This window comes from Diadema antillarum, unplaced genomic scaffold (assembly GCF_040938485.1).
Source record: "Diadema antillarum isolate AM-2024a unplaced genomic scaffold, OU_Dant_1.0 seq00000809_RagTag, whole genome shotgun sequence".
Lineage (NCBI taxonomy): Eukaryota > Metazoa > Echinodermata > Echinoidea > Diadematoida > Diadematidae > Diadema > Diadema antillarum.
Genome location: NW_027271689.1, coordinates 838,454 through 942,500, shown reverse-complemented (window position 1 = coordinate 942,500; position 104,047 = coordinate 838,454). Strand labels below are relative to the sequence as shown.

Genomic DNA, 104,047 nt, shown 5'->3' with positions numbered 1-104,047 from the left:
AGTATACATGACATTTGAGTGTACCTGTATGCATATACACTGTCATATCGTTTGTTCCCCTTTTAAATGTCTGGTTTGATATTATATCTTTTCTAAGCATTCTGATTGACAAATCAAAGTAATACCAAATTTGTTTGTAAAGCTAATTGAAGTGCACAATTATCTGTTCTTGACAGTCTTAAGCTCTCACATAGTCAATGTGTTAAAAGACTTACCAATTTTTATTTCCTTATCACCCTCTCCATGTTTTTTTATATATTTTTAATAGGTTAATTCAATCAATTCAATTCAATTTATTCATTTCATAAAATCACATTCAAAATATTTAGAGAGATGTGTGAGTCAAAAGAGGAAATCACACAAAAGCCTAGGGCTTGGAAATGGAGATTTCCCTTTATAATAGTATATAGTTTAAAATCACATGTTGCCCATGTATTGAAAATAGACTGTACATGTAAACAAGTATGATGGGAGAACCAACTTCAGTTTGCCGTCGACAGCACTGATCATTCAGGCTGTGAAATATCACTGTTATTCCTGATAACAAACATGACATAGTATACAAATAGTGAATGGTCACGTTGCGCCTCATCTTTCACCGAGTGCGAAATCTCGTTCCATTGCAAGAGTAAAGACCATACACTATTTGTTTTATACAACGTCCAAGTAGATCTTTTTGGTTGGAGGATTGTTGGGTAGGTCTAAGTAGGCCTAGAAGTCTATATATGTATGAAAAATATAGCCATACTAACATGTGGATCGCCACTGCGATTCTCTTTCTGGCTTGTGCAATCAGTGTAGATACAGGTCATACACGTACACTAGCACTACGTAGGCCTACATACGCGCATGCAAGTACCGCACACGTACACTGCACTAGCTGCATGCGATCCTCAATATGCAACACACAGTACATGCAGTACCGTACAATTTCTCGAACCGTGGAATAGAACGAAAAAAATTGAACCAAGTTGCACGCAAAAATAGAACCAAAATTGCACGGCGCGTTGAATGGAGTACTTATTGAATATCACGTCACCAACAATCCTCCAATCAAATTACAAGGATCTACTTGGACGTTGTATAATGTTTTTCTAGCAACAGTATGATAGCCAAAGTTTCACTCATAAACCTGCGACCATTATTGTTTTTCATATCTGGAATAAAATGTTGCTCTCCAAACACCTTCTCATTCTCACCTAAATCAATAAAATGTTGCTCTCCAAAACATCTTCTCATTCTCACCTAAATTACTCTATAAGAAAAATAAACAAAACACACTGTCTGCATAGGGTCTACTGTTCTCATGTACTTTTATTTGCACCTATTATCTTTTCATATACACAGTTATATAATAATATATTTTCTATATCACAAAATTTACAACATGTACACATGAAGTGAAATCTACACAGAAGGAAATGTATTTACATTGAAATATTCAACAATGGCACCACATGCATTAAATACAATTCCTCCCCACCCCCATATACGTACATGCTGTGTATGAATATGATAACAGCAGTAATATAATATTCCTTTCCACTGTCCTCACATGTCCAAGGAAGGAGAGGCCTAGTGCTACGATAATAACGCCGAGATTCACGAAAGATATAATACTGTAAAAGTGGAAAGTAATTTTTCGGGCTCTGCCAAGTTAAATGAATTTTGTGTGCTTTGCTTTTAATTCCGCGGTATCAACACATTACGTAGTGGCACATATAACAAGCCAAAATATTGGCGTGCTTTTATTTTTGCGCTAGTTTCTGGTTGCGAGAAATGCTCTAAAATTTCCACTTTTACAGTAAACGGCCCAAGACATGAGAGAAGAAACAGAAGCTTCTTCTGACATATGAGAGGCCCAGGATGGGGGAGACGATGCTGAGATTCCAATTGTTTTCTGCACCCACTGAGCTCTGCTCGCTCAGACAAAAAGCAGCCACAGCAATGCTTGATGACACTGGGCGTGTCCACCAGGCTCAAATGGCAAGGTGTTGCATAATAAGCACATCTTAGCTCACATGCATGGATTAAGTGAGCCGGAGGACGGATCATCATAATTAACTGCTTGAGAGTATCTGGTTAAAATCAAATACAATGATTTTCAGAGGAAACTTGTTCCTCTTCTAACAACTGCTTCGATATCATCTTCCCTCCATCTCCTCATGCCCATCCCATTCAACAAACATTAAGCAATGCAAATATGCTATATGATACAAATGGAATGTTACTGCGAATACCTATGTAAATGATGTACAGATATATCACTGGCTGAGAACCAGAAGGGCGTTACCACAATTTTGGGGAATATTGAGTCATTGGTATCGCGTTGTAGAGTTCTATCTCCTCTACATTATGGTTTTCATTCTAAATTATTTTCATTTTCAGTAAAATGTTAAAAAATGAAATCACAAGGGTGCTATTTCATCCTATATTTGGAACAATATTCAAATTCATGAAATTCTTCCGTCGAGATGTTTTTTCATTGTAACTGATTGACAAATTGCCCTACATTGACGTAAATAAGCACTGAATTGATCAGTGTTTTAATAGTAGCCATGATAAAAAATCATGGGCGTACATACTCGAGTAGGATTTGAACAGGGATGCTGTACTGTATCAGGAGGTCGTAGGTTCGAATCCTACTCGACTTTGGAACAATACTTATTAATCTACTCACTTTTGATTATTGAAAAATAATGTTTATTTTGTGAAAATCTTTTATCTATGCTCAAATCTTAGAACGCGATGGCACCTTTCTGGCTCTCAGCTGATGATTGCTTGAACCTAGGTGATGAAAACTAACCCCCCTGCCAGCAGGAAACTTGGAAGCTTTGGCCAAAGTCTAATGGGATATCATAACCTCACATGCAAAGAGCTGAAAGTCTGGGTAAACCTACGGTTTACATCTTTCACTCAAATTCAATGCTCAGCCTTGCATGTACACGTCAATGATTTTACAAGATACAGTGCACTCTCGTTAGAATGAAGTCCTTGTAAATGGCAGTTTTCTTTCGGTGTACCAAATTTTGTTATATAACCTAACATTAGGCCTTTATGATATGATTTAAACATGCAAACCATGTAAAGAGTCTATATTTATATTGTTTATGGAATACCCATCATACGCTGAAATTTTCGTGCCACAATTCAAGTCGAGTATGTAGCATACCATGAACCCTAACTTACATAAGGCTACCATTACTTAGGACCAAAATTAAGTGATCTCCAAGAAGCACATAACCATAGACTGCAATGTATGTGGAGTAGAGCATGATTTATTTCTATTGAATAAATTTCAGTTCCTGAAAATTTATGCTGAAGTTTGCATTTTACCTCCGCACTGAAAAGGGCATGAGTTCAATATTTATCCTCCATCTAAATGTTCATCATCAACCACCACTGACACAGCAAGCCTTTATTTCAAGTTCAACACTTAACAATTCTAATTTGTTTTTTTCTTTGCTTTTTATATGTTTGCTTATTTGTTGATTGCTTTTTTCCCCCAACCCCCCCCCCTTTTTTTTTTTTTTGGGGGGGGGGGGGGGGGAGGAGGAGAATGGAGGAGGATGAGATGCAAGTCAAATCTGAGCCCATCATGGCAAAGTACAGTAATACACTTCAATACTGCCCTTATGTAAAGTAACATAGCTTCCATATTCTGGATAAATTTCACACCTATCGTGTAAAAAACAAACAAACATGCTCGTCGGTGTAGTTCCTTCAATCTATATGTGTGGGACTAAGTACTTCTGCCTCCTCTCACCTACAAAGGAGGATAATGTGGCATACAAATTGTTGATTATGTCTCTTGTATGTGTGTAGGGCAGCACTGCAGCAGGATTCTGGTGACTTGGTGAATCCTTTAGTTTTATTCTTTCAGAACAGTAAAGTCTTGACTGGGAGTAGATGGCTACCCAAAGACCCACTGTACTTGTACTGAACATATTGGTGGCTACTACATGTGTCATACAACTTAAGTTGGCAATGCCAGGAATGAAAAAGAAAACACAAAATATTGCAGTTTGCAGACACTTGAGCATGAAAATATGAATCTATCACATATGCAAAGAATAAGAAACCTATCACAAACCAATGAATTGCAAACAACTAATGTGATGTACTGTGCATGAAATGCGACTAAAAATATCAGAAGCTCATCTGTCTTGTGAGCTATGAGGCAATAAATATTTTGTACATTTGTACATGCTTCATCAATACTACAGTAGAAAGTTGCCACTGCATTCACCAGGATATGCAAGTACATGTATACTGAAAAGGTGAACATTTTTCTCGGGAGTACCTTTTTGTGATCAGCCTGGTTAGACAAATTTTGCTTGTTTTTAATTCAGCGGAATCACAACATGAAGAAGCATAACAGCATATCAAGCAAAAAAATGTGCATATTCTTATTCCGCGCTTTATGTTGTGCGAAACGCCGAAAACTTTTCACTTAAATTACAGTGGTATGTGTGTTTTACTGATCTACTGAGATAAAATCAGACCCCTGTCATGTCCTCACTACATAACATTAACACAGGACATTTATTAACACATGATTGTGAAATACTGTTTTCCATCAACAACATAGCACTACTAACTCAAATCATTACCATATCTCCTTCTTCAAAACCAAATTAACGTACAAAATATATTTTCTTATATATTTCGTATATTTCCTTATTTAGTAATATCTGTTTTAAACAGAGTTAAAGAACAGTTTATTTCAATTACTGACTTTTTGTGGAGACATCGTCTAAGAGTACTAGTACACCAAGGCATATCTTTGTAAAACACATAACATGGAATGCATTATTCAAAAGCCATATGTGTATATGATATATACATATATATAATGCAAATTTGTATCATATTCATACACATATAGAAATAATCATAAAGGTTCTTTGAATATTTCAAATGATTAAATGTGTGAGTGATGGTCACTGTCCATTACGCAAAGAAGTCCACACTACACAAAGTTGTAGCATTCATGAAGGCAGTATGTGTCCATGCCATGCCTTTTCGAAGTCTTCTGATTGGTAAACCATGCATTATGTAACAAAAGATCACATGATATAATTTTCTCAACCCCCTACAAGATGCTGTTGCCATGGCAACACATTTCTTGACACTCACAACAAGGTATCTTGCACAACTACACATCATGCCACCTAAACGTGCTGAATATCAAAAGAATCACTTTAAAACTGACACCCCTTTCACACCAGACGCTGAAAAGTGGATGACATTCAGAGGTCGTCCACTGTTCACCCTGTCAAAGCTAACAATGTTGCCGTGGTAACGTGCGATGAGCACACTCCAGAGGAGCCTCCGGTATGAAACCGTGGTCTGCCTGCACCTCATGTTCACTTAACGAATCGCACCTCAGACATCCGTCTAGAGTGTGATTGTGTGATGTCCAGAGGACTTTGGTTATGAAAGAGGTACGAGAGCAGTTTGATCCACAAAATTTTGGTATGATTTTTACAAAAATTTGCCATCATCATGGGGACGCACAACTCAATACTGACGAAAAAAGGCATCTTGCACATCTGCCTATAAGGTCAGTCATACACTGTATGTTCAAATTTTAGATTATTTGCTCAAAAACTGAGGGAGTAGTTTCATCTGCAAGATATTGCAACAGACAGGTCACCCATGAACCTACTACAACAAATGGACATTCAGGGCAAAAATCCTTTTGAAGTAATGATACTAGAAGGTGTTTCAAGTGACGACCAGTTTTCTGGGAAGTATGGATAAGGTGCTGATGTACGAAAGCTGGCATCCAACATCCTCTCAAAAGTAGACACAGACTTCTTTGGGTGCCTCAGTGAATACGTCATATGTTTGTTGGACTTGGTGGGCAGCTTAAGTAAAACCCCAATTGGACCTGCTCTCTACAATGACACGTTTGAAAAGTTTCATGAATTTTGAATGTCCAAAGAGAATAAGAAACATTGGGATTCATTTTTCGCCATGAATGATTTTCATCCCGTATCAATAGTTGACAACATTTTGTATCAGCATGTGCTTGAGAAACTGCTGGACTTGGTAGTTGTACAGGTAGGAGGACACCAGGGACCCGAACAAATAGGAAGGTGGACCTGAAGACAATGACCATGATGCCCAGGTGATACGTTACATTGCTGGTTTTGTTCCGTATGCCCTCCTGAAGCGTTACAAACGTTCTAAGCAGTCTTTGGCCAAGGAGTACACAGCAATCTTGCAGTCTTGGAAGGCGACTGAAGATGGCAAAACCATGGCTCCATCATTTCTATCATACACTATGGCATGGATCGAGATGCAAAATAGAGGAGGGCTATTTTGTGTCACTGATGACGTTTTCAGACTTTTTTGGGCAATGGAAAAAGCACCAAAAGGATTTCTTTCAAGGAGCAATTCGAATGTAATGAAAAATGTTAATGTTAGGGACACCTTAACAGAGAAGTGTGCCAAGGACAAATTTGTTTTACAATTGTGGAATACGTTGACATCATCCTGCTTCCACAAAACCCCAATTGGACCTGCTCTCTACGATGACACATTTACAAAGCTTCATGAAGTTCGAATGTCCAAAAAGAATAAGAAACATTGGGATCCATTTTTCGCCATGAATGATTTTCATCCCGTATCAATAGTTGACAACATTTTGTATCAGCATGTGCTTGAGAAACTGCTGGACTTGGTAGTTGTATGGGTAGGAGGACACCAGGGACCCAAACAAATAGGAAGGTGGACCTGAAGACAATGACCATGATGCCCAGGTGATACGTTACATTGCTGATTTGTTCCATATGCCCCTCCTGAGGCGTTACAAACGTTCTAAACAATCTTTAGCCAAGGAGTATGCTGCAATCTTGCAGTCTTGGAAGGCGGCTGAAGATGGCAAAACCATGGCTCCGCCATTTCTATCGTATACTGTCGCATGGATTGAGATGCAAAATAGAGGAGGCCTATTTTGTGTCACTGATGACGTTTGCAGACTTTTTTGGGCAATGGAAAAAGTATCAAAAGGATTTCTTTCAAGGAGCAATTCGAATGTAATGAAATATGTTAATGTTAGGGACACCTTAACAGAGAAGTGTGCCAAGGACAAATTTGTTTTACAATTGTGGAATACGTTGACGTCATCCTGCCTCCACAAGACGAACACGCTACCATTGTTTCTAACTATCGTCAATTACTGGACAAAAATAAGAATCCATGCTTTTGTGAAGGCTTCTAATTTAGTGCAGAAGACGAAAAAAAGACATCTTTGAAAGGAGAGAAGAACCTTCGTAAAGAACTTGTTAAGAAATGAAATTAATAAATTCTATAATTTGTTAAGGTACATATGTAGATTTCTGGAAAGCTGTGCACTGGTTTTTAGCCAAAATTGCTGGGTTTCTTGGTTCAATATATGAACAATTTATGTGTAAGTCCGTGTAATTACAAGATTTATTTATACTGTCTCCTACCATCGATTAAGGTGAATGGTACATGTTAAGAAATTAAGACAATTTTGTTGTAGGTCCATGGGTTACCCGACCACCCAGCCATCCGACCTCAAAGTGATTCCTACATACCCCCTTACACACTTTGTGTAGGCAGACAGAATACAAATGAAAACAAAGGCTTTCACGTCTAAGAATAAGGTACAAGTGTAGTTTAGACAAAGACATATGGCAAGCAAGTCACACTGCAAGTGCAAAGGAATCTATTCCAGAAACTTCTGATAATGCCAAATGTTGGGAAGTTATGTATAGGAAACATGTTTAGCTTCAACATGGGTTCACTTCCACTATCACTAGCACACCAAGATGGATCAATGAACAAAACAACTAAATCATCATTGCCTTACTATTCAGCATCAGAAGTTCAGCCTCAACAGTCATAGAAATTCCATCACGAAACACATGGATAATAGACGTCGTGGCCATGATACAAGAACTTCCACAGGCAAATTTACCAGCGACATCTGGCCAATATTCTGATAATGTCTTGAAGCAACCTACATATCTTGCAAAGAGCATATTCAAGAAGTGAAGGTATCCACTTTGTGGTAGACACTCACAGGAATGTGAGAATCAAAGATGCCAAGAGAGGACGTAGTGGCTCAAGTGGAAGTCTCACAACAAAAATCTGAGGTGAAGACCAACAGGGGCCTCAGCAGTGGAAGAAGTTTCTTGTCTGCCGTAAGAACAGGTCAGAACTAGTAAAATTCTTCTTTGGAACTTGAAAGAGAAGATAAAGCACCTTCCTCAAAGAGGTTCACATTTTTGTGACTCAAGACAGAGAACATCAGGAACAGGAAAATGACACTGGAAAATTGTTTTCTTGTCTGCGCTGAATCTGCTGCAATCAATTTGACCATCTACATTGAAAGTGATTGACAGGTAGCTACAGACGGCCACTGCCAACATCCAGTATAAATAAAGCCAGGTTTCCCCTTGTTAAGAGATCAGAGGGGAGATTAGTTAGAGAGTCAGTCAGATTCGGGCAGATCATAGAGCAGAGCAGATTAGGACAGACCTTTGTGAGAAATCTTTGTAGTGGATATCGCAAAAAATCGCCCAAAAAAAAAAACGAGACAGTTATGCAGTGGAAAAAATGTATTCGCCTTTGTTAGAGAGTTACAATGTTACTGGAAGCTATACTGTATGTCATTTGGAGCCAGCGCTTGCCCTGTCACCTTAAAGGTCCCAAGAAATACCATTGAAATTGACTTTCATATGAAAAAGTATCATCCTACGAGCTCAATTTCACAAAAAGTGCCAAGAAGAAAAATTTTCAACTGGAGTTATTACCGATTAACTCATTAGAATTTACCTTGTCTTGGCTCCAATCGCCCTGCCCACCAAAAACACTCCCAAACGAGGTTATACTATTACGTGACCCTCTGACGTCAGTTTGAGAATGTTGCTCGGCTTTTGTGCCACAATAGTGATCATGCAAGCTGCTACACGCACAAGCATTGTATTGGATTTGTATTGTATGTTGCGTATGCGTGGTGACCTTTGTTCAGCCGAGGATTTGTTCGATTGTCATTTCTGTAGAGAGCAGAGAAAAGAGAAAATGCCTACACGATGTATTGTAGTGGGATGTTCAAATACGTACAAAGATGGAGTTAGCCTTCATTCTTTTCCAAAGGACCCCAATCAGCGGAAAATTTGGACAGTAAAGGTCAAGCTCACAAGGGCTCAGTAGAAGTTGCGTATGCGTGGTGACCTTTGTTCAGCCGAGGATTTGTTCGATTGTCATTTCTGTAGAGAGCAGAGAAAAGAGAAAATGCCTACACGATGTATTGTAGCGGGATGTTCAAATACGTACAAAGATGGAGTTAGCCTTCATTCTTTTCCAAAGGACCCCAATCTGCGGAAAATTTGGATAGTAAAGGTCAAGCTCACAAGGGCTCAGTAGAAGGGTCCTTTGGACGCCAGTGTAATATGTAGGGAACATTTTGATGTGTCGGACTTCGAAGATCTTGGATTTTGGGCCGAGTTTGACCTCAAAAGACAGAAACGGCTAAAACCAAATGCCATTCCAATAATCACGGCCGCCAGCACGGGCAGCAAGGATGTAGTTCATCAACCAGCCGCTGAAAAACGACAGAAAATGAGGGTAAGAATTATTGTGAATATTGTTACGCTGATGTACTGTGCGCTTTATCCAAACGTGTGACAATGATACGCACACACGTTGCATATGTGATGAGCGCATTATGCAGCTTCGCAGCTAGCTTGGTTGACTGCGACCAGCCAGCCCGATAACTGTGCATACAAAGAGCGCCCTGGGGTCAGGTTTTGACACGGTTGTGTTGGGTATACTGATAAACTGGCTGTTTGTGCCAAATTCCACTCTTTCGTGGCTTTCGGCGTTTTATACACAGCTAAAAGGGCATATACACTGTAAAGCTTTATCATGTCGTACGGTGCATGGTGGTGAACCCCGCCGCCGTGTTGTGAATGCTGCTGCAGCCTAGCGCTGTGTGTTGATTCCCCACTACCACTGAGCTGCATGCTCAGGCTCCATGCAGCTCTGCAGTCGCTCTTTGAATCATAGTGAACCGGAATTATATGAGTCTTGGTGCAGTCTTTCATGTTTCCACATCTCACTATCAGTCTGTGAGGCCCGCTACCAACAACAACTATCACAGGAATCTCAAAAGAACATGTCTTCTCACACTTCTCCGTCCTAATACATCACTTTCACAAGCTCCTAACAAATTACACCATGATGACTATGTTCCAGAAAGAGATCCCCTGACAGTATTTCCATCAGTAGCTGTTATAAATATTCACTTACTTTTGTCATAAAACAATGGTATTCACATACAAAGTAGTGACAAACCTACAGACAAACATGATTTAGGAACATTTTGTTACTGCAATTTAAACTACAGTTAGGATGATGTCCAGAGTAAGGAGCTATTAGGAAGCCGCATTGCAATAAGCAATGGACAATCTTGCAGCATACTCTATGCTGCTCAAAATAGCTTTGTTACAGATTTGGCTGCAGAGGAAAATAATCTTCCACATGTGTTGAAAGAGTTTTTCATTACATTTCGAGAGGGTACACTTCACAAATGCCAAACTGAAACATCATCAAATACAAACCCACTCAATTCTGTGTCAGCTTTACCGATAAAGTCACGATTTAAAAACTGGCGAAAATTTTGAAAAGTTCAAGGCTGTACATTGTGGATGATTTACCTACAAGACTAGAAGAGTTAAGAAGTTCTCAAGTGCCTGCAATAAATACAACAAGACATGCAGGAAAACTTGCATTCTTTTCAAGAAGAGAGCCTAGTGAAAACTCTATGTAGATCATGTTTGGATCACTAAGGCCAAACAACAGGTAATTGTTAATAAACTGGAATCCACGCCAGACAATCTGGCAAGAATTCTCCAGTAACAGACGGGAACGACAGTTCCTGCTGGACCACTACAAGGGGTGATGGTCAGCCAGAACTCAACAGCAACGGTGGTACTGCGAGCCGACTATAGCAGCCTGACCACAGCAGCAATGGTGGAAATGTTGAACGACAACATGGAGACAGACCAGCGAGAAAAGGTAACACTGAGTTAACACATTGGGGAGAGCCCGGGTTTTACGTTATATATATATATATATATATATTTTTTCCCCCCGGATTGATGCGCTTAGAAACATCAGTATTAAGTGCTATATGAATGTTATTCATTATCATTATAGACCACAGAGTGGTTTATATCTCGTCACCATCCAGCTGCTTGGGGTCACCATATGCTACGGTAAGAAGGAGAGACAAGTTTCTTTGGAATAGCTCTTGTTTCCAGTCAATGTTAGACACTAGGGATATCTTTGAATGAAATATATATCACAGAAATCAAAAAGGAGAAATAATTCAACTGATCGGACCACAGTACAAGTGATACAACTGCACTGCCACCAACACAAGCACTGGATTTGAAATCATCTTACATCTGCAGTATTGTTTACCAGTTGAATGCAGACCACTGTCGAAAGTGTGATAATGTATTGTGCAAACATTAAGGTATGACTTGACATTGACTATCCCACTGATTTTCTTTGGGAAAACAGCTCTAATCATATGGTAACTACCGGTACTTCTGCACAGGATTTAGAACATGCTTTTTACTCTGGCTAACAGGTGCATTAGGTGAACTGCTTAAAAAATAACAAACTAAAAACGAAAATAAACAAACCAGCCAAATAAGACAAAAGAAAAATAACACAAAACACAAAGATAAGCCTTGATGTACAAGCAGCTTGGATGCCTTGACTACCAACGCATAAACTTACAGCTTTCGAGCTACATTCATGCCTTCTGTGTGTTCTGAAATCACACAATGCATGATGTAACTGCCTGTTGTCATAGCAACATACAAGCAGTTCTGATTTCATATTCCTCTAATAATGCCCTACTTTCCTCATCCAACCTTGCTGCTGGCTGATCAACATTTTGTGTATTCCCTTGAATTTCCTGTCACCTGTCACTCTGTAGGAGTGTCAAGGAGGGTAATAAACTCACTTTATCACTCCCATGATCACAGTACTTGGTGGATTCCAGTGGCAACTACTCCTTTTTTTTCCCCTCAGGACTATGACTGACTCTTCCTTTAATACCTATTTCAGGCATGCAGTATTAAGTGAAAATTTAAGCACAAGTACAAGGATCAAGGGGATACAAAACATACACAGGTCATTTTTTTTAAAAAAATGACAGTCTTGACCTACAAACCTTGTCCGCATGTGTATTTTTCTCTCTAACACAAGACCAAAAAGACACATTACGACTGGACAGAAAACTAGTAACTTCTGGGGAGCTGCATGGCAATCAGCATCTTGTCTACTACACCTGCCAGACATCACTACCAGCCACCTTAAAGTATCGTCCCGCTATTAGGAGAGAGGGTTCATTGCACCTTTCAGCAGCTCGTCGCAGCCGTCATCATTTCCTGGCCAGGAAGTAGATGATGAGGATGATGATAGTCAGGATGATGAGGCCAAGGATGAGCAGTATTACACGGTTTTGAAGGATCCTGCAAGTGGAAACGGGGATGAATGGATATTTCATAAGCATATGAATTACTACGCCAGCATACAAGAGAAGACATACATATCAGTAAAAAAAAATTGTAACAATTTCCATGCCAACTTAAACATACATCTTGAAGGCTGATCAACTGCTGTCACAGAAGTTCCTCTTATATGGGAGAGGGGCAGGGCATCACTGAAATAAGTATGTCTTAAAACAGGACAACGAAACAGCTATCCTTCTACAGCAAAACCAATAGTTAAAAACAAATACTAACCCTGTTGAGAGCAGATGAATGTCAAATAGTTATTGACAATAAATGAGTAAATATGCGATACACTGGCCAATTAGCTAGACTGTCAGTTCTTTAAAGCTTTGTGACATATCACCTTAAAAGTGAAATTTCCCCCACTCCCCTCCACAAAATTCTTTGTGTTTGAGGTCTTCTTTTCCCCCAGTTTTAAACATTCTGTATCATTAATTATGCAGCACAGTTGAGAAAAGATAGATCAAAATCATATGGCCGTCCATTCTATTGATGTCATTTGTTTGGCAAACTCAATATACCGGTATCTTAATTTCCCCTTTTCCATAAAATAAATTACGTTTGGCACATTGCCTTTGCACACCATATGGACAAGTAGTAAACATTATATTATTGATTAATGAAGCCTTACCTACTAGGGAGGTCTACTGGCATACTTCATTCTTGTACATGTATGTCATGTCATTACTTCTTTACCACAATAGGGGGAAAAGAAGGTCATCACTTTAACAAATCCAACTGAAGATAACTCAAAATACAGCATAAGTGGGTAACGGGGTAAAAGCAAGACAAGCAAATAAACATAAACCATGAAGAAACTCGAGAGCTGGGTGGTGAAAATAAAGCGATGACACAGATCATACCTACGCATCATTGCACTGAGGACACGGGAGCTTTGGCCAACAGTAGCATCCATGTCACGTAACTGAAAGAAAAAGCCACAGGAAACTTCAGCTGCCTGCTTCTTGCTATGTACATTGTATTCACTCGACTAAACTTTGCTATGGAACCCTAGGTGCATGTTTCTACTGGTCACCTTGTATCGCCTCGCATCGCCACAAATTTTTGTCACCTGCATCACCCTCGTATCATACTACTACCCAAACTGTTTCTAGTGAGCAATAAAATATGCCGTAATGCAGGCTGATGACAGGGAACTTGCAAAAATGTGATGCACTAGGAAGTGACTCATAAGGTAACAGATCAGGTAGCGTGTGCACTCCCTTACAATCACCTGAATAATACATAGAATCTCCCAATAAGAATTAAAGATTTCCAGCACACTGAAAATGTCGTTACCTGCTCATGATTCTACTGAAAAATTGTCCGTCCCATCACCATGCATCTACAACCCAAAAAGGTGGACCACAGATCACCTCTGATTACCTTGTATCACCCACATCACCGTGCATCACCTTGCATCACCTCACATTCTTTATTGTTCAGTAGAAACATGCCCAAGGATAGTGTGTTAGTAACAAGGAGATAAATCTGTATTAACACTTTGTCTAATCTGATATTCTAAATGATTAACCACCCCCCCCCCCCCCCCCCCCCCCCCGGGTCCCAGAAACCAGAATGCTGTTGTTTGATGTTGTACATTCTTTATCATAATTGTTACTAATCATTGCTTAAGTGTTTCATAGGGGAGTGTTAAATATTCTCTTTCATAAGAGTCTTTCACTGTATAGGGACAATTGTTTGTTTCGGTAGTAGAATTTTCAAAAGCCTCTTAATCACAACATTTTAAGTGAGAACTAATCCTCAAATTGCAACTGATTGAAAAATTGCCCTACATCGACATGAATAAGCATTGCTGTTACATCCACATCCCCTCAGAAATTCAAGAGAAAACTAACACGCACACCTATTCAGGTTCACATGTACTAGCTTGACTGTAACTTTCATATATCAGATATATCTGTCATAACGGCGTCGGCTGGACGGGTTCAATAGCGTATATGAGAATCATGGCCTTCATGGACATTCTTGTAAAAATTACTCTGGAGCTGCAGAAACTCTTAGTGATGGAGTTCTAAAGATAAGATAACATGCAAATACTGTCAAAAGTTTTTTTTTTTTTACAAGCAACAAATACAAAAGAGACTATGCATCTCAGTAATTCCAGATATTTGGGGTTCCCAAACTCTCCCACAAGAACCTCAAAGTTTAAATAGTTTAATCTTACCCTATTCCTTGACCGTTCAATCTTCTCCCTGTCTTTGTGGAGATTGTCAAGAATGTCTTGCCCTAGTTGCTCTGTGAATGACAAAAAGAGGATGGTATTAAAAGACATGGAAACTAACATATATTGCCTCAATTCTTATTGCAAATCATCACTATTATCATCATCATCTCAGTGGTCATTACCTTTGGCCATAATAAGACCTGCGGAATCATCCTTTTCCTCATTACACATGGCAGCTCCTTTTATGCATTGCTACACATGGCTTTTATCAAAGTCAAACTGGCACCATGGAGATGTATTTCTGTTCTTATATTTCTGTATCAGATGAACTTCATATAACAGACTTCATTACATAATGAACTCACTGGATCAATCCACAGAACTGTCTTTAAATGAAAGTACTGCTGGCAAATATATATGCACATGACTCGTGTATGAAACGCACACACACACACACAAGCAAAATTATTGATATGAAATCAAAGTACCCCTCCCTCTCTGCCACCCCCCTCCCCCCCCCCCAAAAAAAAAAAGACAAGAAATCACCCATCAAATAAAATATCCAATAAAATAAGCAAGGTGAAGTGCCACATGCACTAGAACTGACCTGTTTCTACAGTCATTCTGTAGCCTGCCTCAAGTTTTCTGGAGGTTCTATCCAGTCTCTCTGTGTTATCCAGTAATCTTGTCCTCTGCAAAAGTAAACAAAATAGGGACAGTCACACAAACACAAATTAAGTGTTTGACAAGTCAAAATAGTCAGACAATCGTCTGCACACAGCGAATTTATATTCATGTACCAGTAAGGTCTGAAGCAAAGAAAAAAAGACTATGCAAATGCAATTCAAAAAGCTTTGCAGAAACACACAAACTAAAATATGCTACTTACTAACATATAAAACAGTTTTGAGATAGGGATCCTTGGTTTAGTATATTGTATAATTATGAAAAGGATCCTGCGAATAGCAACTCCATATGAATGACTTAAAGTGTGTAGACTGCTGAAATCTTTACTTACAAATGGTAGCCGACAAGTGCACATTTGGGCCTCTATATTACTTTCAAGGTAGAAATCAGCATGTAAACAGCGCAGGCTTTTTAATGTAAATATTGACAATGGAAGTGTGTATGTCAATGGCTGCATTATCAAGGAATGCATCTCAACATAGACAATTAAAAAACAAAGAAACCGTATTGGCAAAATACTCAACACAGGAACTTTGTGTTTTTTAAGAACTGCATGACTTTGACAACAAAACAAAACCTCTACCTCATCAAGTTCTAGAGGCCACATTTCTTTTGTTTGCAGTTGTATCAGTTCAGCATATGATCTATGTTATTTATTGTTGGTATCTTTTTAATATGGCAAAATAAAAAACTGTCTTTCCTTTGAGCCAAATCTTAGTTATATACCATGATCTATCTAAGTTGCAGAATTATCTAAATCTTCTACACCCCCAATTTATTACCAATCCCTAGATTGGCAACACATTTTAGAAGATTTACGTTCCAATCTCTTTCAAATTAGTGTTTCTTTCATTATGTTTTTCTGACTCTAACTAGTTTCACCAAGTCTCTCTCCAACAATAAATATGTAGTAAAAACTTGTGAGGTGCCAATTTGTGGTGGCAGGATAATGATTTCAGGATGATGATTTCTGCAGCAATATTCCCCCAACACATGATGGGTTAACCTGTTAATGTTGGTGCATAGTACTAACCACCTGATGAAAACATCTACATCAAAACGCAGCCTTTAGGTGAGACCAAACTTTGGGCTGTACCTGGTCCTCCGAACTGCGATAGTCATCTAGCCCCAAGAGCTCTTCCCTGGTTCCATCGTCCCTGGAAGACACCTTGGACCGTCGCTGAAAGGGTCAAATTTTATCGGCAGGAGAAAAGTCTCAAAATCAATCTACTTGCCAGCATCATCCTCGTGGCATTTGTATTTTGTACAACTCAACAACATACATGTGTGAATGTTGCAATTCCTTTGCGTGTTCGTTACCTTGAATAATGTAGCTCTCTTAGAGTTGTATACTATAATCTGTAACTGCTTCTTATCAATGTATACTTATTGTATATATTCTGTCTTGGCTATATGAGATGTACTTGCATACATTTTGTATGCACTCCTATTTTGTGAACATGCATGAAATCTTGAATGAATAAATAAATAAATAAATAAAACAAAATTGCATCACTATCAATCACATGGCTTATCAAGCCTGCATTCATCATGTAATCTACACTGTATGTGCAGGGTTCGACTTTGGTGGCGGCGAGGTGGCCTGGGGCCACTATAAATTAGTGTGAGGCTAACAAATTTGTCTTTTGGTGGCCCGATCAAGCAACTGAGATTCAAAAATGGATTGTTACTTTTGCTCTTGATTTGAGCCATTACATACCATACAGAGTATCTTTTTGGGCCACCAAAATTTCAGATTTAAAGAGTTTATTGGCCAAAAAGTGCCACCAGACAAAAAAGTAAGTGTCGAGCCCTGATGTGTCCATGCATGTTTCTTAGTACTTAAATCCATTCAGTTGACACACATTAGACTTTCTTAAAAACCACAATATTCAATGTCTAAAGACAATGCATTCCATCAGGATGCTCAAACCGCCAGCTTTATCATTCTTCTGAGTACTGCAATTTTTGCCCTCTCTTACTAAAAGCGTTACTTACAGGTTTAAATGATACCATTGGTGTACAGAACATCATTATTTTCTACCAGAATGAGACTTGTCCACTCCCTGACACAGTACATCTATGTAAAAGTTTAATGGGATAAGTGAAATGTTTCTCTTCTGCATACAAAAATGGAATGTTATTGTGGCTTGACCTTTGACGATGAAACATGACATTGTGGCTCTCAGTTTCACTCTGTGACCATATACCACAGATGTCATGATTCCAAATTCTACCCAGCTCAGCTTTTTATGCTCAATTTCTACCCACTTCAGTCTTACACTCATGGTATGCAATAAAAGGCTTCTATGTGACACATCCAAGTTGTTTTCGAGTCAATGCAGTAACAAGAAACAGAAACTGCTTTCAATACAAACATAACGCTTTACTACCATAACAGTCCCACTTCCACATACCCCAGCACTAATTTTATGTTGTTGTACAGGCATGAGATTGTCACTAAAGCCTGACAGACATCAATAACACACATGTGGCTAACCTTCCCGTCAAAGGGGGGGGGGGGGGGGGGGGGGGGCAAAAAGACATTTATATGATACAACTTTGCTCTTTTTTCAATTATATGCCACCAAAAGCATTTGTCTCACCAAATCTTTCTCAAGTCGATTCAGTTCTGTCTGGTAGCTTTTTAAGCGGGTGGTGAACTTCTGCCTTTCACTGGACGGAATGCTGCGGATCTCAATATCCATTTGTTCTAGCTGATTTGCGAAGAAAAACATTGAAGAACGGTAACAGGTAGAGTAAGATTGACTTGACAAATGAAGCATAAAACATGTGATGACACCACAAAACGTGGTGTGCTGATGCGCTACAATATATCATTTGTACAGTGCACTCCTGCTATAACGAACACGGTTATAATGAAATTCCGGTTACAACTAAGTAAAAATTCAGGCCGCAATGGTATCCACTCTATGCATTTTTATTGTTTACTTGTCCGGTTATAACGAAATTTCGATAAAACGAAAGAAAACTGCCACTCCCAAGGACTTTGTTATAACAGGAGTCCACTGTACCTCTTTATGGTATTCAAAATGTATATGAAAACAAAGAAAAATCAGCTGGCCTGACATTAAGAAAATTGAAAAAACACACCAAATGTTTTTGTCCTTTTTAATTTGCTTAAATGAAATGATTCAGAAACCTTCATACAATGGTGTCATATAAAATGCACCTTCTAATGCTACATGCACATATTGGAAAGATATTTTGTGTGAACTACATGTATATAAAATGCTATTGTATATTGTACAACATGCATATTGTACAATAATGCCTACAAATTATCTACAACAGAGTACATACAAAAACAAAATATATCCAATCAAAACCAACAAAACATTTCACTAACCTGTTATCCAAACAGCAGTTCCATGCAAATATTTGGTTAATACCCACATTGGAGGACAGACACATTTATATTCATGGGAAGTTTTCATGTTTGTGAGGAAAGGACATAGGAATTCTACAGAGAATTGAAGGAATTTGTTGCCACGAGTGCCAAGCAAAGTACCTTGATTTCATATAATATGTAATGTACGAACTGGCTAGAGAGAATATGGAGGATAGAAAGCCTGATGAGTATTAAACAGAGGGGAAAATAAAGATAATAATAACTATTATCAAAAAGTCAGACACAATGTAAACTTACTAATTCAAGAGCTTCATCAACTTGCTTTTCTGCTGCACTGACAAGCTGCTTCTTTTCAGCTGAAAAGGTCAACACAAAGAAATGACATCTGAGCTACAGTCGTATATTTACAAGCTTGAATGGTACAACATACAACTTTATGAATACATTATTAAACACAGAGAAAAACATTGACTGCGCAATGCATGCATTTGTACAATATTCCCTCATAACACACATACCCTGTACACATGTGCAAAGCACGATCAAGAGCAATTCTACAGATTGTACCTCTGCTACATTGTACATACGATTCAGGATCAAACAAAATCTAATAAAAAGAATGCCCCATAGAAATGTACAGTATGTCACAGTAACACACACCTGAATTATACCAGTGTTAGTTACTGTAATGTTGTGTATCCTGATGCTTGCATACACATCAATTGATATTTTGATAAACTTCATTCTTTACATAGCAACTTTCAGCACTACAGAGAGCTATGTACCGTATGGTTCTATGCACTTATCAGTTTTAATTGAAAAAAACAGAAAGAAAAATACCCAGTACCTTCAATTCCCAGGCTGATAATGGCACTTGTTGTTTCTCCCTGTTTACTACATCCCACTTTACAATTGTATTTTCTACATCAAGTTAGGAAATAACAGATTTGTTTACATTTTTTGAGAAAATGCAATTATGATTGATTTGTTCACATTTTTTATTCATAGAAAAATGCAATTATAATGTCTATACTTCTTAACTGTGTTTCAATACTGCCCTTAGAAAGAGCATACATTCTCTACACTGTATATGCTCCACCCAGATCCATACACAGATGGTGCTAAACTTGGATGATGCAGTTTCATAAAATCGGTATACACGTGTATATATCTTGGTGGATATTTCAGGTACTGCTGGACCAAACTGCATCAAAATTACACAAATTTGGCACTTTTAAACATATCAAATCACATGAATTTGAATCACAACAAATTGTGGAAAGTGCTGATTTCAGCTTCAAAATTTGATCTCATTACTTAGGACAACAACATGCAGCCTGCACAATTGCACATTGAACGGTTTTGGTTTAAAGGCACTGTTTATCATTTGCAGATGAAACAAAAACCCACCTTTAGTGCTTCAAAATAGTTCTGAACTGTGAGTTAGGGATTGAAACAACTAGTGCAAAAAAGTAAATCGGTATAATCAATGTTAAGTATTGTTGAATATACAAAATGTGAACAATAGTTATAATAAGATTATTTCTGGACTAAACCATCTACAGTTAAGTTTAGTGAGAAAAATAGTAATATCTCCTAAACATTTTAGGCTTTACTGCAAGATTTTTAAATGGTAGGGTGCTTTGTCATACAAGTGACCTACACATATTCATCAATAACTCAAACATTTTTTAAATCACTGCTCCCGAAGGTAAACGGTGCCTTTAATCGAGAGTATAACGGTACCTCAAAACATACATAGCATCTTATACAAGTCAGTGTAACGTAGAAACACACCATAACAGTGCTGTTACTGCACACAGATTCATGGAACAGTGATATCCTAGAACTAGATACCATCTACACATACTCTATCAACAAACTACATGTAGATGAGGGTTTGTGGTGTGGTGTTCTAAGAGCAAGGTGCTACATAAGCACTTGCCCAACTGCCTGGGGCAAGTGAAAATCAAAAGTCTGGCAAGTGTTTTGGAACGATGGAAAAAAAAGCTTGCCCGAACTGGGCAGGCAAAAAGTTTTGAAGCCATTTTTTTCTTCACTTTTTCCCCTTCAACCCATGAAGTCAACCAAACAGAAGACCAAAGATAGCGACTGTTGAGTGATGTAATGTAACACATCACTCAACAGTCAATTTCATATCAGCAACTTTTGAACACTCATGTGAAGAGCCCCAATGGAATGCAATACAACACCAATACTTGATCTATCCAAGTTTGTTATTCCATCCAGCATGTGAATCAAAGTCAGTGTATTGTTTATTCAAATTATTGTGTTTTATCAAGCCCTTGACTTACAAGTGATTTTCTGTATTATTATAATTTTTTTTTAATGGACTTTCTTTCCGGTTAGTAAAATTCATGTTTGTGCAAGTACGCGGTATCTGCTTGCCTGACCGGGGCACGTGGTAAAAAGTTGTGTAGCACCCTGTAATAGTGGATGCAATCAGTATGTGCTGTGCATTGTGTTCTTTCAGGTGTACAAGTTGTAGGTGGCGTGCTCATTGTGCAAGTAAAAAGGTTTCTGCCACTGCCTATCCATCATGCGCCCTAAAGAACGAAGCATACAATTGTACGCAACGCGAGATATCTTACGCCCAGCGCCCTCGCTTGCATTCGTGTCGTTCTTCCATGCACACGTTGTATTGGTTAACTTTTGGCTACTATGATTCTCTTGAACTGCTAAAAAAAAAGCAATTCATGATGAGTAGAGACAGCCCATCCCAGTCTCTGATTGCCTTAGGAATAAAACCGTATTTGTAGGCATCCAATTACGAAAGAGCCGCATCTCATGAAGTGAAGAGTTGCCATTTTATGAATTTGCTATTTAAAGTCCGGATTCCATGACGCCAGACGAGATGCAGTCTGCGCTACGCGGAACATACATGTACAGCGGAGAGTAAAACCACCAGTTTTTGGACAAGTAAGCTATTTTGCAATATTTGTTCACCTAAAATATATATAAAGTCATATTTATAACAATGTATATGTTAAATATAACAAATTTCTTTTATCATTTCTGTAAAAGTGGAATTTTTTTGGGGTGTTGAAATTTTCGTGCATTTTGCGCAACCAGAAACAAGCGCGAAAATAAAAGCATGCAAACATTTTTGCTTGCCATTATGTTTCAATAGTTGATATCTTGATTCCACGTAATTAAAAACACGCTAAACTCTTCTTACCTGGCTGAAAGCTAAAAATCAGTCACGCAAAAATATTCACTTTTACAGTACCGGTATCTCAATTTTGAGTTTATCAAATACATTACAGAAATCCATAAAACCCCAAAATATATCACCTTGATAATCCACCAGAATCTGGATGCGTGCTACGCACATTCAATGTAAAAGGCCACTGAAAAATGCACCGCGCTATACATGTACCTTGTTGGCGCAAGGTTGCATCGGGGATGTTGCGGCACCCATTGTTGTCTGAATCCTGGCGAGTCAGCACTAGCATTCAACCCCTGTACATTTAGTCACTGCATCTGCACGTACACTACAAAGATTTTGTTTTTCTTTTGTGGTTTTGAGGATACCATCACACTCTGAGCTTGCCATAAGCAAAAAATCTCGCAAGAACAGCATATTTTTCAATTTTTAGCGTTTTTTTGGCAACCCTGATTCCTAACACAGGATATAAATTGTGCATGCTTTGGAAAAGTTGCACCAATTCTGCATTTTTGAGGGCAACATTTGGGATTTTAGATGGATTTTTGGGGGTGACTAAGGCACTTTCCTGCTGTGAACGACAGTGCCGGTACGGTATGTGAAAGGATGTGATATGCGTGTGTTGTGACGATAGAATTTAGTGGATTGTGAAAAGTGATTAGTGTCCAGATTCTGGAGGCCGGCCGAAAACTGAGGGTTTTACTCTATATCCCTGACGGTAAAATACAGACTGATCTTTAGTTTCAGTCAAGCAGAGCAGCCCAGCTTCCGTGACCGGTCCAGTGACCAGCTCCTGCGTTATGTTAGTAGATCTACAGGTGAGTAAACTATTACCCCTTTCATATTGGCCCCCCCAAAAAAAGCACGTCCTCCAGAGGCGCCGTATTCATCCCAGACCACTGTCAATATGAAAGCTTGCGGGGAGAAGAACTCGACGTGAACACAGCACGAACAGTGGATGAACACAGCGTGCAGTTCATGCTAGACCGTCTAGCACGAACACGGCACGTCCTCCGGAGGACGTGCCGTGTTCATCCCAGACCACTGTCTATATGAACGGACACGAGATACAACCGGAACTGGAAATCTCGGATAAAAACAACTGTGCTAGCACACGATAGTATATATACACATGTGTGTGATTTGTCAATGTGCAATGATAACTTATTTATTGCATACCATGGTCCTATCAGCGAAAATTATTTGCAGAATTGAGGAGATATCAAATTTGTAGAACACTGCCGCAAAAATAAGAGTAACGAATGATTAAATACTACAAAAAAGAGTCTATATGCTCTTTTTGTACTATTTAATCATTCGTTAGACATTTACTTCAAAATAAAAAATAGTTTTTGTTTCATTTATGTTTAAACAATTTTTACACTCACTTCACTTGTAAAATTGCAAGGCAAGGTAACCTGTCTGCCTGCTTGGAATTGGGCAAGTCTGCGCTAGTAATTAATACTACATACAGTATACTTTAGCTTTACTGCCAATGGCTACGTATACATGTACACTGTACTGACTGTTGTAGATGTATGTATGTATTGTTGCTATGGGAATGTGTGCCGAGTTCGAGCTGTGTTCGAGATCAGTATGAAAGGGTACATGTACCACGGGTTATAGGCCTAAACTTTACCTCATGTTTACATAAGGATTTGGGAGCACAGTCATTCTGTATTCATCCCAGACTCGAGTCTGGTATGACGTCTGAGGATGACAATATGAAAGGGGTAGACCTAGGCCTATATGATAGTTCACTAGCTCGAATTCACAAAGGTGGTACAATTGAAACCATGGACAAAGACCGTAGTTTTTTATGGGACGCCAAGTGTCGCATGGCCTATTTCGTTACAAAATCAGTTAATTTGACAACGAAATGACCATTTCATTAACGAAATGATTAGACCCTTATTTCGTTACGAAATGTTACATTTCGTAACAAAATGAACATTTTGTAACGAAATGAACATTTCATCTATACTAGACCTAGTATTTTGTCAACGAAATGTCTGATTTGTTGATAACGAGATAGAAATTCTAGAGTAAGAACCCCAATTTTCGGCCGGCCTCCAATATCCGGACACTTACCAATTATCACAAGGCAGCAAAGTGGACTGTCACAACACAAGCATAATTTTATTATCACATTGTTTCACATACTAGCACATTCGTTCACCACAGGAAAGTGCCCGAGTCACCTCCAAAAATCCATCTAAAATCCCAAATTTTGCCGTCAAAAACGCGGAATTGCCACAACTTTTCCAAAGCGCGCGCGAATTAGGTCCCGTGTAAAGAATCAGAATCGCAGAAAAAGCGCTAAAAATTGAAAAATCACGCCGTTCTGTTGCGAGATTTTTCGTTTATCGCAAGCTCAGAGTGTGATGGTATCCTCAAAAACACAAAAGAAAAACAAAATCTCTGTACGTGTCGATGCAGTGAATAAATGTACAAGGGCTGAATGCAAGTGCAGAGTTCCCAAAATTCGGACACGAACGGGCGCCGCAACATCCTATTTCAGTGGCCTTGTATGCGTATTGACATTGCGCGCGTGTCCGAATTTTGGAGACGCTGTCCGGATTTTGGGGAATTGACAAGGTCATAATATTTGGGGATTTTGTGAAATTTCATGATCTGTTTAACAAAATAAATATTGGGGAAAATTAGGTTGATATATTTAACATACATTATTATAGATATAATTTTGTGGAGTATTATTTGAGTTGAATAAATATTGCAAAAAAGCTTAAGTGTCCGAAAATTGGGGCTTTTACTCCATAGATCATGTAGATGCTCTACTAAAGTTATGCCTCCTCTAGGGCTAGGTCATGCGACACTTGCTGACTTGGCGCCCCATAAAATATGACGGTCTTTGTCCATGGTTTAAACCATGGTTTCAATTGTACCACCTTCATGAATTTGGGCCATAGATCTCTATTGTAAATTTACACAGCCCAACTGGTCCATCCAAGCCTCTCACGCCACGCACGCACGCGAGCACGGCCACTACGCTGTAATCTTGTCTGTGTTGACTGTAGCTGTACAGTGACAGGGGCCCTGGCTGTGTAATTTATACGTTATAGGATAGTTACGGCCACTAATTAACTGTGTGATAGATCATGAGATAGACACTGATGCCATGAGGTAAATTTATAGCTGACAGGGCTGTGTACCGAGATCGTCACTGCGCTGTGCGCTGTCTGACTTTTCACACATTTATGGCCGGCTACGGCCGTTCCACGTATAAACACTGTGATATACAACGACTGTGTATTACCTATCTAGCATTACGGTGCGCCTACGGGCAACATCACTGAGCTGAGGTGACACAGCTGGACATTGCCATTCAGCTATAAAAGAAATAAATGATGTTTGTAAAGTACAGTACATAGTGATTATGACGCTTACCTCCTACCAGCATTGGTATTTTATTGATTTTAGATGTAATTTCAGCTGAAACAGCCGCGAACTGATGCTCGAATTCTTCCATGGCGGCTGCCATTTTACCACCGTGTAACTTGCCAATTACTATAAAATGTCCAGAAGAACAATTTATTGTAAAATATGATCTAATATCTTTGTATGACTATGATGACATTCAAAATAAACTAATTATTTATATATTATCTATAAATAGAGAAAATTTCAATTATTGCCCATCTTAGTAAAAAATTTACATTGTGGTAATCTTTGAAATATTGAAAGAGCCTGTGGTACATCTTTCTTTTCAGACATATCCCACCCAGTTACTGGAGTAGTAACGAAATCGGTAGGAATATCCCTCTAAATCAAGCCCAATTCGATGATTTTAACTAAACCATTATACACAGTTCAAGTTAATACATTAAAGGATGGACCATGTCTGGGATTTATTTGACAGAATTTGCTTAGATACTAAAACCTCTTCCAGAAATTAGGCGATCTTCCTAATATGCACCCACACACCGACTCACATTATTAGTTCAGTAAATTACACGATATCACTAACGTTAGGCCTCCCCAATTGCCTACATAGGTAACGGTATGGTTGGGTGTCCAACACATCGACACCCTAATGTTTTTCATATCCATAAATGCTTAAAATATGTCATAATATGCCTGAAATTTTACTCACATATAAAGAAAATGCTCTTAATTCACAAGCGCTCAATAAAAATGTGATTTACGGTACACGCTCCAAGATAACTGCTTCGAACGCGTGGGTTATTTTGACGCACCCAGCTCCCCCAGCAGTTTTTTAGGCCCTAAAACAGGCCTAACCAGTTGCGCTGGAATCAAAAGCATGAGAAAGATTAAAGTGCAACATACAGTGCACTTTCATTATAACAAACATGGTTATAACAAAATTCCAATTACAACGAAGTAACAATTCAGGCTGCAACATCATCTGCTCTTTGTTTTTTATTGTTTATTTGTTCGGTTATTATAAAATTTTGATGTAGGGCCTAACAAAAGAAAACTGGCACTGAAATGGCAGTCCCCAGGACTTCATTGTAGCGGGAGTCCACTGTATGGTTGGACCTACTAGGTCTAGAGTAAAGTATCCCGTTTGCGGCAGTTTAAGCATTGTTAAGGGTTTTTCCAACTTGTAAACAAATCAGGCAAATTATTTTCAACCATTTCATAATCCCGTTTGCGGCAGTTTAAGCATTGTTAAGGGTTTTTCCAACTTGTAAACAAATCAGGCAAATTATTTTCAACCATTTCATATATCATAGACAAGATTATTCATTAACGCAATTGTTTTCATGAAAGAAATTTACCATTGACCAACGCAGTTTTCATGATTTACCAGGGCAAAACCCGGCACAATTTTCGCCGATAAGGGCGATATGCGACGTAGTATTTCTGCTTGCGGCACGATGTACAATCCCTATGCAATACGCGCGTGCTCCGCGATCTTTAGCTGAACGCCTTCACATGTCTCGCGAACATTGCGTAAGCGCCAATTCCCATTGCAAAAGCATGTGAAAATAGCGTGCGCACATGCATTGGCCGCAAACAAGATCGCAATTCTGGCGGTGTTGTTGATGTCTTTCTCGTGTTTTTCTCATTTTTTTCCGATGGTAACATCCACTTTCCGAAAAATATGGCGGCCCACATCGGCTCGCGAAAATTCTATTTTATGTGAGGATATGTTTTCAAAACCCACGAACATCGAGAAAACGACAAAAAATCCAGTTTCTTGGACCATTGTTTCTTAACTGTTATGTTAAGAAGTACAGAAAATTTCATTTTGGATGCGATATGTTGTCATTTAGGTGAGAAAATTTCACTTTCGTCAGAGATCGTGCCCATTTTATCGGTTGGTTTTTGTTGATTGCTAGTGTGTTAGTATATGTGTAGTGTGCATGTAACAGTGCAATGCTGTGTTTAGCTGTATATTACCGTGTATGTTGTACCTGCCGCGAACGGCTGCACGGCCGCTTACTGACGCAGTTACTCTAGTATGGTTGGGTGTTCATAATACCGGACACCTAACGTTTTTCTATCAATAGAAACGTGAAAAATCTCACAATTTGACTGAAATTTTACTCACGTGTGGAGAAAATACTCCGGATTCACAAGCGCGCACTGAAAATGCGATCTGAGGTACGCGCTCTTAGATGGCGGCTTCGAACGCGTGGGGTGTCATTTTTTCCGCACTCAGTTGCCCTGCTCATTTCAACCGACCACCCTGACAATGCGTATAAAGGGCACTTAAATGCGTTTTTTCGACAGGCCGCTGTTTTTTTCTAGCCGTCATTTTTTCCCCAATAATATTTGAATATATTTTGAATCCTTCGATATTACTTTTGAAGGACTGTTTGATGAATTTGACTTGATTTTCATTAGGAAACTTTTCATCGTAATTGAAATAAATTAGATGAGTCGGTTTGTTGTTTCACATTCATTTCTCGTTTCTGCATCAACTCGTACGGTCGTAGCGGGCGACAAAATGTTTATGTCATGTATATGTGTAACGTGTGTGCACGATCGTACAAGCGGCGGTGACAATTTTGCGGTCAAAATCGTCAAATTTATTACGGAAGGATACTCTACATCTAACAACGAGTCAGCAAAAGTAGGCCTAGTTATATGTAGTTACACGATAAACCTTACTCGATTTTGCTAAATTTCGGTAATTTAGAGGGAATACTTAGTTATTTTCGCCACATTTTACTCGGTAGCGTAGCCCAGTGAAGAATCGAACACCGTTGCGCGTAGTCCCATGCGTACATTTTCTTTCTGTACGCGCAATGCCATTATAATGCGCGGCCGGTCGTTATGGACCCGGTCGGTAGGTTGGACACCTACCATACTACAACTCATCGACCGCCTAATGTTTATTTGCTCGATAAGATTATTTAACACTGAAATTCACTTAAAAAACTTGACCTACGTGATTGAGAAAATCCAGCTCTATCAAATGCCGTTGTTCCCTTTTCGATTCGAAGTTTCAGTGCAAAAATATCGCCGACGAACTTCCGTGGCCTCGTTTCAGCTCCCCACAGTAACGCTCGTTATTAGGATTGACCGCTGTTTTTGCATTGACAATGCACGCAAACCGAGTTGTATTGAACACCGTGTTGTACGAAGCTTTTTAGAAACTTCCATAGACATTACATTACAATTCGGTGAAAGTATTTATTCGAAATTTTGTCCTTGATTAAAACCATTAATAAACAGTGAATTTTCGCGTTTTCCCACACCATCCTCATCAACAGTCAAAGCCAATCCATTTTTATGTGCTTTGCGCGCAGAGAAGTGCGTACTAAGTGTTCAGTGCGCCAATTAATACGCGGTCGGTTTAAAAGAAGGTGGTCGATATGTAGTAGGGCTATCATACCAGGATAATCAAATAGGCATGTACAGTCTACAGAAAAGTTCATTATATGAACTGAACATTTTTACTCCAAAATTTTCTTTATTCTTTGTTACCCTACAGCCACAAAATGGTGCAGAGGCTCACCTTCCGACGTAGGCACACATATGCCACCAAGTCCAACAAAATCAAAGTGTAAGTAAAGCAAGAATTAATTTAACATTGTTGGAGTGTTGGCAGTTGTGTGGTTTGAATGCAAAGCCAAAGGAGGCTGGAGTTATAGTGTTGACTGGTAGTTTTATGCTGCACATGTGTGAACAATATAGAGTTTCTAAGTGATGTACATGAAGCATGCATGATAATTGGTTAATACATTGTAATGTGTAATCAACAGTTCTGGCAAATATATTGTACATAAACTTCATTGGTTATAAATAATACTTTAAAGGGACTGTACAGTACTGGTTGAGGTGGGGATTCATGTTTTGAACATTCCTAGGTGAGATAATGAAAAGCCTCTTATGAGATATGAAAGAGCATGTAATTTTAAGAAGGATTCAACATTTATTTGATGAAAATTGGTTTTCAAATGTCTGAGATATCCCAAAAAGTGCTAATGATAAAAGGCGACATGCCACAACTTTATTAGGAACTCGTTGTTTCACCTTGTTTTTGGATATCTCAGCCATTTCAAAACCGACTTTCATCGAATAAACTTTTGATACCCCTTAGAACTGCATGCTCTTTGACATCTCATAGAGTGGTTTCTGAATATCTCGCCAAACGTTGAAAGCTAAATCCTCACCTCGACCAGAACTGTACACACCCTTTAAAAGTTGTTCCTCTTCAGTGTGTATAATTTGCCTTACATTGTGAATTTAAGCCATTTTTCATCCTTAGTGTACATTAAATGAGATTTTACCATCAACATTTGTCCATGAATTATAACTATTCCTGTCTCATTCTCTTATTCTCCTATCACAGGGTAAAGACACCTGGTAAGTGAAGCTTTGCATTGTGGATTTCTTTGCCATTTACCCCATAATCAGTGAATGTAGAGTAAAAATACACTCACTACCCTTAAACTTCACAGAATAAAGTGGATACCTTTGCCCAACCACAAGACAGTACTTGATACCATCCCACTGTACGTTAGCATTATGTTATGAGTAGTGCATATGACAAGATATACAGAATGTTTGAGCCATGAACACTTTGTTTTTATTATCATTTATCACTAGTAGTAGTAGTAATAATAATAATAGTGGAAGTAGTAGTAGTAGTATTTGTGGCAGTATTGTGTTATTAGACTTCATATTACTCCATCTTCATGATATGATTTCGTATTATATTTTTTTTTTCTTATAAGAAAAGTTGGGTTAAAGGACAAGTTCACCTTCATAGACATGTGGATTGAGTGAATGCAGCAATATTAGTAGAACACATCAGTGAGAGTTTGAGGAAAATCGGGCAATCCTTTCAAAAGTTTATTTTTGAAATTTCTGCTCGGTCAAGGCTGGATGAGAAGACTACTATAGCTTGTGATGTCACATGTTTACAACGATATAAAGAAAGAATAAAGAAAATTCAACATATTTTCACTCTTCTCGCATAACAAAAGAACACTTGACTTCTCTCTTTCAGAAGGCAGGGAGAATAATATTACCCTTATCATATGTCAGTAACAAGTCAAAGAAATGTGCACTTTATTCAAAGAGTGAAGTTTTGTGAAATTCTCTTTTTATTTTCTTTATATCGTTGTACGCATAATTATGACCTCATACACTGTAGTAGTCTTCTCATCCAGCAGTGACTGCGCGGATACTTTAAAAATTCATAACTTTTGAATGGATTGTCCGATTTTCCCCAAACTTTCACTGATGTGTTTTACTAATATTGTTGCATTCACTCAATCCACATGTATATGAAGGTGGACTTGTCTTTTAAGGTGAACATTTATAGTGATTGTGAATTTGTGAGACATTTAATTACTCAAGAAGAACATTTATAGTCGGCCTTGCCTAATTCAACCTCACACAGGTCAATAAATTGGCTGGGTTGAAGAAAAATTTTACCGTAGAAGGATATGAACATATGTTAATTTATTGTGTAATTAAAGATTCATGATAGGTCTTTGGATTTGACTTGGGTAGGGTTGACTGTATTAGACAGTAAATAATGCTCCAATGCCCGTAGGATATAAGATCCGAATATCCATCACATTGAATGCATGCTACACCCATGTGATCATAAGCAAAGGGTTCAGTATACGTTTCCTACAGTACTTTGAGATTAATCAGCTTATACCATTTGGAAACTGCCTCCTGTACTAATTGATTTCATCATCTTATTTTAGTCATATCTTCCAAATTAAACCAAAAGCAGTACTTGTTGAATTTCAGACTTCTGGACTAACACTGAATCAAAAAGCTGGTGTATTATTATTATAGCTGGTGTAGATATCCATATTGTGTACAATCAATGATTATCTTAGGTGTTCCAAGGTTAACTACAGATTTCAAACCTGAACATTTAATCATATAGGTGGGCGCCTGGTGTACCACTACCTCAAGAAGAAGCCTTCACCAGCCAGATGCGGTGACACAGGAGTGAAGCTCAAGGGGGTAAGATTTGTTGGCAGGAAAAATGTTCTCATTGTAGTGTAAAACTGATGAATTTAGGGGGGGGCATTTCTTGAAGCATCTTGTCCTACAAATTTGCCAGACAAATTTGCTCTCAGCCAATGAGATGCAAGGATTTCAGTAGCATTAGATTTCAGTAACAGTTGGTCAGAAAAAATACCTGACAAAGTGCTTCATGGAATGCCCCCTAGTTTACTCAGATGCGACCTACAGGTCTGAGGACTAACGTTTCAAAGTCGGGATGAAATGATGTAGCATGTCTCATTTGATTTACAGTCATCATGTTTCTCTGTGGCCAAAGGGAAGATGATGAAGGTAGTTTCTCTGTGTCCAAAGGGAAGATGATAAAGGTAGTTTCTCTGTGAAGAAGGTGCTCTTATAATTATGTACTACAGAAAGACAAAAGTAGGGCATGGGATTTGGAGGGAGTTGATTAATTTGGTTTGGATTTGGAGGCATTGTGCAAAAGATTGTACTACATGTATATGTATTACTGAATCCCAGAGCAAAATATTGCTCTCAAAATTTCTAGCACATACTGTAGCAAGCAAACCTGCTGGAGTGTTGGAGTGTGTATGTATTCAGGGCAGCAGTAGTTGGTTTAGGATTGCTTTTTGCCGTAATCATGTCGGGTGGCAAAATAGGGCTGAAAGTCTGTTGTTTGTCCATTTGTGATTGGTATGATGAATGGATGATGTTTTGATGTTTTAAATGTTTCCTCTAGGCATTAGGCAGTTTATAAGGGGTAGGTGCTTAAAGTTCATGTAAGAGACATGTTTTCGCGCTTGAGATTGTTTAGAAGAGAATAGGCCGGACCTCCTTTCACATTTTTATGAATTTGCATACACTTGTAGATAAAGATGTGTGACAATGCTATTCCATGACCTTATGATTTCAGTCAAGTGATATTATTGCATCTTTCTTGTTCACTAGGTTCAAGCTGCCCGCCCCAAGAAGCTTATGGCTCTCTCCAAGCCAAAGAAGAAGGTCTCGCGAGCCTATGGTGGATGTCTCTGTGCAAAGGCAGTCAAGCAGAGGTATTGTCAGACCCCAACATTATCTTCCTGAGTATTATGAAGAAGTTTTGGTTTGTTTTTTTTTGTCGAGCCCACCGGAGGTGTGGGGAGATTAAGGGATCGCCTGCGGCGTCTGTCCGTCCGTCGTCCGTCCGTAACGCTACGAAAACTTGAATAACTCTCTACTGAGGATTTCAATTTCAATCAAACTTGGAGGGAAGAGTGGTAATGCAAAGTTACACATTTTACCAAACATGAAGGGCGCCTCAAGGTCAAAGGTTACAGGCAGAGGTCAATGAACTTTAGGGCCCAATGTTAATTTTTTAGGGCGCGTTTCGTTTATGGCTCGTAACTTTTGATGTATCTGTCTGTTTGTGACCAAACTTAGATGGTAGATGTCCCTTGGGAATTTGAAGGTTACCACAAGGTCAAAGGTCACAGACAGGGGTCAACGAACTTTTAGGGCCCAATGTTAAGTTTTTATGGCGCGTTTTGATTATGGCTCATAACTTTTGCTCCCTTTGTCTGTTTGTGACCAAACTTGGATGGTAGATGTCCCTTGAGGAGGTGAAGGTCATCACAAGGTCAAAGGCTACATACAGGGGTCAACAAACTTTTAGGGTCCAATGTTAAATTTTTATGGCGCGTTTTGATTGTGGCTCATAACTTTTGATCCCTGTGTTCGTTTAAGACCAAACTTGGATGGTAAATGTCCTTTGGGGAGGTGAAGGTCATCACAAGGTCAAAGGTCACAGAAAGGGGTCAACAAATTTATAGGGCCCATTAAGTTTTTATGGCGCGTTTCGATTATGGGTCATAACTTTTGATCGCTTTGTCCGTTTGTGACCAAACTTGAAAAGTAAATGTCCCTTGGGGAGTTGAAGGTCACCACAAGGTCAAAGGTCATAGGTGGGTCAAGAACTTCTGGGAGTTAGAAAAATATTAATTTATTGTACGCGAATTGGCGAGACACAATTTGGCACTTGCCTTGTTTTTTCATACCATCCAGGGTACTTCCTTTACCGTGTACACTTTTATCTCTTGGTGTTTAGATGTGGTGTATTATTCAAGTCCTCTTCTCTTTACATTATGTTGATTCTAATCCCTAAGTCAAATTTTCTCTAAGAGGAAGCTATTTCTTTGGTCCAAATAGATTTGACTTATGCAAGATTGACTGTATGTCATCATGCCATCTCTCCTGTTTATGAACAATGCAGTATATCCTTCAGAGAGGAGATGGATGGCCGACTCGTCTCAGACGAGTCACAATGCATGTTGGGAGGAGGGTTGTTTATACAGTAGTGTGTTTCAAAATACCCTGATTTCCATATTGAGTGATAACTAATTTCCCTCATGCAATCACTGCTTTCACACTGTGCCCTTTCTTTTTCTTCTACCTGTGTGTAGGATTGTCCGTGCCTTCCTGATCGAGGAACAGAAGATCGTCCACAAAGTTCTCAAGGCTACACAACAGGGAAAGAAGAAGTAGGCTGGGCTGTGGCATTGAGATGGGAACACTGAGGGTTGTTAGTCTGTACAAATAAATTACGCCATTGGCAAAACAAAAACAAGAAGGGAATAGTCTTTTTTTGTTGTTGTTGTCTCTAATGCACATGAAATGTGTAGTGGTCATTTTGCCGGTTTGATTTTGTCATGGATGCTGTGAACATGATTTTGTTTTGTTATGTTTTGTTTTCACTTGCAGTGTACTGTGTACACTATGTGTTCCAAAGTGTACATGTATGTATTTAGTTTTGCAAATTTTATGAATCTGCAGATATCAGTAGAATTCACATCCCCTGAAATGAGGTATTGCTGTCCTTGTGCTTTGTCTTCATAGGGTAAAACTGCAAACTTCATCGTTGTAAAGGGTGAGTCGTTATTTCTCAGTCTGTCGTGAATCTCGATCTGAATTCAAGCTGTTGTTAGATTGCCCTACTAATCTTGATCCAGGAAATGCAGTGCTCATTTCCATGGAATACTATGGTGTATGCAGTATGTAACTTCTCAAGAAGAAAAGAGGTGTTACATTGCATCACCGACAATAGGCTTGATAAATGAGTTGAAATACCAGCCCTTTTGCTCTCGGTGTCACAGTCGTGCACAGAATTTTGCTAATTTCATGCTGTCAAGCCATATGCCTGCACATTACACAAGATAGAAATAAGAAATACAATATCCAAGTTGTCTACTTTTCAGCTTTTTCTTGTGTGTATACTGCCAGAAATAACACTTTTATAGTTGATAATAATATTGAAGATATCCTATACATGTAGGAGATACAGTACCTTGTTTCAAAGCTGATATGCAACAGTGTGGAATACAACAGAGAACACAATACATACAGTAAAGGAGGAAGGGTGGGGAATGGTATGTATCTGTTACATGTACATGTATTCAAAGAGTTGGACCTACAAATGTATATTTTGCAGAAAGTGAGTGCAAATGTGTGAGTGTTTGTGATATTACAGATAATGATCAAGCAGTTGAGCTAATACATTTGTACATGAATTAAGCCCAAAGTTTCATGTGGAACAGGGCAAATATTAAGTTACTTGCTTCTTGCTGAATTGGTCTGTGTTCCATCAGTCACCACTGAGCAACATAGCACCGGCAGTTCTCATTCATTTGTGCATGATACAATGTGTGTACTGTGTCTATACAAAGGGTTCTGTAGTGTGTGTGTATGTATGTATGTATGTATGGTTGACGAGCAAAATATGCATTTTGGAGATTCCATCTTATGTTTCGCTTTATTTAGTCAGGCACTGTGTGGGTAAAAATGACATTGTGGGAGTATTTTTTCTATGGGAGAAAACGACGGGGTACTCCCACAAGTACAGTGAACTCCCGTTATAACGAAGTCTTCGGGACCAGCAGTTTTCTTTCATTATATCCAAATTTCGTTATAATATAACCTTACAAATAAACAGTAAAGATACATAGAGCCGCAATATAGCGGCCTGAATTTTTATTTTGTTGTAACTGGAATTTTGTTAAAACCGTGTTCGTTATAACAGGAGTGCACTGTACTTAAAGTACTTACTTATTGCTAGTTTGTGCATGTTGTGTGTATTTACTTGTATGTGTACCCAGGTGTGTTCAAAATAACTGAGCCAATCATGGAAACAGAACAAAGCTGGTCCATCCCTTCTATGGTGTACAGGACGGAAATGATGCACAGAATATGGTGATCTGCTTGGTAAAGTAATACACTGTACATGTAGTAGATGTCATACACCTCTTGAAAGGTTTACAAAGAGAACATATTTATTGGGTCAAGTGAATGAAACTTTAATAAGTTGCAACAAAGAACTTTGAAATGAATACATGTACTGCCTTTGCTGGATACACATAGTGATTAGATCAACAGAGAACAAAAGCATTAAAATTGTTTTTAAAAAGACATCACTCGGTAGATGAAATATTAAGTTTTGAATGTCACACGTTACCATTTTGTGTACTGCTTGAAAGTACCATTCCCCGTACAATGTAATATTTCAACACAGGGTGGCAATGTTCTCATCTACAACATACTGTCTGTGGTCTCATTTATTATTTTGTGGATGTCTGTAGGGGGTTAAACCACTGGGTTAAACACTAAGGGCGCCCTCTAGTCTAGGGAGTCTGATATTGTAGGAGCTTGCTCATGTATTTTGTAGACGTTTGCAAGGCTGCGCATGTTTCACAAATTACCTGAAATGACTGAGATAAACATGGTGTTTTATAAAAATTATGAAATATCACAAAATTAAGTCTTAATACCAGATTTACTATAATCATTTAATATAAGATCAGTTTGTTTTAAAATGTTTTATGATTATCATGTGAACATGAGTGTCTTGTTCGCGAGCTATAACATACTCCACTCTCCACCTGACCAAACTATTTTAGGCACAATTTCAAACTTAACATTTGAGGGATTCGTTCTTTTGTTCTGTACATTGCACGCCAATGTAATCGGGCATATTTTCTTGACATAGTTTTAGAATTTTTTCGTATTTTCTGCGTCATTCAACGGTTGAAAGAAAATCGGCCTTTTGCCTCGTTCCCTCATTAGTGTGTCTATTTACTTATTTCTTGTCCTGCAAAATCAGGATTTAAACAAAATGAATGATAAAAGAACGCACGGGAGATCATAAACAGACGAGGCGAAATTCTTATTGTTGAGTGAAGTATTTATTGAAGTATGATATACAAGATTATTTTCAATCTTTCAAAACTATAATATACTAATGAAATGAAATGCTGCAATAGGATATCAAGCCTGCCATCTGTGAAAAGAAAAAAGTAGCATATATGTATAGTGAAAGAGAAGAACAGAGAAAACACTTGGGCCAAAGAAATCTATATAATAAATATGATTGTACGGAGTTACAGTCTTTTCACGTCATTCATGTAATAATTAGGCAAATACAAATGTACCTTATCTATACCATTAAAATTACCAGGAGAATGACTTCAAAAAGACAACAACGAAATAGATGGTGCAATGACTAGTATATAGCTTGAATGTTTACGCTCTTCGGTTTTTTTCAAGACAAGGTGTATATCATTACGGTATACACACATCTTCTCCATTTTACCTGCGTATCAATGGGTAATAGATTATGATGAACAGCATAGACAGTGGGAGGGGGGGGGACCGAAATGTATTTGAAAAAGTTATCTCACCAGGCTGTCGATTACTGCTTGTTTTGTAAGATCCAAGAAACCCAGTTATGCCTTGTATGTTACAAATAATCGGGCATTTTCTGCCTTTATTTAAATCGTTTATACTAGTATCACTTTTAGCATAGTAAAGCTCTATCTCTTGTGGAGCTTGGTGTTTTGGTTTTTTTGTTTGTTTTTGTTTGTTTTTGTTTTTTTGCTATTGTTCTGCCAAAATGACAGACACACCACACTTCCCATGGATCATTTAGTGACAACAACATCTTACGACATATTCCTGTCCGACAGCGGAAAATGGGTTGAAACGGGCAAGATACTCAGCATCCTTCTTCAAATTTTTAAGAAAGGGTGCAGCTAGCATCACGAGTGACTAATCGGGATAAGCATTCACCAAAGCATATAAACGTCAAAAAGGTAAATGAAATGCTGAGGTTTGGATCAAATACGAATTTAGTTGATTCAATTAAATTTTGAGTTATTTTATGATTGTGTTCCATTTAGGAAGCGATGTATAGCAAGCAACCGCGGGACCGCAGCTCCCTTTCAAAGGACCTGGCAATAAGTACCTTGCCTTGGGGCGTATTACTTACGTAACTGCTACTGCCAAGAGACTTGCACAAAGTCTTATCTGTAAAGTCACCACACACCTCATCAAAAAGGTTACTTCTTTAGTCTAGCGAAAGAAAAAGGAGACTCCCCTCCAAAGGCTACTGATACAGTAATAATGTTACTATAGAACATTACATCGAACAAATGTCGAAATGTCACAAAATTCACTGCAAATCACGCTTAATGTACACGACTTAGGATTGATATCGAGTGCCATAGTCGAATTCTTTGTGAAACAATTAATGCGCATGGTGAAACAATTAATGCGTGAAACAATTAATTCGATGTTGATGCAAATAATCAAACACTGCACTAACATATAACAAACACCTAATGTAGGCCTACTTACAAAATCTTAAAGTAATCTTGCAAATAAACAGAAAAGTAACAAAAAACTCTAATTAAAAGAGACAATCCGTGCCCCCATCACGCAGAAAATCATGTACAGTAGCTCTCAAATTGGTATATACACATCAAGATGTGAAATGGTACCCCTACGTTCCGGTCATATCAGTGCGGTAATATCAACTCTTGATATGCTGTTGATAAAACGCCATTGCTGAAATTAAAAACACATTATACAAAGGAGCTTAAAAGAATAACGTTCAATATACCAGTGGCTGTTAGGTTTGAGGATATAACGACTGTATAGCGATTTTAAAACTATAGGATTGTTAAGTATAGGCGAAGCGCCATAAAACAATGTGATATAAGCTGTTGGACCGCGTTATACCACTTATTGTAAAAGTGAGATACAGAACTGTGTACATATCTATGACACTCATACCACACATAAAACATGCACACACATGGATATCCATAATATACATGTATATACAGCATGCACAGTAGCTAAAAAAGCCAAACAAACAAGCACGAACACATAGTTGCGATTAGCTTCCAAACAAGGCCAAATGCATACACACACTCGAATTATAAGCTAAATTCGATGAGTATAGTGCAGGTAAGTTGTACTGTTCTGAAAAGAAACCGTTATGATATAGGCTTTGAAAACTCGGCAAAAAGCTGAGTTTAGAGAAACTGGTGTTGTAATTGTAATACTAATTACCCATGTTAGGAAAGGCTAATTGATTTACGTCTTCATTTATAATAGTTAAACTGGATGGCAAAGTTATGCGCAGTAACGCTCGTTTTAATGTGAAGCAGGAATTAAAAACATACATTTTTATCGAAAATTCAGGAACTTTTATGAGTATATAGAATGCAGGAATTATTTTAAGTATATATATATATACATATGTTTATATATATGCATATATATATATGTATATGTATATATATATATATATATATATATATATACATATATATGCCGTATTCTTTCATCCATACACTTATAAATGTTACAAGAGTGTATGCAACGCGACTATTGATTGACTACCTCGCTTTTGATCCATGCCAGAACCGTAAATCTTAACTAAAAGACCCGTTATTTCATTAAATGTATTTCATGCGGTATATATATGACTCTAATATCAGTGGTGGGGTACAGAATACACTACTGTTTGAGGATAAATACAGGCCTACCTATACATGTACTTATAATATTAAAATGGTCGAGATATTGACGCATAATATAAATCAAAATGATTAAAAAAATACTCTCTGCAGTAGTGTTAGTATGCGAAATATGCAACAACACCTTACACAACGTTTCCATGCAATGAACAAAACAGACAATAATATTGTTCCAGGTTAGTGTTCGTGAACATGATTATGATACTAAGTTATCATAATCATATAACTTATATAACACTGACCAGGAACCCTAGATGTTGCGCGCACAGCGCCACAACTCTAAAACTACTTTAAAAATGATTATATACATTGGAAAGTAAAGTGTCGTATGTACAGCGAAATTCATTATAATCCGCTTCGTTAGTGAAAATCTTGCCTCCTATATGAAAACATAAGGAACGAGCATACCAACTCTTGATTGGAACGATGTATTTAAATCAGATTCAATTGATATACTATCGTTATAACTATAGGTACAACGTCAGTATTAAAGTAATTATTCTACACTGCATAAAGTGACGTTAGAGTTAATAACAGGTTTCGATTACTGATTACTTATATATATATTTTTCTTGTTTTGTTTACCTACACTCAACATTGACCAATAGCAACGCCAAAATACAAGTTTCCATAATAAGCGGTAGCTAGTGTTTATGTATGGAGTTATATCCCTATACGATGAAACTTTTTATCAGTTGAATCTACTAGTCATACATCTAACATAGCATTACTATGTCATGTATGTGTCGCGCACCACAGAAGTTTAATACAACAGTGCTAAAGAGATGTTATCCCCTTGCATTTTAGTTAAAAGAATGTTCATTTTTTACTTTCGGAGGCAAGGGAAAAAAAAAGATGATCAATCATTATGTTGACTGAAGCGACTATACCCTTAGCGAACACACATGGTGGCTTGAGCATGAAGTATAAACATCTACAGCTCTTATATTTGAATCATGATTTTTATTTTCACTGACAGTTCTTATGGTTAAGATGTGAATTAAACTGCCCATGAATAAGCAGGAACCTTCCAAGCTGAACGTTATGAATTCAAGAGAATGGATTACTGATATAATAATCCCTGTTATTGTTAGATGGCAAGGCATTCTCGCTTTATCGCACACGCATTTTCTCTCTTTCACATTTCGTTTGAAACATAGTTTATTTCGTAGGAAACAGCACGGTTTAAAAAAAAAAATCTTCTAAATGACGTTACATACATATCACAAATCAATGAAATTAGATCCTATAATATGATTTATTTATTGTATATAGATCATGAATACCGAAATATTGTAATAAGGATCAAATGTACCGTGCATTTACCGCTGTCATAAAACCGTATGTTTTAAGATAACATACTGCAGGAACTTCGAGGGTATCAGATGCGATAAAGTATCACGTATCTTTGTAAGAGGCGCGTAAATTCTTTCGTACACAAAGTCACTTTTTGCCAGCATTACCATTTTACCATCTGCCACCATATAAGTGTTAGCGAGAAAGAAAACAGCATAGAAGTGCCATAGAGGATCTCTATTTTCATGTCCCTTTATTCGTGGTGATGGGCGCGAAATCTCACGGCCCACATCGTCATCTTGCTGATCCTGATCACGTGGTATGTCTAAGTCTCGAGATTGGTCAATCCGCAGAAACAGCCCGTAAGAGGACAGTTTAAACGGACGGGGGATGTCGATCTGTTGAACATTCACTTCTAATATGCCTCCTCGTACAGTTGTTCCTACAGGAAATGTGGGAAATAAGCGCAGATACAGAATGTCAGAGTACATAATATATGCAGCATGATGCATTCACCAATTGCACTGTATTGTATTGTATTGTATTGTTTTGGAATGTATTGTATTGCTACTGCACTGGATTGCATTGTATTGTATTTTCCGTCATGAAGAGATATAAAAACAAAGATATTGCACATAAAAATAGACCTTCAACGCAGGGATAACCCTACTCAGAACTGTTTTCGTAGCAGAGCTGTTTAGAGGGATCCCTTTCATGAGAAATATCGACAAATAGTATAACAGTTACATAAGACAAAAATACAAACATTCAGAGCAATAAGACTGGAATATGATAATCATTCAGAGACGATTCAACGACGACGTGTATACTGCAGAGGAAGATAATGATATTTGCACTGATGGGTTGTTGTTAAATGTTTTGCCAGCAGAATAAGCGGGCGCATTTGCATTATAACTGGTGACTGGCACAAGATTAATGTTCATCCCTGGGTTGATGTGTTCGTTTCAAAGATGTCACATATTGACTGTCTTCCTATCTGTTTTTCTTTGATTCCGATCCGAAGGAAGACAAATTCACACACACATAGATGAAATATATACATAATACAGAGAGGGAGAGGGGGATACGTATGGTATATTAATTTGTATCATTAAATGAGAATACTGAGTATATCTCACAGCAAGCCAGTCGATGTCCTGGTAGTCATCGTGTGCTCTCCCATGGCCTGTGCGTCTCTTAGGATCCTGCTTCTGCATGGTATCAATGGTAAAATGAAAATAACTATTTATCTACTACGTATTTTTTTTATCAGAAACCTGGAGATGGTGAGATACAATGCACATTATGAGTTCATTGCAGCGCTATATACGATATAAGGTGATCTCCAGAAACATTCTTACTCTCCGCACCAGTCAATGACGAAACGTGAATGTCAAATGGACAACGAGTGAATATTTAATAGTGGATGTTTGGCAATCGCTTTCATAGACTAGATGTCTCCTTCATCATTGACAGCATAAAAGGGAAACATTTTCACACTGGAGTTTTCAAGGTTGTAGTAAAACTACATATTGATCAACACTGTAGGTGATTTAATGAAAATGGGCCTAGCACTCCGGCGTCAAGGGCAAAGCAGAAGCCATGAAATGAATTATAAGGATTGAATTCTTGTGTAGAGTTGTTTGTTTTATTTGTTTGTTTGTCTGTTTGTTTGCTTGTTTGTTGTTGTTGTGTGTTTTTTTTTTTGCAAATGATTGACAAATTGCCCTTCATTGACGTAAATGATTAGCGACTTTCAGTGTTTTAGTAGCAGTCATAACTAAAAGAAAAAAAAAACAACAGATGATGTGCATCAAACTGTAATTGGACTGGAACGAACGATATACTGATTACTAAGCCGACGTAATATCCTCTAAAGACCACCACGCATGCGACAGCCAGCCCTGGTTCTCATCCCTTTAAGCAGCGGGTATGTTGGCATATGTCTATGATTTTTGTTATTGTTGTTACTACTATAACATTGAATAATCGGTGCCTATTTACGTCGATGAAGACCAATGTAAATCAGATGTAAATGAGGATACAAAAAAAGTAAGAAGCGTTATTTTCACGTGAGATAATGCTATCGCGTGTAGCTGTAAGATGTAAAGCCGTTACGAGTGATGGCTTACCTCATCTCGCATTTCTTCTTCATCGATAAGGTCGTTGAAATCCAGTCTGTCGTGTCTGTAGCGACGCCGAGTGGCTGTCTGCAGTTGGTTCGCCTTCTCGTCTCTTTGCTGAAGGAAAAAAAAATAATCGACATTAAAAAAATTGGCCAACTAACTTTTTCGAAAGGAAATTATCTTATCTTGAAAAGATTTTTTTAAACAGATCTGGCAAACTGTGCGCTTAGAAACATCCGTATTAAGCGGCTAATAGATGTATTGTATTATTATGATTATTACTTTTATTATTAGTAGTAGTAGTAGTAGTAGTAGTATCATCATTATTATCATTATTATTATTATCGTCATCATAATCATCATAACTACCATTATTTTTACTATCAATCAGAAAGCAGTCTACCTCGAGAGGAAATTGTTGTATAGTGTGTTTGTGAATTGAAGGGGTCGGTGCAATATAGTGCTAACCCACACTTTTGTCAAAATTGAGTTACATGGCATTTTCATAATCCTTATCCTTCACTCTAAACTCCGTGAAATTTATATTTGAATTCAACCTATAACATGGTAAAAAAATGCATGCATTCTTGTTTTATTAATGTACAATGTATGGACTTTCCAAACATTCAACAGCGATTATCTCAAAATGACTATTGTGTGGGTTAGCACTGTATTGCACCGACCCCTTCAATTATAATCTGTTTCCTCCTTTTCCTTATCTACAGATTTGTAAATCATTAATACATCGATACTTCTGTTTCTGTGTATAGGTAATTATCAACTAATCTACTTATTCTTTGTATGTTTATATACATGGACTAACGTTATTCATCTTTGTGAGTAAATGTAACTACACCAGCACAGGCTTTAATATTTACGAGCATTCAAATTTATAAAGACAGCTGTATACATCATAAACAAATGAACAGAAGACATCAAAAGATGACACAGAAATAAGTCATATTTAAAAAAAAAAACAACGAAATTGATTTATAAACGGATCTCTATGGGAAAATATTAATTCAAACTGAGTGAAACCAATGCAATATTGAATGAACAGGTGATAAATAAATGTTGAGCATGATGCCATATACATCAGAAAGGAGTCATGAAACCCTTCTTGCGCAGATCATTTGAAGGGTTTCATCGTAAAATGGTTAAGAGCCATATTTAGTCATTAATAAGTCCATCATCATATAACAGAAAGTAAAACCTTTTGCTGTGGTGATTAATTACCCCTGTTGTTATGCATAGCGATAAATATTCTTGAAGTTATGATTAATATCCCATATTTTCAGATTATTTTCTTTGTTTAATTTCTTTTTTTTTTTGCCATACCATTCATCTGAGATGTGTAGTTGATTAGGAGATTCTCCCTGCCTGAACACATGAAATCATTCAAATAAATCTCTTAACATCTCTTCAATATTTTGCCCTTACAAGAGCAGAAGTATATAAAAAATCACTTACAGAGATATTTGTTGAGCAAGTCGTCAATCGCAAGAGTTACGAACTAGCTTTGTAAAATACAAAGATGCTGCCTTCGAGCAGCCACAATCCTTTGCAAGGATTATTGGTTATCAACCTTTATAGCTGATAAGAAAATATCTTTTACCTTCTGGACATCTTTGAGCTTGACCTTGGCTTTTTTGAGCTCCTCCCTCAGCGCGCCGACCTGGCCGACAGCCATCTCGCGGTCTCGTCGCTCCTGATTGAAGTCGTTTCTGAAGATTTCCATCTAGAGGAATTTATTTTGACAGAATAAAGAGGCGAGAGTTATTGTTTAATTGACACTTTCCCTGTACAGCCATATTTTTTTGACTGATCGCATTGCTCCTGAGATTCACAGAAAGTCAAGATTTTTGTAATTTGAATATACATATACATGTATATATATATATATATATATATATATATATATATATATATATATATTTACTGAAGTGAATGGTATGTGTTTATGACAGATGGACTGTAATCGAACGACTGCTGGTTTATTGAATCAGTTATATAGCTATTGACTGGTCGCCACTCATAATTCACATTGGCATATTTACTTGTATATTTATCCCTCCACGTATATAGTAGTTATTCATCCAACTGATTTTATCGCTCTGTCGTTTATGCTCATTTGCCATTGAATTCAAACTATGTGAGCTGAAATAACATGTGATGGGCGTATTGAGACCATCACTAGACAGCTTGCATGTTGTAATTACTGAAATATCTCTGCTGTGCATATCCAGGCTCTATTCTTAACCAAACAATGGTATCTCTGCCCCAATTCCAAAGTATAAAACATTGACCCACGTATAGTCACTGGGCCCATGCAATCAATGCTGGTCGGAAACGTGGGATTCCCCAGGCAATGGAAAGCCCAGTTAACCCATCCCATTATACGGGAACCTGGTGGCCTGTGTATTAAGTTTATGGGAATTTCAGAATTCAGTATGGAATGTTTACGTGGAGTAAACATCGATACAAGACAAACGACAATAAAGTCAACAAGCCTGGAGACAGAGTCTATTATTATGCGCAGTATAGGCTTACTCAAACAATTCTATAAAAGCGGGGAAAATGGGGATTTACTATATATATCTATTTTTAGATTTTAATCTTGAATAAATGATAAAAATGTATGTAGCGTTAAATAAGATAATTCCAAATATTCAGAGGTGAACAGTCCAAATCGAATGATAACCGGTTTCTCGTTATCTCTTATTCTTGTTTGTTAGGCGGAAAGCTCACCTGTTCTTTGCACAGTTGAACCTGTTCCTTGAGTTCAGTCTTGGTCAAACTCTTGGTGCCCCCATTGGGATTGGGGTTGACTGGTGATCGAGGGGGTGTGTTCCGCACCTCGGGCACCTCATCGTACTCGTTCTCGTAGAGATAACGCGATGCTGAGGACATCTGTTTTTTCTTGTCCCTTGGTCCCCTTGGCTCGATCGGGAATTCACGGACGACTATTAGCACATCTTCTTCAGAATCGGGTGATTTCTTAACCCATGCTGGAATGCGCTTCGCCTCTCGGGTTTTGACTTTTTCCTGGGTGGCTCCATCAGGCTTTTTGGCCTGTGTGGAAGACTTGGATCTCCCAGAAGTCCCAAGAACCTGGATAGAAGTAGTCAGTGGCAATTATTGAATGTAACCATTGACATTCCCCGTAGTACACATTAAAATGCATTGACGAGCTCTGAAATGCCATTGATCTTCTGTTGAAAAAGGAAATAACCTTGAATTAACTTTGATTAACTCGAAAAAACATTAATCAAAGTGAGTGAACTGTGCGCTGTATTCGATTGTCACTGGATTTGGGTGTGTGAAAGGATTTGTTTGTTTATTTGTTTATTCACCGTAAAATCACAAATAATGATAATATAATTTAGTTCAATGTATAAGATATCCATATTGGAATAAAAAGTTGAAGAGAACGGATTGCCCTGCTGATTAGATTAAATATCTCATAACGGAGAAAGGGGCAGATATGTATAAGCATCGTTATAAAAATCCCATAAACGAAGTATTCCGTTTTCTGTCATGACGGTGCCCTGTAAAGTATGTTCTTTGTTGTGTCAGGCGCTCATTGAAATGCATTACAGCAAGCTCTATAGGGTGAGAGCAACAGAAGTAGTAGAACGCAAAAATATTCACATTTTTTTTACCTCATTGAGACGCTTGATCTCAGCGTCTTTCTCCTTCGCCTCCACTGCCAAGTCCTTCAGTCGCGTTTTCATCTCTTCGTACTTCTGCAACATGCCATCCCGTTCTCTTCTGTACCGGGCCGCGTCGGTCTGTTTGCATGCGAGGAGAAATGTACCGAGGTCACACCTTTTGCAATCACGTCATTACAACGGACTGAGTTGACGTACAAAACTCAGAACATATCAACTCTGTCAATATGGCGAGGATGAAAACAGTGACAAGGCATACAGGAAAGATACTAACCAAACGGTGCTGACGACACGAGACGAGGCCTGGAGTTTCTAACGAGGACCAATGGATACTCTACTTTGCTGTACAAAGACAAGTGTTTATCTTTTTTAGACATATTTTGCGGCAGGTATTTACGGGTTAGTGAACATGAAGACGATTATAATTTGGCTTGATTGCTGTTCCTTTTCTTGTTTTTCTCCACAGCAAAATTATCGACATTCACGCAAAGGATACATAATACATGTATAATCTTTGAACAAAGTCGAAGAATTTTGGGAAGAAAATGTGATATAAAAAGGGAACACGTTCGTTATATACCTTGGCCTGGTCTTTGTCGGCGCCGGCATGGAGCAGAATGCGGTCGTATTCCTTGAACTTGTCATCCACTTTTCTCTCCAGTGCTTGACGCTTCTCGTCAGCTGCAGCAAGCTGGGCGTCCTTCTTCTTCAGCGCGATCTCATGACGGGTGGACTGCTGTGAGCAGTACTTCTCCCAAGACATATTCACCTGATGAAGCTATGATTTGAAATACATAGACGTTTCAGAGATAATTCGCAAAGGAGCCTTATTGCAAACAACCAAAATGTCTCGGTACACCTGTTTTTCACATTCTTGGTAACGGGATTGTACAATGTAATCAAAATAAGACACTTTAAGCCAACTCAAACAATCCAAAACGCAGTTATTGAAAAAAAAATGTGCATGCAATCAGGCAGCAAAGGAACAGGAAAATACTCGTAACTTTTTATCTTACACCCCACGTGTAAAATGTTTGAACACTGCAATCGAGCTCAAAGTTGAAAAGAGTTTCCAGTTAAAATGTCCTAAACAATCTTGTTTCGTTGATCCTTGAATGGTCTGATCATCAGCCGTTTGTCTATTCGTGTTTATATCATTTTATTCTCCATACACATGGATTGAAATCGCTCACTTTAATCGTGAATCCTCAGTGTGCCCCGCAAAGGTTTCTAGTATCATACCTCTTGGATCTGGTATCTCTGCTTCTTCAGCTTTCCCTTCAGAGCCGCCACGTCATCAGCAATCTCGGCTCCTTGGTTGAGCGTGGGACTTGGGATGGCTGGAGGATCGTCATCTTTTATTTTCTGTTGTGCCGGGGAGATTGTACAGTTTTCATTCTTCACTAGCTACTGCTGCTTCTGTATTGGAGGTCCTACAGATGGGATACAATCCCGCTCGAATGCGGTTGTTCTATCAGTAATAGCCTAATCATTTCTCCAAGGGCGATATTCAACTTTCTCCGTTTTGACATAAAGAAGAATCTCCCTATGCCTTACAACATGATTGAATATGTGCCACAATACAAAAATAGTAGGCTACCTATCATATTATAGTAAAAGCGCTCTTCAAAGTTTGTCGAATCTACCTGCAGACACAAGTACTCAAGTATATAGTGTTCAAGTAGATAATTGTGTCCTTCACGTAATACAATGTTGTTTGCGACCAAAGGGCAATCGTGTCGAGAAAGCAACGTGCATGCACTAAAATTGAAGGTGATGTTGTACAATGGTTCCTACAATACCGTTTGTTTCACGTCGTTATTGATCAGGACTGTCGTTCCGGTGGACACCATTTCCAATTTCTTTCTGTAAAGGGAGAACGTATGGACGATAAGGATTTCAGATCATAACCATCACAAAGAAATACATGAAATACATCTACAGGAAACACCTCCGATTTGGACCAAGCGATTCATTTTTTTTTTCTTGTTCTTTCACAAGTCATGTCAACTGCAGGATAATGCTGGATCCTTCTTCGACATTGGTTAAGGTAACTCAGTACAAAGATAAGAATCTCACATCTCAGGCACCTTTACATCAGTAACAGTAACAGCGCATAGAGAATCAACACGATATCACACACACCTAATTATGTACATTATGGCGCTGCTGTTCATGCAAGGATCGCGAGGCGTCCTCGGGAGTATAGCCAGGGAGGTGGGCTTTTCCAACCTCCCTGATATAGCCTAACACATCCATGCAAATACATCATAACGACACACACTCTGTCCAGGGATATGCCACCTTCCTGCTCTGTCTCGTCACACACACACACTAACCTTCGTCCGTTACTCTTACCTATCACGTCCGGCGAGAGAAAGGCGATGAACCTCTTTCTGAAGATTCCTGTTCTGAAGGAGCAGTTCTTTTTTCTTTTTCTGCATTAGATGAGTGAATCGTACTTTGACGTTTATTTCTGACATTGCCAAAATTCGTGATTCAGTATATTGTGAAGCTCATAGATCTACAACTCAGAATCTCCACCTGCATAACAAGATGAAACTGATTTAGAGCCAAACAAAGTTGGACTTATCTGTTCGGTTACACAGCTTCATATAAGTAAATAAGACATTCTAACCATTCAATGTCTTAAAATTTTATCATTATTTTTTTTTCTGTCTTCTTAGGCAACATATTCTGTTTTAATGTCATCCAAACAAAGCGAAAGTTCAGGATTTCTTACTCTCTAAACTGTGATATCTTCATGTTTGAACAACAGAATTTGTAGTCCCGCCTCTCTAATCATTGTAACTTCTCATTGACAGCGACAAATTTCTATCCGAATTCAAGAGTACCCTGCTCTGTGTGTATGTGTATGTATGTGTGTGTGTGTGTGTGTGTGTGTGTGTGTGCTTTATTTGCTTTGGATTAGTTTGGTTTTTCTGTAATTGACGAGGAGTGTTAATCAACGAGGAATATTTCCAAGTTACTCTTACGGGTATATAGCATGATTTGATAGGCAGGTTAAAGCTAAGTAATCCCCATTTTGGCAGTTGTGCCAATGGGCATTGTGGCGAGCAGTTCTGAAGCATATTATGTTGGCCAGTGAAAACACTTTCCGTTAAAGGATGCTGATGACGTGAACTTCGACTTTTCCTTTCCTCACAAATTACTCTTTCGTTAAATTACCACGGACAAACGCATTCGAAATGTTTCTATTTTCGGCATTCTGTCACGGAGGGTAAAAACATCGTTCTACATGCACCACTGCCTATACGATACGATGTTCGAACCCGCCTGTGACATTTTGTGGAACACGTGGTGTTGATCTTACCTGTGCGGCAGTCAATTCATCCTCAAAGTAAAGAACGTGAGGGAGTAAGACGTCCATGACTGCCATCAGATCGACAAAAGCCCCACTCCTTCCCTTGGACATGGCTTCCAACGCAGTTTCGACTCCGACAACGAGCTCAGATAGTTCCATGTTCTCGTATTGCTTAGCTAACTCTTCCTTTGCCATCTAGAAGAGAATTATTTTTGGGGCAAAATACTAATTTCTATCTGCAACATTTTTTAGAGACTTCACTGCTGTATCTTGCCGACAAGTTGAAAGACTTATGAAAAGCGTTAGTGTTATATGCACATGTCATATCGCTTCCATCAGTATAGGACCTTCAGCGATTTTTGTATTGATGAGAGGTTTCGCTTAAACGCACGATTTGATGTCTTTGTGACGTCATCCTACCGGAAGTTTCTCAGCATTAACTGATCATAAAACTCTTACATTCTATTAAATTTCACACATGTGTTTATAATATACAGTTGCACTTTAATGACCTAAGTTTAAGGCCAACTCGATAATCTTTATTTGAAATCATAATTATAAAGATTTGATTGAACACATCCTGATGCTTCATCGTTAATTCTCTCCCTATGAAATAATTTGTCTGAAAGAGACTGAAATTTTATAAGGACTGAGGAGACTACCGTTAAAAATCTGGCGCGGGATGTCAATTTGCACAACTTCATCCTGAATATAAGCAAAATGAACAATTACATAGGCAACATTAAGTCTACAATTGCATGTGGTGTATTGGACTATTGCTGATCTTCGGCACATATTTCGAATAATATTTCCGATGATTTATCATTCGCAGTTTTAGTTTCAACATTTATTATCTCTTCTAAAAGTCTATACATTACGCATAAACAAACAATGCGACAGAGTACCAAAGTGACGATGCCACAGACTATTTTTATAGATTGGGTTGGAACCAGGTACGCGCACAGACATTCGTGCCAGTGAGGTTTTTAGAACCAATTTCTATGGCGATGAATGGCTGTGACATCAAACTTTCGTACTCTGTGATCGTGTATTCTGGTCACTATTACCCCTTCTTTCTCTTCTCCGTGAACCCCCACGTCCATTTCTCTCAGACGGTGACTTTGTCTTTATTCGAGTCTTCGTTCCCTCTTCTTGCCGTTGGTAACCAGGCACCTGGTCATCTCGGGGGACTCTCGTCTTCCCCGCGGCGGAAGATTCGTCAACAGCATCTCCGACAGCATTCTCGGGAAGATCTCCATTGCTTTTCTCGGTCATCTTACCACTATTAGAGTCAGCCGGTGAAGCTCTTGACATTGCTTTCCCAGTCATAGCATTCCCGTCATTTCTGCCATTCTGCTCAGACGTAATCTTACCTATTTTGACGTCTTCATCGTCGTTCTTCTCCGGCGCTGCCGATGGCGAAGAGGCATGATCAAGATATTCATCTGCGAAATCGGCAACCTTGGCGTTCGGAGGTCTGACGATCTGTAAACTGCCATCGCTCAGAGAGTCAACGGATTCAACTGCAGAGCCCCTTTTCAAGTCGGTCATTCTATAACTGATGACAGAAAATTAATCGAAATGGAATTAATATCCTTGTAAACCAGCACTAAGCTGAACTCATTTAGTATGCCATTTACAGGCTGAATTTGTTATTGTCATGGCACTTTTGATACGTTTATAACGAAAAACAGAAGTACACATACGCATTTTTGCATGATTGTGTCTCATTATTTGCTTGTTGTGGTTGACTTGGTCGCGACATATTTTTTTTTGGCTCAAGACACTTATTGACGATGAACCATGCCGGAAATGATATGTCTAAAAAAATGGTCTCCAAATGCAACTTTGTTTCTGAGAAAAAGATATATGCAATCAATAGCTGATCTGAACTTTGGGTTGAGCTAAATCTACCCTACAGACTCCCTCATCACAAATTCATACAGTTATGATTGGTTTCGAAAAAGTTTTGATCATAACGTCAAAGGTAGGTGATACTGAGAATTGGGAATTCTTTCAGATTAGTAAAGAGCACATAATGTAAACATGTTTTGAAACAACGCAAGCCAATGAGTTTGCGAACTTCAGAAATGTGCACACTGTGTGCAGGATGCGGTCAGCTGGACGACCCATTTCTGTGCCAGGACACTATACAAAATGAAACTCTTTACATGATTTCGAAGAAGATGTAAATTTTACGGTCTAAATTCATTCATTCATTCATTTTTCTATTTCCAACAGAAACATATATATATGTTATACAGAAACCATGTATTGAACCATCTAATAAAAACCATGACAACATCTTATGCTGAAGAACAGTGATCACATGCCTAAGGATAACAGTAAAACAATTACTATTGTAAGCCCTAGCCCATGTGTTGTTTCTCTGACTATATTATACATGTTATACATTATTACATATCAGCATTTCCATGTGAATATCATGTAATTGTAATGCTTACCTGATTGAATGAAGATGATATTGATAATAATAATAATGATAATAATTATGATAGCAAAATGTTATTTTTCTCCCACTCAGTTGGTAAAGTTATGACAGGACTGTTAAGGAAAAACCACAAGAGCCACATAGATATTGTCTTCTTTGATGTAAGTTCGGCTTTTTGTTTTCACAATGGCAACAGCATTCACAACGATTATTCTACCAACCTTGCATATACCGTGAAATTTTGTGTCATATACACTGCGGTGAAAAAGGAAAGCATACTATCAAAATAATAAAATGGGATGAAGGAACAACTTTGCTAGCATATATGATATATATATATATATATATATATATATATATATATATATGTGTGTGTGTGTGTGTGTGTGTGTGTGTGTGTGTGTATGTGTGTGTGTGTATGTATATGATCTATGATACGTAATATAAACTATATATAGAGGGAATATATTCAAGAATCAGAACTATACACATCTACTAAAAATGCCCAAAAGTAATTGTTTTCTGGAAACAAGCGATAACTCATGTGATAATAGAATAGCTATCATTTTCGATATAATATTTAGCGAAACGGAGAAAAATAAAACCGGCTTTTGCGAACCTTAGATTGATTGCGGTAATGCATAATATACAATGCTCGACATTAGTTGTGGCTCGTTGGTCCGGGGCCACAATATAATTATAGATGTCATAAATACATTGTTTTCATGCATTTTTCTCATTCAGCATGTTCACAATAGGTGAGGATTAGTGCTTTATAACTCTAGGCATTTCAGCTAACTGTGCCGACCAGGGTTTGCCAGATCGGTTTTCGACCTGGTCTTTATGGCCGAACTCAGTCTATATTTTGCGACCAAATTCGGCCAAGCTAGTTTCTCTTGGCAGAATTTAACCGTTAGATGCTATCTATCCAATAACAGAAAAGGTCATCATGAATATGTGATGACATAGAAAATCATGTTTATGCTTCAATTCAAAGTCAAAACAATGTTTAGACTTATTAAGCTTAGCCATGTGGTACTTGAGACACCCTCGATCATGCCTGCCAATTTTCACAAAATTATCATGATTTATAATCATTTCATTGTTTCTGTACATTGTTTCATTGTTTATTTTCTTACGTGGTATTTTAAGCACTTTGCCATACCCGTCTATTTTCACGTTATCATGGCTTATTTTCTCATTTTGATGTTTCATTTTTATGATTTCATTCTCGTTATTATCATTTTTTAGGGGGGCATTCTCCATATATTCGAGCCTTGACATAATCAGAAATTGAAACAATTATTGCTTTTTACGGAATAACAGTCATTATGAATGATAATGATGATGATCATGAAACAGCATTTATATAGCGCCATTTATCTGTAGAAACATTAAAAAACGCCCAGCTCTCACAAAATGCCACACATCATTCACAAAGTTGCAAGAAAATATAGGTCTTCAATTCAGACTTGAAGGTATTGAGGCTGTTGCAATTCCAAAGCTGGACTGTTAGAGAGTTCCACAGACGTGGCGCAACAGAAGAGACGGCTCTGTCCCCATACATTTTTAGGCGGGTATTGGGAACATATGGAGAGTAAGGCCAGTACAGCGTAGTCCTGGTCGTCGCTGTCGTACACTGATAAGTGCAGGCACGTAGCCAGGAGACAAGTTATGGAGAGCCTTATAAGTAAGCAGTAAGATCTTATACTGCACTCTGCGTTGCACAGGCAGCCAATGAAGCTCACGAAGTATTGGAGATATATGGTCAAACTTCTTGGTGCCGGTAAGAAGGCGTGCAGCAGCATTCTGTACAGCCTGGAGGCGTTTGATTGATGTTAATGGCAGGCCAGCAAGGAGACAGTTGCAGAAATCCAGTCTAGATGATATCAGAGCATGAATGATACTTTCTGCAGCACCTCGTGTAAGACAGTGTCTGATCTCAGCAATCCGGCGGAGTTAGTAGTAAATGCTGACTGACAAACATATGATATGTATTTCTCCATACTCATTATTCTGTCAAAGACTACACCTAGCTACAATTTTCTCCGTCACCTTGGCAAGGAATGGCAGGTTCGACACTGGGCGATAGCTGGCTAGGTCATTGTGGTCAAGTGTAGATCCCTTCAAAACTGGCGTAACATAGGGACTATTCCATCACGCAATGATGCATTAATCAGACCAGTGATAGGTATGGCTAGGAGATCACAATGTTGCTTAACAAGAGCTGTAGGCACGGGGTCAAGTGGACATGTCTTTGCAGGGGTCTTGCGAATTATTCACTTGACTTCCTCAAGACAAGTAGGAGGCATCACGGACATATGAGCATCAATACTACCTGATGATGATGTCAGGGTATGTGACAGCTTATGTGCATGCTGTTCATCGTCTAGTGGTCGAGATGCCGACATTATGCTCCCGCATTTTCTCAATCTTTCCAGTGAAAAAGTGAGAGAAATCATTGGCAAGGTCAGCATCAGGTATATCTTGTGGCAGTTTCTTTGTTGCTGGAGCCTTCTGATAAAGGAGTTGGCTGATTATGCCATACAGGTCCTTCTGATCATAGCCACATTCCAATATGAAATTGTTCAAAAACTTAGACTTCGCCGCTTTGAACGAATCATTAGTGATGTTCCTCTGCTCCTTGAAACGATGTTTATCAACAGATAACCCTGTCTTTCTCCATTTCCGCTCAAGTTGACGTCGTTTTCGCTTGGCACCAGCTATATCTTGATTGTACCAAGGAATGACAGGATGATCAGTGACAACACAGGAACGCTGTGGTGCATGTTTATCAAGGAGTTCTTCCATAACTGAGCAGTACTGATGTAACAGAGTCTCAGCAGATTGTGATGTATCTGATGATAATATCTCAGACTTCTGAATATCCGTGCTGAACTTGGTGGAATCAATTGCCTTTATCCTACGAAATTGAAACTCTCTCTCAACTGCCTTTGGCTTCTGAAAATGCAGCTTGCAGTGAATAGCTGAGTGGTCTGACAAAGACTCACCTATATCAACAGTCTCCAAGCACTCTTCTCCAGCAATAACTAAATCCAAGGTATGGCCAGACTCGTGGGTTGGCCCATCCACAAACTGCTGAAGGTTATGGTCCTTGAGTAACGACGCAAGTCGCCTTGAATGAATTATATGATTTGGTAGTACACGTATCACCTATATACATGTATACACGTATACCCTTCACTTTGTTTTTATGAAAATGGTATCGAAGAGGCATTTTGACATTTGAAAAAGAGTGCCTTAAACCCGTGAGTGTGGAAGTCATGCTTATCATTCGGTATTCAGATGATTTATGAGATTTTAGGTATTCTAAACTTAAATGACGATTCATAAAGAATTAATGAATCACATCAGAAGTAGATATGATATCATTCACATTTATGATAATGTTTTTTTATGTAAGAAAAAACAACGATTGTATAAGATTATGCGTAAGAAAATCAAAATAACTGAACAACATGAGAGAAGCGATTAACTGTAAGTATCTAAAAAAAAAAAGACTATCAGTGATTTCGATTTGATTGATATTTCAACACTATAATAGTGTGTGAACAACGTCACGTAGGCATAGCATCCCATCCTTTCCTGAGAACGTCTACCAACTTCTGCACAGTTTGAGGGATAGCTTCTCTGTCTTTGATGGCTCGGCCTGATAGACAATCCCATTCATGCTCTGTAGGGTTCATACCGTCGATCAAGATGGCCATGGCAACTGTCTGCCTCGGGGAATTTCACAGCGGCCTTGTGCGACCAAGCATTGTCTTTCAATCGGAAATCACGTCCATACGTACTCATCTTGCATGTGGAAGACAGCACGGTTCTCAAAGACATCCCGGTATGCGACGGTGTTGGAAGTTTCCTACCGGAACCACCAATGGCGTTTTCCACCATAATAAATGCCAGCTCAGATTATCACTGAGCCGCTACCACCTTGAGTCATCTCGTTGATGCAGTCATCACGAAGGTTTACGAAATTTTCTCTCCTAACAGTTTGCTCAAGGACGCAGCAGCTGTCATCCGTGAAGACAAGATGTCGCCTGTGTCAAGTCCGAACCATTCCCCTTAGCTCAGCAAAGAAGAGCAACAAATCATCTATGGACATTAAGTCAACCACCGAGCAATCCCGGTGAACGGTAGACCGGGAAACGGTGACGCCATGATGTCTCCTCCACAAGCAAAGAAGATGATTGGTCGGCATTTTCGGTTTCTTCTGCAGAGATTCAACTTCTTGCTATCATCTCGTCATGTGGTTAAGATTGGATGTCCTGAAGATTTCCGTGGCATTACATTCCACGTCTCACCTTGGACGTTTCAGGATCTTGCAAACTCTACTCTGTAATGTTCCTTGGACATTCTTGATATTACTCTGTTTGTAGCTAGCCCCAGCTAAGATTTGTGCAACTTAAAGCAAGGAGAATACCATTCTCCTTTCCAGTTGGAAAAACCTACCGAAATTCGCAAAACACGTCTGATATTTTCAATTCAGTTTAATTTCAATTTCAATTTATTTTCATATTTGTCATTGAAGGAATATATATGAAATACAGTGAATTAAAGTGAAACACAATATCCAAGTAGGATACACAATAAATTATTGTAAACATATAAAACATGGCGGTCAATCCTTGTAAGTTTAGTTTTATGTATAAATGCTAAAGAAATATGATGGAACCTACTTAACAGCAAGCTTGTTAACCGTAGGTCCTAATTCTGAACAGATTGTAAAAGAAAAAAAAAACAGATGAGGAGTACGCACGCAATATAGGACCAAAATATAGAAAACAAAAATAGAAATAAAAGGCAAGAATACGCGGGGATATAGCAGATTCTTCTAAAATATAGATAGTGAAAAAAAAAACCAACCACGTTCTGCAGACGTATGAAGATTTGTTTTAGCAATGTTGACAATTATGATGTACATACTAACACTATTTGAACAATACTGGAAAAGCTCGACATGTCGGTCCTCCGAAGAGACATGGGAATTCTTGATAAGAAAGAACATTTTTATACAGTATAATGTACTAACAATTCAAGAACGATTTACCAGCCATATACGTAGCAATGAAGTGAGTACAATAAAGCCAGTTGTTAACGCGTTTTGAAGTCTTAACAGTAGGAAGATGTATACTGACGGGGAGGAATTTAAGAGCGCAAACAGTGAGACTCAACTGATTTGAATGACAACAACCAAGCACAACAACAAAACACTCATAAACAAGATAGAAAGGAATTTCAATGAGCTTACGCTACGTAATAATTTAATAAATTCTGTCTTATTTCAACGATAAACAACCTGCGAGTTCTACAAGGAGATCGTGCAAGTATTTCGGCCCTTTATATTTAATTGTTTTGTTGTCTTTTTTTTTCCACAAAACTAGTTCGGGTACGTGGAAGGTGGTAAGCGTCACGTTCGTGGGTGGGATAATCATGGACAGAGTAATTTCTTTTGAACACATGCAGAAAAACATCAGGAAGATTATTTGTGGACAATTTATACATTAAAATCCCTAAATTGCAATCACACAAATCTGTGAATTTCATGTTGTTCTTATGGAAAAAAATCGTTTGTATGAGATAAATACCCTGTCTTATTAACTATTCCAATAGCGCGTTTTTGAAGAAGAAAAAGCGAATCAAGCAAAAGTTGGGGCGTGTTAACCCATGCCAGAATTCCATAGTTGAGGTAAGGGGAAATCATAGTTGAATATATAATTTGCAATATATTGGTGGGAAATAATCTTTCAGTTTGTTTAGAATCCCTGTGTTCCCAGATAAAATTTTGGTTAGAAAGTTTATGCGAGGTTTTCGTGATAAATCGCTATCAATATGAAGTCCTAAAAACTTGGTACTGTCGACCTTGGTTAAATTAAAGCCATTGATTTGGACTTGACATGATTTGTTTTCACTGAATGGAATCAGCAAGTAAAAGCATATCATTCGTTCTACAGACAATTTATGCAGAGGTTCAAAGGTGTAACTGTTTTCCTTGTTGAGCGATTTAGTGGTATTTAGCCGAGTTGAATTCTATACCAATACAAAGTGAATCTAACGTATTTCGTGTCATTTGAACGATCTGCTTTAAACATTTTCAATGCATCAACAGTTACGACAATCTTTCAAACAGAAGGTGAAAATCTATGTCTCTCAGGCACTGACCCGCCCCGAACATTTTGACCAAAGTCATTGCCAGCATTAACTAGCTTAGTCTTGTTACTGTAAGTTGAGTTATGCATTAATTCAGCTGCACTAGGGGTGATTTTTTTGTTGTTGTTGTTCATTCACATTCACCATTAACGTTACACGAGCTTTTCAAAACAAATTCGCTTTTCGAAAATGCGATGGCCCTTGCACTCTAAAGTAGTAATGCCTTTCCAGTGATGGTTTTTAAGCGGGGCACTGGTATAGCAGCGTTCAATGCCACCTTTTTCATTTCAAGAATATCACAAATAGCGTAATTCGAGGTAATTTAACCTCTTTTTCAGTAGCAATGAATGCACTTATGATTTTGTGATTTACTTGTGACACGTCGTCTGCTGCTGTTAGATTGGTTCATTTTATGACGTCAGGAAAACCTTCGCCGAATTTTCCCGCATTCATCCGAAGTGCTTTCATTACTGCAGACATTGTACGAATTTTCTCTTTGCTCTTGTTGCAATCCCCGTTGTGAAAGTAATAAAGATCTTACATTTTGTCCTTTCCAAGATTCTAGCCGAAACACAGCATTTAAATTTTCTTTGAATGCTCACTTTAAGGGCATTTTTTGTGGATAAAGCGTGCAGAAAATCCAAAGACATTACAGGACCGTTATTGCGTCGAGTTGGCGCCACAGACGCAATCCATGCGTCAACTGGCGAATAGCTTCGAGTCATGTGTACAAGTTGTCTATTAAGCAATCAGAGAGTAGAGGTATGGTGCAATAAGCACACCCTTCAACGGGCTACTTCGAAATAGAGCAGAAATGCATATCCACGTAATAATTATACGTCAGATGTAACGTTCTAAACCTGCACAACATCATTAAAACTGCCTAAATCAAGATCTTAAGAAGACAATTTTCTAGTTTTCTCTTTATGGTTACTCATGGAATAGACCTGAAAAGACTTTCTTTTTCAGATTTACCTATATTTGCTTGTATTATAGTTGGCCAGTACTTTCTCTTTGTCCGTGATATCCCGCAGTGATATCAAGCACAGTCATCATCTTGTCTGACTGGTTTAAATAGTTTATATACATTCAGGCAAATATATCTCGTCCTTCTCCTCTCCTTCATTCCCATATAGACGAAATAATTGGAGAGAAGAATCAGGGATCACTGCAGTGTAAAATATCACTTCTACGAATTAGACTAAAAGTCATAAATGATGTTAACACGAAAGACACAGAGATAAGACCATATCTACCCGAGATGTCTAAAATGAAATACAGTTCATATAGGCAATAACGATTTCTCTACATTCATTTGTATACATTCACTTCAATCCACTACATTTCCCTCATTCACTTGCAATACATTTGCATACATTCACTTAATAGGAAAATTCAAGTTTCTTACCGGTGTTTCAGAGCTCGTTTCGGGTACGTTCCAAGTCTTTACATCTGTACAATAGACTGTCAAGATTTTTTTTTTTTTTTTTTTTTGCTTGTTTGGTTTGAAAATGTGGGGAATCCCACTAACAAAGATCGCTCTTAAAAAACAACAACGACGACGACATTATGTAGCAACTCGGGATTCCCAGAAAAAAAAAAATTCCTGCTTAGGCCTAATGCCTCTTTAATTTTGCAATAAAAACTGATCATTGAAGCTTGTGGTACACCGCAGGTCTTGTTGATGTGGTGAAAGAAGGAAACACTTCAGTTCTCGTACACCTTGCGAAGGCAACTTTTGATTTGATTTGATTTTTTGTTGTTGATGGTTTCTGTATTATCATCATAGGTGAAAAAAAAACCTCAAAACAAAACAAAGACGTTCTTCATGTGATTCACCCGGAATACAATGTATTCATTTATTCATTATTCATAATGATATAAGCTGAAGATATACACGAAGCAAACAGAAGGGCCACAAACCCGGGGCCACAAAGCAAAGTGACGTGCAAGTAGCTCTCGTACAGATAGCAGATATAAGTTTGCGGGTGCGAAGTGCAACTTGCTTTATAAGAGAAGAAGAGGAGTATAGGGTGGGATTTCACGGAGCACGCGAACGATTTGCGAAGGACACGAATGGCAAAATCCAGCATTCGTATTTTAGTCTGCAAAAGATCGCCAAACGAACGTGAGGGTTCGGAAGCGTCGTCAATTGTTCGCGAATGTAGTTTTTACTTCGGCGATGATTTCAAAAAAGTTTGAAATTTTTTTGCGAACCTTTTCCGCACACTTGGTCGTGATTTGCTCGTGAATTGTTCTCGAAAGTGTCTTTAAAACCTCGTCATATGCGCAAGACCTTCGCAAGACACTCGCGATGTTCGCAAAATGTTCGTGAAACCCCAAACAGACTCCGAAACTTTGGAGAATGTCTCGCGTATGTTACGCGAAATCTGCGAAGTTTTTCCGATCATTTTACGACGTAATCGCAAACTGTTCGCGTACCTTTTGAGACATTCTCGCGAACGTTTGGCGCACGTTTGGGGATGTATGACCTATACATTTTCTACAAATAAAAATCGTACCATACACCTAAACATCAAACAATCATTAACAACTACAGTAACAAAAGAAATTAAAGACTACGAAAGAAAAGACATGTTTGATATACAAAAAAAAAATCGCAGAATACACTTAATATTAATCTAAAGTATGCAAAATTTCATTTGAACTGTATGATATAGAGATTATGTGTTGGAGGAACTGCACAAAAAAATCAAATGCTTTACTAGTGGAGATAGGTCCTAGGGAAAAAAAATGTAGGCAAGCACACGATAGAGAAATGAGAGAAAAACAAAGGAGAATAGAGGAACGAAAAAAAATCAACTTAAGACAGCTTCCACCTCTCCTTGGGTACATTTTCTCCCATGACTATTGAACATTTTTCGTTGTTCGCATTTCCGTCGCGTGTTCTTCGTGTACGTAACATGCTGTACTTTAAGGCCCCCTCACACCTGAGCGAATTGCCTGAAATATGACTTACGATGGCTGGCGAAAGGCATTTTTGGAAAAATCGTTTTCAATGGTAATTGATAGTAAGTCATATTCACCCTTCGTGTTTGGGTGCGTACACCTTCTGAACTAACAGTTGCGATTATTCAAATTCGCACGGGATTTTTGAACATGTTTAAAATTTCCCGACGAATTGAAAAATCGTCTGTCATTTGCATCTCTTATTTTTTTAGTCTGCGGTAATCGTTCGTTTATCGTTCGTGTGTTATTGTCACGCATAGTCCCTCATCGCGCTTTCGCCAAGGTGGACCGATCTAGAAAGAACTCTAAACGAAGCAACACGATGACTAAATATGACTTGCGCATAGAAACGAAGATACTATGACAAACGTATTTTCGCTTGCCATCTTCTATGCGAAGGGAAACTAAGATTGACTTTTACTAAATTTGAAAGGCGATGCATATACGAAGGCAAGTCTAAGAGATACTATGACAAACTATGGATTGCGAAGTGATACGAATACGAGCGAATGACCTGACGAAAAAATTGGCGAATGCTGAGCTGCTCTATGTGACCAGCCACTCACCACGCAACTCATATATTTTATAAACATTCCACCTGAAAGTTTCAAAGTATCTTCAGAAAAATGGAAGATGCAGCCCGCCTCAGAGTCCAGTATTTACTGGCAATGGCTCAGAATGATATTATACATCAGCAGCTGAACCTACACCAGTTCATCAGAGGCCCCTTCAGATGGAGACGAGGCTTCAGACGACGTCGTATCTGGAGAAGGACGTGGCTGAACCCTGCCAGAAGAAGGGCTTTTGGAATCTACGACCAGCTGTTGGTAGAGCTCCGAAGAGAAGACCCTTCGACTTTCAAGAAATTTCTCTGCATGCCCCCTGAACTCTACGATGAAATCCTGGAGAGGGTCAGAGGAAGAATCAGGAGGCAGTAAACCTGGTACAGGGGGCCGCTGGAAGGTCTCAAGTTGGCAGCTACTCTCCGTCATCTTGTGTCTGGCACCAAGTACTACGACATGCAGTATGGGTGGAGGGTGCCTGAAAACGCCCTGTTGTGTCAGGTCATAATTATGTGACGAGTATGCAGATGAAGTCATGACAGCCCCTTCAACCCCTGATGGATGGAAACAACTTGCTGGAGGTGGATTCTACAAGCGGTGGAATTTTCCCCACTGTGTGACAGCTATTGATGGCAAGCATGTGGCCATCAGAAAGCCTCCTCTGTCCGGCTCGCTATGCTGCAACTACAAGGGCTTTTTTAGTATAATCCTGTTGGCTATAGTGGACAGTGACTACAAATTTTTTTCTAAAATGATAGCAATTCGGGCAATTCATTTCAGTTTTTGCTTGATACCCTTTTTCTTCTTCAAAAACGTGCTTTAAGAATAATTAATAATATTGGATATTTATTTCACACAAATGATCTTTTGTGTAGAAGCAAAAATCTGAAACTGATTGATTGATTTTATTATTATCATTATTATTATTATTATTATTATTATTATTATTATTATTATTATCATCATTATTATTATTATTTTATTTGGCAGAAAACATGCAATACATAATCAATTACAAAGCTCAAAACAATCAATCAATACAATAACACACAAATACCGTAACACTGAATGCACCTGACAGGACTGCCAGGCGTTGGGCAAGTTAACTAAAAAACTGTAGTCCGCGGACCGCCCTAACCTATATCCCTTCCAGATGCATCCAGCGTTACAGATTTATGCAACCCTAAGGAAGAAGGGAGTGTACTGCTTTTGTTGAATATGGATAGGATGGATTTAAGGAATTTCATCGCACCTGTATATTGTCCACCCAGACGACATGTGCGTGCTTTCTGTTGTTTTTAAATATGGTCTTCCTTTCACATAACGGAGATCCTTGAGTTGGTGTGGTCTGCTATTGAAGCTGGGCGGGTGATATACCATTGACATTAGCACCATCAATATCAAATCAACACCATGCGGTGTCATTGTTAAATTAACACCAGCGCAGTGTCAAAATTATTACCAGCTATACAGTGTCAAATTAACACCAGGAAGTACTAGGTGAAGACTTTTCAACACCATCACAACATACTTTCTACACCTGTGGGTGTGGTCCTCTATTGACACTTGATTGGTGTCAGATTTAACACCCATTGTGTCAAATCTGACACCGATGTTTTTGCAGAGATTGAGAAACCGACAAGACTATTGAGAGATCACTTCAAGATCATTTGGAATTCTCACTAAGATCTTCAAGAGATCAATCACGATCTCTGGATGAGGATAGCCTTTCAACGATCCTTCAACGAATTTTCAATAATCTTGGAGTGTTCTTCTCTAAAAAGATGGCAATTTTTCTTTGAGACTGCCGGAAGACAAATGAGACTGGTATAACCCTTGAGCGCTCATTGACAGATCGCTGGAAAAAAAAAAACTGTTGTAAGACAACTGAAACACCATTTTCATGAAAGTCTGCTGAAATTCTATTAGTATTAGAACCGTTTCACAACTTTTGGAGACCATGGAGACCATGATGTTTTCTGGAAGATAACTTTGGATTTATGAACACCCTCGGAGATCATTGAAACTTCGCTGAAAGATCATTAAGAGATCTGTCAATTATTACGGTCTTACAGTGGTCTTTCAACAGGTCTTGCCCTATAATGTGAAAAGGCCCCATAACAACAGCACCGCCTGTTGGCTACTTTGGCACGGTTGATAACAAATAGAGCAAAGTAAAATAGTTATAGTCATAGTTATAATCATGGTCATAGTAATAGTCATGGTCATAGTTATAGTCAATCATAGTCATGGTCATTGTCACAGTCGTAGTCATAGTCAATGTCATGGTCATATTCACAGTCATGTCATAGTCATAGTCATAGTCGTAGTCATAATCATATAAAGTCATAGTCATAGTCATAGTCATAGTCATAGTCATAGTCATAGTCATATATAGTCAACAATCTATAGACCGGCATTATAATATACTGTAAACTGTAATGGGAGCAAACAGTGGCAGACGTTGGTGAATGCATAGTCTGACAGTAAAACCTACACACACATACACACGAGCGCACGCGCTCGCACACACACACACAAACAAACACGACACAAGTAATATTTTTTTTCTTGTCTTTTATCTATAAAATTTCTTTAGTGTTACAACGGTGATGAAGTCATTGTCATATTTCTCTATGGAAAAGTATATCAAATCTAACAATATAGAATGACTCAGAATGTCTAGCTTGGATGCACAATATGATATTACTAACATAGAATATGGCGGTCAATTTGTCAGGATTTTTAATTAAGTGAAAATGCCAGAGAAATGCGACGGGACTTACTTAAGAGCAAGCTTGTTAAGCGTATAGACCCCAACAGAATTCGAGTGTGGAAAAAAAACCGACGTGGAGGAGGGGCACAACTCAGAAAGAAACTTAAAAAAAAAAATACTTTTGGGTATAATGCAGCAAACATTTCTCAAATAGAGTGGCATGGGGAACAAATAAACCACATGCTGTTGACAAATAACGGCTGATATTAACAAATATGTACTGCTATTGTGCGATTGAGGCGATAATATTAACAAATATGTACTGCTATTGTGCGATTGAGGCCAAAGGAAGGGAGGTGTTATACAATAGAGAAGAAGTGGAATCTCTATACAATGTTTGTGAATTTGTTCATGGGTTCTATATAGCATGACAAAATGCTTAGCATTTCATTGGCTTTGAAGTTCCATGCTCCAAGTTGCTCTTTTCCCTATAGAGCTTTCATGATATGGAGACCAAACAAGAGGTTCTTGATTTCAACAGTTTTAAGCTGCATTTTAAAATGAAATGCTAAAATCCTGTGTGGAACTTTTTGGTTATATATTACGAAAAAACTCTTTCAGCTTTTCTTCAAATTTCTTGTTATCGATTCCCCGGGACTGAATAATGGAACATCAGTATCTCATAAAAAAAGACAACGTTTACACGTCTTGCGCACAGATTTTATGAATAATTTTGTTTACCAGCTTTAGTACCTACATGTGAAATCTTTCAGATGAAACAATTGGCTAATGCGCGTTTCCACGTGTTTAATTGAATTTACATTTAAAGAAGTACATTCTTGTTTTACTGATTTCTGTTCTCAACACGCTCGCTTATTGCTGACAAAATATTGAAAGGGACAGCGAAAAGCTGCTCGCTTAGTTTGTTGTGAATGAGGAATGATACATGCGGCCTTTTGTCGAAGCAATTCATTTGCATCAGCGAAAGGGTGTATCACTATCATTGGCGCCACGGAGCATGGGTACAAAGGAAAGATTTTTGTTTCTTCTCCTTCTCTAACACCATCTTGTGTATAAACAGTGAGTGTATCAGGAGATACAGGGGGAGTTTTGACAAAGAGAGAGAGAGAGAGAGAGAGAGAGAAGAAAACAATAATGTGCCACAAGCCAGATACAATGAGACGAAACACAAATCAAAACAAAACAAAGCCATTTGTTGTCAAGCCCCAGAAATCTTTCGAGTAGAAATGAGAACACTTGTATACAGGCTGGAATTCGAGAGCACAACTCGGCTCAAGTTTATTGCTTAGAAGCAACAGAGCAGTGCATGACAACATCCACATGCATAGGATAAAGACCGAATGCCAATGAACTTGAGATGTGCAACTATTCAATAGCTCTCTTAATCTGCATTTTCACAATTTTGGCTTTTGTTTGTTTTGTTTTGTTTCGTTTTGTTTATCTATATATCGGTCATTGGCAATAAATACCCGGCATGGTAATATACTAATAACACGTTTGCTGAAGAAGAAAAGCGAATCACATAAAAGTTTAGCTGAATTACCCAATCATACGAGAATTCCATAATAGAGATATGGAGAAATCATAGTTGAATGTAGTTTGTAGTATGTGTGTGAGGAAGGTTTAGGATTCCTATGTTCCTTGAAAAATAGAATCATTTTAAAATATTGATGTGCACCGGCGTAGCCAGGATTTCATCTTAGGGGGCAGTTAGTCTGCGAGGGAGCGAAGCGACCGAGCCCGAGCGAGCGGAGCGAGCGAGGGAGGGGGGGATGGGAGGGGGTGTCCCCCTCCCACGGTAAGAACTTTTTGCATTTTGATGTTGTAAATGGTGCAATTTGATACATGTTTTTGCGCGTTTTATCGACGTGAAACAGTCCCACTTGTTTAAGGTAGCAGTTTATTTTGATCTAGATTATTATTGAACAATTTGCCCATAAAATGGTATAATTTAAATACACTTCTTGTCTTAATTCTTTTCACTGAATAAAGTATCATGAACGCGACTGAAACCGAGCGAGCGGAGCGAGCGAGGGGGAGGGGAGGGTGTGGGAGGGGGGTGTCCCCCCTCCCACGGTAAGAACTTTTTGTATTTTGATGTTGCAAATGGTGCAATTTGATGCATGTTTTTGCGCGTTTTATCGACGTGAAACAGTCCCACTTGTTTAAGGTAACAGTTTATTTTGATGTAGATTATTATTGAACAATTTGCCTATAAAATGGTATAATTTAGATACACTTCTTGTATTAATTCTTTTCACTGAATATCATGAACGCGACTGAACCCGAGCGAGCGGAGCGAGCGAGGGGGAGGGGAGGGTGTGGGAGGGGGGTGTCCCCCCTCCCACGGTAAGAACTTTTTGCATTTTGATGCTGCAAATGGTGCAATTTGATGCATGTTTTTGCGTGTTTTATCGACGTGAAACAGTCCCACTTGTTTAAGGTAGCAGTATATTTTAGTGTAGATTATTATTGAACAATTTGCCTATAAAATGGTATAATTTAAATACACTTCTTGTATGAATTCTTTTCACTGAATATCATGAACGTGACTGAACCCGAGCGAGCGGAGCGAGCGAGGGGGAGGGGAGGGTGTGGGAGGGGGGTGTCCCCCCTCCCACGGTAAGAACTTTTTGCATTTTGATGCTGCAAATGGTGCAATTTGATGCATGTTTTTGCGTGTTTTATCGACGTGAAACAGTCCCACTTGTTTAAGGTAGCAGTATATTTTAGTGTAGATTATTATTGAACAATTTGCCTATAAAATGGTATAATTTAAATACACTTCTTGTATGAATTCTTTTCACTGAATATCATGAACGTGACTGAACCCGAGCGAGCGGAGCGAGCGAGGGGGGAGGGGAGGGTGTGGGAGAGGGGTGTCCCCCCTCCCACGGTAAGAACTTTTTGCATTTTGATGCTGCAAATGGTGCAATTTGATGCATGTTTTTGCGTGTTTTATCGACGTGAAACAGTCCCACTTGTTTAAGGTAGAAGTATATTTTAGTGTAGATTATTGAACAATTTGCCTATAAAATGGTATAATTTAAAAACACTTCTTGTATTAATTCTTTTCACTGAATATCATGAACGCGACTGAACCCGAGCGAGCGGAGCGAGCGAAGGGGGAGGGGAGGGTGTGGGAGGGGGGTGTCCCCCCTCCCACGGTAAGAACTTTTTGCATTTTGATTTTGCAAATGGTGCAATTTGATGCATGTTTTTGCGCGTTTTATCGACGTGAAACAGTCCCACTTGTTTAAGGTAGCAGTATATTTTAGTGTAGATTATTATTGAACAATTTGTCTATAAAATGGTATAATTTGAATACACTTCTTGTATTAATTCTTTTGACTGAATACATTAACACGACTGAACCCGAGCGAGCGGAGCGAGCGAAGGGGGAGGGGAGGGTGTGGGAGGGGGGTGTCCCCCCTCCCACGGTGAGAACTTTTTGCATTTTGATGTTGCAAATGGTGCAATTTGATGCATGTTTTTGCGCGTTTTATCGACGTGAAACAGTCCCACTTGTTTAAGGTAGCAGTATATTTTGATGTAGATTATTACTGAACAGTTTGCCTATAAAATGGTATCATTTGAATAATCTTCTTGTATTAATTCTTTTCACTGAATATCATGAACGTGACTGAACCCGAGCGAGCTGAGCGAGCGAAGGGGGAGGGGAGGGTATAGGACCCTCCCACGTGAGAACTTTTTGCATTTTGATGTTGCAAATGGTGCAATTTGATGCATGTTTTGCGTGTCTTAACGAGTTCAAACAGTCCCACTTGTTTAAGGTAGCAGTTTATTTTGATGTAGATTATTATTGAACAATTTGCCTATAAAATGGTATCATTCAAATAATCTTCTTGTATTAATTCTTACACTGAATATCATGAACGCTGTCTGTTCAGCAATCAAACAGAATAAGCATGCACACGAGGGTGTAGATAGGGGCATATCCCCTCCCACACGGAGGTGATTTTGCGTTTTCAGACCTGAAATTCAGCGATCTGGTGCAAATTTTTGGTGCAATACTTTTTCATCGAAGTGTTAAAATCACGGAATTTAGCTCTTATTCCGAATGTGCACCATCTGTGTGTATGTATAAAAGTCTAGTGAGGTAGAGCTTAGGGGAAGGGGGATTCCCCCTCCCGCTCGCGGAGCTTTTGCGTTTTTTAGAATTGAAATAAAGCGATCTGGGTATAGCCACAGTCTACTTCTATGCATGGCGGAAGGGGGGGGGGGGGGGGCGAGCAGGGAGAAGGCGTGGGCGAGTGTTATCTCCACCCTTCCCTTCCGATGGAGCTTTTGCCTTTTTAAGGTTGAAATTGAGATATCTCGTATATGCATATTTGATGGAATCAACATTTGGGAAATCACCAAAAAAAAAAAAAAATGATGGGGTGGGGGGGGGGGGGACTGAGGGAGGAAAGGGTCTATTAAAAGGGGAAATTCCCCTTATACATGAGGGAACCTTGAGTTTCCGGAATATAAATGATAAGTCTTGTGCACTCAGAATTATTCATAATTTTTTTTTTGTAAATCTAAAAAGTGTACTAAGCTAGGGAAAGAGGCACAGAGGGGGAGGGTTTGGGAGGGGGATACCCCCTCCCGAGCACGAGAGATTTTGCATATTTTGAATTGAAATTCAACGATCTGGTGCACACTTTGGGTGAAATATTCAAAAAAAATATCTTGATGAAAGGTTGCAAAGGAGACCCACTTCATGTGCATGCATACAGTATACACGCATCTTTTTTCCGCCTCCCAAATTCCCGGTACAAATCTTAGGGGGGGGGGGGGGGGCGACCGCCCCCATCGCCCCCCCCCCCCCGGCTACGTCAGTGTTGATGTGAGTCTCCCAAGTTAATCGCTATTAATGTGAAGTCCAGATAAAACAACTTGGTCCTGTCGATTAGGGTTATATGATGTCTTTGATCTTTACATCATGAGGAGGAATAACTTGGAAGGAGTTGCTAAGTAAACATCTGCATACGAGACTGTGTGTTTTTTTAATCAATATTTGATGACAACTTGTTAGCGTTGAAATGGACAATTCCAGGACTGGACATGTTTATATTCATTGTCTAACATGAGCGGGTTACCAGTTCGTTATTCCAAAAGTTTGTTATTCAGAAGGCTCGTAATTCGGAATATAAAATAAGATTCGTTAATGAAAAAAATAATAATGATAAAAAAATGCGTAAGTTCGTAATTCCGAAGGTGGGTTGGTACGCTTCTTTATCTATTTTTTTTTTTTCATTTTCGGAATAACGAACCTTCAGAATAACGAAGCTTTTTTAATTTCGGGTAAACGAACCTTCGGAGTAACGGAACATCTTAATGTTCGGTTAAACGAACCCTGGGCATTATACGGACTTTGTGTGCTTCGGATTAGCGAATCTTGGAAATAACGAGCATCACCCATTTATGAGAGAGAAATAAGTTTGTATCATCAGCAAAACATGAAAATAGAGGATCTGTGACGATTTTCTTTTTAGATGTCATTGATGTACAAATCAATAATATATGGCCAAGGAGAGGACCCTGGGGGACGCCACAGGAAATTGGTCACGTGATGGACTCATGGCCATTTATGGAAACCTGTTGTTTTCTATTAGTAAGCTAATCGTATATAGCTAAACCACTCTATAAAGCCTAGCTCGCACCGATGTCACAATGGCTTGACTGATGCTTGAGTAAAGCAAAGCATCATGCATGGTTAATTGTATCGAAAGCCTTCGAGAAATCGAGAAAAACATCGATGCAGTTAGAGAAACGTCATCTCGGCGTGAGTTACTTCACTGATGAAAGCTATATAGTAAAGAGTGGGTAATACTTTTTTGTTTCTTTGTTTCTTGAATCCGAACTGGGAAATTCGAAAGAATATTGCAATTGAACATAAATGTTCAATTGTTTTTAAACGAATATTTCTAAATTGTTTACTTTTCGTATTTCATGTATCTGTTTATCATTATTCTGTTAAGATTGAAAGCAGAAGATATAATCCTTTAGAAATTATTGTAAATCCTTTTTTAATATGGGAACTCTAGTGATTTTCGTCTTTTGCGGAACTTTTTCATTAGATACGGATTGACAAGAAAATATGGGCAAAGGGAGAAATTGTTCCATTTATTATGTTTTTCAAATGCCGTAACTGTATTTCTGTTGTTATTTAGATTGCCAATAATTGCTTTGCTTTCTTGACATCAACAGTGCATGGGGACAAAACAAATTCTTTGCATTCCTATCTCTTGAAAAACGAATGAAAGGTTGTTTGTGAGTTAAGCAATTTGCTGGCAAGATCTGATTCTAGATACACTCAGCAAAAAAAAAAAAAAGAAAAAAGAAAGTAAACACTTTTTCGAGGTCATATTATTCATAGAAGATTTTTATGAAAATCAGTGTATTATATACCATATCAAAGGTAATCAAATTGGCCATTAAGCTCATAGGTTAATTAAAAAGAAAACTTTACGCATGAGTGAACACATTCGTTTTTGTCCTCCAAGGCACAAAATTAAAATTGCAAAAATTGTCATGTTCTCTTTCATTTGCAAATGCCCTTCACGATAACATTGACAATAAAAGATCAGTTTAACACAATGAGAGACATGAATGAAATAGGAAAAATGAGTTTTTGTTCTCTTTATCTCTTTATTACCTCTAAGATAAACAAAGTGGGAAACTAAAGGGGAAAAATAAGAATTTTCTGTCAAGTCAAACTTCATATGACATAGGGAATAAAAAGCATAAAGGTGGTTAAATGAGCAGAATTTTTTTATTTATTTCTTTTAAACTAGTGATTTAAAGTCCATGTGACAATTTCAAGAACCAAACGTTATTTACAATTTCCCAATTTGAAAAAAAAAATCTCAAATTTGTACCATTTTTGTTAATCATTACTTCTTCTCTTATTTCATTTGAATTTAGATTTGACATAAGATGCTTTATTTTCCTCCATAACTTTTGGCCTTCATTGGTCTTTTAGGCTTTAAAGATATCATAGAGATCAAAGGTTTGTTTTTGCAACTTAATTCATGTTTCTTTTTGTGTGAAATTTGTTGTTTGTTCATATTGTTCTATGGAAGAGCACATACGCATGAATGACAACTTGTTCAGTTTTGCAATTTTTACTTTTGTGCCCTGGAAGAGAAAAAAATGGTGTTCACTCATGCGTTGAGTTTCCCTTTTTGTTGACCTACTGGGTTGATAGCCAATTAAATTACCTTCAATATGGCATATAATACATTAGCTTTCAGCCAAATATTCTATAGAAAATCTAAACTTGAAAAGGCGTTTACTTTCTTTTTTGCTGAGTGTATATTGAGAAAGAAACCATTGAATACATCCACCACTATTACGGAATCGTGTATTGAAAAACCATCTGAAAGAATGTAATATGGGAAGTGGGATATCAAAGCTGTGTTAATCACCTTCCATGTACTCTTTATATCAAACTTAAATTTATATTCATATATAGCAAACTTATTGGAAATACGCAACTGCTTGGGTACACGCCCAGTACCGAGTGAAGAAGAAAGCATATTATGATAAAGAATAATAAAGAGATTTGTTGTAACATTTAGAAGGTTTTTCAGTACCCATTTACGAAACATGTTTTTTTTTTTCTGGTAAGAGACTTGAGAAGGGATTTCGTGATCCACGCACGGTTGTCTTGGTATATTCTTGAAATTTTATCTGGCTTGTTAAATAGTACAGAGGTATAGGGCATACATAGTTTCTACAATATTAGTTGTTATAAGATATTCATGAAAGCTTCAAAAGATGAGTTCATATTTCTTTGATTACAAACAGAAGACCAGTTGCCTACTCCTTGAGATATTTGTATAAAGAGATTTCCACTGTTTGATAACAGATGTTAGCGTATCTGTAAGTTGTAGTTAGATATTATGGTACGGACGATAATCCTTGTTTCAATGTTTCATAAAAAGTGAACCAATCCGCCATGATTGGAAAAAAATTTATGTCATCGTTTTATTTGTAAGTAAATACATTTTTGGTCCATGTCGTGTTTAACACGATTACGTTACGGCAGGAATCCTGAGGGTAAAATTTAGCCTTTTTTAAGGTGTATTCGACATTGTTATTATATGTACACCTGTCGTTATCTATTAAGCGCTATTAATGTATGTGCATATTGACATACTGTATGACCTGTTTGACTGAACAGTACAGAATGAATACTACTGACAGCAAAGGTAGAAAAAAAAATAGGTAATGATAAAAACATTCGGCACCAAGTTTTTAATGCACAAAATACTCGCATGGTGTATCATCCACTACGAATGTCGTTATAATACTCCGAGTTAAAGATGTCTTCTTATAGCGTAAAATAATACAATTTTCACAAACATACAGTTAGCATTTTCATCAGAATTACATTCAAGATTATAGGGAAGCTAGAAAATATCAAAAATTCACATATTTTGCGAAATAGTAATACTATTCAAATGCAAAATATGTAATTTCAAAATGAGGATATTATGTCTCGCAAGTCTCTCACCTACATATTTGATCTTCGTTAAATGTTTTCTCTATCTAAGGTATAGGTAAAAGAGAAAGAACAAGCTTTATATGGTATCCTATGATGACTATCGGCGGAATATGCAGAAGTTGGTACGTTATCTATACCAAAACGAAAGAATCATGCATCATGTACAGACCAATGGAAGAGTTATTTGCGAGGTGAGCATATCTTTTCCCCTGCTAATGTGCATATGTGATTTTGAAAAAAAAAACCCAACTCTATACGTGAAACATATGAAACATTGAAATTTCCTTTTAACTCGACTAATTTTTGTCCAATTTTGATGATACTGCTGCAATTGTTTTTTATTCAGTTTTTGTTTTATTTTATTCTAGTGTTGTTAAACATGGATTAGAAGTATTGTGCATGGTGATCATGAGACAGGTCTGTCATATTATCATCAAGGTGTGAAAATGTTTCTAACAACAGAACAGTTGAGAAGGGTTATGTCCTCTATACATGTCACAAATTACAACAATTGTTTTATAATACTATAATACATTATATTCCATAAGCTCATTTGAATATTATGCATGGCCAGTGTAGTCCTTGATTATGCAATGAGTTTGACCCTTCCGGAACACCTATTTCTATTTTACTGCATATAACTGTATTGAATCTGCTCGATTCAATTCTAGTAATGTTAAGGAGAAGAATTAGATCCTCCAGATATTGATTGAACTATCAGATCTGGATTTAATTCGATAGAACAGATCTATCATGTTGATAGACCTGAAATGGGCTATCCACCGTTACATGTTATCATCATTGTCACATGTCAACTTGTTTTCATTGTGTTTTGATACTTCAATCTTTATTCATGTTTCAGATTATTATGTCATGTTCAACACTGTTTATCTGGTATTGTTTCGGAAATAAAAAAGAAACAAACAATTACTCGTTTTGTAACATGTTCTTTCTCTCATGAAGAATGTTAGAGGAAAATGGGAAATTACAGCAAGAAAAATTATGGTCTGAAAGTATCTTAAACATTCGATATAAATGGTCATTATGCAAGTTTTATTTCAATTTTGAGCCTCCATAATTTTGGCATGACAATCAAATCTGAATATGATTTTTTTTAAATGTGATTCTTAATACTTGTTATAATTATTTTAATCGAGTCAAGAATAAGCTTTTCCTAGTAAAACTTAAAGCCAGGGGCAAAAGAGTTGTGTATGATTAGGAACAGTTTTATACTGAGAATGGATGGCAAGTCTCCTCATTTGGCTATGAAAGGCTGTGATCGGTCAATGGAGATCTGACCATTATAATAAATGTCAGGTCGAATGCTAAAGGTTGCGCTCCTCATGCATGCGTGATCCATTCAAAACATCCGAGCTTAGTTTAATTATTTAGCCAATCAGAAGACTAGATTTTCATTTTTGTAGAAATTGGGAATTCTCGTCCTGTACCTTGCATAGGGAAGTGTGTTCCTAAACCAATCAGTTAGGTCCCCGACTATAATGAAACAACAACAACCAACCAAAAAACGAACAATAAACAGAGACTGTCAGCTCTTATAATTTGTGATGCAATCTTTACTTGAGCTCAACATAAAAAGCTTTTGCACAGAAATCAAGAGCAACAACACGACTTTTTGTTTCTTTTTTTGAGTCATCCTTTCCTATTCAAATTTTACCTAATCTTCCATAGCAAAAGTAATATCGAAGAGAAGGGTTGATTCTAAATGTAGGCATAAGATTTTTCTTCTTTCTAGAAATATGATATCTAACAATTTACTTGATTAAAGAAATCTCATGAATCACAAGATTTCACACGTTCAGACTTCGATGAAACGTTGCTATTTGCTCTTTAATTGGCACAATACAGACCTGCCGACTGACTGTCAAATACAGTACGATTTGTCCTCAAAATAATGTTTTAATTCAGAGCCTTGCATTGACAGTCTGTACCATATTGTCAGTCACATACAGTTTTTGTACGTCTTAATTGCAGTGGCTTCCCCAACGGAAATTTGAAATGGACCTAAAGCGGCTTTCATACATTCAAGGACCACAACACGGATCATCAAGAATCCAGGAGCCTGTTACATGAAGAGTTATGATTGATCTTACACTCGATCTATGGAACGTAACTCGGTGAACTGAACGTAATTCCTGTTTGATAAAGACACTTACGCTTGATTTCGAGAACAAAAAATAAGGAGTAACTTTCAGTAGATTGAGTGGTACTTTCGATCAATCGCAAAGTTGTTTATGAAACGCAATTAGCGATTGATCATGATTGCAACTTACACTCAATCTTTATGGAACAGGCCCCTGCTGATTGAGCTAGCGTGCAACACCTGTTTTCGATCTAGTGCCGGTGTGAATACACATTCTGAAAGTGTGCTCAGAATAAATAGATGTACGATGTCCATATGGATAAGCAATATGTAACAAGGGGGCGTCGCCTGGTATACTTCCGGGTTGGACCTGGAGCACACAGAGGAGGAAGTGAATCTCTGCAGGCAACTTTCCTTGTCCATTTATGGAGGCACATTTTTTTTTTTTTCGACAGGCTCACTTTTAGTGTGATGGATCTACGGTCAGTAAAGATCTCAAAATCATGCACAATTGTAGTTATTTACTCCTTTACTTCAACAGGCGTTGTATATCTCAACAAACCTAACTTGTAAAGCACATGAAAGAGTCTGACAAAAAAAAAAAAAATGTCACAAATTGAGGACGTCGTGAATGTGATAGAACACTTTTTACTGAACTCGCATCTTGCAACTAGAAAATCAAATAAGTGGAAAGAGGGAAAACTGCGAGAAAAGAGAAAATGTATGGGTTAGATCAAGGAGGTACATATATTGTCTTCTTTGCTTCCTACACCATAAAACTTTAGAAAATCAAAATCGCTGCAGAGGATGTACGCCAGTCTTTAGTCTTGTTCATGCTAAGTGACCGCAATCAACTATTGCGTGGTTACCATGTCACTTTCAAACTAAAGGAGGTCGGCGTTACATTGCAGTACAATTGCCTTGATTTGGCTCTGGTTGGCTTGTCTTGTTGAGGGTGAATCAATTAAAAAAAAAATGAAACAAGCAGGTATAAAATGAAGTAAAAGTGGTGTTGGCTGGGGTATTACTCCCGACTCGGGGCCCTTGACACAAAGGTGTCACGTCCAGTGGAAGTCCATTCCACGATCCATTGTCCATGACAGAAATGAGTTTCGTTGATACACAGTGTCATGTACTGGGTCCGACAGTGAGGATGAGCAAACTACAGGCTATGGCCCCTCGATCCTTTGGCGTGAGAAGATTTCTACACAGCCAAGCTTGTGGTGTATTTTGTACAACATTGCCAAAGGTGCACTCCTCTAAGAAAGTTCTGTAGTCATGAGAACGCGAGCTGCATGCCATTGGACAGCCTCCAGGGTGTTGCATACAATCATTCCATAATCGGCCGGAAATAGGTCCTATCAGCCAGCCGGCAGCGTCGCGAAAATGTGTCTAAATCATTCTACAGCGCAGCGGTGTGACCTTGAAATGGTCTCTCGTGCCGTGTTCGAGGACTGGTTTTCAATCTGCGATATTTCACTTCATGTGCATGATATCAAACCAGGTTTTTTTGCAGATGATCAGCGAAATTCTGAATTTTTCAAAAATCATAATATCAAGTAGAAAAGACTGCGATAACATTTTATAATTTCACATCAAAAATCGTGTTGAAAAAAAAAATAATTCAATTCAAAATCATCCGGTAAATTTCACTTTTCTAGACAATGAGCCAAGAAAAAAACATCACGAAATGGGGGGAAATGTATCAATCAATCGAAAAATGTAACTCTTTATGGGTCATTTCGTGTAGATGGGTCAGGATCCAGCAAAATCTAGAGCAACTACACTGTCAACTAGCCCTAATGAAGACAATCCGATTTTCTTGTGCTGTGATTGGTCGATTACCGTCTGCAGAGGCTGCCATGAATGACGTCATAGTGAATCTCCACTTACGGCTTCTGCTTTTGCTGGGCCCGACGTAAAACTAACTGTTTATAGACTAACATCAAACCATTTTGAAGTTGATTTGAACACTTATTATCACATTTCAGTATGTATCTCGTCTTTTGATGAGTCCAATCGATCAAAATAAATGAAGGAATCGACAAAAGAATGTGAATATATACAGAGTGCAAACACGAACCCGTCAGTGTAGTCCCAAGTATTCGTTTTGCAGTGTTGCGATTGCAGCAAAAACGGTAACTGCACCGAACACTCGCTGCGGTGAACCACAGAAGCAGGTATTTCCGTAAAAAGTATCACGTGTATATCTATACGTGCCTATGATTGTTATGAACTACTAGTAGTACACTGTAGTAGCTATAGTAGTAGTAGTAGCACTAGTAGTAGTACTAGTACACTGTAGTAGCTATAGTAGTAGTGGACTACTAGTACATTAGTAGTACTAGTACACTTGTAATACCATACCACTACCAGTAGTGCCAGCAGCAGCAGCAGCAGCCAGTGGTAGTAGTCCAGCATAGGTGTACTTGTATTTCTCTGGACACTTGTGTGAATGGGTGCATTGGTCATTGTAGTGTCCAGATGACAAGACGGTACATAGGCTGTGGTAACTAATCACTGATGGGACTCAGAGAATGACGATAGTCAAAGCAAGCTGGCTTCCTTGCGGATCTGTTGCGTTCTTAGATATTTAAATACAATGTATATATCTTTCATATTTTATTATTATTATTATTATTTTTTACATTTCATCTTTTGTCTCTGGTGGATGGAAGCAAGCTGCTAGCAAGACAAGAGAACAAAAGCTGAAAATCTACTATGGATTGTACAGATTGATGTATGTGTACTCGAGCCTTTTTATCAAAACAGAAAAAGTAATCATCAGTGTAGCATTCATTGATTTACACCGATTTGAAATCCACATTCAAATTCCACAAGACACGACTTTCACACTCTTGCTTGTTTTCCCCTCCTTAAACTGGACATCTTTCTCTTTCTTTCTCTCTCCTCTACCCAGTTTCCACAACGCTCCTCAGTCATTCTGCATTATCTTTTCAACTACTTGGCAGTATAGGATGACAGGAAAAAACTTTTCATTATCATACGGATTACCCTAAAGTTCATAACAAACTAACAAAATATTGTAAACATTATTGCTCTTTGTTAAACAGGATGTGATGCAAAAAAAAACAAAACAAAAACATTTCTGTTGGCAAGGTTGGTTGTTTACATCTTTTAAGGCACATGTACCACTAGTACTACATGTATTTGGCAAGAACAGCATATATATATGCTATATATATATATATATATATATATATATATATATATATATATATATTGTCGCTGGGGCGACAAGACCACGTATCTACAAAATGTCAAAGGTTCAGGAGAGCCAAAAAACATGGCGGCCAAAGCACTGTAGCGAATGGGATAGCCTTTCCTTTGACATGCCGTGGTGGCTTCATTTTTGGAGTAAGACAGTTGGGATTTGGACAGGACATCACTTAACCCATTATTTGACCATTAATCCAAAAAAGTCATTTTCACCAAAATTGCAGATACAAGGTCTTGTCACCCCAGCGACGGACTATTATACAGTATATGAAAGATGGCGAAGTAGAGTAGTAATGCATTTCAGTCCAACAGCGCTATTTATTCAGGCTGAATTTTTGAAGAATACATGAATGTCTTCCTCAGGGTTCACAATAACAATTATGAAAATAAATAAAATGAATATTTCCTTTAAAGTGGTAGTCATGGGCAGGTATGGTCATGGGGAATGCTTATGGCAATGCCCGAGTGTGGTATCTGAGTAGAGGCATTGTGCGTTTCTTATGAGCATGCTGACTTGCAGTCAAGATTAATTTGTATTATTATGATGTAATAATGATAGCAACCACATGAATTTGTACATGCTTAACCAAGCAGATCATCAACGCATGTAAGTGTATCATACATAAGTGGTAGTCATAGGAATGATTGTGACAACACGCGTATTTCTCAGTGTAATAACTCAGCTGTATATAACTCACATTTTCATAGACTGAGGTATCTGATGTCCAACATTTCGTTATTCCATTTCTCTCCCAATCTTATACGTGTCTTTAAAAATGTTGGCTACATGCCTGGTATCTATTATACATACAATATAATACCATACCAAGGAGGCTTAGTACCTCCTTTGTCATACACAGCTACTTTCAGTGATACAGCTGTATTTGTACTTTCCTTTTCACATACATAAAAGCTTTGTAAGAGAATGATTACTGTAAAAGTGGAAATTTTCGCGTTGTTGAAATTTTCGTGCATACCGCGCAACCAAAAAACTAGCGCGAAAATAAAAGTATGTGGATATTTTTGCTTGCCATATATTCCTGTGTGGGATGTCTTGATTCCGTGGAATTAAAATCCCGCGAAACTCTTCTTACCCGGCCAAGCGCGAAAATATCCACTTTTACAGTACACCCGTATGTGGAACTTCAAATTTGATGAGGGTAGGTATTTGGTCACATTCTGTCCATCAAAACTTTAGTTTGCCACACAAAACCTAGGGCAAATAACATAATTCATAAATGTATAAACTACAATACAGGCTTTAAACGAGAAAGCTAAAACAAAGAATCAGTATACTAGTAGTATGCAGAGGTAGGATTGCTCTTAGATGAATACATGTTCATTATTCACACACATTCTTCACACACTGCATTAGACAAAATAACTTATCAAAACTGACTGACACATCTTCACAGTGGCGGATCCAGGGAGGACCGCAACCGGCGCACACCCCCCCCCCCCCCTTAATTTTTTGTTGAAACAAAAGAAATAAAAAGAAGTTTCTGTAAACAGGTATAAATGCACATATGCTTGGTTTGTGCAACTTTGATCACAATGCATGCAAGGCTATACCATTTTCAGACAAATCTGCAGTGTCTAGATTTTACATTGTCACTATCACTACCTTCACTTTCCATAATTACATGGCTATCTAAATTTGTAAAATTCCTGCATGTACAACCAGGACCACAATTTTGCCCCTGTTTTTTACATTTGCACTGCTTATTCACACACTTATTTTTCTTACATCAACATTGTCTTGTTAAATATGCAACATTATTTCTTCTTTGTTCAATGTCTCTTGTAAATCCCAAAAAAGTCGGCAAAAGTAGAATCTTTTTCCTGAATAACTGAAAAGCAGCCATATTGAGTGATGTCTGGATACATGAATAGTGGGACATGTCTGGGGCATTTGCCCAGACAGTTCTCACCCAGCATGATTACAACCTGTGAAACCTAAGAGCAGAATGAGGGGGCAGCAGTTGATCTTCATGAGCATTCTACTGACTTGGGGATACACCTTGAGTGTTATACTGACCAAACAAAATGGGTTTAACTAGAATAATAATTTACAGATGCAATCCTGTACAGCATTCAATTTACCAGTTCCTGCGGGAGGGTCATACAAACAAGCTGTAATAGAGCATTTCCGGCATGTTCCATCTCTTGAGCACTCTTGGCGTTGAGCAAGAGCTGACTGGGTTGGTATCCCTGCAGTGGCTGGCTTGGTGGGGCATTGTTGGCTTGGGGCAGGGGAGATGGTGTTTGGTTGGTGTCTTCATACACCTTTGGCAAGAAGCTGCTTTTGTGGCACATCTCTGGTAAGGGGTTGGTGCTGAAAGGCAAATCAGAGTTTAAAAAATATTCTTCAAGAAGAACTACAATTACATGACAGCCAGAGAAGGATTACAGTCATTCAAGCTACTGCCCATAATTCATTTGACTACTCTTAAAATGTGTACAATTAAATTTCATGACTTAACGTTCAGTGGCATCTTAAATAAGAACATTACACTTTTTCTATTGCTCAATAATCATTAACAAAAATTTACAATACAACTGTACCAACTAAAATTTCAATTTATTAATCCCTGTTTGAGGAACTTGAGTGCAAGTTGAAAAGAGCAAGAATTCTAACTTACAGATGCAATCCTGTATCCAATTTACCAGTTCCTGCGGGAGGGTCACACGCTTGGATGTTCTGTCTCTTGAGCACTCTTGGCGTAGAGCAGGAGCTGACTGGGTTGGTGTCCCCGCAGTGGCTGGCTTGGTGGGGCATTGTTGGCTTGGGGCAGGAGATGGTGTTTGGTTGGTGTCTTCATACACCTTTGGCAAGAAGCTGCTTTTGTGGCACACATCTCGCAAGTAGTTGGTGCTGAAAGGTTAATTCAGAGTTCAAAAAATATATATACTTTGAGAAGGACTACAGTACAATTCAATTACACAACAATTATAATTATTCTAAATATTTGTCAGGAATGAAACTAATTGCAAAAATGTATACAACTGGAATTTATACAGTTCAATTCCAATGGCATTTATAAAGGAGAGCATTGTCTTTCTATTGTTCAAAGATCATTATAGAAATTTTACAAAGAGGCAAAAGAAAAAAGTGAAATAGCAACAATTGAGATGAAAATAAAATGACATTTGGCATGAACGTAATCTATACGAAACATGCATTTGTCAAGTCTATTAAAACACAGTGGAACCAGAAGTAAATAATATTTCATTTGTCACAAAAACATTGGTACATCACCCCATTGTATTCAAATTGTCAAAATGCTAATGCTACGACTGTGATAGTATGACTAGTATGAGGTGGTACATTATTATGATTGTACATATTCCCATACCATCATAATGTATTTTGAATTCATCAAACTATAGAATGTAGAACTCAACTGTTGGTTCTATTAAAAATAATGATAATAAAATAGTGCAGGGTCTATGCCAAATACAACAAGGGAAATTGACTGATGTCATGTACATTTTACTAGTAGATCGTACTCTGTCATGATCTATATCGATCTCTGTACTTTTAGTTCTAACCATGCAACCAGTAGTAGCGCTAGCTGTGATACGATACCGTGGACGACTATTTTACAGAACAGGACATCTAATTGTAAATACGGGACTACGGCCAGTGCGTGCGCGATCAAAACTTGCCACTGCAGAGACAAAATCGAGTCCGGAATTCTCGTTAACGTGAAGGTCACGTGACCCTACATGCATACAGATGGCATCGCAAAACCAATATTTTCGGAAATTTGCTTCGACTTTGGGTGCAATTTTGATCACTTCGTTTATTTTTGAGCCAAAATGAGACTGGTATCAAAATTTCCGCTAGAATCTCAACTATTCAAATAACTGATTAAAATAACCATAGGAGTTGTAGATGGGTCAGGATCCAGCAATGTATCAGTGCATGTCAAAATCAGATTCTATCGCAAGCAGCTTCTTATATCCATTGTATCTCCCTCAAAAACTGTCAAATTCGGCTAAAAAAAGTATGGAATTAATCGTCTTTTATTGGACTGCAAGACTTACCCGGTCACGGCTCCGGAAACAGGTTCATGGCAACGTAACAACGAGCGATGTTGGGGATATACATTTTGCGTCGACGAAAAGCCTCGTCGCTAGACACATGCGCAGAATTCCTGCGCGTGGAATGAATTCGGTGGATTTGCTCATTAGCATACGACGCTGCGGACTGACTGCTATACGCTGTCTCCTTAATTACCCTTGAGGAAATCCTGAGGTTGCTCCTCATAGGACCTATAAGGTCCTTATGGATTTCGAGCATATTTTGGAGGTTATGTGCTTTAATTGTCTATAGCACGGAGCTCTGATGTCCAGACGAAGGGAGGCACATTGTGCCTATACCAGGACTAACCCGGATCATTAAATTGCTTTCGTCTAGGCCCAGTACGTTGCTAGGTTGTGCGTAGTGTTTATTTCTCCGGCTGGTCCCTCTTCGTCTCCACAATACCTCATACGTTCAAGGTATTCGCCACCTTGCTGACAAACCGAAATGTGTTTGTAACTACATGCAGTTATTTGTCACGGAAGACGATGTGTGGCATCTCTCTTTATCCATATATTGCCTCATGTCATACCAGCTAAAGAGCCCAGCAACATTTATGGACAGTGCTGGGAATCCACTGAATGACATATGCGGGTAGATCTGAAGAGCCGAACGCGCCCTGAAACTTGACTCGTACTAGTACTTTCTTGAACCAGAATGATTGCGATTGCTTTTGAATAATATTGTCAAAAAGTCGCCACTTATGCAGGGAAGATATATCATGCTATACATGGTAGCCAACGAACAAATTTTACTAATTAATTAGAAAACTTTTGTGAGACCATCCGCATGCCCAAGGTTAACAATGAAATAAACGCACGAGTTAGTGTTCATTATTCGATATACTATCTTACCAAGATAGTATACGGTGCAGTAGAGCTATTATGCAAACAAGAGTATCAACCATTAATAATAATCAAAAACATTAATATAGTGATAGTCGATACTCTTTTTTATGAGCGAGGTTCAGGATCACATCATTGGTTTGTTTGTTTTTCTTTCTGCTAATGTCATCGCACGTTCCACTATACAACTGTGAAAACTAATCCACCATTAATCATAACACCTAATTCAACACGAAACACCAATCCGAACACTAAAAACTAAACAACAAAATTCAGAACTTTTGTTCAGTGTCATGAAATTGTACTTTCTCTGTTCAGCGTGTCTGATTTAACTCTGCAACTTAAAGTCACCTAGAATGTGAAGTGCACTCTGCGCAATACAGAAAATGAAATAGTGTAAGGATATTTCATGAAACAAATGTGAAGATTTTATTTCAAAAAAGCCTATAATCAAAAATATTTCCTTAATAAAAATGCATAAAAGTATCAGTCTTTACTGCGTATGAAACTAGTACAGACGAGTAAAAGTGACAAATAGTGCATTTAATTTATTATTTCATTCTTTGAAACTATTACATGTGAAATGTATAATACAAAAAGATGAAGCATGGATATACTGTTGCTGGTATAATTTGTTTCGTTATTGTCGCGCTGTTTTCGATCACGCTCGCTTCGACGTCTATATAGTCAAAGTCTCATTTTCGTGTCTCATTGACACAATTTTTCATAACCTATTCATAAAGGTAAATTGGCACCTCGTCTACACCCACCCTGTCCACTGTCCACCTAGTCTAATGCCATCTTGTCTAAACTCACTTCGTCTACTACCAACTCGTCTATCAACCATTTTGTCTATATGCCAATTAGTCTAATTGTCATTTCGTCTACTAGCCATTTTATCTAATGTCCAATTTGTCTAAGTCACATTTCGTCTAACACCCATTATGTCTATTGACCATTTCGTCTATTAATCATAAGGTCTATGAATAAAATAGTCTACAGCTCATTTTGTCTAATAGCCAATTGGTCTACAACTCATTGTCTAATAGTCAATTAGTCTAATAACCAGTCAGTCTACTCCCAACTGGTCTACTGCCAACTGGTCTACTCCCAATTGGTCTACTCCCAACTGGTCTACACCCAATTGGTCTACTCCCAACTCGTCTACTCCCAATTGGTCTACTCCCAATTCGTCTACACCCAAGTGGTCTACTCCCAACTCGTCTACTCCCAACTAGTCTACACCCAACTGGTCTACACCCAACTCGTCTACTGCCAACTCATCTACTCCCAACTGGTCTACTACTAGTTATATATTTTTTTTTTGTTATTTAAGTCTACTTCATCCAGTTTCTTTTTTCCCAGTGAAATAGAAAACAACCTACTGCATCTCTCTCACAGTTATTGTAACCACATCCCAGCACTACATACATGTAAACGTAAACACACACACACACACACACACACACGCACACACACACACACACACACACACAAACGGAACACATTACTAGTACACGCGAGCATCCGGTGTCAATCCATCCAACTACACGCCCACATCGCGCGGATCGTTAGTACCTTCACTTGTGTACCAAACGCAATGAAAATCAAATTACTCGATAATTCCTCATTCGGGATCCCGCCAAGATCGCTGCATGCATGTAGTTTGCAGGCACAAACCCTTGTTGGTCGTATTAGGAGTCTGCATTTGCTAAGACTAATACATGCACCACTGCACTGCAGCCTCTCCCAACAAAGGTTTCTACAGACTTCTAAAAACAGTTTCTCACAGTGAAAATCAAACTCCACCCTCTACCCATGTGATTAGTTGCTTTCCAATGTCCATCACCATGTATTGGGACTTGCCTGGCAACACCCAATAACTGGATAATTAGGGAAACAGATTAGGCAGATATCACCAGTCCATGGGTGAAATAAAAACAACACTGGTCAGACAACCCTTCCTCCATGGATACCAGTGCACCAAATTCCAAGGGGTGTACAAGGTGACAGTAGTCAGTACAGTAGTCAGTACAATCATCTTTCCCCCTTATACAGTAGCTGGCTCTTCTGTAAACCATGGAGTAACATACATGTATGCAGACATAATAATGTGGATTCATTCACGTGTAAACCATGAAATGACTAAAATGTAATGAGATATTTGGGGACATTATTTATTTTCTGAACAAGATTTCAAGGCATGTTTCAACTTTTTGTAACAATTAATGAGATTCCCCTTATATGACTATCAAAAGCATAGGCCTACATACTATTCTATTAAGAGGAATTAAATTTTGTTTGACGAAAATCAAATTTGAGATGGTTGAGATATCCCAAAACAAAGTGGTCCTAATGAAATGTGGGAATTTTCTTGTATATGGACCATTTTGCTTTACTTTGTTTTTGGATATTTCCAAATCTGACTTTCATCAAATAGAATTTTAACTCCTGTTTGATAATAGTATGTCGAGTAGTTTCTATCTTGCAAAAAGTCAAAAGCTGAATCACCATCTCAACCAAAACTACCATCCTTTAACACCTACATTTTTTCTTTTTCTCGCTGGTATACTGTGTACTCATGGGCCCTTAAATAAACACAAACCTAGGTTCATTGTAAATGTACCAACCTAGGCCTATATGACAATCTAAAACTAATACCCTTTAATATCATTATGTGTAGGTTCTGAATGAAACCCTAATTTTGGAAAAATCAATGCCGAAAAGCAAAGAACAGTTCTTGTGCCTATGCAGGAACCAGTCCCAGAAACACATTTTACTTCAAAGAGGTTTTCTACTTCTATGAGGAAGTGGAGTCAGAGATGGTCTTCTGTATAACTTCTCTCCCTAGTTTGATCTCTCTCCTTATGTAAGTTCCGACAGTGTTTCAAATTCACTCTTGGTAAATTCCTCCCTATTTATTGGTCTGATAAAACAATACATTTCCAAAGTGAATGTATCCATACATCTTTTAAAACTTGTGATACTGATAGATATCAATGTAAAATCTCCTGGATGCTGCAGTTGATCATAACTTGCAATTGATTGCAATTCTCTATTCTATACTAGTTAAAATCATTTGCTGGTTGGCCATTTTTACAATCAGTGGTGTAAAACACAATGTTTGCACTAATTGGTGTATAACTTTCTTATACACTGACAGATATGCATTATTTTTTCTCATAAACTTACCACCCATAGTGTCTACCTTGGGTACCTTAATGAACTTTCCTCTCTTTTTCTTTCAGATGTGGCAGGCACTTACATGCTTGAAATCCAACACTTTTGGTGTACTCACTCTGACATAGTATTTTTGTCAGAGCTAGCATATTAAATTGTTTATTCCTTTTCATTATTTTTGTTGTTGTTGTGATAGACAGGTATCCAACATTAAGAACTATTATGTTTATCAGGTTCTGCTTTGTCTTCTTTAAAGACTGAAATTGTCCAAACTTTATGTTTCGGAGGTGACATTTTCCGTTAACAATTAACCCCTCTTTTGAGTTAGCTCTTGTTCACAATTATGAAATTCAACTTTGCTAATTTCCATCAAAACAGAATAGTAATCAATCTGACTTAACTTTGATCCAAAGATTATTTAATTCAAATAGTTTATCATTTTTTGGTGAGCATTTATAAATTTATGTAACTTTTCCGTTAACATTTCTGTCACCTCCGAGACAACAGATTTATGTATTTGATTTTTTTATTCTTGACATCAGTTATACATTACATTTGCAAAAATGTAACATATCCCCTCACATTATCTCTGAAGGAAGGTAGTAGAAATATAGCCTGTTGTTTTCATTTCGGAGCAATTTACAATTTTCCGTTAACACTTGTCACCTCCGAAACAATTGTCACCTCCGAAACAACAAGCATATTATATTTGATAATTTCTCGAAGACAAAGCAATTTTGTTTGATTCTGTCCAATTGACATGAATCTCTTTTGGATGAAAATAGTAATATGGCAACAGGAAGTGAGAATTTTCTAGAGATTAATAAAAGATCTAATAAAAACTAAGAATTACTGTTTCGGAGGTGACAAAACACTGTTAACAAGATTTTTTGCTCATTTCTGTTGAAGAGAAACCATATCATGTACACCAATGGTTTCATTTATTTTAGTAACATAAGTCTCAAAGTGGAGAAATCAACTAACACACTCTCACTCTTTTTTGTATTACTAGACAGCACGTTTTAGGGCAAATTTACATTTTTTTCACTCTTTTTAACAATGAGAATGCACAAAATACACCCATCTGTTGTATATATAACATTGTAATCAATATCAATTCTCCTGCTTTAGTTAAGTAAACATATAGATGCTTTCATCTTAGAAGCTTGATTTCCAACAAGCAAATTATTTGTGAAGATTTACCAATCACAGCTTTCCATGTAGGTTACTATTTCTTGTGTTTCGGAGGTGACATTGTTTGTTAACACCATATTGTTATATGATAGTGAAGGGCAAGACTTCAGTTCCTTTTCACTATCTATCAATATTTTCTAATACATTTAATATCTACAAAATCATCACAACAGAAGTGACTTTTGTATACATAGCTCACCAGAATTCCCTCGATACCAAAGTGATACATGTGGCAGTTCATGCATGCCCTAGTCCACAATCTCAAAAAAAAAATGTAAAAAAAAAAAATTATCAAATAATCACACTCCACAAAAAGGCCACATGCCTATAGCTGGTGCACAACTTGTTCTTGAATTCTTAGTTGTTGTTTTTCCATGTACAACGTGGTATAGTCATAAACAAAATTATGTGATTTTTTTTTAATATGACAATAATTATTACATTTTCCAAGTTGAACCAACTGTTTATGACAAATGTTGTATTTTTTACGATTATTGAAGTTATGTGACAACTAAAGTGAACAGAGGAACAAGTCCCCAGGACTGGAAAGGGAAAGATCCAAAAACAAGATTTGTAGTTCTATCTCAATATAATTTTGATGAGGTGTTTACCTTGTTTTGTTATTATGTTTTATCTTAGAATTTGGCTTTAAGTACTGGAATTTCAAGGAAAAGAAAATGGTTTCTTAAAGGACAAGTCCACCTTCATATACATGTGGATTGAGTGAATGCAACAACATTAGTAGAACACATTATTGAAAGTTTTGGGGAAATTGGACAATCCATTCAAAAGTTATGAGTTTTTTACGTATCTTCGCAATCACTGCTGGATGAGACGACTATGACAGTGTATGATGTCACATGTGTACAACGATATAAGGAAAATATAATGAATTTCACAAAATTTTACTTTTTGAAAAAAGTGCACATTTCTTCAACTTGCTACTGATGTATTTTAGGGCAATATTATTCATCCTGCCTTCTAAAAGAGAGAAGTCATGTGTTCTTTTGTTATGCAAGAAAAGTGAAAATACAGTATGTTGAATTTTCTTGATACTTTCTCTATATCCTCGTACACATGTGACATCACAAGCTACATGTATAGAAGTCTTCTCATTCAGCATTGACTGAGCAGAAACTTCAAAAATCCATAACTCTGGAACGGATTGCCTTACTTTCCTCAAACTCTCACTGATGTGTTTTACTAATATTGCTGTATTTACTCAGCCCTCATGTCTATTGAGGTGAACTTGTCCTTTTCCAGTTTCGGTCCCTTATAGGTTTATTTGAGACCAGTTTGTGTCCGGGACCTTCCGTGAAGTTGATGGAGGAAATTACTGAACAAAAACAAATTTTCCCCTCAAGTTCACAGAAAAGCATTATGCTGCTCTCTTCAGCTGGGAAACACAAACTGTTGTCTTAACCAAACTGTAAAAACCTGTTAAAGATTAGTATGAATTACAATCTCAAACAAAATATGAGCTGGTATCCATTATAATGAAAGAGAATAACTAAACAAAATAACAAGTAAGAACTGAAAGAAAGAGCTTATATTTGAAAATTAAAGCCATGTGGAAAGACATGAATGTTCACTAAATAGTTAACACCTGAGAAGTTGGGTTGTCTCTGTGTTGTGTCACCTCAAAAACAATAAAAATGGTTTTACTTATCTTATACTTTTTACTCTCAAAAGTGATTAATATGCATGATTTGCAGGTAATTTTCAAGCAATTCAGAAAGATACGTAAAATATATTTTACTAATGTCAACAGTTTAAATGAATCTGGTGTAAATAGAAAATTTATCCCAGATGAACCAAACACCTTTCACCAGTATTATGACATTTGTATGGTGGCTGTCAAGGATGATGAAGAATTCATGAACATCCTTGAATTAATCTAGGTTATAAAACTATTTGCAAACAAAAACGTACAAAAGTCAAATTTTTGCTTTTCCTATTCATACCGTATGTCCCCACCAAAAAATCACAGTGGTACCCTCTGCAACAATAACTTTAAAGATAGTGAATCATTCTAAAATACAATTTGAGGGATTGAAACTATAACTCATTGCCCACACCTTACAGAAAATCCCATTCAATTGGCTTCAGAGGTCAAAGAGAATTGAGGATTTTTGTAGAGCATGTGAGGAATCCCTTCCCTCCAAGTTCTGTATATTGTGTTTACACATTAATATGCAGTTCCAAGAGCATCCAAGTGCTGAACTTGGAAGAATCAGACTCCTGACATCCTTTATAACAATCCACATTTCTTTGAGATCACTTAACCAAATTGACTGGGGCTCTCTGCAAAATAGAGCTAAGATGTTATAATTAAAATAAAGTAGAATTTAGCTGATTTAATTGGGTGCTATCAATGCAAAAGTCTAATTGCAATTTTTTTTTTTTTTTTTTTGGGGGGGGGGACATACTATATGAATACTTGAACACAATGTTAACATTGAATGTCACCTCCGAAACAAAGTTATTCTTCCCTGGTGTTGTGGAATAAAATGTTCTGAGAGCAAAGAAACATTACTAAAATGATCTTACACCCTCATTTCAATTTAAGGTAGAAAATGGAATGCCATGTTTCTTTTTTTGGGGGGGGGGACATACTATATGAATACTTGAACACAATGTTAACATTGAATGTCACCTCCGAAACAAAGTTATTCTTCCCTGGTGTTGTGGAATAAAATGTTCTGAGAGCAAAGAAACATTACTAAAATGATCTTACACCCTCATTTCAATTTAAGGTAGAAAATGGAATGCCATGTTTCTTCAGGTTACAATATCTAGCTTATGTCCATCATATTCTTACTGTAAATGAATATTTCAACACAATGTTAACATTGAATGTCACCTCCGAAACGAAGTGTTCTTCCCTGGTGTTATGGAATAAAATGTTCCGAGAACAAAGAAACATTACTAAATGATCTTACACCCTCATCTCAATTCAAGGTAGAAAATGGAATGCCATGTTTCTTCAGATTACAATATTTAGCTTACATCCTTCGTCCAAATGGAAGGCAAACTACCGGTACGCATGCTAATTAATGAAGTGTAAAAAAACACTTGTTCTGTGTGGTCTATCTGCTTGAAACAGGGGCTAATTTCTTGTTCTCGAGTTATAATTATTAAAAACATTGATAAAAAGAAGAAGTTTTTGTGTTATTGTCACTTATTCTCAAAAAAGTGAGTGTTGATATTAATGTCACCTCCGAAACATTCTAATATGTTAACTGTCACCTCCGAAACATCCATGTGTGAAAAATCCAAGTTTTTAAGAAATTATTGGAATTTCATTTAACCTACATAGGAAGGTAGCCCTACTTAAAGACTTGTTATAGTAAGAGTTTGACCTGGCCTGCCCTCTAATAAATAGTTAAAATCTTAAAAATTACATGTCAATTGGTATTTTTAGCAAATATTTATAAATCTCATGTATTTTTTTAAAAATTCACTTTATATTCAACCCCCAAATAGTTTTGATTCACAAACTATATATTGTTGTTAACCATATAAACTTTCCACGGTGAAGTTTGACTTCAGAGTTTTGTCAATATGGTGCAATTCATGAAAGCAAAGTTTTGCTTAAATTTACTTCAGGTGCCAGGGTTTTCCTTAAATTACACCAATAACCCTTCAGCTTTAAGGTCTGAAATGTTATTTTTTCAAAAATTTGAATACTTTCAAACAGGAATCAAACAGAATAATGAAAAAATATTTTGTTTGAAATTTTGACCCTCCGAGTACAAAAGTTACACCACTGATCGTAAAAAAGGCCGGTTGCGATCAATTGTTTTCCATCTTTATTGATTGCAAAACACTGAAAGAGCTAATACTTAGTTGTTATGTGTTCACTCAAAATGAGTTGAATCTACTGTGCCGTAGATGTAATAATCTAATTAAGTGCTTTTTGGAAATGAGCCTGCAGTATGTTGGCAACAACGTAATATTTGGCACTGTCGTCCAATGTTTTGCCATGATTTACAACATCATTCATATTTTTTGACTCATTTACAATTTTGTGGATCAAACTTTTTGCTCAGTTTTATTTTAGCATTTTAGTTGCAATTTGGGAATTATGACCACTCTATAGTAATGTTATTTTTCACAACACTTAGATATAATACATACAGAATTTTCAATATGCCTCTTTCCATTAAACAATATTTTATGGATAAATACAAAATCACATAAACTGATCTATCTCCCTAGATAGAAAAGACTTGAAATTTGGCACATGACATTGTGGCCGCCATTGTAGAATTTTAGCTTTTGTCATTGTTAACAGTGTTTGCCATGGTAGCAGCATTTTCATTTAAAAAAAAAAAACATACAAAACTTTGTTGAACAAACTGCCCATATTTTGAACATTTGATTTGCAATTTGAGAGACTATAATGATCACTCTTACTTACATGTTAATAGGGCCTACTATGTCATTTTAGCAAGACATTTGTGTGTGTGTGTGTGTGTGTGTGTGTGTGTGTGTGTGTGTGGTTTTCAGTCTGTCTGTTGCCATGACATGAGTATTTTCTTACAATTACAGAATTATGTGATGGATTGATCTAACTCCCTCAGTTATTGAGCATTAGAATTGAAATTTCGCATATTTGGCTGCTACTGTAAAGTGAAGACATGCAAACTTCATATCTTGTCATTGCTGGTCAATGTATTGACGTGAAATCAGCATTTGTTTAATTAAACATCATACAAATTGGTAGTTGATTTAGCTAAACCCAGCAGTTTGTAGGATTTGACTTGAGATTTGACACATAATACCAATACAAATTCAATTGCTCAAAGTATTTCTTTCGTCAATATTAAACAATACGTTCCCATGGCAACATCTTTTTTCTATAAAAGGTGCAAACAAATATTGTGTATGATATATATATATATATATTAATAGAGCTTACTCCCTCAGTCTTTGAACATTTGACTTGATATTTGGTACATGTGACCACTATATAGCATGTTGATACTTAAATTCTTTCTTTGGAGTATGGCAAATCCGTGTTGCCATTGTAACGGCATTTTTCATTTAAAAAAAAATATTCACTTCTTTCGTCAGGGACAGACAGTATTTGCCACAGAAATCATTAACTTTTTGAATAAAAATCAATCATACAAAAACATTATTGCTTATGCTATTTTCCTCAGTTTTGAGAATGTTGTTATAGCTTTAGATTTGGCACATTTTGGGGAACCATTATAGATTTTAGATATGCATATTGAAAACACATCTTTGTCAATGTTAAATAATGCATTGCCATGGTAGCAACTTTTTATTTCTGATAAAAAGCATACAAAAACATTGTGTATTGAGCTAACTCCCTCAGGTTGAGGTCCATGGGGTATTAATCACATTTAGTGATAGTTCTAATCTGTATTGCATGTATTGTTGCTGCCAGTCCTCTGTGGTAAATTCTCATTATTTTCTGAGCAACACGTTTTTGCTTGTTTGTTTACATTTCAATGAACTTCTGTTGTTGTTTTTGAAAGAAATGTAGGTAGGCTATTGTTCTTTAAACTGTAATATTCTCTGTAAAAAAAAATTTAAAAAAGGCGTATATTCCTTGGCAATGTAGCCCACATTACAGTATGTGTGGGACCTTGATATTTTGACCTGGCTATATAGAAACTTCAAAAATGCATAACTTTTTCTTTTTCTAATTTTGCTCAAACTGTCACTGATATGTTCTAATAATGTTGCTGAATTCTCTCAGTCCACATGATTTCAACGTGAACTTGCGCAGTACATATCACTTTTATGATATCATCAAAACATATCTAATCTCTTTTCTGTTACTCTTAAAAAAATTACAACATACTACAGTTATGTGGTCATGGCTTTATAACACTGTTTAATTGAAATATCAAACAATCGCAAGAAATATTTTGATGAAATCGTAAAAGTCAAGTTCACAATGAAATACATGTAGATTGAGAGCATTCAGCAACATTATTAGAACTATAAACATATCAGTGACCGTTTGAGGAAAGTTAGATAAAGAGCAAGTTTAAACTTCAAAAATTCATAACTTTGTTATTAAGCTCTATAATATTATCCACAATATTTGTAAGATACATGAACGCCTATATTTATTGACTAATTCAGCTAAACAGTTTGAATGCATGACAATTATAATTTGACATTGGTGTCAGATTTTTACTTGAATGGATTGATCCAGGTTAGCTAATCTTTTATCTCAGCTCGTTATGGGCCTATTGGCAAGTATTTCGTTGAGATTTTGTTTTGGTACATGTACAACACATTAGCAATAGCACGAGCAAGAAATTACGTAGGCCTGAAGGGAAAAGTCACCAATCATAAAGTATAGTAATCTATTACTGTAGATGAATAAGCCTTAGTAGATTTATCATGAAACTTCCAAGAAGGCAAATTTGATGAAATGCGTGATAAGCAGGCACCATGCATAAGTAAACTCGCATTCACAATTAAATGTCACATACAATGTAAAAGCTTATTTATAGCTATTATCTTTTTTCTTAAACAGATAAAGTTTAGGCTCGTTATAGTTTGGTACAATCTTGATTAAGACTTAGGCATGTATAGCCCTTCATGAAATATTATAGAAATATGAAAGAAGGAGTTATATGACACATTGTATAAGTGGTACGCCAGAGGCCAAGAAAACTATACATGTAAGGTAGAATGATCTAGAAAAAAAAAACACCTACAAACTTGTTGAGCTTTTAATGCAAATGGGGAGTGCATTTTCAATGTACAAAAACAGAGAATGATTTGGGCCTGTTTTAGTATTTCTTTCATAAAGAGATTTATTGAGAGAAAGGTGAAAATAGAGGGAAAAATCATGTTGGTCTTGACATGATTCAGTAATTATGAAGAGTAGACAGACGGACAGAAAGAAAAAAGATCTAGTGAGAGCTTGAAAAGAGAGAAAAGAAGAAAACGAATAAACAGAAAGGAAATGGCAGGGATATGTTCCTTGGTTCCTCATGCAAGGAGATGGTCACTCATTGCAGACAGAACAGAAGGGAGCATTTCTTGCTCTAGAAAGTACATTCCGAGGTGTTACATAACATTTCAAACCACCATCTGGCTTTCTACTCAGGTTGACCTTTATCTCAGTGGGGGTCAGCCAGACAGGCCCCCATAGGACATGTCAATCACGGTTACCATGACAATCCTCTCAGAATGAAGCTCCGCCTTATAAACATGAAAAGGACCCAAAGGTTGTACAAACCCTTGTTGGGAGAAGCTACAACACAGGGCCTATGGGACAGTGCTGAAGTGGTGTTTTTAGTAGTCTTGGCGCAGACTCCTCTACAACCAACAAGGGTATGTGCCTGCAAACTGGCATGCATGCGCACTGAGGTACGGGTGGACTGGGTGGTCGGTCGAAATGTAATTCTGTTTCGTATGACTGACAATTCGTTTGTGATGGAGGATTGTAACTGAGCTACTTTATCATTATTTAGTTATTTTACGGCCAGAATGTAGACTGGATAGTCATGTCTCACTATATATTGATTAGTATGTCTTTATATTCAGCATGTGCGGAATAATTAACAACTAGAATAGTCTAATATTGATTTTTGTGCTAATCAAGGGCAGGGTTTAATATGAATTGTTCGTGACAGTGAGACGGACTGGACACTAGACAAAGTGGTATATTCATTATTAGCATGACCAGATGGAAATGATCAGTTTGGGTAAATTGTTGAGAGTAAAACTATATCAGTTGGGAGTACACCAATTGGGTATAGACGAGTACAGACCAATTGGGAGTAGACAAGTTGGGAGTAGACCAATTGGGAGTAGACCTATTGGGAGTAGACCAGTTGGGAGTAGACCAGTTGGGAGTTGACCAATTGGGAGTAGACCAATTAGGAGTAGACCAGTTGGGAGTAGACCAATTGGGAGTAGACCAGTTGGGAGTAGACCAGTTGGCAGTAGACCAGTTGGGAGTAGACCAATTGGGAGTAGACGAGTCGGGAGTAGACCAGATGGGTATAGACCATATTGGGTATGGACAAACTAAGGGTTGGACGATATGATAACTAGACAAAGTGAATGTAGACTAAACGACTTGTAGACGAGGTGGGAGTAGACTAACTAGTAGTAGACAAAATAGATATTAGACGACATGGCAAATAGACATTGTGAGTGTAGACGATTTGGCTAGTAGATCAATTGTTTTGTAGACGAAATGCTCCTTAGACGAGTTGGGTATTAGACAATACGGGTAGTGGGCAAAGTGACTATTAGACAATATGGGTACTGGACAACACGAGTTGTAGACCAAATGGGTATTAGACTAATCGGTAATAGACGATATGCCAGTAGACCAATTGGAAAATAGACAAAGTGGCTGTAGACGAGGTGACTATAAACCTTCATAAAACAATTTGTGTCAACATGTTGATGACTATTGAAACTAAGATATTACATGGGAATAGAGACCACGGAGCTTTCTTTTGTGAATTCAAATATGTCGAATTTCTTCATGTTGACTATAATTATTTTGTACCACGCAGCAGACGAAATGCAACTTCTATTGGTGTGGATGTACGCATAGGCCTATGAGGAAGTATATCTTTTCAAACAAACCTTCGGAAACACTTCGTAATACATGTAGTCCCTTTAGCTATGTCATTTGCCACGTCTGTAGAGTTTTAATATGCCCAAGACAATTTTAACGACTGCTGTTACGTCATATTGTATCGTGTCTATGAGGGTCGTGAAAAAGGTGCTGGGGTATATCAGGGGCAAACATTTTTTTTTTTTTGTCGGAGGTAAAAATGCGAACATTAGAATACAGTGCAGTGTATTTGGAATGACATTCATTTTCATTTTTCTATTACATTTATTCATCAAGGACAGTTTGACCTCTGACGTGGTTTACTCTTGATTATCATTTACACCTTTCCATGTGAAAAATCTGGCAAACTTCCAATAACCATGGTGACAGTTATCAAATTTAATCAATTCATTATGCGCACACATTATGAAGACGAGAAAGTATCTCCTAAGAAACGGATACAGAAAAATGTATCGTAACTCTTCTCCTCAGTCTGCAATGTTAAACGTTGTTATGCACACGTGCTTGTGCTTGTGCTTGTGAGGATAGCTTAATTATATCAGTCATGAACTGTATTTTCTTCATAAAAGTTTCAATTTTTTTGCAACAACAAAGCTTGCTTGAGGCTTGCCCTACCTAGCAACAATTGAGTGAATTCCGGACTAGGGAACTCAAGGGGGGGGGGGGGGGGGGGGGGGGAGAGAAAGGTAAAGAAGCTCCGTAACCAGGCTGTATGAAAAGACACATCCATGAAATCAATGAATTGTATACTCTGTAATATATTACAGAAATGGTTTATTGGCACAGTATTGTATACAGACAGGCACACAAATGCATACAGTTTAAGTATATGCATATGATCCGCGATACTGAGATTTCTACGTAAGTTGTGATGTTTACGCGGAGTGTAAACAATCGGTGTTTCCTTTTCCTTCTCGAAAGTGTGTTAATCTCCGCCATTCTCCAATACGCACACACACACACACATACCCACACTCGCACACTAATACTAGTAAGTATATGTATACATACATGTTATTATGTATGTCATATACTTACAATTTGAATGTTCATTTTACTTCTTCTTTTCTTTATATACATCTTTTATGAAAAATCTTATGAAGAACCGACTATGGCAGAGATCACAATACACCTTCCGAACTGTCGTCAACTTCTGACTTGATTAAACTTGATAATAGTTGTTGTAGTATACAATGAATATACGAGGAACGTGGCCAACTGTTTAATTTTCGGCTTTTTTCGGCGTTCACACAAGGAAGCAAGACGATAATTATAACACACAAGACATAGACATAGAGGCCTACAATTTTAAGAATTCTAATAATACAAAACTCCAGATATCATATAGACCGTCTATACGCAAATCGCTATGGTACGTTATATAGAAGCACTATTCATGAAGTACTAGTATAATTATTTCATACTCGATCGTGATCATGAGTGTGTAACCGATCGTGTCTTTTGTGTCTGTGTGTATGTATGTGTGTGTGTGTATGTGTGTGTGTTCGTGCATGGGAGTATGGTATAACGTCTGTTTGTCAATCGACGCAGCTGCATTGACCTCTCTGAAAAGGTCAGATAACCTTTGTGTCGTTCAGTCAACAGAGTCTAAAATGGACGACTGAAATGGGGTGGACGAAGTATATAGACGTACACGTTACAAGGAGCTCCTATACAATAAAGCGAGGTCCCCATCCGTGGCGTGCCTTGATGCTACATCCCCAGGTCAATTACAACAAAGCCTCACACGATTAGAGTATAGCTCCATGGTTCCACGCTGTTGTTCCACGTTGTCGTACGTTCGCCGAAGAAGACCACGAAAGCTCAAAGCCGACGACTCATTGAGATGACATCCGGAGATCCCTTTCATAACAAATATTGCATTTCTCTTCTTCTTCTCTTTATTATACCCTGTCTTCATGATTTTGTTACACTCAAGAACTGTTCGATGCTTCTTTTGTGAAGAACAGCTTGCTGCACAGGGGTACATTCTCGTAATATACAATATTCTAGTTGACACTAGATTGGCAAAAATATCCGAATCGCATACTTCAAATCTCTGTTCTCAGCAGAGACTCCAACCCAAAGCACCTTCTGATCTGGAGATTCTCCCGCCTGAAACCCCTAGCAAACGGGAGACTCCAAGTTGATGTGTGCGAAGCGCGAAGTTCCTAGGGTTCTAGATGCTCTCTGGTGCTATCTAAGGCTTATTTTTTTCAGCATACAATAGCAATATGTAAGAAATCCTTTCCAACGGGAGACACAGAGCCAGGGCGGGAGAAATCTCAAGCGGGAGAACGGGAGATTTTGCAAAAATGGGTTTTCGGCGGGAGATCTCCCGTCGAAAACGGGAGAGTTGGAGTCTCTGTCTCAGTATCATAATTCTAAAGGAATCATAATCGCACCGTACTAAACTTTGACTAGAAAATGCAAAATGATACAAAGCGTGCTAAAAAAAAAAGAGCTTCGGAAGAAAAACAGTACCATTGACATCATCTCGTGAAACTTACACATGGCGCCTTTTAATGAATCGGCAGATAAAGTCTTATTGATCATGTAATCAAGCACAAGTAAAGCCTAACAGTTGAACAGTATAGATACAACAATTTTCAACCAAAGCATGCAGTCCATGCACAGAGGATTGTTTATGGTTCAGTGCAACCCGTCGTCCACTAGCTCAAGGCGTCCTGTCTTTTACGTGTTATGCCCTCGTCGTATACTCTACCTCGTCAAAGAGACTGGGCTGTGAAATTGTACACGTATTCACTGTATTCCCACAACCCTTGAAAGCTCTTTGTTCAGTGCATTTGCTCAGTCGTTGTGCTGTTCCAGTTCTAAGTGAGTGCGTTGGGAGAAATGCATTGGGCAATATTCATTCCAATGTCACATACCTGAACATATGCATATCCATAATTTATTCAAGTGCCTGTGACCTGGGAACAGATAATGGATAGTGGGCAAAGCAGAAATGTCTTCCCAACCAACATGAAACGTAACAAAATTTTCCGCCCGCGAAGTATCATTTTTTGACGGTGAACGCATGTTGATGATCACATTAAAGGGTATATCGCGTATAACCGAATATTTGAAAAAGAATATGGTTCCTTTTCTTTTCTTTTTTTTGCTTTCTAGTATATATATCAAATATATAATTATTTTTGAAATCACAAGGAGCATTGGTCTCTAACGTTCTGTATACGATTACTGCATGAAGAAAGCGGCCAAAAATAAATTATCTACGGTCCAGGAAACAACCATGACCTTTCATCTTTTGACATAAAAAAAGGAAATCGTTGGCATGCGCAAAGGTTATAAAAATCCGTTGAAATAATTCTCCATTTAACAACTGTTAATTCAAATCTAAATGATATTCTTCAAGTTTCAAACATAAACAAAGTTGCACTCTCCGTCACCACCGGGTTATTATAGGGTGGTGAGAGGTACACTCTGAAATGATTAAGAGACCACGTAAAACTTCTACGCTGTTATTGAAAACTGTCCTTCTACATAATTTCTACATCAAACGCAGGATAACCCTATTAAACTTTACATTATGCAGAACGGAACTTGACAAGAAATAATCGGTACGGGAGACGCCTTTGCTCAAGACTACTCCACCAGTGCGTTTTGGTGCCTTACGTGTGTTCTATCTGAGTCTACGGAAAACTGTCGATGGGACAGGCATACCTTCCGATGCAATGTTGAGGTGGTTTGGAGAGCAATGGAAGTCCTCATGTCCCAAGATACCGAAAATTCCGATGAAACGCTCTTCTTAAACGGCCAAGACAGTCAACATGACAACGGTATTGCGAAATGCAGTATGGATGAACACACAACGGAATGTCATTGCGCAATTCCCTGAAGAAAGGGGATTTCTGATGCAGTACGTCATTCAAGCGGTAGCTAGGGGCTTCCCCGTTTTTAATTTCGTAAGATTTTCACCGCACACGTACGCGGTCGGTGATTGTAATTTTCCATTTTACTTGTCGTTACTATACTGTCACTACTGTTAATAAATGTTACCTCCGTATTTTACAATAAAGTAGCGTTTGACCCCTATGATACACAAACATAAACGTCCACACACACACACACACACACACACACACACACGCACACACAAGTCTCTATTGTGTTTGTTTCGTTATCATTTTGGTGTTGTTATTGTTGTTTCGTTTTTTTCATAGGCCCTACAGCAACTGTGGTTTGAAGCTGATGGGTGTGAATATTGACCCGACTCTTGGTGAGAAATTTTATTGCAGGGTTTTCATGCACGGTTCGAATGACAAAGGCGACAACTTATGCCGATGGCTGAGTCCACCATAAAGTTTTGTTTTGTTTTGTTTTGTTTTTGCCAGTTCGTGCTCTTGTTCTTATTTTGACTTCCTGCGATGGTTTGCCGATTATCTGGTCAACGGTTGGTGGAGGATGATTTGCGTCACTGTAGTCTCCTCCTTGGCCAAGTTATTTCCTGTCTTGTTGCTCATTTAACTTTGATTGACCTATGATACATAAACATATTCTCCTCCGCTAGATTGACAGCAGCCTTGCCGATAATTTCGACAGAATCGCTGCCAACAGAGAAGGGGGAAGCCATCTCATAAAAGGGAGAAAAGGGAAAGGTTGATGACGCATTCGCTGACGTTGCACTGCGGAACGACATCGGAAAATCTTATACGCCTCGTGTTACGATTCATTCGGAATACAAAGCCAGGGAAAAAATATTCATTTCGGTTTTTGGCAAGAAATGCGTACACGCGGGAGGGACCAGAATCTTTCGGTTTTTCTTCTTTATTAATTTGGAGCCAGGAAATGCGTATGCAGTGAAAAAACAACACGGGAATAACGGAAATTGGTTTGTTTGGTTGTTTGTTTGGGGTGGAGTAAGTAGTACGCATGCGCAACTTCTTGCTTGCCACTGTCGTTGAATGGAGGCCGCCGGTGTGTGTGTGTGTGTGTGTGGGGGGGGTGCGTGTATGTGTGTGTGTGTGGGTATGTGTGTGTTGTTTTGTTGTTGTTTTTAACACAGGGATCAGTGGCGTATTGTTGTTTGCTGTCAGAACATTCGTCGAAAGGGCAATATGGCATCGAAGAATTGACAGGAAAATATCTGGAGCTAGGAAGGTGAACGAACTGGACACAATAATATTTTTTTAAAAAAGTAGCAAAAATGTATACGCGCTGTCCATCTCTCGGGATCAATCGATTGATAACTAATGCAAGTCAGAAGAATAATATGTTCTCATTTTGTATCTTTCTTTTCACCGTGTGGATCATTCATTTCACGGATGAAGCGCATCATTCGATGCTGGGATTCTCTTAATTCTCATTTTCAAATATTCATCTTTTAAAATGTTAATGGTCTTGCGAAATTGTGCCGCATCAGATCTAGCTCTTTGAGATGCATGGCCAATGAGCCCCAGGGGAGTTAGCGAACTGTCTTTATTCCATCCCCGTTCCCACCTCACCTCATCTATTTTTTTTTTCAGCCATACTGGTTGTACATCATACATTGTCTCTGTTTTATTAACATCACTTATTCTAGTTCATTTTTTTACATAGAAATGTAAAGTAAATCGTTTACACCATATACTCATAACTACCTCACCCACAGAAAAGTGATAGAGTGGGTATGTAAGTATTAGACAATTCAGAATATGAATTAAAAAGTGAGTTTGTTGGTTTGTTTATTTGTTCTTCAAATAATTCGGTCATCTGCCAGGCTACCAGACAAGTTCTAACATTGCACACAGAAAAATAAACACCTTATATTTCAACATGTGCATTAAACGTTGGGGGAAAGATGGTGTAAATTGCACGTAATTCATACAATAACAACCACAAGCATACAACCGTCACATAATACAATTTGTGAACACGCAACACACGTATACAATATCACAGCATATAAAATAAGGAAACCATTAACACACACCTGGGCACATCAATCAATATTAAGCCAGGACGAGTTCAAATCATCCTACATGTTTTTTTTTTCTTGTTGTTTTTCTAAATGATTGCCCATATCTCTGTTGGGACGCTTGTCACATTGAAATGTCCTATTGTAAAAAGATGTTTCCACTTTTACACGTATCATGTTATTATATTTGGTTATACCATTGCATACAAACGGAACGTGCTTATAAACGTATATAAGTCATGTGTGTCAATAGGTCCCTACTAGTTCACGAAAGTAGGCCTATACATAAACTTTGACACTTTGTTAACAAGGTTGTTGCCGTCTACTAAGAAGTTATTTTGTTACCAGGCGCTTAAATTCAGAGGAAAATAATATTCAAATACAGTATATAGTAAACAGGCCTTTACATTGAAGAAACAGTTTCTTTTTATTTCAGGGGTTCAACTCTCGGTCAAAATGAACTTTTCTTTACACGATACACATGCATAATTCGTCAGTCCAAACAGAATAATATTTCCCGATTATTTGGATCAACAGAACTGGATTCCTTGCTGTAATTTATTTTTGTCCCCGAAAAAAGGTCGTAATTCTCTTCATCAGACATTCTGTTTTCTGATTATTTCAAGCTTATTATGATGTCGTAGTTATATAATTCATATAAGTTTGGCTGCAGTACACGACATTCTTAACACTAACCCTACCGTTTACAGTCCGTTGGAGCTAAACAAACCAAAGAAATCAGTAATATCTCAAACACATTCAAGTAACTACATTATAAAAGCGAATACATATTTTGCTACACAGGGGTGACAGGCAAAGCTCATAGCGCAGCATATAAAGGCGACACCTATTCGGATATTTCTACCGACTTACAACAGCAAAAAGAAGCAAGTGACAAATCATCAGATTCAGAGTTCAAAAATATTTTGGATTGAATCTAGTAAGATTATTCCACTCGGATGCTGTGCCAGAAAACAACAGACAAACAAACAAATGAAACACACAAAATAACCGATCACCTGACAGAAATATGTTTAAATCAAAACGACTATATTATTGTACTAATGTCTGAGCAAAATGACTATGATATTTTGAGAAATGATACTTCTGTAACTTGCTTCTTTTTCCCATTAGAAGGCAGTCACTATTGATCGTATCAAACTCTCGGACAGACAAATGCAGAAACCATAATAAAAATAGCTTGAACAGCAACTCATCAACCATGGAACGGCATTCTTTGAACATTATTTTGATGTTCAGTAGCAAAACGCTTTATTTCGACATCAAGCAGAGTAGTATGCAGCTAATAATTAGTTCTAACAAGTAAATTAAATGTGAATCTTTGAAAAAAAAACATATGATATAAAAAATAGGATTAGCGCTTAACTGAAAAAAGAACTCTCGTAATTACTACCCACTATCAATTAAAAAAAAGCATACAGAAAAAGACACACCAATACAGTTATCGCTCTGGTACGATGAATTCTACCATTACAAGTATAAAACCGCAATAACTGTTTGTTTAAAGGACAAGTTCACCTTCATAAACATAAGGATTGAGAGAATGTAGCAATATTAGTAGAACACATCATTGAAAGTTTGAGAAAAATCGGACAATCCGTTCAAAAGTTATGAATTTTTAAAGTTTTTGTGCAGTAACCGCTGGATGAGAAGACTACTGCAGTGTGTGAAAAACTTAGATGTCACATGCGTACAACAATATAAGGAAAATATAAAGAGAATTTCACAAAATTTCATCTTATGAAAAA

General features: G+C 37.8%; 3 protein-coding genes across 4 annotated transcripts; 1 reads left to right on the top strand and 2 right to left on the bottom strand.

Moving 5' to 3' along the window:
- Positions 1 to 12,439: 12,439 nt before the first annotated feature.
- Positions 12,440 to 25,509, bottom strand: LOC139739640 (vesicle transport through interaction with t-SNAREs homolog 1A-like). The gene is made up of 8 exons (XM_071650250.1): positions 25,416 to 25,509; positions 19,118 to 19,176; positions 18,054 to 18,164; positions 16,544 to 16,627; positions 15,368 to 15,452; positions 14,761 to 14,831; positions 13,436 to 13,497; positions 12,440 to 12,530 (listed from the first exon to the last, which is right to left on the bottom strand). Exons 1-8 carry the CDS (start codon positions 25,507 to 25,509, stop codon positions 12,440 to 12,442), a joined length of 657 nt encoding a protein of 218 aa, XP_071506351.1.
- Positions 25,510 to 25,732: 223 nt separating this feature from the next.
- Positions 25,733 to 34,038, top strand: LOC139739639 (uncharacterized). The gene is made up of 6 exons (XM_071650248.1): positions 25,733 to 25,776; positions 28,936 to 29,007; positions 29,797 to 29,810; positions 31,357 to 31,436; positions 32,388 to 32,491; positions 33,878 to 34,038. Exons 2-6 carry the CDS (start codon positions 28,943 to 28,945, stop codon positions 33,957 to 33,959), a joined length of 345 nt encoding a protein of 114 aa, XP_071506349.1. The 5' UTR covers positions 25,733 to 25,776; positions 28,936 to 28,942; the 3' UTR covers positions 33,960 to 34,038.
- A 5,800-nt stretch (positions 34,039 to 39,838) lies between these two features.
- LOC139739627 (uncharacterized) lies at positions 39,839 to 100,104 on the bottom strand. Of its 2 annotated transcripts, none has more exons than XM_071650237.1 (13): positions 100,046 to 100,104; positions 50,775 to 51,265; positions 49,717 to 49,902; positions 48,741 to 48,820; positions 48,185 to 48,248; positions 47,625 to 47,747; positions 46,963 to 47,160; positions 46,374 to 46,502; positions 45,460 to 45,822; positions 44,327 to 44,449; positions 42,718 to 42,825; positions 41,725 to 41,796; positions 39,839 to 41,027 (listed from the first exon to the last, which is right to left on the bottom strand). In XM_071650237.1, the coding sequence occupies exons 2-13, from the start codon at positions 50,808 to 50,810 to the stop codon at positions 41,001 to 41,003; spliced, it is 1,509 nt and encodes a 502-aa protein (XP_071506338.1). In that variant the 5' UTR covers positions 50,811 to 51,265; positions 100,046 to 100,104; the 3' UTR covers positions 39,839 to 41,000. The 2 variants fall into 2 exon arrangements, with proteins under 2 accessions (XP_071506338.1, XP_071506339.1); XM_071650238.1 differs by lacking the exon at positions 100,046 to 100,104 and adding an exon at positions 59,736 to 59,777.
- Positions 100,105 to 104,047: the final 3,943 nt, after the last annotated feature.

Excerpts from the sequence above, each read along its gene's own strand:
- LOC139739640 (XM_071650250.1), bottom strand. The coding sequence starts at position 25,509 with ATGGCAGCCGCCATGGAAGAATTCGAGCATCAGTTCGCGGCTGTTTCA. Across the intron at positions 19,177-25,415 it reads AATACCAATGCTGGTAGGAG|CTGAAAAGAAGCAGCTTGTC; the intron begins GTAAGCGTCATA and ends TGACCTTTTCAG. Across the intron at positions 14,832-15,367 it reads CAGAATGACTGTAGAAACAG|AGCAACTAGGGCAAGACATT; the intron begins GTCAGTTCTAGT and ends TGTCATTCACAG.
- LOC139739639 (XM_071650248.1), top strand. The coding sequence starts at position 28,943 with ATGGTGCAGAGGCTCACCTTCCGACGTAGGCACACATATGCCACCAAG. Across the intron at positions 31,437-32,387 it reads CAGGAGTGAAGCTCAAGGGG|GTTCAAGCTGCCCGCCCCAA; the intron begins GTAAGATTTGTT and ends CTTGTTCACTAG. Across the intron at positions 32,492-33,877 it reads GCAAAGGCAGTCAAGCAGAG|GATTGTCCGTGCCTTCCTGA; the intron begins GTATTGTCAGAC and ends ACCTGTGTGTAG.
- LOC139739627 (XM_071650237.1), bottom strand. The coding sequence starts at position 50,810 with ATGGACGTGGGGGTTCACGGAGAAGAGAAAGAAGGG. Across the intron at positions 46,503-46,962 it reads CCGACAAAGACCAGGCCAAG|ACCGACGCGGCCCGGTACAG; the intron begins GTATATAACGAA and ends GCATGCAAACAG. Across the intron at positions 42,826-44,326 it reads AGCTCAAAGATGTCCAGAAG|CAAAGAGACGAGAAGGCGAA; the intron begins GTAAAAGATATT and ends TTTTTCCTTCAG.